The sequence below is a fragment of the Coregonus lavaretus genome (genome assembly GCF_964263955.1).
Source record: "Coregonus lavaretus genome assembly, chromosome: 8".
NCBI lineage: Eukaryota > Metazoa > Chordata > Actinopteri > Salmoniformes > Salmonidae > Coregonus > Coregonus lavaretus.
Window position 1 is genome coordinate 23,234,497 of NC_139995.1, and position 144,179 is coordinate 23,378,675.

Genomic DNA, 144,179 nt, shown 5'->3' on the forward strand with positions numbered 1-144,179 from the left:
TTGTCGATCTCTCTCCCCAAGACAGGAGGAATGCTGGGTAAATGAGGCTGTGGTGAGCTGAGGCAGGGGAAGACTACTGCAGATAGAGAGAAGGAGTCTGGCAGTCTCCCTCACTCAGAAGATAACTCACAGGGTAGGAATTATGGTGGTATTACCAGGAAAATGAAACTGATTGAAAATAGAGAGTGCAACTATGTGGATGATGAAGGAGAGAGTGTGGAAAGATGCAGAGGGAATGATGGTAGGCAGTGGTGGAGGGTTAGGGTGAGACCACACAGAAAGTGGATGGTATCCCACTCTCTGGTTCTACCCAAGGTTCTCCCTTCCTAGGGACTGTCTTTTCCGGGTTGCCATTGAGCACTTTGCATTATCTGAAATGAAATTGATTTGTTGAATTATCACTTGATTTTGCTGAGCGTTATCACCCCACACTCCCTCACTCTCTTTCCTTCTTCTCTCCTTACTCACGTCATCCCTCTGTACTTCTGACTCAGCTTCCCAGCCCGGCCCTGGCCACAATTTCACATTGGATCGGACCCTTTTTTTAAATGTTCGCCTAAAATGACATACACAAATCTAACTGCCTGTAGCTCAGGACCTGAAGCAAGGATATGCATAGTCTTGATATCGTTTGAAAGGAAACACTTTGAAGTTTGTGGAAATGTGAAATTAATGTAAGAGAATATAACACATTAGATCTGGTTAAAGATAATACAAACAAAAAAACATGCATATATATATATATTTTTTTTTGCATCATCTTTGAAATGCAAGAGAAAGGCCAGACAGTGATGTAGGATTCTAGATGTAATTTAGATGTTGTCCACCATATGGCAGCAGTGTATGTGCAACGTTTAAGACTGATCCAGTAAAGAATTACATCACTACACAATATTTTGTATCAAGTCTGCCAGGAGTTTTCCAAATGTGCCGAATTGGTTTTCAAGTACATAACTATAGAGAACATACAAAAATGCTATGGTAATTCAACATTTAAAGTTTGCACACTCCCAGGAATGTCATAAATTATGGATCATTAGCTTCCCTACAGAAAACACACTAAAAGTGTCTGTGTCTGTTGTTTACAGCACGGCCGGTAGTTAAGCAGGAAACCTGAACATCCAAACAGCAAAGACCCTATACTCATCACCAAAGTGAGTGAAACTATCCTGGTGCACTTTGTCTGAAATGACAGCATCATATCAGACTTTTAGGACACAGCCTGAGTATTAAGATTGGCTTCAAGGGCTCAAGAAGCTGTAAGGAAGGACACAGTCAGACAAACAATGCATAGACAGAGTATTTTTAATATACCATCCATTTACAAATCTGTTCAAAGTACAAATAATTGGCTTTGATACTTAGCAATACTCCATAGTTAATATTCAATAGCTCACGATGCATTGCATACATGCAATAGTACTGTAGCTTTTACAAAAAATACTATATTATATACTTCATTATGCATACACATATTAATTTATATAATTTACTTCCAACAAAAAACAAAGAACAGAAAATACAACTAAATATACTTTTCTTATCAAAGGACTTGTTCAGATTGTTAATTTGGAGTAAGCAAATGTCAACATGTAAACTCATCAAATACCCATCAGCTATCAAATAACCACCATCTTTTTAGATACAGTGAAGCCCTTCATATACATTTTGAATATTGAATGTGTACCACTTGAGGTAAGGCTAGAATATCTTCTTATGATGTGGAAATGTAGCAATAGCGTCCTCTCTAAAAGACCTCTAGTCTTCTACTATTCGGCTACAATAAACTACTAAACCATGCCTAAATCTATCCTCTAGAACTGTCTGTTTCTATTCCTTCATCTCTCTCTCTCCCTCTCTCTTTATTTCTCTCTAATCAGAATGAATGGGTTAAAGCCCTGGGCAGGGGACATTTGAGGGTTACCTGCCTCCACCAATCTGCCCTCCTTTGTTCGTACACTCTACCTTCACACACTCTTGGGACATTTTCACTGCATCACAAACTACTTCACTATCCAAACAAATTAGTGGAGATCAAATACAAGATAAAGCCAATAATACATGTTAAAGATTTACTGACAATTGTTACTGTTAGTCACACTTGAAGATATGACAACTTGCACTGCCCTTGTCTCTGTCCATATGTCAAGTATCTAATTTGGTGAATGTAACTTATCTAAAATAAAACATGTTGGTAAGTCCCCTGTAGCTCAGTTGGTAGAGCATGGCACTTGCAACGCCAGGGTTGTGGGTTCGTTTCCCACGGGGGACCAGTATGAAAAAGTATGCACTCACTAACTGTAAGTCGCTCTGAATAAGAGCGTCTGCTAAAATGTAAAATGTAAATGTATTAAGATTCCTCATTTCACTATACTGCATACAGAACAAAAAGTATTCTATGTGTGTAGCTTGTGTTGTGTTTGCACAATAAATGTTTTATTCTCTCTCACACATTTGGAATCATACCATGCAACCATTGGACAGGCTACAGTTAAAATTGTTAAATGTCTTTCACAAATGGCACTCACTATTACAAAGGAAACAATCATAGAATCAAAAGATACATTCAGGGGGAAAGCTAGGGTTGGAGAAGAGTTAGCCTTTCTTTTAATTTTCATAACATCACTGAGCAGAAAGAGATCAGACCCTGTCCTCCACTTTATCTGGAAGACCTCAACATGTAGTCAGTCTTATTGGCTTCCAACATGTCAATCCCAACTCAGGAAACCAAATGTTGCCACCTTTTTAGTGATTAGCCATTAACACTGTACTAATTTGATTTGAAGTCATTCCTTAATGAAAATGGCACTACTTTAATGAATGTCCCTTTAAAAAATAACTGACGGCGCATTGTGTAGAGTAGACCACTGAGTACACAACATTGAGAGCAAAATTCAATCAAACGATCCATGTTGTGACAGCTCAATATCAACAAGCGGAACAGCACAGTCAGTGATCAGAATTTAGACTAGCACACTACACAAAAGCCACTGAAACAGGAAACGCCAAGTCAAATTTGTGTCAATCAATTAGCTTAGAATGCAATGCAGGCTATGGCAAGTAGGTCTGTAGAGTCAATGCATGTGTGTGGGACTAGCTAGAGAGAGTGAGGACAGAGAGGATGTCCCTCTCCCTACTAGTCTCGCGTTGCCACACTTCCAAGTCTTGTTCACTTGGCTATTGGAACGAACGTGAGAAAGCCTTAAATCTTACTAACAGTAGGAGCTATAACCCACTGGACTGGACTGGCTTGGTAATGGAAACACATTGTACCCTTCTCGTCAGAGAATTAAGTCAGTATGTTTTAATTAAAAGTGCGAGTATTATATGGCACAAATCGGAAGAGCCATCGTCAGCTAATTTATGTACACTAAATGTATGAAGATGATGGATTGAATGTAAACTGAACTGTTGAAAAAACAAAGGAACAATAACAAATGAGTAAAGTAAAGTCCTTTGATATAATAATAATAATAATAATATGCCATTTAGCAGACGCTTTTATCCAAAGCGACTTACAGTCATGTGTGCATACATTTTTTACATATGGGTGGTCCCGGGATCGAACCCACTACCCTGGCGTTAGAAGCGCCATGCTCTACCAACTGAGCCACAGATATAAAATCCTGCCTTCTCTTTTAGGTAACCAAAAGTATGTTCTAAATGACCTTATAAACTGGGTGGTTTGAGCCCTGAATGCTGATTGGCTGACAGCCGTGGAACATCAGACCGTATACCACGGGTATGACAAAACTTTATTTTTACTGCTCTAATTACATTGGTAACCAGTTTATAATCGCAATAAGGCACCTCGGGGGTTTGTGGTATATGGCTAATATACCACGGCTAAGGGCTGTATCCAGGCACTCCGCGTTGCGTCGTACATAAGAACAGCCCTTAGCCGTGGTATATTGGCCATATAACACACCCCCTCGTGCCTTATTGCTTAATTATGATGAGTGAGAGAGAATAAATTATGAGGTGAGACAATGAGATGTATATTTACATTCTTTAACTCAAGTTCTCTCTGTACAGATACAATGGCTTGGAAAAACTAAGTACTAACTAGTACTAAGAGGAATAGCTGTGTATGTAAGTCTATCTCCCGGGTATTACACTTCTCAACTGGGAAAGAGATCTGGACAGATCTTGACTGAGGTAAAAGTCTGTATTTTAACGACTGAATTGCCACATTGAAATATATATAAAAATACAATGATAGAAATGAAATAGCCTCTAATGCTCCTTTAACTGTACAGAGATGTATCTTTAGATTTCTAAAAGCTACCAGAAAATAAACCTTTGATACTGTTCTAAAGGCACCATAGAAGAAGTCCCTGTGCTGAATTAGTTAAAATCAGAAAGCCTTATTCTGTTACAAGCCTGGGGGGCACAACCACAAACTGGGTCTACCGTATACTAGCCCAATGGATGGAGTATTCTCACATTGATTCTCCAGATGTGGTATTAGGTGAATGCTTCTTGGGCTACATTTATATTTTAAAAATAATTTTAACATACAACAAAGCCATACAAATGTAATGCTGAAGGACTAAACTCATTAAGGTCATAAAGATGTGTATCTGCAGTACAGGAACTATACCATAATGATTACCACCATACATACACGATTTTGCAATACACTCTTCACGCTATAAAACACCTGCTGCCAACATGCAGGGGGAACTGTCACCTCATCATGCAGATATCATTAGTGGATTCTATCAAAGGGGAAAGATAATGATGATAAAAAAAACACCATGCACATAAATGCAGAGATATAAAAAGCAGATGCACATTTTAAAAGGATGAGTAAAACGCTGTCCAAGCTCTGTCCCGCTACCAAAATATATGACCCAGGATTATTCTGGGCACCACACCTCTCTTTCTCAACGTCCTCCTCCTTTCCTTTCCTCTCCTCTCTCATCTCATCCTCCGCTCTCACCCAATCCATTCAAGTTACCTCCTCTGTTGGCATCGAGTCCCTCCTCCCTCCTCCCCACCCTGGATTCATAACCCGCCTGCCCCTCCTGGTGGCGGGTTGCTGGAACAACTCTGTATTCCTGGCCAGACTAGGGAGTTCTCTGGTCTCCAGAGGTAAATGTGAAAGTCATTGGTTGGCCCCGCGTGGCCCGGGTGAGCAGGGATCAGACCCGGCTGGTTGGATGGCAGCGGTATGTGCAGTTGGAGAGGTGGTCGCGCTCCGCCCCCCCATCAGCACTCTGGCAGCAGCCCCCCTCACACGGAGACTCTGGAACACAGAGAGAGAGAGAGGGGGGCATTCACAATATCAAGTCGTGTCTCCACAGATTCAAATACGTTTTGCTACACTTGAATAGTCCTAACTTGTGTGGTGTGACGGTGCTTTGACCCACTGACCGGTGGTGTGCTCTGTTTCTGTGGCCTCGGGCAACAGCAGGTGGGCTCTGAGGGGGCTGGGCAGGGTGGTCTGGCTGGGGGCCTCCTGACTGGTGCCCAGCTGCAGACGCCTCATGTGACGCACCACCGCCGTGGCATTAAACGCTTGCTGCAGGAGGGAACATATTAAGATCAGAATTTTGAAAAGTGATACATGATAAATGCCATAACAGCTGTACTGACTTAATAACAGTCCGCTGAATACTGCAGGATCTTTAGTATTCTACTAATATACTAAACACAGTACACCAGCAAAAATGTATTCGCATTTTGAAGAGGACCAGATGCACAGAAAAAGTAACTCACCCTCCACTTGCTCTTGGCAAAGTTCTTCCTGATCTGAGCACTGACAGACTCATGGATGTTCTTATCTAGAGCTGTGTCACCAGCGATCCTGAGGGACAGAGAAAGACATAAGGGGACAAATTCGGCTGGTTGTCACAAGAACAGGTGAACACTTGGCAAAAGCACACATTTAGTAGATAATTCTGGACATGATAAAGTCGTGTTGTGTGTGTGTGCGTGTATTGTCAAGGAGAAGATGGTGTACACTACCAAGGGTGCTGCAGAGCCTGGTCACATGTGTAGCGTATCCTGGGGTCCTTCTCCATCAAGTGGACTATGAAGTCTTTGGCTAAAAACACAGAATGAAAAGTAATATATTTAACCCAAAGGCAATGCCTTTTTTAAAACATAGATATATCTAATGATGCTACTTACACACAATAAAAAGGTAGCTGACGCAGAAATAGACTCCTAGGATACTACAGTAAAAGGAACTTCACTGCAGCAGAAACACTGTCCAGACTGACTTGACAGTAAAATACATAAACTGTCCACGTGCCTTTGGACTGACTTCAGAAACTCCCCACAGGACTATGTACTGTACCATGATCCCCAGAGCTCTAAGTAATGGTGATCTCACAGGGCCTCAGTGATTGTTCTATGGCCAGTGAGTGTATTATGGTTAATCCCATACACACACACTGACAGCTTGGCAGGAAGACTCAAACCATAACAAACCCCAGACCAAGGTAAGTAACTTCCAATAATATGAAACTGCTGACAAATGGAACTAATAATGACAACGTAGGACTACTGTACCTGAGTCAGAGATATCGTCCCAGTAGGGAGAGTCAAACTCATATTCTGCCTTCAGAATCTGCTCAAAGAGCTTGGCGTCGTTCTCGTCATAGAACGGAGGGTATCCACACAACCTGCGTCAGAATAAGTGCACAAAGGCATCATGTGAGAGTTAGGGGACCTGTTGTAATGCTTTTATACTTGCATCCATGAAGTAATCTGGTATGAGTTGATTGTTGAACACAATGAAGTGGAAACTAGTGTAACACAGTAAGACTGGTAGGAGAAAGACTAAAGTGAAAGAGCCAGTCCAACCCCATGACTCACAGGATGTAGGCGATGACACCGATTGACCAACAGTCCACCGCCTTGCTGTAGGGTTTCTGGGCCAACACTTCAGGGGCTGCCAACGATAAGAGAGCAGTGTTTTCATCAGCATCATTACACATCTAGCCTGACATGATCACTGGGTGTGTGCTTTCATTACATTTTACATTCACATTTCAATCTGTATTGCTGAAGCGATTGTAGCGCTATAAATGCAAAGGTAATTTACTATTGAACCGTTTACCGTGAATGCAGTCTCCACTAACGCGGGAACATTGCCTTTAAATTTAAATCACGCTGTAATGCTGGATTTCCGTGATACGGTACAGTACAAGCCCTAAATCATAGAAACCACATCCTCTTGAAACATAAATACAGACACACACACAGGCATGTACTGATCAGTACCAGTCCTCCTTACCCACGTATCCTGGTGTTCCGCAGGCTGTGGACATGACACTTCCAGATCCCTCGATCTTTGACAGGCCAAAGTCACTGATCATGATCTTAGAGTCCTCCTCCATACTGTAGTACAGAAGGTTCTCCGGCTGGAAAAGAAGACAGAGAATTCAATCAACTTTATTGTTCATTAACATTTTATAAACACACACATACAAACTGGGGAAATAATTCATTATTCAAACTAATGATCAATCAGTTTATACGCTGCTGAACTGCCTGTAAACAAATTAGCTCGTTAGAGGAGTAAAGATAATTTATCTCATTTAAAGGCACTGTAGAACGATTGGGACAAAAGCATCATGTGCCTAGGCAACAAACATTTTCCATACTAAATTATAAGGTCACCCTTAAACCTCTAATCGCAAAACAGTAAAATGGTTGAAATTCAAAGTTGCAATTTTCACAGCACACCTGGTGTCTTCATCCTATAGAGTGGCTATCACTCATCCAGTCTTGTACTATTCAGTCATTGGACAGAAAGAAGAAGGTAAATGACTCCAGTGTTAAACACTGAAATCTCCTCTTTCACTGTTATACTCACCACCTGACCCTTGACCCCTGACCCAGGCTCACCTTCAGGTCGCGGTGTACGATGCCCATGTCATGGAGGTATTTGACAGCGTCCAGGATCTGCTGGATGAGCTTGCTAGCATCTTTCTCTGTGTAAAAGCCCTTCTCCACGATCCTGTCAAACAGCTCCCCACCAGACACCCTGGACAGAGAGGAGGAACGCGTCTGATGTACACCTGCTATGTATGGCAATCTAACTTCAACCGTCTATAAGCCTACATCACCACTAGGTGGAGGCATTGCTTCTTCCTAGATGTACCCACCACTGCTCTCTGTGTTTCAGCTCTAAAAACAAGTTAAAGCCATGTCATGCTGCCTCCCAGAGAGAGAGAGAGATAGAGAGAGAGAGAGAGAGAGAGAGAGAAGCTTTATTGTTTATTTATTGTTTATTTCACTTTTGTTTACTATCTACTTCACTTGCTTTGGCAATGTTAACACACGTTTCCCATGCCAATAAAGCCCTTAAATTGAAATTGAATTGAATTGAGAGAGACAGACAATAGGGAGAGAGGGGGAGAGAGAAAAAGAGTGAGAGAGGAGGAGGGAAAGAGGGGAAGAGAGATAAAAGGGATTTTTATTTGTGCAAACCCCCAACTGTTCTTTGGTTAAATCTGACTGCCCTTATGGCAGTGTTGCTAAAGTGAACCCCCCCCCCCCCCCTTTCATCTCACCACCCACTGTTTTCAACAGTAAAAGCAATCTCTATCTCTCACACACCACTCTTTCTCTCTGTATCTCACTCGCTCCACACCTTCCGACATTTCAGGAAGAGAAATGGGTGGGGGGCAGAGAGGCTGCAGGTGTAGCGCACATTCATTCCCCAGTGGTTGTCAGCAGGCACAATGCTGTGTGTGTGTGTGTGGGTGGGGGGCAGTCTGTGACTTGACTTCTGTTGGGATCAGTCAACAGAAAGGCCCCTGAGCTCAGAGAGTAATTAATGGAGAACGACACTGTGCGTGGGAGACAGCACAGGCAGGGAGTCTAATACATTTACATTTACATTTACGTCATTTAGCAGACGCTCTTATCCAGAGCGACTTACAATACACACACGCAAACACACATACATTGCAGAGGAATAATCTTGAAAGTTTTCAAACTGAAGACTGCCTCTTCACAAGGCAGAGAGTGAGCTGGTTGAGGGACAGAAAGGGCTGACGTGGGTAGAAGGAGGATAGAGAGAGATAGAAGATAGAGGCAGATAATAAAGACAGCAGGATGATCACTCACAGCTGCATAACCAGGTAGAGGTGGGATTGACTCTCAAAGATGTCCTCCAGGGAGACAATGTTGGCATGTTTCAACCTAGAGAGAGAGAGAGAGAGAAAGAGAGAGAAAGAGAGAGAGAGAGAAATATAGAGAGAGAGATAGAGAGAGAGAGAGAGAGAGAGAGAGTCAGTCACAAACATTGTACATTACCATTAGAAATAGAGAACTGTCTGACAAAGTGTGATCGTTAAAAATTGCATTCTGTGATTTTCTCTGAGATCGTTCTCATTATTTCTCTACCTAAATAAACATCATAGGGAGCACTTTATATGAAAAAAGTATTATTTTATATTAAAAAGGTGCTTTATATATAATCTCGGTTAACCCAGAGCTAAAGTCTCACGTAATTGGTCAGATGCTCGATTAAGTTCTGGGTACATGCATGTTAAGAAGGAAAGAAGAGCTCCACCCTCTCTTTGCAATTTATGACAAGTCTATAGGCCAAATGTCCCCTCCCCTTTTGAAATTCGAAAGATGCTAACACCTGCGAAATCGTGATTTGTCCAAAGCAACAGAACTAATGCTGCTCGTTATCTTACGCCTTCCATTGTATCATGACAGCTCTACGGTACCATTTATGGTTACACAGTCTGTCTACGAGAGATTACAATATATATTATACTAATTATCACTAATATTAGTTTAAGCTGGAGCTAGAGTTGTGTTGCCAGTGATGTCAGACTGTGTGGTGTCACGCATCTTTCTAATTGGTTGAGCAGTGTATTCCGACGCCCACCTGGGAGTCATTGGCATGGAGACAGAACAGAACACTGAGCAGGTGAGTCACGGCTCTGGAGGCGGCTTTCTCCCATCAGCCCCGTGCTCGCCCACCTAAAACACTTCACTTTACACTCAAAGACTGTCTGAGAAAGATTGTTTACACACACACACCCACCCACAGACACGCACTCATGTAGGTGCATGCACGCACACACACACACACACACACACACACACACACACACACACACACACACACACACACACACACACACACACACTCACTCACTAAGTCTCTCCTCACAAGCCATTTTTCAATCTTTGGTTAGAGCTCAGCTTGAGTGTAGGAACCATGAATGGGGTAGAAAGCTAACAATGCTCTAACACAATGCCAAATCCTCCTATGACTACAACGGAGTAGCTCTTCTATCACTAGGTGTCTCTCTCTCTACACCAAAGTATCATGGCACAGCGCAGGTAGAATACATTGCTTTCCCCTCAAGCTACTGATAGTCCATTCATCAGTGTCACTACATTTTTAGAAGACCTGCCCAAATAGAACGATATCAGACCCCTTTGATGACACAGACAGACAGACGGCAGGCACCCCATTGATGACAGACACTTGTCACATTGGCACGGCTCGGAGAGAGGCCAAAACAAAAATGGAACCGCACCGCAGTATCAATCTTGTATCACGTGTGTTACTGTGCCCTGTCTGAAACATTGCTGCCTGGGGAAAATCACAACACTTTATCATTGGCAGGGATCCAACTGAGACAAGAGGGAGATTATAAAAGCCTTTCGATTTCATTATGGTCTCAGTAAAGTGTTTCATTGAGTGGAAAGAGTGAGCAGAGATAATGAATTGCTCCATACAGAGGCTGACTAATGGTTTTGTGCAGGACTGGGGGATACATACAGTACAGTTGGTTAAACTAGAGTACAGTAAGGGAAGTTAGCAGCACAGCCACTTCAACAGCTATAAAGTGTTATCCTTATCTCTCTCTCTCACTCTCAGTAAGAAGTAAGACACTGTCCCTCTTATTTGTTTAAACTTGATTAACACTTTGCCATGTGATGTTACAGATATATGAGGGACCATGAAGAGGTTTGTAGGGGCTTGGGGTTGATTACAAACTGTTAACAGATAACTGTATCCAGAACCCTTCACACTGATACCAACTACCCACTATATTCTACACTGTTGTTCACTTCATCCTGTCTGATGTGACTCTGGATGACTAAGCAACTTTGTCCTGTTTCATTGCCTGGTTACCCAAACTCGTTCCTCCAGCCAAACGCTACGCCATGCCCACGGACTTTAGTTTCTTCTCTGCAATGAGTCTGGATCTGAGTACCTCCCCAACGATTTCTAGAACGCGCACACACTCTAACCATTCTGATTGGTCCCAGAAACAGATGGGCTGGGCCAGAAGCAAATAGTGTAGAGGTGCTGACTAACAGTGAATAAAATGTAAGCTATAAAAACAAATAAAGAGAGTTGCACACTCTATGTATAAACTCCCAGTCATTTATTGGGTAAGAAACCACCAACGTTTCAGCATCACTGTGCCCATAACACAAAGCAGCGTTTAGAAAATGTGTCATTGGCTTTGATACTCTGATTGGTTAGAGATGATCCGATCGCTGATTACTTTGTTTTGTACAACACCCCTAATTTTGACGTCACCACAAACGACTTCAACGATGGCAGTCTCGGACTGAAGTATGTAGCGAACATAGAGCAGCGGAATAATTAAATTTGAGTCGTCAGACAAGCTGTTTCATGGGTGCAGTAGTGATGTCCTCTAACAGATGTTTTACACCGTCATTAAGAGGCAGCCATGTTGCCTTGAGTAATTGGGTAAACATACAGAGTTCAGCATCTCACTCCAGGTTTCTCTGACAGTTCATGACCTCATGGGAATACACTAATGGGAAGAGTAGGAGGCTGTGTTACAATACTCTTAAAATGAATGGTTTTCCTCCTTGTCTCCTCACTATTGGCTCATTACCTGACCTCTACATCACAAGGAAGGACCCTAACCTAAGGCACAGACTGATACAATCACTACTAGAAGAATAGAAGAATGAGGTGATCTGCAATGAAAATGTTACAATTCTGGCTTAATTAGACTTTTAGGAGTTTAAACGATGGTCTCTCTCTGTATCTCTCTCTTCCTGTCTGTCTCTTTCTTTCCGTCTATCCCTCTCTCTCACTCTCTCTCGTCCGCACATCCTCAGCTCTAGAAATATCCCTGTATATTCACTTGGCCTCTGTGTCTCATGTAACCCAGGTAACAAGAGCACTATAAATAGCTTAGGCCCCTCTAGTTCCGTTGTTTCCGGCTTGGTCCGTAATTCCACAGTTTTAAAGGGAGGTATTTTAACCAGACTGTCATTACTGCAATTGTAGTCACTATCTGTCTCAGAGTTAAATCACTTGCTCCCCTAACATCAATAAGCAACAAGGGTGTGTAAATGTGTGTGTGTGTGTGTGTATCACTCACTTGTGCAGGACAGCGATCTCATTTTCTATGCTGTTCTCTTTTCCCTCCAGGGCTTTCTTAGGGATGCATTTGATGGCCACCAGTTTCTGTGTCCTCTTCTCTTCCGCTAGGACCACCTCAGAGAAAGCCCCCCTGAAACACAAACAAGACAGGTCAGCCAAAGACACCACAGACTGCCAATCACATCTTATTAGTATTATTGTTCTCAGCAACCATTTTAATTAGTAATCCAGGCAAACCCTCCAAGAGAAAACCATGGCAAGGAAAAACTCCTTGTACAGTGAGGGAAAAAAGTATTTGATCCCCTGCTGATTTTGTACGTTTGCCCACTGACAAAGAAATGATCAGTGTATAATTTTAATGGTCGGTTTATTTGAACAGTGAGAGACAGAATAACAACAAAAAAATGTTATAAATTGATTTGCATTTTAATGAGGGAAATAAGTATTTGACCCCCTCTCAATCAGAAAGATTTCTGGCTCCCAGGTGTCTTTTATACAGGTAACGAGCTGAGATTAGGAGCACACTCTTAAAGGGAGTGCTCCTAATCTCAGCTTGTTACCTGTATAAAAGACACCTGTCCACATAAGCAATCAATCAATCAGATTCCAAACTCTCCACCATGGCCAAGACCAAAGAGCTCTCCAAGGATGTCAGGGACAAGATTGTAGACCTACACAAGGCAGGAATGGGCTACAAGACCATCGCCAAGCAGCTTGGTGAGAAGGTGACAACAGTTGGTGCGATTATTCGCAAATGGAAGAAACACAAAAGAACTGTCAATCTCCCTCGGCCTGGGGCTCCATGCGAGATCTCACCTCGTGGAGTTGCAATGATCATGAGAACGGTGAGGAACCAGCCCAGAACTACACGGGAGGATCTTGTCAATGATCAAGGCAGTTGGGACCATAGTCACCAAGAAAACAATTGGTAACACACTACGCCGTGAAAGACTGAAATCCTGCAATGCCCGCCAGGTCCCCCTGCTCAAGAAAGCACATATACAGGCCCGTCTGAAGTTTGCCAATGAACATCTGAATGATTCAGAGAACTGGGTGAAAGTGTTGTGGTCAGATGAGACCAAAATCGAGCTCTTTGGCATCAACTCAACTCGCCGTGTTTGGAGGAGGAGGAATGCTGCCTATGACCCCAAGAACACCATCCCAACCGTCAAACATGGAGGTGGAAACATTATGCTTTGGGGGTGTTTTTCTGCTAAGGGGACAGGACAACTTCACCGCATCAAAGGGACGATGGACGGAGCCATGTACCGTCAAATCTTGGGTGAGAACCTCCTTCCCTCAGCCAGGGCATTGAAAATGGGTTGTGGATGGGTATTCCAGCATGACAATGACCCAAAACACACGGTCAAGGCAACAAAGGAGTGGCTCAAGAAGAAGCACATGAAGGTCCTGGAGTGGCCTAGCCAGTCTCCAGACTTTAATCCCATAGAAAATCTGTGGAGGGAGCTGAAGGTTCAGTTGCCAAACGTCAGCCTCGAAACCTTAATGACTTGGAGAAGATCTGCAAAGAGGAGTGGGACAAAATCCCTCCTGAGATGTGTGCAAACCTGGTGGCCAACTACAAGAAACGTCTGACCTCTGTGATTGCCAACAAGGGTTTTGCCACCAAGTACTAAGTCATGTTTTGCAGAGGGGTCAAATACTTATTTCCCTCATTAAAATGCAAATCAATTTATAACATTTTTGACATGCGTTTTTCTGAATTTTTTTGTTGTTATTCTGTCTCTCACTGTTCAAATAAACCTACCATTAAAATTATAGACGGATAATTTCTTTGTCAGTGGGCAAACTTACAAAATCAGCAGGGGATCAAATACTTTTTTCCCTCACTGTAAAAGGTTATGAACCAGAAATAAGAGGCCTAGATCAAAGAAAATCACTTTTATTTTTTGTCACTTTTTCTTTATTTCTCCTCTAAATGAATACTGAGGAAACTAGACAATAGACTGGGAGGATATGTATATTATCAGTGCTCCAGTACCCATTCCGAAGCCAGTGGAGCAAGATCTGAAAAATGTATGCAGTATGAAAAATGTATGCACTCACTAACTGTAAGTCGCTCTGGATAAGAGCGTCTGCTAAATAACAAAAAATAATAATAATTCTGACAAACTTCTCGCAAACTTGTCTCAACACGACGTGCTAAAGCCACACACAGGTTCGTAGAAAGCAGCGGTTACCAAACTTTTTTTTCAATTTGACCTAAATAAAATAATTTTCTTGTCTCACTAGATAAAATATACTATATTTCTGGCCAGATTCTAAACCCACAGTTGGCCGTGACACAGGAGGCTTTTGCCATGATGACCTACCACTGGGTGCTGATGCATCATCTGGGAAACACCATAGGTCAACTCGTGAGAGAGATAGACACAATGGAGAATGACAAAGAGAGAGAGCGAACGAGAGTGAGGATGTTCCCCAATGATGGAAAAAGTTTGGGAACTAGTGATCTAAATCACTGTGGAAGCAGAACCCAGCTGCAACCCAAGGGGACTGGCCACAGTCCACCATTTAGGACGCACTGTCCTAAACTGATCTTTATGATTCTGGGCTCAAATCTAGCCCTGCAGCAGGGGGTGGGGAGTTTACCAGTTCAAATTCCTCTCTAGAATCTGGAGAAGTGAACTATGAAGCCGCCTCCCAAAGGACCAGACTAGAAATGGCAGAGAGTGCAATCATTCTCCCAAAAAAGACTGGTGATAATGACAATGATGGATGATAATGATAATCTCATAATCTTGCCAGTCTGTTTCAGGATTAGCCAAATCTATTGACAGTACCACACACTCTCACGTGTCAATGTGTCCTGTTTACTCAGACCTACTGTATTTACACAGAAGATACGAAATAACAGACAGTAAACATGATCTAGTCTAAACAGTACATTTAGATGTATGACTGATAACGATGCCTTTGAAAAAAACATCTCGAAGGCTTTAATCACCTATAAGTATTTTCATAACCAAACAACAACGATCGCTCTGATTAATGCAGAAAAAAATTCCTTGACATCCCGAGGGATGTTAATAAGAAAACAAGTCTATGCAGTAGGATGACTAATTTATAAGAACAGAATAAGTGGTTTTGGTTCAGTGATGTGCTGTGGGTTTTGGCTGAGATGGAGCAGAGCAGAGTTGTGTGTGTGTTTACTAAGCTGTTCCTAACAGGATGTTCTTATCATCGCCAAGAGACACAGGTCCAGGAAGACGCCTGGCCCTGATGCTATCAAACACTAAACTGCCCCAACATACTACTAATACCAGCAGACAGAGCCTCCTCTAAGATACACTCACATAGACACTATCCAAACACAGAACTATCACAACAGTTCACAGCTGTGCTCTTCTATACAGACTACGGTGCTAGTCAAACAGTCAACTATACTAACAGTTAGTCAACAGTATTTCTGTCAGTTAACAGTTAAAACAGCCAAATGTTCACATAGTCAAGCATCCTAGCATAATTGTATACTAACAGCCAACTGTCCCTAAACAGTGAGTCTCAAAAATCAACATTTTGCTTCAGAGCTTCTAAAGACAGTCTGTCACTATGCTGACAGTCTAGTGTCCCAACGGAGCCTTAAGATCCTCACTGTTTGAAACCAACGCTTTCACATAAGCAAAGCCAACTCACACTCTGTAGCCAAGCAGGGTCCCTAGGGGAGGCAGTTAAAAATACACTCAAGGCCACTTTTATTGAAGCTTTATTCCCAGTAAAAAAGTATTGTCCTCTAACACAGAACTTTTACAATTGGATTTTCTCTAAAACAAGCTGACTCAATACAGGTTTATTGTTTTTGTCTCGTAGACACAGAGAAAAAAGTTCAAGGCTTTCACTATCAAGCTTAGTGTGTACTAAATCTAGCCCACAGACTTGCATTGTATTTACTGTATACACTAGTCCCAGGCAGGCAGCACCCATGATATCCAGAGAACAGCATGTTGGCTAGCTGCAGCCACAGTGACCATACTGCTGCCTCAGGCTCAGGCCTCGCTGCTCAGGCACCTTCGGGACACAATTACAGTAGAAATCCAATCAGCTCTCCATCTGCACCAGGCTGGCAGGCCTGGTTGAGGGGTGCCACAGGACACTGACACACATACTTCTGAGCTAGCACCAGTCCTCACATACACCACACATACTGTACTGCAAAATTATAAATCTAAGCATTTTAATGTCATAGATTTGGCCGGTGGTAACTTGTGGAATAGACACCAGCTGGAATGCGGTTTTAACCAATCAGCATTCAGGATTAGACCCACCCATTGTATAATGAGTCATAATTCACTTTAAATGTTTTACTTTTTTCTTGTTTTTCTTACCAAGCTAAATTATCTAACATCATTGGCAGATAATTAGATAATTTTGCAAACTAAAAAAGGCTTTATACATGTAACTGATCTTATTTCAAGATATTTTTCAAGATATTTTACTTTAATAAGATGATTAAGGTCAAATATTTTTACAAATATCTTAAAATAAGATAAATTACTTGTATTAAGCCTATTCTATGTTAAAATAAGCACAATTATCTGCCAATGACAAATAATTTAGCTTCGTAAGAAAAAACAGTCATCATGTCATACAATACCTTTTTACCCACCAATAAAACATTATATGTACCAATAAAACAGCCACTGAATCAAGCAGACAATAAAAGGAAGCAAAATGCACTAAAACAGGATGTACTGGCCAGAATGTGCACAGACCTTTGTCTTATCAAAACGGGGGAAGTTGAAAGACTTCTCCTATCTGATCTTCCGACACAAACACTGAAATAATCAAGCCATTGAATCTCTATGTGGCTGGCAGCGGAATAGTGTTAGAACATTTTCTCTGTCTGCTAATAGCGCTTAAAATAAAGACTTGGTGTTGCTTAGCTTCCGTCGCTAACAGCAACCCCCTGTGAGTGTGGTTCGCTCTCTCTCCCTTCTCTCTCTCTAGGATTTGAATGACTTTGCTGTGCATCAAAGGAATTCAAAGCTTAACACACTCTCTTACACACGCACACACAAAAAAGGCATACACGCATACAAAACACACAACACACACACACAGGCTAACAGTCATTCACACACACACACTAATGAGTGTGGTCTTGAGGCAGAAATAAAGGTCACATGAAGCAGTACCAGGCTAAGATAAGATAAGTCTCTGCTCGTGTGTAAGATTATGTGAAGCAAACACAGAGCTCCCCCATAGTAAGGGGAACTGGGATAGGAATTCACCATCTTGGGCATTTGCTCTTATTTCCTTCCTGCTGAACATGCGCCTGGTGTTGTCTGCACCATGCACCAACTGAGCCATCTGTACAACTAAGACTCTTCGTCAAGCAGGTAGGAAACAAGAACATATGAGCCAAATGAAGCGAAGCAAGGCAAAGGAAAGGTCAGCCAGGCCCACAGAGAGCCATCTGGTCCAGAGGTACCACACAGGGAGAGGACTACTCAGGACCTCCATGTCCAAGACAACACCACCTGGCTGACCACACACTTTCCACTATGCCATTCATAGCAAACGTTTCTTACAACAACAAAAAATCACCACGTTATTCAGCAGTCAGCAGCTTGTGTCCTCAGCTCTACTTTGAGGAAATGAGAGATGAAGAGATGACAGCCATGACTACAAAAGATAGGATAAGAGAACCTTGATAGAGCTGTGTTTATCAGTATGAGTGACAGCCTGTTACATATGGTGAGAATGACAGTTCTCTGTGTGGTACTAATCCCCCTCAGGGTTAGCTCTCAGCTAGCCCGGGGCGCCAGTCTGTTCCTGCATAAGCCAGTGACGACAGAGCAGAAACACACTGTCCAGCACCCATGCTATAGCCCTACTGAGGTGGACATTCCAAACCTCCCTCAGCACCTCTGATAACATGCACACCTGCCTGACAGAAACAATGGTCCTGGTGAGCTCATTAAAGAGACCGCTTTCATTCCCATGCTTTCTCTCCTTCCTCCCCTCTTCTCCTCATCCCTCGATCCTATCCTCCACCCCACTGCCAGATTGATCAAAGGGGCTGCTTCTCTTCCCCTGCTTCTGTCTCTGAAGCAGGGGAAGAGAAGGCTGACAGATATGCTTACATTTGTGTCAGCCTTGAGTGCTTTCGTACAGAAAACTGGGCTAAAAATTAAGACACGTTATTAGAGAAAAGGCTGACCAGGTTTAGGCATGAGCCTTCTTCAGAAGCGGGATACTGTCGTACTTTTAGTTATTACTGGAGTTATCTTCTTATCCACAAGTGATGGAGATAGTCACAGCTAGGCAGGCTTGCTAGCTTAGGCATAGACCTCTCATAGATAAGATACTCACACAGAGACGTGGACCACGCACGACAACAGGTAAGAGTTCCGAACTCACGGTTTAATCTCTGTACTTATTGATTACAGTTGTACGCGCACTCTAGCTCAGACAGAGTGGAAATATCTTGACCGTCCTGACAAGCCAACTTGAGTGTACACCAATACATCCTTATATACTCTTGGCTAACAGGATAAAGTTACTAGTAATCACAGTAACGCAAACTATAGTAACCCTCGTTAAAATACGAAGAAGTTCTCAGAATAATCTGTGTTACGATCTGACAAGCACACAAACACAGCTGGGAGAGGTAGTCACATATAGTATGGAAGCTACTGGAACAAAGAAAGGTTCAGCCAAAGGAAATGATGTGCTGATAAGTGATACAGCAGACTTTCATTAACTCCTACTGAGCTAAATACAGACGGATTACTCTCCCTCATGTCCATTTCTTTAGCATGAGACATCCCAATTTGGAGAGAAAATATCATCATGACACCAACGGAAAGCCAGGGAACCGCATCCCAGACTAGCATCAAGCTCTCAAAAAGGTTCAACATACAGAAGGTGAAACCTAAAAAGACTCTTTGACAAAATGGAGTCTGATAAACACTCAGCACCTTTCCTGTAGTAGCCATCCAAAGTGCCTTATGTGTTAGGGAGTTACTGCTGTATTTGGCCATCAGTCATGAACCCCTGTCTCAGTAGTGGTTGAAAGAAGATGGTCTTATGTAAGAGGGACAAACACCTGGTGTGCAGGGCCGTAGCTACATATGAGGACACCGAGGTCCAGACCTCTGTAATATTTTCGAATTCCCAATATATATATATATATATATATATATATATACATACACACACACACAGTGAGGGAAAAAAGTATTTGATCCCCTGCTGATTTTGTACGTTTGCCCACTGACAAAGAAATGATCAGTATAATTTTAATGGTAGGTTTATTTGAACAGTGAGAGACAGAATAACAACAAAAAACTCCAGAAAAACGCATGTCAATAATGTTATAAATTGATTTGCATTTTAATGAGGGAAATAAGTATTTGACCCCCTCTCAATCAGAAAGATTTCTGGCTCCCAGGTGTCTTTTATACAGGTAACGAGCTAAGATTAGGAGCACACTCTTAAAGGGAGTGCTCCTAATCTCAGTTTGTTACCTGTATAAAAGACACCTGTCCACAGAAGCAATCAATCAATCAGATTCCAAACTCTCCACTATGGCCAAGACCAAAGAGCTCTCCAAGGATGTCAGGGACAAGATTGTAGACCTACACAAGGCTGGAATGGGCTACAAGACCATCGCCAAGCAGCTTGGTGAGAAGGTGACAACAGTTGGTGCGATTATTCGCAAATGGAAGAAACACAAAATAACTGTCAATCTCCCTCGGCCTGGGGCTCCATGCAAGATCTCACTTGTGGAGTTGCAATGATCATGAGAACGGTGAGGAATCAGCCCAGAACTACACAGGAGGATCTTGTCAATGATCTCAAGGCAGCTGGGACCATAATCACCAAGAAAACAATTGGTAACACACTACGCCTTGAAGGACTGAAATCCTGCAGCGCCCGCAAGGTCCCCCTGCTCAAGAAAGCACATATACAGGGCCGTCTGAAGTTTGCCAATGAACATCTGAATGATTCAGAGGAGAACTGGGTGAAAGTGTTGTGATCAGATGAGACCAAAATCGAGCTCTTTGGCATCAACTCAACTCGCCGTGTTTGGAGGAGGACGAATGCTGCCTATGACCCCAAGAACACCATCCCCACAGTCAAACATGGAGGTGGAAACATTATGCTTTGGGGGCAGGACAACTTCACCGCATCAAAGGGACGATGGACGGGGCCATGTACCGTCAAATCTTGGGTGAGAACCTCCTTCCCTCAGCCAGGGCATTGAAAATGGGTTGTGGATGGGTATTCCAGCATGACAATGACCCAAAACACACGGCCAAGGCAACAAAGGAGTGGCTCAAGAAGAAGCACATTAAGGTCCTGGAGTGGCCTAGCCAGTCTCCAGACCTTAATCCCATAGAAAATCTGGGGAGGGAGCTGAAGGTTCGAGATCGAGAAGATCTGCAAAGAGGAGTGGGACAAAATCCCTCCTGAGATGTGTGCAAACCTGGTGGCCAACTACAAGAAACGTCTGACCTCTGTGATTGCCAACAAGGGTTTTGCCACCAAGTACTAAGTCATGTTTTGCAGAGGGGTCAAATACTTATTTCCCTCATTCAAATGCAAATCAATTTATAAAAATTTTGACATGCGTTTTTCTGGATTTTCTTTGTTGTTATTCTGTCTCTCACTGTTCAAATAAACCTAACATTAAAATTATAGACTGATCATGTCTTTGTCAGTGGGCAAATGTACAAAATCAGCAGGGGATCAAATACTTTTTTCCCTCACTGTATTCTTTTTTTTATATTGGAACTCAGTCAGGGTCTCAACTTAATGTAGAATAGTAGAATACACAAGGTGCAATTTCCAAATGTGGTTGTGCATCAGCAGTTTTCCTCGTTACATGTAACTCACTGACAGTCACTCAGAATTGCAGTAATTAGCTCTAACACTGAAGAAAAATAAAGGATTCTGTACACCAAACTTCTGTTAATAATATATTTTTTCTGCTAACAGATCCCTCTATATGTATGAAATCATAGTTTTTAATCCCGGTGCTGAGTTAATGTGAGGTAATGTGAAGCGGCTAATTGTATAGCTAACAGGCTACATGTTTGTAGATTGACTGAGGTGAATGAAGCTACAGCAACCAATGTGATAATAGCTGGGGTTATTTTTGTTTGTTTTTGCTGTTCTTCAGTAAATTAGCTTTAACTTTCTTAACATGTATTGGATCCTTCACATGCTATCACTGGTGGACATCAAAGTCAAGAGAGATCTACGGTGGTGGTGGTAGCCCCATTAGCGACTGATGTGTCCACTGATGTGCCCACAGAAAGATTACATCCTGGTACAGACTCTGGGGGAGTTGTTAGCATGGAGCTCCGAGACAGGATTGTGTCGAGGCACAGATCTGGGGAAGGGTACCAAAAAATGTCTGCAGCATTGAAGGTCCCCAGGAACACAGTGGCCTCCATCATTCTTAAATGGAAGAAGTTTGGAACCACCAAGACTCTTCCTAGAGCTGGCTGCCCGGCCAAACTGAGAAATCGGGGGAGAAGGGCCTTGGTCAGGGAGGTGACCAAGAACCGATGGTCACTCTGACAGAGCTCCAGAGTTCCTGTGTTGAGATGGGAGAACTTTCCAGAAGGACAACCATCTCTGCAGCACTCCACCAATCAGGCCTTTATGGTAGAGTGGCCATATGGAAGCAACTCCTCGGTAAAAGGCACATGACAGCCTGCTTGGAGTTTGCCAAAAGGCACCTAAAGGACTCTCAGACCATGAGAAACAAGATTCTCTAGTCTGATGAACCCAAGATTGAACTCTTTGGCCTGAATGCCAAGCGTCACGTCTGGAGGAAACCTGGCACCATCCCTGCGGTGAAGCATGGTGGTGGCAGAATCATGCTGTGGGGATGTTTTTCAGCGGCAGGGATTGGGAGACTAGTCAGGATCGAGGGAAAGATGAACTGAGCAAACTACAGAGAGATCCTTGATGAAAACCTGCTCCAGAGCGCTCAGGACCTCAGACTGGGGCGAAGGTTCATTTTCCAACAGGACAACGACCCTAAGCACACAGCCAAGACAACGCAGGAGTGGCTTCGGGACAAGTCCTTGAATGTCCTTGAGTGGCCCAGCCAGAGCCCGGACTTGAACCCGATCGAACATCTCTGGAGAGACATGAAAATAGCTGTGCAGCAACGCTTCCCATCCAACCTGACAGAGCTTAAGAGGATCTGCAGAGAAGAATGGTAGAAACTCCCCAAATACAGGTGTGCCAAGCTTGTAGCGTCATACCCAAGAAGAATCGAGGCTGTAATCGCTGCCAAAGGTGCTTCAACAATGTACCGAGTAAAGGGTCTGAATACTTATGTAAATGTGATATTTCAATTTTTAAAACCTGTTTTTGCTTTGTCATTATGGGGCATTGTGTGTAGATTGATGAGGGGGGGAAAAAACAATTTAATCAATTTTAGAATAAGACTAACGTAACAAAATGTGGAAAAAGTCAAGGGGTCTGAATACTTTCCGAAGGCACTGTATGTTTGTGCACATAGAAGTCACATTTGTACCTCATTAACCTACAGTATAGTAAACATAAATCACTGATGTGACTAAAATGTGACTAAAATGATAGGGCATTTAGTTGACTAAAATGGCCCACTGTTTTCGTCATTTTGACAATAACTAGACAAAATAATTATTCAAATGACAGTAATGTGACTAAGTCTTAATGATATTTGAGTTAAAATAACTAAGACTAGACAAAATCAAAAAAAGAGTGCCAAAATGAACATTGTTCTCTCCCTCAGATTCCTATTGTTACCAAAACATCTTGTTAACAGGAGGAGCTGCCTAGGGCCAGAGTAAACAACCCAGGTATCTACACTCATCCTTTTGCCTTCTCTCTCTCATTCTGTCTCCCTATCTCTCCCTCTGTCCTCTGAGTGTTTCTCTCTCTGTCTCTCTCCCTGTCCCTCATCCAACTCTCTCCTACTTTCTAGCACACCCCTCTCTTACGTTCACAAGTTACTATTTATATCGCCCTTTCTCAGTCTCTTTCCCTCCCTTTCTGTGTCACACTCTCTTTCTCTCTATATATATCAAATGCTAGTCATCTGTAAACCAAATGTGATGCAGTCAACAACAATCAGAAAAATTGCATATGCAAAGCAGAGTCGAAGCTGATGTGATTGTTGTTTTCTTTAAAGGGAAAGTTTGGGATTTTGGAACCCTAACACCCCACCCACCCACCCACCCACACACAATCCCCTCTACAACCTTCCATCTTTGGGACACAGTTACCACAGTGATAATGGACAGAAAGTGAGGTCGTCGCCACAGAGGTGGGCGGTTTGGTCATATGTTGCTGACCGCAACCAGCTGGAGACCTAGAATGGGACTGTTATCCCCATGACTCCATCTGGGGAACAGCCAATTACACACAGAGAAAACCAGCAGAGCTCCCATACAGGACCCAGCTAATGACTGGCTTCTTATTTATTAAAGAAGAGCATAAAGAGTCACAGGGAGGGCAGTTAGTCAGAACACAAAGCATTCCTCAACACACTGTGTTCTCTTGGCTGATCCTTCCCATGCTATCGCTGGTGGACATCAAAGTAAAGAGAGATCTATGGTGGCAGTGATAGGTCCATTAGCAACTGATGTGTCCACTGATGTGACCACAGAATGATTACATCCTGGTACAGACTCTGGGGGAGTTGTTAGCATGGAGTTAGGGGACCAGTCTCAGAGAGTTAAAAGGCTCAAAAGGCACTGTGAATTGAATTCCCCAGCTGTAGTATTTAAAAAGGCATGTTGAAATGACATTAAAGCCTGATACTTACAAATAAATGAGACAGAATGACATTGAGCTAGCTGAGACAAACATTGATATTTCCATTCCTCCTTTTATATGGCGAGGCTAAAATTGGTACTAGTTTCCTCTCACAGGACAGATGACCGGTTGACCTGATCTCTTTATTTAACCTAAACATGACCCACTGCTTGCATGCAAATGGTGTCATTAGTGATTCTCTGAAGCCACAACAACAGGGTCCATACAGTCACTACAGTGTGCATGTGCAGGTCTCTCCCTCAGAATTCTCCTGTTACCAAAACATGTTGCTAAACAGGAGGAGCTGCCTAGGGCCAGAGTAAACAACCCAGGTATCTACACTCATCCTTTCGCCTTCTCGCTCTCATTATATGCTTCCCTGCATCTCTCCCTCTGTCATCTGTGTGTTTCTCGCTCCGTCTCTCTCCCTCATCTTTCTAGCACACCCCTCTCTCACGTTCACAAGTGACTATATACAGTATATCACCCTTTCTCAGTCTCTTTCCCTCCCTTTCTCAGTCACACTCCCTTTCTCTTTCTCTCTATATATATATCAAATGTTAGTCATCTGTAAACCAAATGTGATGCAGTCAACAACAATCAGAAAAATTGTCTATGCAAAGCCGAGTCTAAGCTGAAGTGCTTGTTGTTGTTTTGCATTTGTGCATTGTTGTCAGAGCTGGCGTAGGGGTGGTGTGGAAATCAGATGCAGGATGCAGAAGTAGTCCAAAAATACTTTAATAAAGTCCACAGAATGAACGGCTACAAACAGAGCCGGAGGCACAAGAAAAATAACGCACTCAGCGTAATACACTAAACACTAAACACGCACAACTCTCTACAGCAATAGAGCACAAACTAAACATGGAAACACCTGCTGACAAATGAACAACTACACACAACCACAAGACAGAAACAACGAGAACTTAAAGGACACATAATCAAGACAAAATGAGAAACAGGTGTACCAAAACAGACCAAACCAAACGAACACAGAAACAACGAACGGTGGCAGCTAGTACTCCGGGGACGACGACCGCCGAAGCCTGCCCGAACAAGGAGAAGGAGCAGCCTCGGCAGAAACCGTGACAATTGTTTTCTTTAAAGGGATAGTTTGGGATTTTGGCAATGAACTCATGGACAATGTTCCCTCTAAGCTGCGTGCGCGGGCACGCAGTAGCCCCGAGACTGCCTCGCAGAAGAAATACTGTATCAGCCCACAGAGAGAAGCACGAGATTGAACTTACTGTGGCAATTGTGATCGAATCAATTCAATATTAGCCACTTTTAATGCAACATACCGAAACAAAACGAACTATGCAAGAGATTTTGTTGTAGGCAGAACGCATCGAGTAGGATTCTATTGCATTGACACACACAACTCAGCCTGTACTCTTCACTTTTTCCACATTTTGTTACATTACAGCCTTATTCTAAAATGGATTCAATTGTTTTTTTCCCTCATCAATCTATACACAATACCCCATAATGACAATGCAAAAACAGCTTTATATTTGTTTTTGCAAATGTATTAAACATAAAAAACATAAATATCACATTTACATAAGTATTCTGACCCTTTACTCAGTACTTTGTTGAAGCACCTTTGGCAGCGATTACAGCCTCGAGTCTTCTTGGGTATGACGCTACAAGCTTGGCACTAGGGGTGGGCGATATGAGCTAAAATTCATATCACGATATTTTCCACTGTCCAGACGATATCGATATGATATCACGATATATGACGTAAAAAAATATGAATCACATTTTAATATCCCTTCTTGGTTAAATTATATTAGTTAAGGAAAAATATGTATTTGAACCTTATATAACCAGAAAGAGTGAGGCATTGGACCGTATGGACCTGAAAAGTTTTTATTTGTATTGTGCAAACATGCATTCCGTAAACATGAGGTAGGTAGGCCTATATATATATATATATATATAAATTAGATATTAAGTAAAATTAAATAAAAAATAACAGGAGATAAAGAAAATAAGGTAATTACAAATTCAAATACGTGTGTTTGTTTTGGCTACGGTCCGTAGATATGTAAAAAACTAACCGTTTGAAACTAAACCTTTCAAGCCTCAACCATCAATTATCAACAATATCAACAAATCTTCACTAGAACTTTCTTCACAAGTTCCGTGCCAGGAATACCAGCATGTTGACTGTTTCTGGCTTTAGTGCTGCCCTGTGACATGTCACCACATTGCCCCCAGTGCTGAATGCCCTCTCAGAGGGGGCACTTGTGGCAGGGATGCATAAGTATTTCTTTGCCAGACAACTCACACGTGGAAAATTAGATCCGTGAAATCGCCACCACTCCAAAGGATCAGACTCGCTGTCTGCTGCCGTTGCCAGAATGTAGCTATTCAGCTCTTGCTCAATGATCTGCCTCTCTGAACATGAGGCAGGTGCACTGCTGGTCTGCTTAAAGAAGCTCCCAAGGCTCTTCTTGGGCTTCTTGCCTGATTGATGAGCAGTGGAAGCTTCTTTCTCCCTGTCAGTGTGATCCTCTGCAAGAGACGATTTTCCCAGGGCTGTGTTCTCCACCAGGAGGGCTTCGGTCTCTGAGGCAGCTCTCACCTTAAAAAATGAAAATAATTAAACTTTATTTGTATAGCACCTTTCATACATAAAATGCAGCCCAAAGTGCTTTACATTTGAAGCAATAAAACAAGAACAAATGAATAAATACCTTAATGTCCTCCAGTTTCTCAGCGGACATGTACCTGGTCTTGAACCTTGGATCTAGAAAGGTAGCCATGGAGAGCAGCTCATCTGTTGCAGGGTCAGTGTACTTGTTATTCAAGTAATCAAGAACCTTGATCTTGATCTCTTTGGTCAGTTCTGTATCGTCCTTGCTCAGATTTAGAACCTCTGCATTTAACAGATTGATGACAGGCTTCAAATAGGACACGCTCACATACGCTTCTCCTGACAGGGCATCTGTAAAGTCCTGGAGTGGCTTCAGTGCTGCTGTGACTGATTCCAAGACCTGGATGTCTTGCCAGGTAGGTACAAGGTGCCGTGTCTTTTTGTCCCCTGCCAGGACCTGTGTAATGGCCTTTTCCTGCTCCAGGACTCTTTCCATCATTTTCAGACGAGATCCCCACCTTGTCGGAGATTCTGTGATGAGCTTGTGCAGGGGCAGGCTTAGTTCATTCTGTGCTGTCATCAGGGCCTTCTGCTTTTTCCAGCTGTATGAGAACGTGCTAACCACCTTTTTGCAAACCCCTGTGGCCCGGGAAATCGCACACCCCTGTGGCCCGGGAGCGTTTTGGACACTCCTCTCTGGAAATTGGGAATAAGAAATCAAAATAATAGGGTGAAAAATAATCGAATCACAATACAATAATAATTAATAATAATGCATTTTTATATAGAAATCACAATACAATATAACTTTTAATCTTTGTTTGAGGATTTACGGCATTTACATTCAACTGTTACACATTTTACAAATCTGATGTGCTTAGATTTAGCCTACGGTACATGGCTGATGTGAGCTGTATTTTTTCTTAATAATAAGCATCATACAGGGTAGGCCTAGGCTACAGTCCTGAAACTTACCAATAGCATTGTGCAGCCTGTGTCCGAAACATCCAAGGTTTGCCCACTTGTTCAGCTGCAATGCCTTGATCATGTTCGATCCGCTGTCGGTCGTCATACAAACTTGACGCGACTCTTTTAATCCCCAGGACGACAGTATGTCCCTCAGCCCACCTGCAATTATTTCCCCGGTGTGGTCGTCTGGGAAATAAGACGTCTGTAGGCACTTACTTTTCAGTTTCCAGTCACCGTCTATGTAATGGATTGTGAGGCTTATATAAGGTTCTGTGGTACGACTTGACCATAGATCGGCAGTAGTGGAGAAGAATGGAATGTTATTTATCTCACTGTAAACTCTGTCCCAGCATTCTGTGTAAAGCTGTGGCAGGCATTTTTGGCTAAAATATTTGCGGCTCGGGATCTCATATCTTGGGTCCAGAGTTTGAATCAACTTTCTGAACCCCTCTTTCTCCACAGTTTGAATCGGTACCATGTCCTTCGCTATGTGATTTGTAATCGCAGCTGTGATGTCTATCCATTTTTTGCTCGTCTTCTCATAGCAAGTACCGGCAGCAAATGATGATATAATTGATTGTTGAGTGCGAGTCTGGCTTGTCTTCGGGCGAGCTCCTGGGCTTACTGTCTCACGCATTCTGGTGCATTGTTCATACTCACGGACATGTATGTTTTTTAAGTGATTGAACAGGTTGGTCGTGTTTCCACCTTTTGCTAAGACAACACGACGACACAACTTGCATAGGGTAGTGTTTTGGTCGGGGTCGGAGATTTTAAAGCCAAACCAGTTCCAAACAACAGAGGTGCCCCCTTTCTTCTTAACCAATTTATCCTCCTGCTCTTGAGCAACATCAATTTCTGTGTTTTCGCTCATCCTGGATTGTAAAGTTTTCCCCCAATAGTTAACCTGCCTCCTAACTGCAGCTGCCTGCACACTTCTTTGTTGCTAGCACTACATGCGTGCAACAAGTGCATGCGACGTGCGCTCATAAAAATAGGTCAACATATTAACATACATTCTTTTATTCGTAAGAACCAAGAAAGGTTGGATAAAAAAAAAAAAAAAAAGATGTAGCTACTTAGTACTATCACTCAGTTGAAATTTGGAACAAAAAAATATTGATGCAAAATTCGAATTTATGAATTCTGAATAAATCGCGGTATCCATGATATTGCTAAATCCATATCATGGCGCGGCACAATACCGGTTTTTACTATCAAACCGGTATATCGCCCACTCCTACTTGGCACACCTGTATTTGGGGAGTTTCTCCCATTCTTCTCTGCAGATCCTCTCAAGCTCTGTCAGGTTGGATGGGGAGCGTCGCTGCACAGCTACTTTAAGGTCTCTCCAGAGATGTTCGATCAGATTCAAGTCCGGGCTCTGGCTGGGCCACTCAAGGACATTCAGAGACGTGTCCTAAAGCCACACCTGCGTTATCTTGGCTGTGTGCTTAGGGTTGTTGTCCTGTTGGAAGGTGAACCTTCACCCCAGTCTGAGGTCCTGAGCGCTCTGGAGCAGGTTTTCATCAAGGATCTCTCTGTACTTTGCTCCGTTCATCTTTCCCTCGATCCTGACTAGTCTCCCAGTCCCTGCCACTGAAAAATATCCCCACAGCATGCTGCTGCCACCACCATGCTTCACCGTAGGGATGGTATTGACTATGAAAGGTCTATAGTAAATAGGATAGTTTTACAGTAAAAATAATCTATACATTACAGTAATGCTCTCTCTCTCTCTCTCTCTCTCTCTCAGCGGTCCACTCCAGTGAGGAGGCCTCTCATTATGGAGTACTGTTGAAGCAGGTAAAGCACAAGATGCTTAGAGGTTAACTATACTGCATATCATATGTCAACACCAGGGGGGCTCTTCACTCCCCCAAACTGGAGCCCCATTGAAAAAGATTTACACGTCTTTGAAGAGTAAACATCATTGACATCCTCTGGAGAAAATGAGACAGACATATCCGATCATCCTCCCTACATGGAAGGGTCTGACATTCTAGACAGAACCAGAGGGACACTAGGCAGGGAAACCTCCTCCCAACATCAGAGTTCATGGGAACCTTCGGTACAGCCATCACAAATCAACTGGAGTTGAGGCTAGGATACTTTACAAAGCTTCAACACACCTCATTGTGTGTTCCAAAGATGAAGAGATAAAAACAATGTAGAACATCTCAGAAAGACAGGAAGAGGAGAGGAACACAGAGTTTCCCTGTTTCAAAGAGGTGGTAGATCCATCATTCTGAAGCCTCCTAGCTCTGAAGCGGCCTGCTGAAGAGGTCCAGTGGGCCAGCTGCCCTGTGTCCAAGAGAACAGGCAGATCACCGGCCCTGATTAGGACAATATGGAGTCTGTTGAGGCAACATTTTTCTCATTTTGAAATCAAAAATAGCTATGGAGTTAATTAAACTTCAACCAACTGCAACAAAGCAATAAAAACATTATTATTTTTTAATATGCAGACTGCATTATAAAAGGTATTGCGGAGACAATGTCCCCATGTCTCTTCGTATCCATAACAGGCCCACTGCATGTGCTGACCTGGTGTTCTCAGGCTTTTCTCTGAGCCTAGCGCACTCTCTCTGACACACACACACACACAGCTCACTCAAAAACAATTCCAGCTTTATTGATTTTAGACTATTCCAGTGCTTTCCCTACCTCCCCCTCTCCTCCTCCCACGCTCCGTTCCCTGCTCCCCTTCTCTCTGCTTTGCCAGGCATTCTGGGATGGCACAGAATAGCTGTATTGAAGTGCTGTGAAGTATTTTCCCCTAGTAACCCTGTGCTTACTGCCAGGGCCCGGACTGCCCTTTCTATGTATTACTAGGCCATTTAGAAGTACAAATGGCACTGGCAAAGGCAGTTGTACAGTATACAGCTTGTTGAGAAACACCAGAGTCTACCCAGAGAGGTCACAGAGTGTGGGAACAGACACCCTGGATCAGCCTGTTCCCTGAACACAGCTAGGAATGTTAAAAAGAGAACCACTACTACACAATACATTATGGGAGGAGAATGAGGCTGGTTAGAGAGTGGTATGTAATTAGTGGGCCATGCCCAGTGTGAACAATAGACTGATAAACAGTAAAGCAGCTGACAGGCTATAGGTTACTGTGTCATCAGAAAGTAACAACAATGAAAGATACACAGCTATTAAAATATCATAGAATCAACCAAGACATTCTGCCAACAAATTAAAATGGCGATCAATTAATCAAATTTTCTCATGGCTCATTCAAATATTCCTCTTTGGAAAATTGCCAAGGGGCTCTAAACATTTAAACACACACACATATGCACGCAGGCACACTAAAAATAACAGGAAATGTTTAGAGCCCCTTGGCAATTTTCCAAAGAGGAATATTTGAATGAGCATAGAAACGCATTGGACTTATTTTTGGACTGATTTTAGTGAGAGTGAAACCTCTGGCTTCGCCTCTTCCTCTATTGTTTACACACACCAAGCCCCTCCCCCTGTCTCTCACACCAATAAAGTTGAGAGATCACATCTTCCTTTCTGACAAGCGGTTTCAACTCGCTATTTGCATTTGAGGTTTGAGCCAACAGAATCAGTCATATGGAACACCAAAAACACATTGAGACATTATTTTACTGTAATAGAGGAGAAGTTACCTTTTCTAACGATACCCTTTTTATGTCTCAACTACTCAAATTGTGCGCAGAGCAGACACTACTAAAACGAGAGTATCAATGAACATTGGTTCTGGAAAATGAATGCTCAATTTGTTGCACGCGGCATTGGGGTACCATGTACCGCTAGCAGCATTTTAGCCAAACACTGTTATACTAGCGGTCTAGTCTGTGTTTTATAAATGTGCAATAAGCATAAAACACAATTATATAAGGAATTGGCAACTCGTTCTCATTCTGAGAAATAAGGTAAGCCAGTTGATTTCAACATCTGAACAAAGTGGACAGGCTAACAAGCTTTTCAAACAGTTGGAGGCAGACAGAAGGGTGTGTTCATAACAATACAACTGTTCAACCTTGTTGGCTAGCAAATAGATCCAAGTTGGCTAAACTTGAAATATAAAGATTTAGAGAGATTGTTGATGAGACCTGTGTTCATTTTCTGTAGCCTAATGCCTGCTACAAGAAGTTAGTCATTAGATGTCAAATCAAATCGTTATTCGTCACATGCGTTGAATACAACCGGTGTAGACCTTACCGTGAACTTACTTACAAGCCCTTAACCAACAATGCAGATTTTTTTTTTTTATAAGAAAATATTTTCAAAACAAATTTAGCAAAAATAAAAGAAACTACAGTAAGAAAAAAGTAACACAATAAAATAACAATAATGAGGCTAAATACAGGGGGTACCGGTACCAAGTCAATGTGCGGGGGTACAGGTTAGTCGAGGTGAGGTAATATGTACATGTAGGTAGAGGTAAAGTGATCCGGGTAGCCATTTGATTAACTGTTTAGCAGTCTTATGGCTTGTGGGTAGCAGCTGTTAAGGAGCCTTTTGGACCTAGACTTGGTGCTCCGGTATCGCTTGCCGTGCAATAGCTGAGAGAACAGTCTATGACTACAGTGATTGGAGTCTTTGACCATTTTTAGGGCCTTCCTCTGACACCGCCTGGTATAGAGGTCCTGGATGGCAAGAAGCTTGGCCCCAGTGATGTACTACCGTCTGTAGCGCCTACCTGTCGGCTGCCAAGCAGTTGCCATACCAAGTGGTGATGCAACCAGTCAGGATACTCTCAATGGTGCAGCTGTATACATTTTTGAGGATCTGAGGACCCATGCCAAATCTCCTGAGGGGGAATAGGCGTTGTCGTGCCCTCTTCACGACTGTCTTAGTTTATTTGGACCATTATAGTTTGTTAGTATGTGGACGCCAAGGAACTTGAAGCTCTCGACCCGCTCCACTACAGCCCCGTCGATGGGAATTGGGGCGTGCTCGGCCCTCCTTTTCCTGTAGTCCACAATCAGCTCTTTTGTCTTGCTCACGATGAGGGAGAGGTTGTTGTCCTGGCACCACACTGCCAGGTCTCATCCTTGTCGGTGATCAGGCCTACCACCGTTGTGTAGTCGGCAAACTTAATGATGGTGTTGGAGTCGTGCGTGGCCATACAGTCGTGGGTGAACAGGGATTACAGGGGGGACTAAGCACACACCCCTTGAGGTAGCCCTTGTGTTGAGGATCAGCGTGGCAGATGTGTTGTTCCTACCCTTACAACCTGGGGACAACCCATCAAGAAGTCCAGGATCCAGTTGCAGAGGGAGGTGTTTAGTCCCAGGGTCCTTAGCTTAGTTATGAGCTTAGAGGGCACTATAGTGTTGAACGCTGAGCTGTAGTCAACGAACAGCATTCTCAGGGCTTCCTTTTGTTCAGGTGGGAAAAGGCAGTGTGGAGTGCAATAGAGATTGCGTCATCCGTGGATCTGTTCGGGCAGTATGCAAATTGTGGTGGGTCTATGGTTTCTGGGATTATTAGTGAATGTGCATGGTTCTAATTAAATTTGTAACAAAAAAGGGCATTTTCATAGATAGACTTCAAATCCAGATCAGTGATTATTGCACAAAAAAAACCAGGTTAAACTATTTTGATAAAATAATTACATTATTAGTGGGTCTTACGCTTATATTTAGCCTAGGTATAACTTCACAAGCCCTGAATTCGTTATATTATTGCTGACTGTTTGAAATGCAGTGTATTTTACCTTTAATTGTACAACAACGCTTATTTAGAGATATATACAGTACCAGTGAAAAGTTTGGACACACCTAGAGTCGTGGTCAAAAGTTTTGAGAATGACACAAATACTAATTTTCACAAAGTCTGCTGCCTCAGTTTTGATGATGGCAATTTGCATATACTACAGAATGTCATGAAGAGTGATCAGATGAATTGCAATTAATTGCAAAGTCCCTCTTTGCCATGAAAATGAACTTAATCCCAAAAAAACATTTCCACTGCATTTCAGCCCTGCCACAAAAGGACCAGCTGCCATCATGTCAGTGATTCTCTCGTTAACATAGGTGAGAGTGTTGACGAGGACAAGGCTGGAGATCACTCTGTCATTCTGATTGAGTTAGAATAACAGACTGGAAGCTTTAAAAGGAGGGTGGTGCTTGAAATCGTTGTTCTTCCTCTGTTAACCATGGTTACCTGCAAGGAAACACGTGCAGTCATCATTGCTTTGCACAAAAAGGGTTTCACAGGTAAGGATATTGCTGCTAGTAAGATTGCACCTAAATCAACCATTTATTGGATCATCAAGAACTTCAAGGAGAGAGGTTCAATTGTTGTGAAGAAGGCGTCAGGGCGCCCAAGAAAGTCCAGCAAGCGCCAGGACTGTCTCCTAAAGTTGATTCAGCTGCGGGATCGGGACACCACCAGGGCAGAGCTTGCTCAGGAATGGCGGCAGGCAGGTGTGAGTGCATCTGCACGCACAGTGAGGCGAAGACTTTTGGAGGATGGCCTGGTGTCAAGAAGGGCAGCAAAGAAGCCACTTCTCTCCAGGAAAAACATCAGGGACAGACTGATATTCTGCAAAAGGTACAGGGATTGGACTGCTGAGGACTGGGGTAAAGTCATTTTCTCTGATGAATCCCCTTTCCGATTGTTTGGGGCATCCGGAAAACACCTTGTCCGGAGAAGACAAGGTGAGCGCTACCATCAGTTCTGTGTCATACCAACAGTAAAGCATCCTGAGACCATTAATGTGTGGGGTTGCTTCTCAGCCAAGGGAGTGGGCTCACTCACAATTTTGCCTAAGAACACAGCCATGAAAAAAGAATGGTACCAACACATCCTCCGAGAGCAACTTCTCCCAACCATCCAAGAACAGTTTGGTGACGACCAATGCCTTTTCCTGCATATAATAAGTGCATCTGCACGCACAGTGAGGCGAAGACTTTTGGAGGATGGCCTGGTGTCAAGAATGCAGCAGAGGTAACTCTGGGTCTTTCTTTCCTGAGAGCCAGTTTCATCATAGCGCTTGATGGTTTTTGCGACTGCACTTGAAGAAACTTTAAAAGTTCTTGACTTTTTCCGGATTGACTGAACTTCATGTCTTAAAGTAATGATGGACTGTCGTTTTTCTTTGATTATTTGAGCTGTTCTTGCCATAATATGGACTTGGTCTTTTACCAAATAGGGCTATCTTCATTATACCCCCACCTCCTGCCTTGTCACAGAACAACTGATTGGCTCAAACGCATTAATTAACTTTTAACAAGGCACACCTGTTAATTGAAATGCATTCCAGGTGACTACCTCATGAATCTGGTTGAGAGAATGCCAAGTGTGTGCAAAGCTGTCATCAAGGCAAAAGGTGGCTCCTTTGAAGAGTCTCACATATAAAATATATTTTGATTTGTTTAACACTTTTTTGGTTACTACATGATTCCATATGTGCTTGTCATAGTTTTGATGTCTCACTATTATTCTACAATGTAAAAAATAGTAAAAATAAAGAAAAACCCTGGAATGAGTAGGTGTGTCCAACCTTTTGACTGGTACTGTATATATATATTTTTAGCAATATATATATCGTGAATCGGCCATAAGTTTGAAAAAAATAAAGATATGATTTTTAGGCCATATCGCCCAGTCCTAGTTGTGGTGATGTTAACTGTGTGTGCATCATTTATCCAGATCTGTTTTAATTACAGAAATTACAGATTTTAGAGTCTGTTACAAATATTTACTTAAACGGGACCCATTACATCCTAATAGAGGCACATCAGTACCTGTATCAATGTGGACCGAGACAATGAGTAGAAACAAAGTTGTTCTCCCCAATAAGCTTCATAAGCCTCCTTCTGCGTGACAGAATACATCATTGGGTAGGTGGTAGACAAGGGCCTGCATTTGAATTTATATTATTTAAGTGTTTTGTCATTAGAGTGCTTCATTACTATGAATGAGAAAATAATAGATGCATAAATTCATTGTACTTGTTAAGGGCAGATTGATCAGTCAGCTATTGTGTTGTGGAGTGGGGCTGAATAAGATCAAAACACAGCCAAGGACATAAACTGACGCCATGATCAGAGAATTTCTGCTACAAAGAGATGGCATGAGGGGGTGGAGGGGAGTCATGTGGACAGGGGACTACATGGTGAACACAACACATAAACACACACACAGAGATTCGTCCCTCGTAAGGGTCTGTCTGTCAGCTATGGAAATGATCAATATGTGTTTTTATGTTTCACTGCTCCCATCAGCCTGTACAGTAGCCTACAGCACTGGAGCTCCCATTTCAGCTTCACAACACACTCCAGGGCCCAATGGCATAGAAACCCCTGTGTGAAAACAGCTACTGATAAGGCAACTGGGGAGAAGAGAGACAAAATGGGATAGTTAAGAGGCAGCTAGGAATATGAGCTAAAATAAAGCTGTGTTTGGGGAAGGAGAACGAGAGATGAAAATCTAACATTATGACTATAACTACTGCTCCCTAAAGGAAGGAAACGAGGTACAACATACTATGGGGAGTTGCACTCTCGCGACTTCGGTTGAAGGATCTACAATCATGCCTGACAAGGCCAATGAAATCCGTGCCTCGCTGGAAGCCCCGCCTTCCACAGATGATAAGCGTGAGGCTCGGATTCATTCCTTCAATTTAATACCGATCTTCTCCGAGCCCAGGAACTGGCGGTGCGCGGCCAAACAGGTGTTGTACCTAATTTCCCTCCTTCAGGGAACAGTAGTTGTAGTCATAGCGTTACGTTCCCTTTCAGTCGGTCAACCTCGGTACAACATACTATGGGGAAGTATAATCGCGCCCCAAGCTGACCCGAATGGATACTCATTGAAACGGCCCATGGCAGACCACCCAGACCTGACCTCGCAGTCTGGCAGTCTGGATATTGCGCACATGGCACGCTGCCTAGTGACTTTCCCCGTCTCAGCCGTAAGCACAGTGTGTGACATCCAAGTCATAAAACCTCTCAAAAAAGTGTGTGGGGATGCCCAACTTGCCAAAGCACAAATATCTCCTATAGTCAAGCCTTTAAACGATGCCCAAGACGCTGCTAGACCCCTGGTGGAGTGGGTGCATACACAGCTAGGTAGCCCTTGCCCCTCACATATCCAGATATCCCGGGTCCATTCAATGTACTTGTGTAAAGCTCGCACTGGACACAGGGCATGTAACCTCTGTTGTTCCTCAGAAGCAAAAGGAAGAGGTGAAAAGGTAAATAGCTCAAAAGCTAAGGACCTGTAGGACATAGCCATGACTTTCGGGACGAAGGCCAAATTTGGACGCAACGTCACCTTAGAATTTCGCGGGGCGAACTAAGTACAGGAAGGGTGTACGCATGGCGATCCCCAACATGTTTAGCCGAGGCCAAAGCCATGAGCAGGGAGGTTTTGTAGGAGAGGATATTCAGATCCACCGATCTGGGGGTCACACACAGTGCCTCCAAAACCAGCGCTAAGTCCCATGTGGGCGTAATAGGTTTAGAGACCGGTCTGAGACGACGTACACCTTTCAGGAACCGCACCACCAGGGGGTGAGCCCCCAGTGAGTTTCCGTCAATTCCCACATGACACGCTGAGACAGCAGCCATGCACACTTTTAAAGTGGAGAATGCTTGAAATGCTGCTGTAGGAACATAAGGATGTCCCTCACAGAGCACTGAAAAGGAACAAGTCCTTTATCTTGGCACCAGAGCTGAAACGTTTGCCACTCACGGAGGGCACCCTTGCAGACTGAATGGTAGCAATAACATTCAGTGGTAAACCTCTAGCCATCAGATTGGCCTGCTTACAGGGCAGGCCCATAGGAACCAAATATCTGGCCTCGATTGCCAAACCTGCCCGTGCGCCTGGGACAACAGGTCCCTGCGCAACGGAAATTTCCCCTGGCTCTCTCCCAGTCCACAAGGTGGCATCCCGCCCCTTCAGATGGCACTTCACAGGAGTCTCACTGTCTGCGCTGACCAATAGCGCACATGCGCAATGTCGCCCTGGATCATGCGAACAGTGACCTCAAGTTACAGGCTACAATTTGTTGTGCGTTCCCCACACTTCTGCAGCGTCATTATGTCGACTGTTCCCGAGGCCTCAGTGCCTGTTTTGAGGGAGGAAATATCCTCCAGTCTCCAGAAGCAGGAAATCCGAGTGGTTCCTATGTCGAATATCCGGGACTGCTGGTACAGCCGGTATTCCTGGTTACGAAAAGGGATGGGACATTGCATACCATTCTAGACCTAAGTGCCCTCAGCAAGCACCTCAGAGTCTACAAATTCAGAATGCTCTCGAGCTGCCGGCTATTAGTGATTGGCTGGTGGCGGCATGGTCGAGGGTACAAGCAGAGTTACACACATCCATGCTACTGTCCTGTATTCAGTCTCTAGGCTTCAAGAGAAACCAGAATAAGAGCTCTCTGACATCATCTCAATGCATTCCGTTTCTGGGTCTTAAGCTAGACTCACTCGCGTATCATGCTTTTCTATCCCCACGGAGGGTGTCCATGTTCCGGCTCTGCTTAGCCAAATTTCAGCTGGATCACACAGTGCTTTTTCACAAATGCCTACTGGGGATGATGGCTTCTGTGATTTAAGTCTTTCCTGTGGCGCTATTGTTGATATGGCCCTTCCAGCAATGAGTGCTAGCCACTCACCTGGACGCATCTCGCAGCCTAAGCGGGTCGCTTCGGGTGTCCCTGTCAGGCCTACAGGCCATGTCCCTGGGGTGGGACCCTCTACTATTGTTAGGGGGCTCCCATGGGCTGAGTTGTATCGTGCAAAGGTGATCACACCAGACACATCCCTGAGGGTGGGGTGCGCTGTACGAAGGCAACTCAATTCCGGGGGTATGGAACTGGTGCGGAGCGCACTGCAGGCCAATTACCCGGAGTATCTGGCGCTCAGGTGCTTCCCCCTGTTTTTGTCAGGCCAGCTTGTGCTGGTCAGAACCGACAATATGTCAGTGGTGGCGTGCATCAACAGATGGAGAGAGACTGTCTCTCACCCTCCTAACCTTGGCTTGCTCCCTATTGCTAGGAAGCAGTGCGCACATGCTTTTGCTTTGGGCAACGCATGTCCCCGGTTGCCTCAACTCGGATGCAGATATTTTATCCAGGTGGGACCCTCTCAGGAGTGGAGGCACTGCCAGGTATGGGACATTGTCGTCAGGGCCGACATAGATCTATATGCATCGCGGGACAACGTGCAGTGTTGTCCCGCGAGGGACCCGAGTGCCCCATTGAGAACGGACGCTCTGGCGCACCAGTGGCTTTGGACCCTCCTTTACGCGTTTCCGCCAGTGGTTCTGATTCAGCCCACATTGAAGTGGATGCGCTGGGAGGGCTTACCATTGATTCAAATATTTTGTTTTAGTAGCAAGAATCGTTCCTGTGTACAACGAGGGGAAGAGCGGAATAACTGAAGGAATTAATCCGAGCCTTGTGCTTATCACCTGTGGAAGGCAGAGCTTCCAGCGAGGTGCGGATTTCATTGGCCTTGTTAGACGTCATTGTAGATCCTTCAACCAAAGTCGTGAGAGTGCGACTCCCCATAGTATTTTCTACCGAAGTTGACTGACTGAAAGGAAGCAGAGGACATAGAGGGAATGATAGAGAGAGAGACAACAGCAGAGGAGAGCGATTAAGATAAGGAGCGTAAAAGGATGTATGTCACAGATCTTTACTTAAAGGGACCCATTACATCCTAAGAGGCACATCAGTACCTGCATCAATGTGGACCGAGACAGTGAGTAGCAAGAACGTTGTTCTCCCCAATAAGCCTCATCAGCCTCCCTCTGCGTGACAGAATACATCATTGGGTAGGTGGTAGACAAGGGCCTGAATTAGAATTTCAATTATTTAAATGTTTTGTCATTAGAGTGCTTCATTACTATGAATGAGAAAATAGATACATACATTCATTGTACTTGTTAAGGGCAGATTGATCAGTCAGCTATTGTGTTGTGGAGTGGGGCTAAATAAGATCAAAACACAGCCGAGGACTCAAACTGACGCCATGATCAGAGAATTTCTGCTACAAAGGGATGGCATGAGGGGGTGGAGGGTGGGAGAGGAGTCATCTGGACAGGGGATAACATGGTGAACACCACACATAAACACACACACACACACACAGATTCTTCCCTCAAACGGCCTATTCGTGAAAGGACGTCAGAGAGGGAGTCTCCAGGAATTCAGCTCTGCTCCTAGCTGACACATTCAACAGTGTATACAATGAGGGGACTTAACCGCCCCTCACAATGCTCAAACACCAGGATTATTAATAGTAAATACAAACTTTGTTTCCATAGTGATTGTTAAGAGTCCATATGGAAAGTGTCTCCTCCTGTTGCTAAGACAACCAGCCAACGGTGAACTCTTAGCTGACAATGTGGTGAGCTGGTGATCTTTCCATAAACAGGAGGACAACCCCATCGGCAGACCAGGGGATATGGGGGAAAGGAAACCTAAACTTACCCGTCACATACACAACTTTATCTAAAGAATTCCTAACACCTGAAGTCAAGAGGAAAGGGGGTTTTACAATGTCAACGGGGTTTACCCAAAATGTTTGACAAACATCACGATGATAGGAATGAGACAAGCACTGTGGTAGAAATATCCCAATCAAATAGAGACTGGCTTATACCTGAACCAACATAGGAGCCTTGGGAACACAATGTATCATTGGGCTACATTAGGTAAACTGTGTTATGGATGATGTTTAAATCCTCAATAACAATGATCCATGTGTGTACTTAATGGAAACTTCAAATAATGTACAGTACCAGTCAAAGGTTTGGACACACCTACTCATTCAAGGGTTTTTCTTGATTTTTACTATTTTCTACATTATAGAATAATAGTGAAGACATCAAAACTATGAAATAACACATAAGGAATCATGTAGTAACCAAAAAAGTGTTAAACAAATCAAAATATATTTTATATTTGAGAGTCTTCAAATAGCCACCCTTTGCTTTGATGATTGTGGTCCTCTGTAGCTCAGCTGGTAGAGCACGGCGCTTGTATCGTAGTGGGTTCGATCCCCGGGACCACCCATACACAAAAAAAAAAAATGTATGCACGCATGACTAAGTCGCTTTGGATAAAAGCGTCTGCTAAATGGCATATTATATGACAGCTTTGCACACTCTTGGCATTCTCTCAACCAGCTTCACCTGGAATGCATTTCCAACAGTCTTGAAGGAGTTCCCACATATGCTGAGCACTTGTTGGCTGCTTGTCCTTCACTCTGCCGTCCGACTCATCCCAAACCATCTCAATTGGGTTGAGGTCGGGGGATTGTGGAGGCCAGGTAATCTGATGCAGCACTCCATCACTCTCCTTCTTGGTAAAATAGCCCTTACACAGCCTGGAGGTGTGTTTTGGGTCATTGTCCTGTTGAAAAACAAATGATAGTCCCACTAAGCGCAAACCAGAAGGGATGGTGTATCGCTGCAGAATGCTGTGTCAGCCATTCTGGTTAAGGGTGCCTTGAATTCTAAATAAATCACAGACAGTGTAACCAGCAAAGCACCCCCACACCATAACACCTCCTCCTCCATGCTTTATGGTGGGAAATACACATGCGGAGATCATCTGTTCACCCACACCGCATCTCACAAAGACATAGCGGTTGGAACCAAAAATCTCCGCTTGTGTTTCTTGGCCCAAGCAGATCTCTTCTTCTTATTGGTGTCCTTTAGTAGTGGTTTCTTTGCAGCAATTTGAAGGCCTGATTCACACAGTCCCCTCTGAACAGTTGATGTTGAGATGTGTCTGTGACTTCAACTCTGTGAAGCATTTATTTGGGCTGCAATTTCTGAGGCTGGTAACTCTAATGAACTTATCCTCTGCAGCAGAGGTAACTCTGGGTCTTCCATTCCTGTGGCGGTCCTCATGAGAGCCAGTTTCATCATAGCGCTTGATGGTTTTTGCGACTGCACTTGAAGAAACTTTAAAAGTTCTTGACATTTTCCATATTGACTGACCTTCATGTCTTAAAGTAATGATGTACTGTCGTTTCTCTTTGCTTATTTGAGCTGTTCTTGCCATAATATGGACTTGGTCTTTTACCAAATAGAGCCATCTTCTGTATGGCTGTATGGTTCATATGGTTGAGAGAATGCCAAGAGTGTGCATCTCAAATGAAGCATCTCAAATATAACATCTATTTTGATTTGTTTAACACTTTTTTTGGTTACTACATGATTCCATATGTGTTATTTCATAGTTTTGATGTCTCACTATTATTCTACAATGTAAAACATAGTACAAATCAAGAAAAACCCTTGAATGAGTAGGTGTGTCCAAACCTTTGACTGGTAGTGTATGTCTAATGTCAGTGCACCTTAGGTAAACATCCTGTTTCATTGGAACAGTTCATCGCTCAGTGCTACTGTATCAATAAGGCTTTACCATTCCAGTGTATGTGCTCAGTCACCAGACATCAGAGGAGATACTCATATTGTTATGCATTACCTGATATTTACAATAGAAACTGCATGGTAAAGGACATTCTTTAATAATAAAATAAAGTTCATAACCTCCTGGTTTCCTTGTGATTCACAAAAAACATTTTGCACAAAATAGTGTAGGCTCAAGCGAGAACTGACAGAAGTTATGAATGTAAAGGATGCAAATGTCAAATTAGAGACAAGCAGCATAGCGATAACACCAGAGATTTTCTGCCATTTTCTACATTGTAGAATAATAGTGAAGACATCAAAACTATGAAATAACACATATGGAATCATGTAGTAACCAAAAAAGTGTTAAACAAATCAAAATATATTTTATATTTGAGATTCTTCCAAGTAGCCACCCTTTGCCTTGATGACAGCTTTGCACACTCTTGGCATTCTCTCAATCACCTTCATGAGGTAGTCACCTGGAATGCATTTCAATTAACAGGTGTGCCTTGTTAAAAGTGAATAAGTGGAATTTATTTCCTTCTTAACCTCTATGGGATTGGTGTCCCTTATATGGGATGGTTGTTGCTCAATATGCGATATGTGACTAGAATGGTGTTGTAACAACAGCCAACTTTCCGGGACATACAGTGAGGGAAAAAAGTATTTGATCCCCTGCTGATTTTGTACGTTTGCCCACCGACAAAGACATGATCAGTCTATAATTTTAATGGTAGGTTTATTTGAACAGTGAGAGACAGAATAACAACAACAAAATCCAGAAAAACGCATGTCAAAAATGTTATAAATTGATTTGCATTTTAATGAGGGAAATAAGTATTTGACCCCCTCTCAATCAGAAAGATTTCTGGCTCCCAGGTGTCTTTTATACAGGTAACGAGCTGAGATTAGGAGCACACTCTTAAAGGGAGTGCTCCTAATCTCAGCTTGTTACCTGTATAAAAGACACCTGTCCACAGAAGCAATCAATCAATCAGATTCCAAACTTGATTGAAAGCTTAAATCCTTGTTAATCTAACTGCAGTGCCCAATTTACAGTAGCTATGACAGCTAACACATACCATGCTATTGTTTGAGGATAGTGCACAACAACAAAACACTTTCATCACGGCAACTGGTTTGGTACATTCACCTCTGAAGGTAAATAACGTACTTTCATTCAGTAATCTTGCTCTGATTTGTCATCCTGAGGGTCCTAGAGATAAAATGTAGTGTAGTTTTGTTTGAAAAATCAAATTTTATATTCAAATGTAGGAACTGGGTTCTACAGTTTGACCACTGACTCCACACACACCCCGCCCGGCCATCTAGATGTGTGAAGGTTAGTGTCTTTTCTGTAGGGAAGCTAATGATCCATCATTTATGACATTCCTGGGAGTGTGCAAACTTACATTTTGTATTACCGTAGCATTTTTGTATTTTCTCTATAGTTATGTACATGAAAACCAATTCGGCACATTTGGGAAGAACCCTGGCAGACTTGATACAAAATATTGTGTAGTGATGTAATTCTTCACTGGATCAGTCTGAAACTTTGCACACACACACTGCTGCCATCTGGTGGACAACATCTAAATTACATCTAGAATCCTACATCACTGTCTGGCCTTTCTCTTGCATTTCATAGATGACGCAAAAAAATTAATATAGACAACGCATGTTTTGTTGTTTGTATTATCTTTTACCTGATCTAATGTGTTATATTCTCCTACATTAATTTCACATTTCCACAAACTTCAAAGTGCTTCCTTTCAAATGATATCAAGAATATGCATATCCTTGCTTCAGGTCCTGAGTTAGATTTGGGTATGTCATTTTAGACTACATTTGATTCAATGGGTCAGATCCTTTTAATGCGTTTGAGCCAATCAGTTGTGTTGTGACAAGGTAGGGGTGGTATACAGAAGATAGCCCTATTTGGTAAAAGACCAAGTCCATATTATGGCAAGGACAGCTCAAATAAGCAAAGAGAAACGACAGTCCATCATTACTTTAAGACATGAAGGTCAGTCAATACGGAACATTTCAAGAACTTTGAAAGTTTCTTCAAGTGCAGTCGCAAAAACCATCAAGCGCTATGATGAAACTGGTTTCATTTACATTTATTTTCATTTACGTCATTCAGCAGACGCTCTTATCCAGAGCGACTTACAGTTAGTGAGTGCATACATTATTTTTTTGTATTTTTATTTTTTAAATACTGGCCCCCCGTGGGAATCGAACCCACAACCCTGGCGTTGCAAACGCCATGCTCTACATCCCTGCCGGCCATTCCCTCCCCTACCCTGGACGACGCTGGGCCAATTGTGCGCCGCCCCATGGGTCTCCCGGTGGCGGCCGGCTACGACAGAGCGTGGATTCGAACCAGGATCTCTAGTGGCACAGCTAGCACTGCGATGCAGTGCCTTAGACCACTGCGCCACTCGGCGGTCCTCATGGTTCTCATGAGGACCGCCACAGGAAAGGAAGACCCAGAGTTATCTCTGCTGCAGAGCATACGTTCATTTGAGTTAACTGCACCTAACTGCACCTCAGATTGCAGCCCAAATAAATGCTTCACAGAGTTCAAGTAACAGACACATCTCAACATCAACTGTTCAGAGGAGATCGTGAATCAGGCCTTCATGGTTGAATTGCTGCAAAGAAACCACTACTAAAGGAAGAGACTTGCTTGGGCCAAGAAACAGGAGCAATGGACATTAGACCTTTGGTCTGATGAGTCCAAATTTGAGATTTTTGGTTCCAACCACCGTGTCTTTGTGAGATGCAGAGTAGGTGAACGGATGATCTCCGCATGTGAGGTTCCCACCGTGAAGCATGGAGGAGGAGGTGTGATGATGTGGGGTGCTTTGCTGGTGACACTGTCTATGATTTATTTAGAATTCAAGGCACACTTAACCAGCATGGCTACCACAGCATTCTGCAGCGATACGCCATCCCATCTGGTTTGCGCTTAGTGGGACTATCATTTGTTTGTTTTTCAACAGGACAATGACCCAACACACCTCCTGGCTGTGTAAGGGCTATTTGACCAAGAAGGAGAGTGATGGAGTGCTGCATCAGATGACCTGGCCTCCACAATCCCCCGATCTCCACCCAATTGAGATGGTTTGAGATGAGTTGGACCACAGAGTGAAGCAAAAGCAGCCAACAAGTGCTCAGCATATGAGGGAACTCCTTCAAGACTGTTGGAAAGGCATTCCAGGTGAAGCTGGTTGAGAGAATGCCAAGAGTGTGCAAAGCTGTCATCAAGGCAAAGGGTGGCTACTATGAAGAATCTAAAATCTATTTTGATTTGTTTAACACTTTTTTGGTTACTACATGATTCCATATGTGTTATTTCACAGTTTTGATGTCTTCACTATTATTCTACAATGTAGAAAATAGTAAAAATAAAGAAAAACCCTTGAATGAGTAGGTGTGTCCAAACTTTTGACTGGTACTGTATATATATATATATATATATATATATATATATATATATATATATATATATATATATATATATAAATAAAATAATAATTCAGGATGGAATAATGCTTTAAGTGTTTTAAGTGTAAACTTAAATGACTAAAACCAGATATGAAGTATGTAGAAAAGATAATGGACCTATATATCTTTAAATAATATAATATTTGAGAACAAACAATCACCAAAATAAAAGCTAAACAGTCAGGGAGAATTGAGAATTCTAAAATCAATGAATTTAGCAGTATTCATTTTGTTATTATGTTTGAGAAAAATAGCACAGCATTATCCATAGCAAAATGTATAGAATTGGAGGAAACTAGCTTTAAATCTACAACATCTTCTCTCAGTTAACCCCCTTTTTGATCCAGAAAAAAACTTGAACACATTCCCAGGTACAGTTGAAGTCGGAAGTTTACATACACCTTAGCCAAATACATTTAAACTCAGTTTTTCACAATTCCTGACATTTAATCCTAGTAAATATTCCCTGTCTTAGGTCAGTTAGGATCACCACTTTATTTTAAGAATGTGAAATGTCAGAATAATAGTAGAGAGAATGATTTATCTCATCACATTCCCAGTGGGTCAGAAGTTTACATACACTCAATTAGTATTTGGTAGCATTGCCTTTAAATTGTTTAACTTGGGTCAAATGTTTCAGGTAGCCTTCCACAAGCTTCCCACAATAAGTTGGGTGAATTTTGGCCCATTCCTCCTGACAGAGCTGATGTAACTGAGTCAGGTTTGTAGGCCTCCTTGCTCGCACATGCTTTTTCAGTTCTGCCCACAAATGTTCTATAGGATTGAGGTCAGGGCTTTGTGATGGCCACTCCAATACCTTGACTTTGTTGTCCTTAAGCCATTTTGCCACAACTTTGGAAGTATGCTTGGGGTCATTGTTCATTTGGAAGACCCATTTGCGACCAAGCTTTAACTTCCTGACTGATGTCTTGAGATGTTACTTCAATATATCCACATAATTTTCCTTCCTCATGATGCCATCTATTTTGTGAAGTGCACCAGTCCCTCCTGCAGCAAAGCACCCCCACAGCATGATGCTGCCACCCCTGTGCTTCACGGTTGGGATGGTGTTCTTCGGCTTGTAAGCCTTCCCCTTTTTCCTCTAAACATAACGATGGTCATTATGGCCAAACAGTTCTATTTTTGTTTCATCAGACCAGAGGACTTTTTTTCAAAAAGTACGATATTTATCCCCATGTGCAGTTGCAAACCGTAGTCAGGCTTTTTTATGGCGATTTTGGAGCAGTGGCTTCTTCCTTGCTGAGCGGCCTTTCAGGTTATGTCGATATAGGACTCGTTTTACTGTGGATATAGATACTTTTGTACCCGTTTCCTCCAGCATCTTCACAAGGTCCTTTGCTGTTGTTCTGGGATTGATTTGCACTTTTCGCACCAAAGTACGTTCATCTCTAGGAGACAGAACGCGTCTCCTTCCTGAGCAGTATGACGGCTGCGGGTCCCATGGTGTTTATACTTGCGTACTATTGTTTGTACAGATGAACGTGGTACCTTCAGGCGTTTGGAAATTGCTCCCAAGGATGAACCAGACTTATGGAGGTCTACAATTTTCTTTCTGAGGTCTTGGCTGATTTATTTTGATTTTCCCATGATGTCAAGCAAAGAGGCACTGAGTTTGAAGGTAGGCCTTGAAATACATCCACAGGTACACCTCCAATTGACTAAAATGATGTCAATTCGCCTATTCGCCAATTCGCCTAATTCGTGTATGTAAACTTCCGACTGCAACTGTAACATTCCTTCAAATGCATGTTGAAACGTGCAGACTGTTACACCAAAGCCTTTTAAAACACCTCTACTGGATAATACGTTTAGCCTGATTCCATTATCCAGACACCCAGAAGAGATCAGAACACAGATTATTCACCAGTCTGAAGACAGGCTGGGCCAGAGACAAATACCTGAGAACCAAACAGCATCACAATACAGTACCTCACAAGGCCTATTACTACCTGTTAACCACTCTTTTACATAAATTAGGGTTTTAAACCTGCAAAAAACATTGCAGGTTTAAAACCCTCCTTAGATCAGATACACGCAGACCGACCGACAAACACACAGGGAACAATATTCTCATCATCACTGTTGAGGGGGGAAACAGAGCCACCCATCCACCACTCAGTGCTAAATGAAAGGCCCTGTCCACTGGATTAGTCAACACTTTAGTGTAGAAGGCCGACCCCCTCGAACCTAAACACAGAGCTGTTAAAAGGACAGACTTCAAGCTACAACTGGCACTGACCAAGCATGGGCTGTCTCTCTGAACACCTAATTGTATGGAGCTACAACTGGCCCTCTGATTGCATGTTTCATGCAAACTCCTGGCTTTTCTCTGTCTGCTCCTCGTATATGCTAGGCATTCAGTCTCTCTCAACCTCATTCCTCTTTAGCAATGGCCTGAGCTATGCAAAGATATTGATAAAATATGTATCTCCCTTGACACTGTACTGTAATGTATTAATGTATGGTTCCTCACTATAAGTGGTCCCAGCATGGATATAGTTTGTCTCTCCTGTAGTTTCTGGTTCCTGCCTGTCTCGCTCTCTCTCCCATGCTGGGACCACTCAGGTAAAGGGCACCAAAGCCCCTCTGCTAACTGCTTCCTGGGTCAGGGGTCAGCTCACATGTCGACACACACACACTGAGCAGGGAAACAACATCACTGAATAATGTTCTCACCCACCAGGGACCATGTCAAAATAGCACAGCTGATGTCAGCTCTATAAAAATGTAACATCTCTGACAATATACAGTATTTTAGCTTGCACTTTAATACTTGATGAGGCCCAGAATATCTAGCACGCTATTGACGTCCTTTCCACTCAAATCACATACAGACATGAAACACAACAAACTCTGGAAACTACAACAACAACAAAAAGCTAAATAAGAAAAGCTAAAGTGCAAAATATCTCCCGGGACATTTATAATTCAGTGAAAAGACATGTAACACATCAAAGCACTGCTCAGAGCAAGGCAGGTTCTGTTGTTAGAATACATTATCAACTGGACCAGAACGACTCGTACTAAGGACACATGAGAGACACACACACATCTTAACAGTGTAATCTAAAACCATTGGGCAATTTTCTCAGCATTAATAATGACCAATCAGTGGCATGTCGCCAAGGTAGAGTCCTGATCTGTTTACTGCATTCAGAGCCAAAGGGCTCTTAGTGAAGAGAATATCCCCCAATCACTCAAACTTTAATAGACCCTATTAGCCACTTTCTACCCACATGCCTGCATTAAACATGACCAATACATAGAGGTCGTCAGTCTGTGTCAAACATGCAAAAAGGTAGAGGTACAGAAAACACATGCAAATGTCCCTCTGTATTTATAGTGTTGTAGCCTGCATCTGAATAACACTGCTAAGCGGTCCGTGTGAACTCTTTATGGTGTTTTCATGAGCAGAGAGATAGCAAAAGGCTCAGACCCCTGTATGCTACAGTTATACGGTATATTCACTATTAAACTATATCCTCAACACTTACGTCCCCAGGATCTCCTTGAAGTCAAAGTTCTCCTTCACATCTGACGTTTTCTTCTTCCAGGAATGTCCATCGTCACCCAAAGGCATCTTTACTTTCTGGTGGTCGGCTACAATGCTGGAGAAGAGGAGGGAAACTTAATCACTCATTGTTCAACATGGGGAAAAAATGGTCAGACAAACACTCTTTCTGGATAGTACCCAAATATTTGTCTAGGTATTAATTGTAATTGAAACAATAAGGGTTCTTTGTTTTTGAGGATAACAGAATAGCTTTGTCATTCCACACTAAAAAGGTTTAAAAGTCAAAGAGATAAGGGTTGACTAAAAAAGTAACTGGACTGGACATATTTTGGCACCTTTTGTTTGACACACAAATGGTTTAGACTCACCTGGAAACTAAGTCTGATAAAGTGAGCTCTCCGACACTTAAAATTATTAGAATGTCACCCAGAATATACAAACTTCTACATATTGCTTCAGGTGACGAGGGTTTGCGATCAGTCCTGCTCTTCCTTTACCTCATAATCCTGAATGAACACAACTTAAGCTTCCCTTTAACATCTCTTGTTGCTATTCTTACCAGTCTGTGCACCAAAAATAAGTACCTTTTGTAACTATAGTTGACATACTCACTCCCGCTGTCAGTTGCAAGTGGCTTTTTATTCAAACTAGGAGAAATTAAAGTGTAACACTTATTATCCGACAGACTAGTTTTGCAGGTCCATAACAATGCAGACTTTTAAACGGAAACACTGTGGGCAGTAGATGTGGTTATGAATCAACCAATAAAACAACCAGATCAAACATTATACAATTTGTGTTTTACTTATAATTAGACCTCACAGACAGAATCGCTCTCCTAGCTGCAAGTGGGCTATTGTTATCACATTCCAAATCCCACCAGCCCATTCTGACTAAAATAGCCCATTTCATTAAAGAGCTTACTCCACTATTCTGCCTGCAGCCTGTTCTGTTGGCACTGTCTCAGAATGTTTTCACATTGCATTTTCGAGAGGTATCGATTCTCGAGAGACAATACTGTTGGGTAAACTTGCAAAACGATCACGTACCGAGCGCTACCTCCGGAGATCGCACACGATACTCGCCCAACAGTTGCCTCCCTCCGAGCAGGGCAGTGTAAACAGAATTGTGTCGTTGAGCTCATACAGTATAAACGGTAACATTGAATGTTCCTGAGTGCCAGTTACAGTTTTAACTCAAATCAGTTTGAAAATCCATGGAAAGACTTGAAAATGTCTTGAAGCATTTATTAAAGAATAATGTGCTGATAATTTTATAATGTATGCACACATGACTGTAAGTCGCTTTGGATAAAAGCGTCTGCTAAATGGCATATTATTATTATTATATTATTATTTTACAATCCAGGTGTGCAAAGCTCTTAGAAACGTACCCAAAAAGACGCACAGCTGTAATCGATGCCAAAGGTGATTCTAACATGTATTGACTGAGGGGTGTGAATACTTGTGTAAATTAGATATCTGTATTTAACTTTAAATACATTTGAAAAAATAAAATGAAACATGTTTTCACTTTGTCATTATGGGGTATTGAGTGTAGATGGGTGATAAAAAAAATTTCTTTAATGAATTCAGGCTGCAACAACAAAATGTGGAATAAGTCAAGGGGTATGAATACTTTCTGAAGGCACTGTATTTGAGACTTGTTTTATAGAGTTTTTATCTGAAATTGCAGTAACATCTTCTTACATTATAAAATTGTTGCAATAGCTGCCGGCTGCACTGAGCCACATAAAACAATGGAAGCCCATTTCCGCCACCGGTGGGGGGGAGCGGGGGGGGGTGATACCATCTCAAAATGTAGAGATATGTAAGTCAACATTTTTAGATACGCAAGTCAAACTACATAAGTTAAACATTTTCGATAATACATAGAATGTTTTTTAATTTGCAACATTGTGTGGTGATTTCAGACATGGTACCAATGACTGTATATATGAATGGACAAAGCCATTGATCACGTGACACTATTTATTCCAATGTGAAGACTCAATAGTGCATTGGCGCCAAATAAAGCCAGTTAAGATGGCATCTCATGGAGACGTAACATGCGCAGTTTGAGCTACTCCAGGAAGTGAAGTTGCAGGCTAGCCCAGTGCTGCCCCCTCCCATTGAGTAACTCAAATTGAAGGTTGACCGGGGTACTGCAGGCTGCCATTTGTATTTGTATTTGTATTATGGATCCCCATTAGCTGCTGCTCTTCCTGTTGTCCAGCAAAATAAAGGCAGTTATACCATTTTTAAAAACATTACAATACATTCACAACAGATTTCACAACACATTAAGTGTGTGCCCTCAGGCCCCTACTCTACTACCACACATCTACAACACAAAATCCATGTGTACGTGTGTGGATAGTGAGTATGTTATTGTGTGTTTGTATGCATGTGTCTGTTGCTGGCAAGTCATGCCTAAGTTTGCTAATCTTGCCAATGAAAAAATCATTAAAGTAGTTGGGTTTTTGATGAATGAGCCATTTGATTCATATGAATGATGGAGCGGAGTTGTCCTTTTTGCCCAAAATTTCATTTAAGGTGCTCCAAAGCTTTTTACTATCATTCTTTATGTCATTTATCTTTGTTTCATAGTGTAGTTTCTTCTTCATTTTATTCAGTTTAGTCACATGATTTCTCAATTTGCAGTACGTTTGAAAATCGGTTGTGCAGCCAGACTTATTTGACATTTATTTTGCCTCATCCCTCTCAACAATACAATTTTTCAATTCCTCATCAATCCACAGGGATTTAACAGTTTTTAACAGTCATTTCTTTATGGGTGCATGGTTATTAGTAACTGGGATAAGCAATTTCATAAATGGGTCAAGTGGAACGTCTGGTTGCTTCTCATTACATTGTAGATATGTGGTAGTGGTGGAGTAGGGGCCTGAGGGAACACAGTGTGTTGTGAAATCTGTGAATGTATTGTAATGTTTTTTAAATTGTATGAACTGCCTTAATTTTGCTGGACCCCAGGAAGAGTAGCTGCTGCCTTGGCATTTCTGGGATGCTTAATTGTTTTCATTGCTTCACTGGGATGTTTAGCAGAGGTAGACATGGTCAGGTTATTTATGTTAGTGCAGGGTGAGCTGCACACAGTGGACTTCCTACTAGGGCACACCGCCTCAGTGCTAACAGTATAACTCTAGTTCATAGGCGCATGATTACTGCATACAATTGCTGTAGGATCAGCAGAGGCATTCAGGGCAGTAAGAGGGACATAAATTAGGTTACTTACATTGTGTCTTCCAGCGCCCCTGGGAAAATGTACATTTGCTCACGCATTATGACAACTCAGCAACACAATGGTAGGGATTAAATGAGCTGGGCTTGGATCATTGATAAGTCATTGTCTCAACGCAGCCTTATAATGCTGTGAAAGGATCCAGGAACCGAAATGATTTGGGTGGATCCTATCCTCCTTATAATACAAGCTTTGTTTCCAGAAGTTATCAAAACTGTTAATAAATGTTACACCCACAGAGCTGCAATAGTCTTGTAGCCAGTTATGGAGGGCTAAAAGTTTGCTGAACCGTTCAATGCCACGATTCAGGAAGGGCAGAGGGCCAGATATTATGGGGCGTTTGTTGGTGTCAAGTACTGACCCAATCAGTTCTTTAAAATCCATCTTCAGCTGTTCTGAGCTGCCCTTCATAATGTCATTGAATCCCACATTAACTATGATAGACTCAATTTCCTGATGTTGGTTTAAAATGTTTGGGAGCAGCTTATTGATGTCCTGTACTTGTGCTCCTGGATAGCACAACATTTTTGCTCCAGGGACTGAGACATTTCTCACCATTGAACTGCCCAATACAACGGCCAGAGAAGCAAATTGAGAAATCCACCCGCTGCTCCCGGCGATAGGTCCAGATCTTCCACAGCAGGCAGTGCCCCGTCAGATCCAGAGCGAGGGATTGGGAGTCCCGTAGGGCGGCGCACAATTGGCCCAGCGTCGTCCGGGTTTGGCCGGTGTAGGCCATCATTGTAAATAATAATTAGTTCTTAACTGACTTGCCTAGTTAAATAAAAAGTAAAATAAAAAATAAAAATTATCCTTATAACTTCTTGTGTGCAATATTTTTTAAATATATTTTTTTATAAATCGGTTCAAGGAAATACATCTGCTGTATTAGAAGCAATTACTTTTTTTCAACAAAAAAATGTTTTATTTACACGAAGATTGATCACGAAGACTGCCATTTTTCCATTCAAAATTAATGGGGGATCCTGTTTTCTGCAAACAATGCCTGCAGTACCGCGGTCGGCTTTGATCCTCCCCTGGGTGGCACTGCAGGTCCCAGAGTGGTGGGGGGGGAAATAGTTTTCCTGGGGCCCAGTTTTTCCTGATCTGGTAGATAACCTAACCAGGTTAAACTCAGGGTATGACATAGAAAAACATCAGCTGTAAAAAAAATGCTTTATATGGGCTATCATGGGACCACAAAAAAACTCCTGGAAAAACTCCTGGCCCTAGGTAGGATGAAAACATTGAAGTCCTGTCAAACAAATTCTGAGTCAAATCATTCTAAACAACAGTACTTTGTCCCTCTTGAACGCTTTTCTGTCAATATTTTTAGAAGAAGTGCTGGGGCAAATGCCTGCTCGCCGGCGTTTAAAAAAAAACGTTATTTGATTGCTCATCAGTGTTGGGTAGGTTACTTTCTAAATGTAATCCATTACAGTTACTTGTTACCTGTCCAAAATTGTAATCAGTAATGTAACTTTTGGATTACCCAAACTCAGTAACATAATCTGATTACTTTCTGTTACTTTTTGATCACTTTCCGCTCATCATAGTGGTCTCTGACTTGTGGTCATGTGGAACAAACTTAAAAACGTGTGCCTTTTTTCAATGCTGAATTCAATGTCACTGCTGCTAGGCACACACACACACACACATACAGGTTCGTTCAGAGGTGCCTTTCCTTCCTCGTCTGAAGTTGGCTTCTTGCATGTCTCCATGGTAACCCCAGAGAGGTATTCTGGTATCTGCAGAACCAAATTGCACCAGATCTAATGTCAGCTGAAGCCGTGTATATCAGTGCATGGTGTCGATGCGTGGTGAACGCACACACAGAGGTGGGCACATCAACAGACACCTCAGGGCCGTGCCTTTAGTCACAACTCTGGCCAATGTCATAGCCAGGAAAGTCCCAGTAAGAAATAGGTGGTTACCTGAGTTACCTGTTCTAAATTCCAACTCTCAACCCTCATGATGACTTCAGATTTTCTGTGGCCCCCACACTCATCAAAGTTGCCCATCCCTGGTCTAGTGGCTTCTCCTCTCCCTCATCTGTACTAAGCTGGAAGGATGGAATAGCTGAGAGCAATATGGACACAAGGGTATTCGCTTACAACATGTCCCGTTATTATAGATCAGAGCAGATGAAGGAAAGTAGCCATACACTATACAGTATGGCCTCTGAGTGCCGGTGTTATGGGCCCTTAGTTGTTGACACAGGTGCAGAGGTAGGGCTGGGTGATATGGCCTAAAAATCATATCTCAATTATTTTCAAACTTATGGATGATTCATGATATACTGTATATCTCGTTTGTAAAAAAATATATATTCTCTAAATAAGCTTTGCTGTACAATTAAAGGTAAAATACACTGCATTTCAAACAGTCAGCAATAATCTAATTAATTCAGTGCTTGTGAACCTAAGATACATATAAGCCTTCCTCAACCATCGGACCAGTGGCGATTTAAGCTTGTAAATCTTGGTGGTGCAAACCCAACATATTTTGGGGGGATGCATGCCAGCAAAGCCACAACACAACACTAAACAATACATTAATTGTACTATAATGGTGACGAACGGTGCCCAAAAACTGTTAGGGCCTACAGAAAGCTGTCCCAACAGCAGAGCTTTCTTTTCAGCACCATGGAGTGAATCCTTACCACCGCTACACCTGGCTATCAGCGGAGCCTTGTCTGGCAGCGAAACAGTTCATTCAGCCTCATTTCCTGCCTTTTTAAAAAACATAGCTGATATGGCTGACTTGCTTAAGGGCAATTCCATAGTAAGGTCAACCTGAGCATGAAAAAACAAAATAGCTCATTTCCTAATTAAACTACTTTCATATTTACCTTGAATGTGTGTATTTTGAAGTACAGACTATAGCTGGCCTTTATATTTTCCAAATGTAGTGTTATTGTTACTACAACGTAGGATACAGTCTCAAAATAAGACTTTTCAGTCAACCAGATTTCATAGCTTTTGGCAATGGCTCACAGAACTTGTTTTGGTACTCACATCTGTCCCTCTGTGTTTCTGACCAAGTCGGAAGGTTAATGAAACAATATCAAACACATTTTAGTCCATTGAATGCTAGTATAGAATTGTACAATCTAGTAAAGATAGAACACTGATTTGGACAGGCAGCGTCACATCCTTAATGTTTTTGAAGAAAAGTTGTTATTGTAGACACGTTTCGAGTATGATTGTAAATGACTATATATCATCTGGAGGTTGTCGGGTGAGGTCTTCGGGTAAGCTTGGCTTTATACATAGTTTGGCCTTTGTCGAGTAAAGCTTAAACTATGTATTTAGATTGTAGTTAGGTATTGTAGGTAGTTATCGTGGGTTGTTGTATGTAATTATTGTAGGTTAGTATTGTATTCGACTGAGCCCGGTGAAGCACGAAGCTAGCTAGCTAACCCACTACCTGGAATAGCTGGCGGGTAGCTACAGGCAACTATTAGCAACGGTATTCAGTGGGGAAAAAAAGTATTTAGTCAGCCACCAATTGTGCAAGTTCTCCCACTTAAAAAGATGAGAGAGGCCTGTAATTTTCATCATAGGTACACGTCAACTATGACAGACAAAATTAGAAAAGAAAATCCAGAAAATCACATTGTAGGATTTTTTATGAATTTATTTGCAAATTATGGTGGAAAATAAGTATTTGGTCAATAACAAAAGTTTCTCAATACTTTGTTATATACCCTTTGTTGGCAATGACACAGGTCAAACGTTTTCTGTAAGTCTTCACAAGGTTTTCACACACTGTTGCTGGTATTTTGGCCCATTCCTCCATGCAGATCTCCTCTAGAGCAGTGATGTTTTGGGGCTGTCGCTGGGCAACACGGACTTTCAACTCCCTCCAAAGATTTTCTATGGGGTTGAGATCTGGAGACTGGCTAGGCCACTCCAGGACCTTGAAATGCTTCTCACGAAGCCACTCCTTCGTTGCCCGGGCGGTGTGTTTGGGATCATTGTCATGCTGAAAGACCCAGCCACGTTTCATCTTCAATGCCCTTGCTGATGGAAGGAGGTTTTCACTCAAAATCTCACGATACATGGCCCCATTCATTCTTTCCTTTACACGGATCAGTCGTCCTGGTCCCTTTGCAGAAAAACAGCCCCAAAGCATGATGTTTCCACCCCCATGCTTCACAGTAGGTATGGTGTTCTTTGGATGCAACTCAGCATTCTTTGTCCTCCAAACACGACGAGTTGAGTTTTTACCAAAAAGTTATATTTTGGTTTCATCTGACCATATGACATTCTCCCAATCCTCTTCTGGATCATCCAAATGCACTCTAGCAAACTTCAGACGGGCCTGGACATGTACTGGCTTAAGCAGGGGGACACGTCTGGCACTGCAGGATTTGAGTCCTTGGCGGCGTAGTGTGTTACTGATGGTAGGCTTTGTTACTTTGGTCCCAGCTCTGCAGGTCATTCACTAGGTCCCCCCGTGTGGTTCTGGGATTTTTGCTCACCGTTTTTGTGATCATTTTGACCCCACGAGGTGAGATCTTGCGTGGAGCCCCAGATCGAGGGAGATTATCAGTAGTCTTGTATGTCTTCCATTTCCTAATAATTGCTCCCACAGTTGATTTCTTAAAACCAAGCTGCTTACCTATTGCAGATTCAGTCTTCCCAGCCTGGTGCAGGTCTACAATTTTGTTTATGGTGTCCTTTGACAGCTCTTTGGTCTTGGCCATAGTGGAGTTTGGAGTGTGACTGTTTGAGGTTGTGGACAGGTGTCTTTTATACTGATAACAAGTTCAAACAGGTGCCATTAATACAGGTAACGAGTGGAGGACAGAGGAGCCTCTTAAAGAAGAAGTTACATGTCTGTGAGAGCCAGAAATCTTGCTTGTTTGTAGGTGACCAAATACTTATTTTCCACCATAATTTGCAAATAAATTCATAAAAAATCCTACAATGTGATGTTCTGGAAAAAAAATTCTCAATTTGTCTGTCATAGTTGACGTGTACCTATGATGAAGATTACAGGCCTCTCTCATCTTTTTAAGTGGGAGAACTTGCACAATTGGTGGCTGACTAAATACTTTTTTTCCCCACTGTAGTTGTTTCACGCCTGAGAGTGCCTGTAATTACGCCAGCTGGCTGCCTACAAAAATTACATACAATAATGCCTACCATTCAGCTGTTTTCTAACCTCATTGTCTGAACCGTTAACGTTAGGTAGTAAGTGGCTACTGTGCTTGAAATTTAGCTACCTTGTTGCTACCTGGATAGCTACTAGTAAACAATAGCTGGAACGACCTAGCGAACAGACGCGAACTGGCTGAGTCAATTCAGTGGCTAGCTTTGCACTTGGCTAGCTAACAGTAGCTGCTAGGGGTAAGTCATAACCTACATTTGTGTTTTGTTTTTACATATTGGTAGCCAGAGTCGTTCAAGGAATTCGGGACATGGGTGACTAGTTAACGTTAGCTTGGCTCTCTCTGTGTGTTCGTGCCGTGAAAGGAGGGGTTTCTTCTTTGTCTGAAAGCAATGGCTAGCTAGTATGCTAACTATTCTAGCTAACTAACTGGCTGAATAAGTTGACGACGGACTCGCTCAAGCTGTCGGGACAAACCCACAACGTTAGACACGGACACGAACGATCTGTTTGGCGTGTTGACACACTGGTGGATTGTTGTGGCCGAGTATTGGTGCTAAACCGTGGTGTTGGAGTCCGGCATGCTAGCTGGCTGTGGCGTCTTATGACTAGGTGCCCTGGACGATTTTCACGGAAGAATACTGTACCAAGTTAGCTAGCTGAATAAACTAAGTTAGTCTATTCCTAGAAAACATTGAACCGCTGTAGTTTACAACAATTATAGTTTCTGAGGTGGAAGTTGGGAGAGTTATATTTGGGTGTTGTGGTGAGGGAGGCCCCGCTCTCTCCTTTCCCAGATGTTTAGTTCATTTCATTCCGATCTCCTTTGCATTATTGTAGCCATTTTCTGCAGCCTGTCAACTATGCCTCTGTCTATCCCTGTTCTCTCCTCTCCGCACAGGCTATACAAACGCCTCACACCGCGTGGCTGCTGCCTCTCTAACCTGGTGGTCCCTGCACGCACCACCCACGTGGAGTTCCAGGTCTCAGGCAGCCTCTGGAACTGCCGTTCTGCGGCCAACAAGGCAGAGTTCATCTCAGCCTATGCTACCCTCCAGTCCCTCGACTTCTTGGCGCTGACGGAAACATGGATTACCACAGAAAACACTGCTACTCCTACTGCTCTCTCCTCGTCTGACCATGTGTTCTCGCATACCCCGAGAGCATCTGGTCAGCGGGGTGGTGGCACAGGAATCCTCATCTCTCCCAAGTGGACATTCTCTATTTTTCCCCTGACCCATCTGTCTATCTCCTCATTTGAATTCCATGCTGTCACAGTCACTAGCCCATTCAAGCTTAAAATCCTTGTCATGTATCGCCCTCCAGGTTCCCTTGGAGAGTTCATCAATGAGCTTGACGCCTTGATAAGTTCCTTTCCTGAGGATGGCTCACCCCTCACAGTTCTGGGGGACTTCAACCTCCCTACGTCTACCTTTGACTCATTTCTCTCTGCCTTCTTCTTTCCACTCCTCTCCTCTTTTGACCTCACCCTCTCACTGTCCCCCCCTACTCACAAGGCAGGCAATACGCTTGACCTCATCTTTACTAGATGCTGTTCTTCTACTAATCTCACTGCAACTCCCCTCCATGTCTCCGACCACTACTTTGTATCCTTTTCTCTCTCGCTCTCCTCCAACACTACTCACTCTGCCCCTACTCAGATGGTAATGCGCCGCCGCAACCTTCGCTCTCTCTCTCCCGCTACTCTCTCCTCTTCCATCCTATCATCTCTTCCCTCTGCTCAATCCTTCTCCCTCCAATCTCCTGATTCTGCCTCCTCAACCCTCCTCTCCTCCCTTTCTGCATCCTTTGACTCTCTATGTCCCCTATCAGAACAGGGCTCCGGGCAGCCGAGCGGAAATTGAGGAAAACTAGACTCCCTGCGGACCTGGCATCTTTTCACTCCCTCCTCTCTACATTTTCTTCATATGTTTCTGCTGCTAAGGCCACTTTCTACCACTATAAATTCCAAGCATCTGCCTCTAGCCCTAGGAAGCTCTTTGCCACCTTCTCCTCCCTGCTGAATCCTCCCCCCCCACCATTTTGAAAAGAAGGTTGACGACATCCGATCCTCGTTTGTTAAGTCAAATGACCCTTCTGGTCCTGCTCACACTGCCCTACCCTATGCTTTGACTTCTTTCTCCCCTCTCTCTCCAGATAAAATTTTGCGACTTGTGACGGCCGGCCGCCCAACAACCTGCCCGCTTGACCCTATCCCCTCCTCTCTTCTCCAGACCATCTCCGGTGACCTTCTCCCTTACCTCACCTCGCTGATCAACTCATCCTTGACCACTGGCTATGTCCCTTCCATCTTCAAGAGAGCGAGAGTTGCACCCCTTCTCAAAAAACGAACACTCGATCCCTCTGATGTCTACAGACCAGTATCCCTTCTTTCTTTTCTCTCCAAAACTCTTGAGCGTGCCGTCTTTAGCCAACTCTCTTGCTATCTCTCTCAGAATGACCTTCTTGATCCAAACCAGTCAGGTTTCAAGACTGGTCATTCAACTGAGACTGCTCTTCTCTGTGTCACGGAGGCTCTCTGCACTGCTAAAGCTAACTCTCTCTCCTCTGCTCTTGTCCTTCTATACCTGTCTGCTGCCTTTGATACTGTGAACCATCAGATCCTCCTCTCCACCCTCTCCGAGCTGGGCATCTCCGGCGCGGCTCACCCTTGGATTGCGTCCTACCTGACCGGTCGCTCCTACCAAGTGGCGTGGTGAGAAGCTGTCTCCGCACCACGTGCTCTCACCACTGGTGTCCCCCAGGGCTCAGTTCTAGGCCCTCTCCTATTCTCGCTATACACCAAGTCACTTGGCTCTGTCATATCCTCACATGGCCTCTCCTATCATTGCTACGCAGACGACACACAACTAATCTTCTCCTTTCCCCCTTCTGATAACCAGGTGGCGAATCGCATCTCTGCATGTCTGGCAGACATATCAGTATGGATGACGGATCACCACCTCAAGCTGAACCTTGGCAAGACAGAGCTGCTCTTCCTCCCGGGGAAGGACTGCCCGTTCCATGATCTCGCCATCACGGTTGACAACTCCGTTGTGTCCTCCTCCCAGAGTGCGAAGAGCCTTGGCGTGACCCTGGACAACACCCTGTCGTTCTCCGCTAACATTAAGGCGGTGACCCGATCCTGTAGGTTCATGCTCTACAACATTCGGAGAGTACGACCCTGCCTTACACAGGAAGCGGCACAGGTCCTAATCCAGGCACTTGTCATCTCCCGTCTGGATAACTGCAACTCGCTGTTGGCTGGGCTCCCTGCCTGTGCCATTAAACCCCTACAACTCATCCAGAATGCCGCAGCCCGTCTGGTATTCAACCTTCCCAAGTTCTCTCACGTCACCCCGCTCCTCCGCACACTCCACTGGCTTCCAGTTGAAGCTTGCATCTGCTACAAGACCATGGTGCTTGCCTACGGAGCTGTGAGGGGAACGGCACCTCCGTACCTTCAGGCTCTGATCAGTCCCTATACCCAAACGAGGGCATTGCGTTCATCCACCTCTGGCCTGCTGGCTCCCCTACCTCTGCAGAAGCACAGTTCCCGTTCAGCCCAGTCAAAACTGTTCGCTGCTCTGGCACGCCAATGGTGGAACAAGCTCCCTCACGACGCCAGGACAGCAGAGTCACTCACCACCTTCCGGAGTCATTTGAAACCCCACCTCTTTAAGGAATACCTGGGATAGGATAAAGTAATCCTTCTACACCCCCCCTTACCCCACCCCACCCCCCAAAAAAAAAACATTGTAAAGTGGTTATCCCACTGGCTATAAGGTGAATGCACCAATTTGTAAGTCGCTCTGGATAAGAGCGTCTGCTAAATGACGTAAATGTAAATGTAAATGTAATTGTATTCAAACTTTCTATGCAAAGCTAACTTTCATCAAGGGCTTAAGTGATGTGTAATTGGTTGCCTTTCTCTCTTTGTCAGTACTAGTGTAACGGATGTGACCGTTACGGACGCTTCATAAAATTATCATGGACTCACTAGTCAGCATCACTACATAACGCGATCATGATAAAATGTTCATGCACTTCCTACTGCTTCCAAAGTGTGTTTATGTTAGCAAGCTAGCTGGCTAGCTTAATCTATCTGTGTGAGTGATCCATTTCAGGTGTCCTCATGTTCTCATGAACTGCAATGATGCGTTGTTCTGCTAACACACACATCACATGGCATAATAAAGGTATTAAATTCATAGTCCCGTGTAGCTCAGTTGGTAGAGCATGGCGCTTGCAACGCCAGCGTTGTGGGTTCGTTTCCCACGGGAGACCAGTATGAAAAAAATGTATGCACTCACTTACTGTAAGTCGCTCTGGATAAGAGCATCTGCTAAATGACTAAAATATAAAAATGATGAACAAAACTTTGTGCGAAAGTGCGAACCCTGTGCAATTGGTAGGTTATAAAACTTTTTTTTTTTTACCCTTTCACATAATGAAAATGAAGAATAGTTTAACCCTTCATAGGAAAGACATCAACATAATGACGTATGTCAAGATATAGTAGAGATGAGTGAGGAATGACTGCAGCTAGCTCAAATAAACATGGAAATGAAAGTATCAATCACTGAGTCTAGGGTTAGGAGTATATCAGTGGAGACTGCTGAGCGGAGGACGGCTCATTATACAGTGAGGGAAAAAGGTATTTGATCCCCTGCTGATTTTGTATGTTTGCCCAATGACAAAGACATGATCAGTCTATAATTTTAATGGTAGGTTTATTTGAACAGTGAGAGACAGAATAACAACAACACAAATCCAGAAAAACGCATGTCAAAAATGTTATGAATTGATTTGCATTTTAATGAGGGAAATAAGTATTTGACCCCTCTGCAAAACATGACTTAGTACTTGGTGGCAAAACCCTTGTTTGCAATCATAGAGGTCAGATGTTTCTTGTAGTTGGCCACCAGGTTTGCACACATCTCAGGAGGGATTTTGTTCCACTCCTCTTTGCAGATCTTCTCCAAGTCATTAAGGTTGAGGCTGACGTTTGGCAACTCGAACCTTCAGCACCCTCCACAGATTTTCTATGGGATTAAGGTCTGGAGATTGGCTAGGCCACTCCAGGACCTTAATGTGCTACTTCTTGAGCCACTCCTTTGTTGCCTTGGCCGTGTGTTTTGGGTCATTGTCATACTGGAATACCCATCCACGACCCATTTTCAATGCCCTGGCTGAGGGAAGGAGGTTCTCACCCAAGATTTGACGGTACATGGCCCCGTCCATCGTTCCTTTGATGTGGTGAAGTTGTCCTGTCCCCTTAGCAGAAAAACACCCCCAAAGCATAATGTTTCCACCTCCATGTTTGACGGTGGGGATGGTGTTCTTGGGGTCATAGGCAGCATTCCTCCTCCTCCAAACACGGCGAGTTGAGTTGATGCCAAAGAGCTCGATTTTGGTCTCATCTGACCACAACACTTTCACCCAGTTCTCCTCTGAATCATTCAGATGTTCATTGGCAAACTTCAGACTGCCCTGTATATGTGCTTTCTTGAGCAGGGGGACCTTGCGGGCGCTGCAGGATGTCAGTCCTTCACGGCGTAGTGTGTTACCAATTGTTTTCTTGGTGACTATGGTCCCAGCTGCCTTGAGATCATTGACAAGATCCTCCCATGTAGTTCTGGGCTGATTCCTCACCGTTCTCATGATCATTGCAACTCCATAAGGTGAGATCTTGCATGGAGCCCCAGGCCGAGGGAGATTGACAGGTCTTTTGTGTTTCTTCCATTTGCAAATAATCGCACCAACTGTTGTCACCTTCTCACCAAGCTGCTTGGCGTTGGTCTTGTAGCCCATTCAAGCCTTGTGTAGGTCTACAATCTTGTCCCTGACATCCTTGGAGAGCTCTTTGGTCTTGGCCATGGTGGAGAGTTTGGAATCTGATTGATTGATTGCTTCTGTGGACAGGTATCTTTTATACAGGTAACAAACTGAGATTAGGAGCACTCCCTTTAAGAGTGTGCTCCTAATCTCAGCTCGTTACCTGTATAAAAGACACCTGGGAGCCAGAAATGTTTCTGATTGAGAGGGGGTCAAATACTTATTTCCCTCTTTAAAATGCAAATCAATTTATAACATTTTTTACATGCGTTTTTCTGGATTTTTTTGTTGTTATTCTGTCTCTCACTGTTCAAATAAACCTAACATTAAAATTATAGACTGATAATTTCTTTGTCAGTGGGCAAACGTACAAAATCAGTAGGCTGGAACAGAGTTAATGGAATGGCATCAAACACATGGAAAACCATGTGTTCGATGTATTTAATACCATTCCACTTATTCCGCTCCTGTGGAGTATATATATGCCATTTAGCAGACGCTTTTATCCAAAGCGACTTACAGTATGTGCATACATTTGTATAATATTTGGCCCCACGGGAACCTTAGCCATGCTAGCGCCAAGCTCTACCAACTGAGCCACACAAGACCACAGAGGCTAGGGCTGGGGTAGCCAGTGGTGGCTGGTGGAGGGAGAAACGGAGGATGGGCTCATTGTAACATATACAGAGTATTTGGAAAGTATTCAGACCCTTTGACATTTTCCACATTTTGTTAAGTTACAGCCTTATTCTAAAATGGATTAAATTGTTTCCCCCCCCCCTCATTTATCTACACACAATACCCCATAATGACAAAGCAAAAACAGGGTTTTGCATATTTTTTCTACTGAAATATCACATTTACATAAATATTCAGACCCTTCACACAGTACTTTGTTGAAGCACCTTTGGCAGCGATTACAGCCTCGAGTCTTCTTGGGTATGACGCTACAAGCTTGGCACACCTGTATTTGGGGAGTTTCTCCCATTCCTCTCTGCAGATGCTCTCAATCTCTGCAGATTGCATGGGGAGCGTTGCTGCACAGATATTTTCAGATATCTCCAGAGATGTTAGATTGGGTTCAAGTCCGGGCTCTGGCTGGGCCACTCAAGGACATTCAGAGACTTGTCCCGAAGCCACTCCTGCGTTGTCTTGGCTGTGTGCTTAGGGTCGTTGTCCTGTTGGAAGGTGAACCTTCGCCCCAGTCTGAGGTCTGGAGCAGGTTTTCATCAAGGATCTCCCTGTAGTTTGCTCCGTTCATCTTTGCCTCAATCCTGACTAGTCTCCCAGTCCCTGCCGCTGAAAAACATCCCCACAGCATGATGCTGCCACCACCCTGCTTCACCGTAGGGATGGTGCCAGGTTTCCTCCAGACGTGACGCTTCGCATTCAGGCCAAAGAGTTCAATCTTGGTTTCATCAGACTAGAGAATCTTGACACAACCCTGTCTCGGAGCTCTACGGACAATTCCTTTGACCTCATGGCTCGGTTTTTGCTCTGACATGCACTGTCAACTGTGGGACCTTATATAGACAGGTGTGTGCTTTTCCAAATAATGTCCAATCAATTGAATTTACCACAGGTGGACTCCAATCAAGTTGTAGAAACATCTCAAGAATGATCAATGGAAACAGGATGCTCCTGAGCTCAATTTCGAGTCTCATTGCAAAGGGTCTGAATACTTATGTAAATAAGGTATCTGTTTTTTATTTGTTATAAATTTGCTAAAATGTTTAAAAACCTGTTTTCGCTTTGTCATTATGGGGTATTGTGTGTAGATTGATGAGGAAAAATATGAATGTAATCAATTTTAGGCTGTAACTTAACAAAATGTGGAAAAGGTCAAGAGTTCTGAATACTTTCCGAATGCACTGTATCTCACTCACAAGCTCTCTTGCTTAATAAGCCTTCAGTAACCTGCAATGCAAACTAATTTTTCTGAAGCTCATCACTGAGTACAATCTGTCTTTAAAGATTCCCCAGCTTATCGCTCTTTATTGTATAAAGTCATCATTCACTTACTGATAGGGATCCTTTCCTGATTACACACTTGCCATAAATGATGTGTGTTTAGTTGGACTGGACTATCTTGACAGCATAGCTGTCATATAAAAAAGGATCAGTAGTGGATCAGAATGCCAAGATAGTCTGGGACATTTGGTCTGGGACATTTGGCTCCACCACCAAGCAGTGTGTGTGTGTGTATCCGAGGACCAGTCAGAGCAGAGGTCACATGACATTGGCCCCCAACAGAGAATAGGGACAGAGGTAACCAGAGGAACAATGGCAACTGAGGTTACTCAAAGTAACAAAAATAAAACACATCTGGTTAAAAACATGGTCAATTATAAAAAATCATTATTATTTTTTATGGCAATCAACATGCTATACGTTTTCAAAATCACTCTAGCCTAACATAGCAATTCCAGAAAAGCCTTGAGCAAATCCACGGTGTATACCCAGTCGCTTTTATCCACTGTAGTGAAAACATCTTCATATGTTTGGTCTATTGATATAACTTTACATTCAGTGGAGGCTCCTCAGAGGAGGAACGGGAGGACCATCCTCCTCAGTGAATTTCATAAAAATGCAAATAGTGAAAGATTAAGAAAAGTTTTCATTTTTAGATAAAACTATACTAAATATATTCATGTCACCAAATAATGGATTAAAACACACTGTTTTGCAATGAAGATCCACAGTAGCCTCAACAGCACTCTCTGGGATAGCACCATGGTGTAGCCGGAGGAGGACGGAAACTAGCTGTTCTCTGGCTACACAATGGTGCTACCCCAGAGTGTGCTGTTGAGGCTACAAAACCTAGGAGGCTCATGGTTCGCACCCCCTTCCATTGACTGACAAAGTAATTATTACGACTTCCAGAGGATGTCCTCCAACCTATCAGAGCTCTTGCGGCATGAACTGACATGTTGTCCACCCAATCAAAGGATCAGAGAATGATTGAAAGCATGAGCTACAGCTAGCTAGCACTGCAGTGCATAAAATGTGGTGAGTAGTTGACTCAAAGAGAGAGAAAGACAATAGTTGAACAGTTTTGAACAAATTAATTTCTTCAAAAATGAAGGAGAAGCAAGAGAGAGATAGAGAGAGAGCTAGTTATATTTTTTTCACTTTCACTTACTTAGCTAGTGAATGGAGGTAGCTAGTTAAGCGTACTCAAACACCCGGCTCAAACAGAGAGGGATTGTTAGATAGCTGGCTAAGGCTATCCAAAACTGGAACTCTTCCAAGTCATGGTAAACTTTTGGTTTTATTAATTTATTGCCACTGGGGCCCACCGGTGTAACTGCTAAACTACTTGCTGTACACTGTACTGCATAAATGTAGCAGGTTTACTAACGCGTTTAGTTCTAGTAGCTATGTTGACTATGATATTAGCTAATATGGTGACAACGATGTAGGCCGTGTGTAGCGGTTAGTGGTTATGGTATGAAGGTTTGGCTTGGAATGGTTTTTTCACCTGATCACAGACAGCTGTTGTGTTGTGCACTGAAGTCCACAAGTGAAGGGAAAAGGTGAGAGGAGGAGAGTGCGTAGATGTGAGAAGGAATTATACAACGAGCAAAGTGATCATGATGTTTTTATGTGGCTGCTATGAAAGTGAACTGTGTGTGTGGGTAATAAGGGGTGTAGTCATTCCGCCGATTCTGTTGAAAAACATTTCTTAAATGGAAGCAAATGAAACGGGGATAAACATACCTGAATTTGTCAAATATAATCTCTCGCTTGCAACTGTTTGGACTAATGATTACACCCTAGATCAGCTAGATGCAGGCAAGAGTGTGCAAGACGGTATTGAATGCGTTACTGGCTGTCACCTTGATTACACCCTATGACAAAAAGTCAAGAACACATAGGCTATCCTAACTGATACCTCCACATTGAGAGCTGCAACATGACATTGTCTCTGTGTTACAGTAACATCTCACTGTCCACTCACAGATATCACATTCTCCTTGTCATGATAACATCCTGATCTGAACCACAAGCTCATCTGGGACACCGGTGTCCATGACACTAAGCAAATCCCTTTCAAAATGAGCTTTTTCATTGATAAGCCACATTCTCCTTCCGAGCTGGCGAGGATGTATGTGTCTGTGTGTCTCTCTGTCTGTGTGTCTCTCTCTCTGTGTGTGTGTGTGTGTGTGTGTGTGTGTGTGTGTGTGTATCATAGAGTGTATAAAAAATAATGAGTGCTTGAAGGGGAGAGAGAGTGAGAGAGAATGAAAGTAAAGACAAAAATACCTCAAGCATTCTAGTTCAGTAATGCACTAAAAAGGGATTTTTTTTTTACAATAAGTTATATACATTCATGAGGACCTACACTCTAAAATGTGAATTATAACTTTGATGAAAAATTCAACACTGCTATCAGTTTATCCTCTTTCTATTGGTTTGCACACACTCCATCAGTGGTCTCTGATCTCTACTGAGAAATATGCTTAGTACCATAAACCAATATGCCCGCAACTCTTTGGTATCTGGCCTTTATTAATACTAATGTAAAACACTAGCATGCATATTAATATGAATGAACGCTCCATATGATGGGGCACTGTCTGTCTCATAGCTTGTTTCAGTCTGAGAGGTCAACCAGCTACGAGAAACAATTACTTTCAATATATTATTCATTTAAACTATTAGGAAACAATATTTATAAAAGCAATAAACTATTTAGCCTATGGTTTAACATTTCAACTAGGTTTTTTATTGTCAATCAGACAGACCAAAAATGTAAACTATTCTCGCATTCTGGGCATGTTTCCATATAACGTTAGCGACTAAATCTGGATTACGCCAGTCATTTCAATTTTGCCCACACGATGTTCTAATCAACATTAACAGAGATTCTTACCTGTGAATTGCACGATTTCAAAGGTCGTTCCTTTCTTACTGCTTCTCCAATTTTGGACTCACGGCGCTCGCGGAAAAACTGGATTCCACACCTCCAACAGCACTCTCCTGACGTCAGGGCAATGGGCGGAGGGCGTGGCTAACACACAAGGGGCCTGGTCATTCTCGTCCAATACCCAATGAACAACTTGTTTGTGGCACAAAGGTAAGCATGCTGCTTCATAATTGGTTAATTCTTTTTTAAACATTCTGCTTAAGGAAGGTGTCGTCCTTGTCCAATGGCTCCGGACAGGGTAAATTGTCCCAGTTGATTAGCGTAATCGTTTGGTCAAAGTGTTAATAGGCTATATAGAAAGGCTGAAGTTTACTAAAAACATCCAACAAATAATTAGGTGTTACAATGATGACATGTCATTCACAAGTAGGATACTTCATTCCCACTGGAATTTTATTCAATAAACGCTCTCTCATTATTGCCACCATAGGCCTACACACTGTCAAGGACAGGGTGAGAGGCATAGGCAACAAAAATGTGATGTCAATCAAACAAACTCCCTGCACTACCAACTTTGTTAGTATCATCTGCCCTCTAGTGGAGTGGCCTTGGCCATCAATTACTCATTATGTTTCATCCCTCTGTCGAATTCAAATCCCCATTCATTTATGCAAAATCAAATCACATTTTATTTGTCACATGCGCCGAATACAACAGGTGTAGACCTTACAATGAAATGCTTACTTACAAGCCCTTAACCAACAATGCAGTTTTAAGAAAAATAAGTGTTAAGTAAAAAATTGCTAAGTAGAAAATAAAAATAACTAATCATTAAAGAGCAGCAGTAAAATAACAGTAGCGATGCTATTTACAGGGGGTACCGGTACAGTCAATGTGCGGGGGCACAAGTTAGTCGAGATAATTTAGTTAATATGTACACGTAGGTAGAGTTAAAGTGGCTATGCGTAGATCATTTAAAAAAAACACCCCAACCAATTAACACCCCCCCAAGTCAACCATGCCCACACCCCATTTAGGCCCCCTCAGATCAGACCTATGCCCCTCCTACCCACCCCATGCCCCCCACTCCCGCAAAGGGGGCCTCAACATGAAAGTCACACATACGCCCAGGCCGTGAGCAGGCAAACAGGCCCAATCCCCACTCTTACACTAGCCCAAGCCAATGGCATGTACCAGATGCTCAGCAGGCTCTGCTCACAATTACTGGCCTGAGGCCAAACCACACGACCAACAACATTAGACACTTTATGGAACACAAAGCCTTCACTATCTCATCCTGGAATATCCAAGGCCTGAGGTCATCTGCCTTTGGCCTAAAGAGCAGGAACCTGGACTTCACCAAAGAAATCGGAAATACAGACATTGTCATCCTACAAGAAACATGGTATAGAGGAGACGGACCCACTGGTTGCCCTCTAGGTTACAGAGAGCTGGTAGTCCCATCCACCAAAGTACCAGGTGTGAAACAGGGAAGGGTCTCAGGGGTTATGCTAATTTGGTATAGAGCAGACCTAACTCACTCTATTAAATTAATCAAAACAGGAACATTTTACATTTGGCTAGAAATTCAAAAGGAAATTATCTCAACAGAGAAAAATGTCCTCCTGTGTGCTACCTATATCCCCCCACTAGAATCCACATACTTTAATGAAGACAGCTTCTCCATCCTGGAGGGGGAAATCAATCATTTCCAGACCCAGGGACATGTACTAGTCTGTGGCAACCTAAATGCCAGAACTGGACAAGAACCTGACACCCTCAGCACACAGGGGGACAAACACCTACCTGGAGGTGACAGCATTCCCTCCCCCATATGCCCCCCTAGGCACAACTACGACAACATAACCAACAAAAACGGGTCACAACTCCTGCAGCTCTGTCGCACGCTGGGTATGTACATAGTCAATGGTAGGCTTCGAGGGGACTCCTATGGTAGGTACAGCTATAGCTCATCTCTGTGCAGTAGTACTGTAGACTACTTTAGCATTGACCTCAACCCAGAGTCTCTCAGGGCATTCACAGTCAGACCACAGCAAAATCACAGTCTACTTGAACAGAGCAATACTCAAATCATGAGGCATCAAAGTCAAAGGAACTGAATAATATTAAGAAATGCTATCGATGGAAGGAAAGTAGTGTTGAAACCTACCAAAAAACAATTAGGCAACAACAAATTCAATCCCTTTTAGACAACTTCCTGGACAAAACGTTCCACTGTAATAGTGAAGGTGTAAACTTGGCAGTAGAAAACCTTAACAGTATATTTGTCCTATCAAATCTAAAAATCTCTAACAGAAAACCGAAGAAAAGTAACAACAATGAAAAATGGTTTGATGAAGAATGCAAAAACCTAAGAAAGAAATTGAGAAACCTACGCCTTCACTATGGTGAATCACAAAAACAATACAGAAATACACTACAGAAAAATAAGGAACAGCATGTCAGAAATCAGCTCAATGTAATTGAAGAATCCATGGACTCTAACCACTTCTGGGAAAATTGGAAAACACTAAACAAACAACAACACAAAGAGCTATCTATCCAAAATGGAGATGTATGAGTAAACCACTTCTCCAATCTTTTTGGCCCTATAACAAAGAACAAACAGCAAAAAAATATACATGATCAAATGCTAATCTTAGAATCAACTATTAAAGACTACCAGAACCCACTGGATTCTCCAATTACATTGAATGAACTACAGGACAAAATACAAACCCTCCAACCCCAAAAGGCCTGTGGTGTTGATGGTATCCTCAATGGAATTATAAAATATACAGACCACAAATTCCAATTGGCTATACTTAAACTCTTTAACATCATCCTTAGCTCTGGCATCTTCCCCAATATTTGGAACTGATCACCCCAATCCACAAAAGTGGAGACCCCAATAACTACCGTGGGATATGTGTCAACAGCAACCTTGGGAAGATCCTCTGCATTATCATTAACAGCAGACTAGTTCATTTCCTCAGTGAAAACAATGTACTGAGCAAATGTCAAATTGGCTTTTTACCAAATTACCGTATGACAGACCACGTATTGACCCTGCACACCCTAATTGACAAACAAACAAAACAAAACTAAGGCAAAGTCTTCTCATGCTTTGTTGATTTCAAAAAAGCTTTTGACTCAATTTGGCATGAGGGTCAATTAGGGTGTGCAAATTGATGGAAAGTATACAAATTGATGGAAAGTGGGGTTGGGGGAAAAACATACATTATAAAATCCATGTACACAAACAACAAGTGTGTGGTTAAAATGGGAAAAAACACACACACATTTCTTTCCACAGGGCCGTGGGGTGAGACAGGGATGCAGTTTAAGCCCTACCCTCTTCAAAAAAATATATCAACGAATTGGCGAGGGCACTAGAACTGTCTGCAGCACCTGGCTTCACCCTACTAGAATCTGAAGTCAAATGTCTACTGTTTGCTGATGATCTGGTGCTTCTGTCACCAACCAAGGAGGGCCTACAGCAGCACCTAGATCTTCTGAACAGATTATGTCAGACCTGGGCCCTGACAGTAAATCTCAGTAAGATAAAAATAATGGTGTTCCAAAAAAGGTCCAGTTGCCAGGTCCACAAATACAAATTCCATCTAGACACCGTTGCCCTAGAGCACACAAAAAACGATACATACCTCAGCCTAAACATCAGCGCCACAGCTAGCTTCCACAAAGCTGTGAAAGATCTGAGAGACAAGGCAAGAATGACCTTCTATGCCATCAAAAGGAACATTAAATTCGACATAACAATTAGGATCTGGCTAAAAATACTTGAATCAGTTATAGAACCCATTGCCCTTTATGGTTGTGAGGTCTGGGGTCCGCTCACCAACCAATAATTCACCAAATGGGACAAACACCAAATTGAGACTCTGCATGCAGAATTCTGCAAAAATATCCTCTGTGTACAACGAAAAACACCAAATAATGCATGCAGAGCAGAATTAGGCCGATACCCGCTAATGATCAAAATCCAGAAAAGAGCCGTTAAATTCTATAACCACTTGAAAGGAAGCGATTCCCAAACCTTCCATAATAAAGCCGTTACCTACAGAGAGATGAACTTGGAGAAGAGTCCCCTAAGCAAGCTGGTCATGGGGCTCTGTTCACAAACACAAACAGACCCCACAGAGCCGCAGGACATCAACACAATTAGACCCAACCAAATCATGAGGAAACAAAATATAGGTCCTGGATGGCAGGAAGCTTGGCCCCAGTGATGTACTGGGCCGTACACACTACCCTCTGTAGTGCCTTGCGGTCGGAGACCGAGCAGTTGCCATACCAGGCAGTGATGCAACCAGACAGGATGCTCTCGATGGTGCAGCTGTATAACTTTTTGAGGATCTGAGGACCCATGCCAAATCTTTTCAGTCTCTTGAGGGGGAATAGGCTTTGTCGTGCCCTCTTCACGACTGTCTTGGTGTGTTTGGACCATGATAGTTTGTTGGTGATGTGGACACCAAGGAACTTGACGGATGCATGCGTCTATAATGTCATAGACACATGCATCCGTCAATGAAATTATAAGGACTAAATGTAGGCTACTGAATACAGGTTGGGATGATTATAAACAACACTGTTTATAATGAAACATTTTCTGGAAATCGATGCGATCCGTGATGTGTGAAAGGCAGACAGACAATAAAAACCGTTACCTAATGTCCAGGGAACACCATACAACAACTGATACAACATTTATGACAAACAGCTCATGCTCTTTTTCGACCCTAGATGGGGCTATGGGATAAACGGGGGTGTTTGTTTACGGGTTCGTACACCCCTCCAACCAACGTCGACTTTCATGTGCCAGTTGCCTAGTGACGAAAAAGCTACTGATGATTTCCTATGTTTTGAAAATCGTCTTGTTGGCACATTATCCTGCGCTAAATAAGTTAGAAATCTGAATTTATAATGTGTAGAAAATGGGAGATATTCACAGGGTTTCTTCAATTAATTAAGTAGATTATACCCTTTGAATTTGGGGTAACAATTAGAAAGATTGTACGATTTGAAGTCATGAATAATTACATGTTTATCAGAGTTGTTGGAAAGGGGAGTTATGGAGAGGTGAATCTGGTGAAACACAAAACCGACCGTAAGCAGGTAAGAATACAACAATCCACTTCAAAACATGGTTTGAATAACGTTATAATATCACAACAAGTTAGTAACTAGCTAGCTAGTTAAGCTAACGTTAGCTAGCCAGCTAACAAACTAACGTTGATATTACTGCCTATGGGATCTACAAATAAGGTAGTTATTTAGTTTGCTATTTAGAAATAAAAAACTGCGGCATTTGTTGTGAACATTCTGGCTAGATTCATTTGTGACAGAACGTTCGCCACAAATGCGTCTAGACAGAATGTTTGCAGGGTGAAATATGTGGCGCGAAGTCGAAACCGTTTAATATTTTTCCTCAGTATGTCATAAAGAAGTTGAACTTGACCACGTCCTCGAAACGTGAGCGGCGAGCCGCGGAACAAGAGGCTCAGCTTCTCTCGCAACTACGACACCCAAACATCGTGACATACAGGGAGTCGTGGGAAGGAGAAGACTGCCAGCTCTACATCGTCATGGGCTTCTGCGAGGGAGGCGACCTCTACCATAGACTCAAGCAACAGAAGGGGGAACTCCTACCTGAAAGGCAGGTGGTGGAGTGGTTCGTTCAGATAGCTATGGCCCTCCAGGTACATTGAAGTGCATCCAATCAGGGGCGCAACTTTCACTGGGGACTTGGGGGACATGTCCCCCCACACACACACACATTCTGAAATTGCATTTTTGTCCCCCCCAGTTTTATAATTGGAATGTGATACAAAACGAGGCAACGGTGTGCTTTAAGACCACGCAGACGCCTCCGAGAGGTTGGGTAGGCTGCTTGAAGTGTTTATCCGACTGGATTAAAATAATAACATTACAAAAAAGTTTTGTCCCCCCACTTCTAAAACCAAAGTTGCGCCCCGGATAACAATTGATTGATATGCTGCAACATCTACTCTGCCTCTTGCCATTCGTTTTGGCAGAGGCAGAGGCTTACGTACAGGAGAGTTATAGTGACAACATCTGACTCTTTTCTCTGTTGAATTGTAGTATCTACACGAGAAGTGTATCTTGCACCGGGACCTGAAGACCCAGAATATATTTCTGACCAAGACTAACATCATCAAAGTGGGGGACCTTGGCATCGCCCGGGTTCTGGAGAATCAGAACGACATGGCCAATACCCTCATAGGAACACCGTACTACATGAGCCCGGAGCTGTTCTCCAACAAACCCTACAACCACAAGGTACGGTGTACTTAGTAGATCAATGCTTGAGATCATCACTGTTGGAGCAGCAGTTCTGTTGAGCCAGACACAATCTGAGGAGATTGCTGTTGTGGGCACTAGACCTTTTCATTTGCCAACTTCAACCCTCCTTTTCCCCCCCAGTCTGACGTGTGGGCACTGGGCTGCTGTGTGTACGAGATGTCAACCCTGAAACATGCCTTCAATGCCAAGGACATGAACTCACTGGTGTACCGCATTGTAGAGGGAAAGGTCAGCCTCTTACACCTTTTCCCAAATGAGTAGTCATGATCAATGTTACCTCTAAGCCCTGGGACTGCCATGCTGAAGAAATATCAGCCCACGCAGAGAAGCACGAGATTTAACTACACTCAACTTTCTAGTTTTATAATATAATAATAATAATAATATACCATTTAGCAGACGCTTTTATCCAAAGCGACTTACAGTCATGTGTGCATACATTTTTACGTATGGGTGGTCCCGGGGATCGAACCCACTACCCTGGCTTTACAAGCGCCATGCTCTACCAATTGAGCTACAGAGGACCCCTTTAGTTAACACTATCAACGCTTCCCTCTACTGTGGGAATTGTGATCTAATCAACGCAATATTAGCCACTTTCAATGCAACATACCGAAACAAAATGAACTATGCAAGATACTTTCTTGTAGGCAGAGCACATTGGAGTAGGATTCTATTGCATTGACAGGCAGGACTCAGGCCCATACTCTACATCAGGGTTGCCCAACCCTGTTCCTGGGGAGCTACCCTCCCGTAGGTTTTCGCTCCAACCCCAGGTGTTACTAACCTGATTCATCTTATCAACCTGCTAATTATTAGAATCAGGTGTGCTAGATTAGGGTTGGAGCAAACACCTACAGGACGGTAACTCTCCTGGAACAGGGTTGGGCAGTCCTGCTCTACACAGACCGGTGCGGCATAACCAATCAAAGCTGCAGTAGATCTATATGCAAATAGACCATTGTCATATATGGATCTGTGCCATTCACTTTGAACTGGACTGTGTTTACAGCATGAGTGGTCGTGAGTAGATGCGCTTGTTTTGAGATCAACGTGAGAGCTGCATGTAGCCACGTGTGCACATTTGTTCGTATGCTTTGCTAATAAGTGAGTTATTAGCCCAGATATAGATAATTTCTAGTCATCAATGAGGGAGTGGGTGCTTCCTACAAGAGCTTTGAAAAGTAAGTCAGGTAAAAACATTTTTTTTTTTGTCTTAAAGGGGTAGTGTTGTATTTTGAGACGGTCTTGAATAAGCTTAGTAGCCAATAGGCAGAGGGTAGTATAATTTGTCTGATTCTCTGTAATAATGGTATGGGAATAATAATGAATTATATTAAGGTAAAGTGTTTTTTTGCATTAAAAAACATTTTCAGTCACCTCCTTGCCTGAAGGACAAGTAGATAAACAGGTTAATGTCAAGTCCTTCATGTTTTTTCCAAAAGTCTTATGGAATGTAGGACTACATTGAACACGACACATTGGCTGTTACTGTAGGCTAAATGAAAGAACAGCTTTTTCCATGTTAAAATGTTATTGGATGCATTTTCTCCATTGTTTTTGATGGTAGGCCACTCTGATAGGCCTACATTATGATCAAATAGCCACAGTAGCCTACGTGGCCACTTTTATAACTGTAACTTAAAGTGGGTACAGACTCAGTGTTCACAGTAAAAGAAGCGCACCAGAAGTTGCTCAGAATTTTCACAATGTTCAAGTTTGCGCTCAGCAGGCCTGAATTTTGCTCAGTGCCAGAAATAATTAGAGGGAACATTGCTCATGATGACACTGATTATTTGTCTGCTACTAGATTAATTGATCTATTTTCCTGTCATCCAGTTGCCTCAGATGCCGAGTAAGTACGACCCTAAGCTGGGAGAGCTGATAAAGAGCATGCTGTGTAAGAGACCAGAGGACAGACCTGACGTCAAACACGTCCTACGTCAGCCCTACATCAAACGACAAATCGCAATATTTTTAGAGGCCACCAAAGAGTAGGTGTCTTCATCTGTTGTAGCACCTGGCTAACGCTCTCTTTCTCTCTCGCGCGCCTTTGTATGTTGAAGCAATATTTAGTAAATTAAGTGTGTTGGATTGATCTCATCTTGGATGTCTTGTTTGTTCCATTCACTCTAGGAAAACTGCCAAGTCCAGAAAGAAAGCTGTTGGTGGCAGTGGTGCAGCGTCTGTGGTTTCGTCTAAGCCCAGGCCTGAGCCCCACCCTCAATGTCCCCAGCCAGACCCAAACACAAAAGGGAAGAGGGTGAGAGTGAACAGCTAACAGAACAGCACTAAAATACTCTGGAAAACACACACACATATATAAACTCAGCAAAAAAAGAAACGTCCTCTCACTGTCAACTGCGTTTATTTTCAGCAAACTTAACATGTGTAAATATTTGTATGAACATAAGATTCAACAACTGAGACATAAACTGAACAACTTCCACAGACATGTGACTAACAGAAATTGAATAATGTGTCCCTGAACAAAGGGGGGGTCAAAATCAAAAGATCTGGTGTGACCACCAGCTGCATTAAGTACTGCAGTGCATCTCCTCCTCATGGACTGCACCAGATTTGCCAGTTCTTGCTGTAAGATGTTACCCCACTCTTCCACCAAGGCACCTGCAAGTGCCCGTACATTTCTGGGGGGAATGGCCCTAGCCCTCACCCTCCGATCCAATAGGTCCAGACGTGCTCAATGGGATTGAGATCCGGGCTCTTCGCTGGCCATGGCAGAACACTGACATTCCTGTCTTTCAGGAAATCACACACAGAACGAGCAGTATGGCTGGTGACATTGTCACGCTGGAGGGTCATGTCAGGATGAGCCTGCAGGAAGGGTACCACATGAGGGAGGAGGTCTTCACTGTAATGCACAGCGTTGAGATTGCCTGCAATGACAACAAGCTCAGTCCGATGATGCTGTGACACACCGCCCCAGACCATGACGGACCCTCCACCTCCAAATCAATCACGCTCCAGAGTACAGGCCTCGGTGTTACGCTCATTCCTTCGACGATAAACGTGAATCCGACCATCACCCTTGGTGAGACAAAACCGCGACTCGTCAGTGAAGAGCCCTTTTTGCCAGTCCTGTCTGGTCCAGCGACGGTGGGTTTGTGCCCATAGGCGATGTTGTTGCCGGTGATGTCTGGTGAGGACCTGCCTTACAACAGGCATACAAGCCCTCAGTCCAGCCTCTCTCAGCCTATTGCGGACAGTCTGAGCACTGATGGCGGGATTGTGCGTGCCTGGTGTAACTCGGGCAGTTGTTGTTGCCATCCTGTACCTGTCTCACAGGTGTGATGTTCAGATGTACCGATCCTGTGCAGGTGTTGTTACATGTGGTCTGCCACTGCGAGGACGATCAGCTGTCCGTCATGTCTCCCTGTAGCGCTGTCTTAGGCGTCTCACAGTACGAACATTGCAATTTATTGCCCTGGCCACATCTGCAGTCCTCATGCCTCCTTGCAGCATGCCTAAGGCACGTTCACGCAGATGAGCAGGGACCCTGGGCATCTTTCCTTTGGTGTTTTTCAGAGTCAGTAGAAAGGCCTCTTTAGTGTCCTAAGTTTTGATAACTGTGACCTTAATTGCCTACCGTCTGTAAGCTGTTAGTGTCTTAACGACCGTTCCACAGGTGCATGCTCATGAATTGTTTATGCTTCATTGAACAAGCATGGGAAACAGTGTTTAAACCCTTGACAATGAAGATCTGTGAAGTTATTTGGACAGGGTTTCTTTTTTTGCTGAGTTTATATATACACTACCAGTCAAAAGTTTGGACACACCTACTCATTCAAGGGTTTTTCTTTATTTGTACTATTTTTTAAATTGTAGAATAATAGTGAAGACATCAAAACTTTGAAATAACACATATGGAATCATGTAGTAACCAAAAAAGTGTTAAACAAATCAAAATATATTTTATATTTGAGATTCTTCTAATAGCCACCCTTTGCCTTGATGACATCTTTGCACACCCTGTTGTAAATTCAATTGATTGGACATGATTTGGAAAGGCACACACCTGTCTATATCAGGTCTCATAGTTGACAGTGCATGTCAGAGCAAAAACCAAGCCATGAGGTCGAAGGAATTGTCCATAGAGCTCTGAGACAGGATTGTGTCGAGGAACAGATCTGGGGAAGGGTACCAACAATTTCTGCAGCATTGAAGGACCCCAAGAACACATTGGCCTCCATCATTCTTAAATGGAAGAAGTTTGGAACCACCAAGACTCTTCCTAAAGCTGGCCGCCCTGCCAAACTGCGCAATCGGGTGAGAAGGGCCTTGGTCAGGGAGGTGACCAAGAACCCGATGGTCACTCTGACAGTGCTCCAGAGTTCCTCTGTGGAGATGTGAGAACCTTCCAGAAGGACAACCATCTCTGCAGCGCTCCACCAATCAGGCCTTTATGGTAGAGTGGCCAGACGGAAGCCACTCCTCAGTAAAGGGCACATGACAGCCTGCTTGGAGTTTGCCAAAAGGCACCTTAAAGGACTCTCAGACCATGAGAAACAAGATTCTCTGGTTTGATGAAACCAAGATTGAACTCTTTGGCCTAAATGCCAATCGTCACATCTGGAGGAAACCTGGCACCATCCCTACGGTGAAGCATGGTGGTGGCATCATCATGTTGTGGGGATGTTTTTCAGCGGCAGAGACTGGGAGACTATTCAGGATCAAGGGAAAGATGAACGGAGCAAACTACAGAGAGATTCTTGATGAAAACCTGCTCCAAAGCGCTCAGGACCTCAGACTGGAGCGAAGGCTCACCTTCCAACAGGACAACAAATTTGCAAATGTTTCTTGTAGTTGGCCACCAGGTTTGCACACATCTCAGGAGGGATTTTGTTCCACTCCTCTTTGCAGATCTTCTCCAAGTCATTAAGGTTTCGAGGCTGACGTTTGGCAACTCGAACATTCAGCTCCCTCCACAGATTTTCTATGGGATTAAGGTCTGGAGACTGGCTAGGCCACTCCAGGACCTTAATGTGCTTCTTCTTGAGCCACTCCTTTGTTGCCTTGGCCGTGTGTTTTGGGTCATTGTCATGCTGGAATACCCATTCACGACCCATTTTCAATGCCCAAAGCATAATGTTTCCACCTCCATGTTTGACGGTGGGGATGGTGTTCTTGGGGTCATAGGCAGTATTCCTCCTCCTCCAAACACGGCGAGTTGAGTTGATGCCAAAGAGCTCGATTTTGGTCTCATCTGACCACAACACTTTCACCCAGTTCTCCTCTGAATTATTCAGATGTTCATTGGCAAACTTCAGACGGCCCTGTATATGTGCTTTCTTGAGCAGGGGGACCTTGCGGGCGCTGCAGGATGTCAGTCCTTCACGGCGTAGTGTGTTACCAATTGTTTTCTTGGCGACTATGGTCCCAGCTGCCTTGAGATCATTGACAAGATCCTCCCGTGTAGTTCTGGGCTGATTCCTCACCGTTCTCATGATCATTGCAACTCCACAAGGTGAGATCTTGCATGGAGCCCCAGGCCGAGGGAGATTGACAGTTCTTTTGTGTTTCTTCCATTTGCGAATAATCGCACCAACTGTTGTCACCTTCTCACCAAGCTGCTTGGCGATGGTCTTGTAGCCCATTCCAGCCTTGTGTAGGTCTACAATCTTATCCCTGACATCCTTGGAGAGCTCTTTGGTCTTGGCCATGGTGGAGAGTTTGGAATCTGATTGATTGATTGCTTCTGTGGACAGGTGTGTTTTATACAGGTAACAAGCTGAGATTAGGAGCACTCCCTTTAAGAGTGTGCTCCTAATCTCAGCTCGTTACCTGTATAAAAGACACCTGGGAGCCAGAAATCTTTCTGATTGAGAGGGGGTCAAATACTTATTTCCCTCATTAAAATGCAAATAAATGTATAACATTTTTGACATGCGTTTTTCTGGATTTTGTTGTTGTTGTTCTGTCTCTCACTGTTCAAATAAACCTACCATTAAAATTATAGACTGATCATTTCTTTGTCAGTGGGCAAACGTACAAAATCAGCAGGGGATCAAGTACTTTTTTCCCTCACTGTATATATATAATTATTCAAGGGTTTTTCTTTATTTTTACTATTTTCAACGTTGTAAAATAATAGTGACGACATCAAAACTATGAAATAACACAAGGAATCATGTAGTAACCAAAAAGTGTTAAACAAATCAAAATATATTTTAGATTTTGGATTCTTCAAAATAGCCACCCTTCGCCTTGATGACAGCTTTGCACACTCTTGGCATTCTCTCAACCAGCTTCATGAGCAATGCTTTTCCAACAGTCTTGAAGGAGTTCCCACATATGCTGAGCACTGCTTTTCCTTCACTCTGCGGTCCAACTCATCCCAAACCATCTCAATTGGGTTGAGGTCAGGTAATTGTGGAGGCCAGGTCATCTGATGCAGCACTCCATCACTCTCCTTCTTGGTGAAATAGCCCTTACACAGCCTGGAGGTGTGTTTTGGGTCATTGTCCTGTTGGGGAATAAAATGATAGTCCCACTAAGTGCAAACCAGATGGGATGGCGTATTCCTGCAGAATGCTGTGGTAGCCATATTTTGAGCGCTGCAGAGATGGTTGTCCTTCTGGAAGGTTCTCACATCAGAGGAGCTCTGTCAGAGTGACCATCGGGTTTTTGGTCACCTCCCTTACCAAGGCCCTTCTCACCCGATTGCTCAGTTTGGCAGGGCGGCCAGCTTTAGAAAGAGTCTTGGTGGTTCCAAACTTCTTCCATTTAAGAATGATGGAGGCCAATGTGTCCTTGGGGACCTTCAATGCTGCATAAATTGTTGGTACCCGTCACCAGATCTGTTCCTCGACACAATCCTGTCTCGGAGCTCTACGGACAATTCCTTTGACCTCATGGCTTGGTTTTTGCTCTGACATGCACTGTCAACTATGGGACCTGATATAGACAGGTGTGTGCCTTTCCAAATCATGTCCAATCAATTGAATTTACCACAGGGTGTGCAAAGATGTCATCAAGGCAAAGGGTGGCTATTTGAAGAATCTCAAATATTAAATATATTTTGATTTGTTTAACACTTTTTTGGTTACTACATGATTCCATATGTGTTATTTCATAGTTTTGATGTCTTCACTATTATTATACAATGTAGAAAATAGTAAAAATAAAGAAAAACCCTGGAATGAGTAGGTGTGTCCAAACATTTGACTGGTACTGTATACTGAACAAAAATATAAATGCAACATGTAAAGTGTTGGGCCCATGTTTCATGAGCTGAAATAAATGCACCCAGAAATGTTCCATATTCACAAAAAGCCTATTTGTCTCAAATTCTGTGCACTAATTTGTTTACATCCCTGTTAGTGAGTATTTTCCTTTGCCAAGATAATCCATCCACCTGACAGGTGTGGCATATCAAGAAGCTGATTAAACAGCATTATTATTACACAGGTGGACCTTGTGCTGTGTACAACAAAAGGCCACTCTAATATGTGCAGTTTTGTCACACAACACAGTGCCACAGATGTCTCAAGTTTTGAGGGAGCGTGCAATTACCATGCTGACTGCAGGAATGTCCACCAGAGCTGTTGCCAAATAATTAAATGTTAATTTCTCTATCATAAGCCGCCTCCAACGTTGTTTTAGAGGATTTGGTAGTATGTCCAACCCGCCTCACAACCGCAGACCATGCCAGCCCAGGACCTCCACATCCGGCTTCTTCACCTGCGGGATCGTCTGAGACCAGCCACCCAGACAGCTGATGAAACTGAGGAGTATTTCTGTCTGTAATAAAGCCCTTTTGTTGGGGAAAAACTAATTCTGATTGTTTGGGCCTGGCTCCCCAGTGGGTGGGCCTGGCTCCCAAGTGGATGGGCCTAAGCCCTCCCAGTCCCACCCATGGCTGCACCCCTGCCCAGTCATGTGAAATCCATAGATTAGGGCCAAATTTATTTGAACTGTAACTCAGTAAAATCGTTGAGGGAGGGAGAGTAAAACTTATGCTCATCAAGTCCCACAAGTGTCTTAATTTTTTTCATTGTGTTGTATTTTTGTTCTCATTCATAGGAGGAGATTAACTCACAGAAGCACAAAGGACACAATGGAATCATAGAGGACGCCCCACCCCAGACATATTTAGCACCCAAATCCCCTACACCAGACATTCTCAACACCACTGGTGCATCCTTGGCAACCATCAGTAACATTGACATTGATATCCAGCCACAGGAAGAGGAGAGAAAGGCCCAGAGAGGGGATCCTCCCCAGACCGTGCCTAACGCCAGGGAAGATAATGACGCTCTGTATCAGAGACCCGTAGAGGAGCTGAGGGGAGGGAAACAGGATCCCTCCCACCCTCTGCCTCTCCCTCGCAGGCTGCTATCAGGTGTCAGTAGCAGGGTAGAGGAGAGGAGGATCGCCAATGGACCTCTAATGCAGTGTGCTTTGAAGCCCAGAGATGGAGTCAGAACCTCTGTAGAGAAAACTGTGAACATGGACGATAAGGATGACACAATAGAGCTACTCAAGGATGTGGTCATTGAGAGCCCAGCTCCTGAACAGAGCATAAGTCTGGATGTTTCCACCAGCTTGCCTGAATCAAGGTCTGCAGGGGAACTCAAAGTGGAATCCACTGGACAGACTTTTGAAGAAAATTTCGATAACAAAGATGACACCATGAATCTTCTGAAGGAGGATCCCACACAAATACATCCTGCAGATGTCAGAGTAAGTGCCTGGTTTGTGGATAGGGAATGATTCTCTCGTGCTGCACACAGTGCACATACGCTAATAAATTCTGTGAATGAGAGTTGTAGTAGTTGTAAACCTCTGTGTTTTCGTCTTTAAAGGAGAGCTTGGAATCCACAGAAAAGCTCCTTGAGCCTCTTCCTCCTGTGATAACACAGGTAAGAACCAGTTTGTTTTCTTATTGTGGGAGTTAGTTTCTTCTATAGGCTACCACACTCCATATAGCACATCCTTTAGAGGTCATTGACGCTGGTTATGTTTTATCTGTGTATGTAGGAACCCTGTCACATGAAGCCCATCCCTCCAGTCCCAGAGCAGGACACGCCCCCTCTGTGTATGCCCTCCTCCTCTGAGCCCTCTGTCTCCCGGCAATGCAGGCAGAAGGACAGGGGGTGGATACAGAGTGATCCGGACAAGGTGAGGACAGTGACTGGGGGACTTTATCATGGCTTTGGGCTGTCAAACTGTTCTTTGGAACCTAAAGGCTCTTCAACCCTTGCTTGTTCTTTCCCAGTGTGAAGGGGCAGCTCCTAGACCTCTACCGCCTCCTCCTGTTGATGCAATGGTAGTGGAGGTGAAGAAGAGGAGCAGGACAAACACAGAGAAGAAGAGGGCTGCCACAACAAACTCCTCAACAACCATTAGCTCTTCCAAGGACAGCAACACTCCACTGACACAAGTGAGGTCAATGCACTAAACAGCTACAGGTTTGAGGTCTTGAATATACACTGAGTATACAAAACATTAAGGACACCTGCTCTTTCCATCACATAGACTGACCAGGTGAATCCAGGTGAAAGCTATGATCCCTTATTGATGTCACTTGTTAAATCCACTTCAATCAGTGTAGATGAAGGGGAGGAGACAGGTTAAAGAAGGATTTTGTAAAGCCTTGAGACAGTTGAGGCATGGATTGTGTATGTGTGCCATTCAGAGGGTGAATGGGCAAGACAAAATATTTAAGTGCCTTTGAACGGGGTATGATAGTTGGTTCCAGGCGCACCGGTTTGTGTCAAGAACTACAAAGCTGCTAAGTTTTTCACGCTCAACAGTTTTCCACGTGTATCAAGAATGGTCCACCACCCAAAGGACATTCAGCCAACTTGACACAACTGTGGGAAGCATTGGCGTCAACATGGGCCATCATCCCTGTGGAATGCTTTCATGCCCTGACGTATTGAGGCTGTTCTGAGGGCAAAAGCGGGGATGCAACTCAATATTAGGAAGGTGTTCCTAATGTTTGGTATAATCAGTGTATACTGCTAATTGGATATTGTCAATTGTGTTTCCCTTTTGTTGAAATAAAGTTGGTCCAACTTTACAATTAGTTTAATGCCCATGTATTTACATGGTAATTATATAGGCAGGTAAAGTTTATAATATCTCTACTGCTTCCAGGAGCGTCCTCTGTCAGCCAGGGAGAGGAGAAGACTGAGGCAGTCCCAGGAGAACTCCAGCCAACCAGGTTAACTCCTCCGCCCTGTGTTGTCAATATATCATATGACCATAGGACCAGAAGGAATTGGCGAGGGCCATTTTGTCATATTAAACAATAAAGTGGTAGCTCTGCTTTGTATTGCTCACTGTAGTATTCTTCTTTCCCGCGGTTATCAATGCAGTAAGAAGGGCATCATATGATGTTGCCTCTTTACATAATAAGCAGCCAGAGTTCCAGAACCCCACTGTCACTCGCTATGCATCTGATATGGGCAAGGAAACAAACAAGGTAACTATAGGTTGATCTCCATTGTCTTACTGTTACAGTAAGCTTAAAGGTCCATATATGGCTTCAGTCTATGTCAGTGGTGTGTTCTCCTCTAGCAGGACAGGTTGCTGGGGCGACTGTCAGACGAGGATGAATACAGCACTTCCACCAGCTCAATAGATCGCTCAGAGAGGGACTGCAAAGAGGGGTAAAAACTACTTGTTCTGACTCTTTGGGGGCAGTGCAACCCCACACCCATAGAAGCACAAACCCCTTTGTGTTGCTGATAATGGGCACATTTCAATCTGACACATTTTTTTTTTTTCTATTGCAGAAAGAGTGAATCCGGTGAAATGGAGGACCTGGTTCAGATGATGGCCCAGACATTGCGAATGGATGGCAGAGATGCTGTTAGTGAGCCGGATGGTGTTAGATCTGGCTCTACTCCACTGGCTGAGTTTAAGCTAAACAGGAAGTACAGGGACACTCTGGTGCTGCATGGGAAAGCTAGCGACGAGCAGGAGTTCCACTTCAGTGAATTACCCATGGGTTAGTCTCAGCCAAAACAGTCTCCTTGAGCTTCCTTAGCAGTTTCAATGCTTGTTTCAATGCAATATTGCCCTGGTGACTGGCTTATCACTGAGAAATCCATATATTTCTACATAAGAAATAAATGGATTTAAATGGTACATCTGTGAAACTTATATGTATTTTTGTATTCAACCCACCTCTTACAAGGCTCCACATCTGGACCGGCGAAGATCCGCAGAGCAATCGAGCACCTGAGAACAGATGTGGTGAAGGGACTGGGGGTGAAGCTGTTGGACAGAGTCCTGGACATAATGGAGGAGGATGACGAGGACAAACGAGAGGTTAGGATTTAAAATGACATCCATGATACAGAGTGCATCCAGCTAGACATGGCTGTAATCTGTTTTATTCTCTCTTTCTCCGCAAACAGCAGTGTCTTCGGGAGCAGATGGGAGAGGACAAGTACCAGTCATATGCTCTGATGGTGCGGCAGCTAAAGTTCTTTGAGGATGTTTCTTTCAAGGGTTAGGTTCAGCTAATGAACAATGCATTTCACACAAGCAATGTAATACTTTTTGTATAGACACAATCACATCTCCATATCCTATATACAAGTTCATTTAGACAATTTTTATACCTCACTTTAAATATAAATTCAGAAAATACATAATCTAATTTTCCATAAAGGTGACAATATGCAATGAATGTGAGTCTTCTGTTACTGTTTTTCTACCTGTCAGGTAGATTAATTATTGTAGTGAAATATTTATAATGCAAACTAGTGCAACAATAATTGTACCAATAAACACAACAGAGTAAATTCTTAATTTCCTGATTGTTTATTATAAGTTGCAGGACATAGAAGTACTGTATTGTAGATATTTCCAACCCCTTTGTTTGACTTTATAATAAAAATGTAAAGTTATTTTATTTATCCTTACATTACATAGATTCTTATATCCACATTATTAAAAACAGTTGGGATGACAACATCAGCATGAGTGCAGTCTACAAATTATCGACAGTAGCAGAAATCTGTTTATTGTACATTCAAACATTCCACCACTGATTGGTGGACAAAGGCTTCGTTTAAACAAGGATGTATTGTATAGACATACGGTTATTTTCAGTTACAAAATGTGTCTTGGGCAAACAGTCATGATCTACTTGTGCTTCTTCTTCTTCAGATTCTCCTGAGGCTTTTGCTGGGTTTCTCCTGTAATCTCTGGTAGGGCTGGAAGCCAGGAGAGGGGGTTCTGTCTGTACATGGGCCAGGGGGGCAGGGTCAGCTGAGACAGAAGGGCGGAGAGGGGAGGAGACATGGGATGAGGGAGAGATGTTGAGGAGAAGAGGGTTAGTTTGGATCCCGTAAGATGTTTCAAACATTGCAGATTGGAATGTAATGACTACAGAGTATACATTTGAATAAACCTGAGTCAAGGTGGGTCTGTGGGTGCACTCTTTGCACAGGTGCAACTGAAACAAAGTCAAATACACATATACAGGGAGGATGGAATGAATCTTAACTCACCAAACAAGACACAGCGAAACCTCCTAACACTATGTACACAGTCCACCCAAACTGTTCAATGATGAGGCCATAAGCGAATCCGATCACCTGGAGGGTAATGCAAGGGGTTAGCCTAATAATGGACTAAACGTTACTCCTTCCATTCCAAGACATTACATGTTCTGTTTAAAGACGGATTGGCTTTGGAAGCCAAAACAGCCAAATACATATAAACGTGAATTGATTGTCAAGTAGGTTCTAGAAACATAAATCCCTCTACTTTCAAATAATTTCAAAAATGCAGAATACATGCTTACTGTACACTGTTTTAACACAGTTGCAACCAACAGTATTTTTCAGTGACATGTTTGTGGCGTTCATCTTCCGTTACACACAGGTGTTCAGAGACACAGATGGCTAATTAGCACAGGTAGTCCACTGTCTTCAGTCTCTTCCATAAACAAGCACTGTAGCATGGAAATGCAACCTGGTCTTAGAGCATTTCATATTATTCTGTATGTAAATCTGAACTCTTTAGTATGATATGTAATGTTTCGTAAGGTGTGTATTAATTTTTGGATCTCCATCACCCATTTCGTATGATATGTTATGAATTACAATTCATATTATGTTACGAATTTGCAAAACGTACAATGTTACGGATTTCTAGCTAGGTGGCTAACGTTAGCTAGGCTAGGGGTTGGTTTTATGGTTAAGTTTAGGAGTTAGGTTAAAGGGATAGGGTTAGCTAACATGCTAAGTAATTGCAAAGGAGCTAAAAAGTAGTAAGTATACTGAACAAAAATATAAACAACATGTAAAGTGCTGGTTCCATGTTTCATGAACTGAAATAAAAGATCCCAGAAATGTTCCATACGCACAAAAAGCTTCTCTCAAATTGTGTGCACAAATTTGTTTACATCCCTGTTAGTGAGTATTTTCCTTTGCCAAGATAATCCATCCACCTGACAGGTGTGGCATATCAAGAAGCTGATTAAACAGCATGATCATTACAAAGGTGCACCTTGTGCTGGGGACAATAAAAGGCCACTCTAAAATGTGCAGTTTTGTCACACAACACAATGCCACAGATGTCTCAAGTTTTGAGGGAGTATGCAATTGGCATGCTGACTGCAGGAATGTCCACCAGAGCTGTTGCCATAGAATGTAATGTTCATTTCTCTACCATAAGCCGCCTCCAACGTTGTTTTAGAGAATTTGGCAGTACGTCCAACCGGCCTCACAACCACAGACCTCGTGTAACCACGCCAGCCCAGGACCTCCATATCCGGCTTCTTTACCTGCGGGATCGTCTGAGACTAGCTACACAGACAGCTGATGAAACTGGGGACTATTTCTGTCTGTAATAAAGCCCTTTTGTGGGAAAAAAATCATTCTGATTGGCTGGGCCTGGCTCCGCAGTGGGTGGGCCTATGCCCTCCCAGGCCCAGTCGTGAAATCCATGGATTAGGGCCTAATTTATTTATTTCAATTGACGGATTTCCTTATACGAACTCAGTAAAATCGTTGCATTTATATTTTTGTTCAGTATAGTTGAAAAGTTGCTAATTAGTTAAAATGCTAAAGTAGTCCGTGATGAAATTCAAACTCGCAACCTTTGGGTTGCTAGATGTTCACGTTATTTTGCCTTAAGTAACCATCGGTCTTGTGTAACCATACCAACGTAACATATCACACTAATTCGAGTGTCTCGGATTTACATTTACTATGTTACGTCTAGTCTATGAGACCAGGCTGGGAAATATGGCCATGTGGGAACCCTAACCATATGGAACTGAGAGTCATGATCAAGGGCTAGGGTTAAGCCTAGTGTAAAAACAACACATACTGAAAAGTACATTTTAATAGGTATGCTTGTCAGGCCACTCACCGCTGAGGCAAGTATGATTCCTTGGAAGATCTGCTCCGCCAGCTTTTGTCCTTTATAATCCTAAAACGTCACCAAGCCATTTGCAAAGTTTATCATTTTTGAGGTAGGACTGGTAGATTGTTACATCACAAGAGAAAAACTCATATCTGACGTTTCAATAATCAAGACAGATCAGGAAGGTTCATCAGAAGTGGTGCCTTGAAGAGTAGTATTATTAAATGCTTTGTGATTGGGGATGCATTTATACATTTGGTTATAACTACTAGGGCATCCACAATAACACATGAGATCCCTTCAAGGTTCATAGAGATGCCATATGGGCATCAAGCTGGCTAGCATCCAAACAATGATCAATGTTTGATTCCAACAATATGACATGGATTTATGGTTGTGATGAATAGTTAGCTAATTATTATACTCTTAACAATGTTCAATATTATTTTTGTATCGAATTTAGGTTCTAACTAGCTTGTATGTTATAACTCGCTAGCTAGCTTGCTGCAACTGCTTGATATTGGCATATGGCAGAAAACACAATTCCCCTGTAGCTCAGTTGGTAGAGCATGGCGCTTGCAACGCCAGGGTTGTGGGTTCGTTTCCCACGGGGGGGGCAGTATGAAAATGTGTGCACTCACTAACTGTAAGTCGCTCTGGATAAGAGCGTCTGCTAAATGACTCAAATGTCAATATTGTAACAAACGTTAGCTAGCCTTTGATTAATCTACTCATGCGTTTTCAATTTGTAGCTATTTGCAACAGTCGGTGAATTCAGTAATAATTAAAACTCTTACCATGTGTGTTGGAATGGAGTTAAATATTGACAACATCTTTCTACGTTAGATAGCTAATCAGATTAAAGTAAAAATGTGCATCCAATTTGTCTGGTTAGACTTCCGGTTTGAAAAAGCACACGTAGGATTTCGAAGGACCTCACTGTTGATGCATTCAAGCCAATGGCCGTGTTAGAGAGCATCAAAATGACTGAGGCGACTGCCGATTGACTGATCTACAAATCAACTTGCATCATAAATAACGACTAATTATTATTTGTAGATCAGTCAGTCACAATTTACCCATGATACTTGGCGGTTTTGATCCTATGGAACACGGCCATAGACTGTAAAAGGGTGGTAAAAGGAATGGACAAAGCCATCGATCAGGTGACACCATTCAAATCAAAATCAAATTGTATTTGTCATATGCGCTGTGAAATGCTTGCTTACTACCCCTTCCCAACAATGCAGAGTTTTAAAATAAAATAGTAACACAAGAAATAAAATAAAATACACAAGAATGGAGCTATATACAGGGAGTAACAGTACCAGATCAATGTGCAGAGGTACATCCTGGGTCCTTGGCACGTCCCTACCCCATTGAAGTTGAAATGTATAATGGTTAAAGTAAGGTTTGGGGTTAGGTTCTGGGTAGGGTTGTCCCAAAGTTTACAGATAGTACTGACCATGTGAAGACTCAATAGCGCATTTGAAGCCAAGCTCACTAAGATGGAGTCTCATGGAGACATACGCAGTTTGAGCTAGTCCAGGCTAACTCAAATTGAAGGCCAACCTGGGTACTGCAGTCTGCCATTAGCAACTAAATTATCCCAAATGAAATTGTATTTGTCACATGCTTCGTAAACAACAGGTATAGACTAACAGTGAAATGCTTACTTACGGACCCTTCCCAACAATGCAGAGAGAGAAAATAGAGAAATAATAGAAAAGTAATAACACATAACAATAAATACAAAATGAGTAACAATAACTTGGCTATATACACGGGGTACCAGTACCGAGTTGATGTGCGGAGACACGAGGTAATTTAGGTACATATGTACATACAGTATAACTAGGAATAAAGTGACTAGGCAACAGGATAGATAATAAACAGTAACAGCAGTGTATGTTTTGAGTCAAAAAGGTTAGTGCAAAAAGGGTCAATGCAGATAGTTCGTGTAGCTATTTGGTTAACTATGTAACTAACTATTTAGTTGCCTTAGGGCTTGGGAGTAGAAGCTGTTCAGGGTCCTGTTGGTTCCAGACTTGGTGCATTGGTACTGCTTGCCGTGCGGTAGCAGAGAGAACAGTCTATGACTTTGATGTCTGGAGTCTTTGACAATTTTTAGGGCCTTCCTCTGACATCGCCTGAATAGCAGGGAGCTCGGCCCCAGTGATCAAATCAAATCAAATCAAATTGTATTGGTCACATGCGCCGAATACAACAGGTGCAGACATTACAGTGAAATGCTTACTTACAGCCCTTAACCAACAGTGCATTTATTTTTAACAAAAAAAATAAAAATAAAACAACAACAAAAAAAGTGTTGAGAAAAAAAATAGCAGAAGTAAACTATATACACAGGGGGGTACCGTTGCAGAGTCAATGTGCGGGGGCACCGGCTAGTTGAGGTAGTTGAGGTAATATGTACATGTGGGTAGAGTTAAAGTGACTATGCATAAATAATTAACAGAGTAGCAGCAGCGTAAAAAGGATGGGGTGGGGGGGCAGTGCAAATAGTCCGGGTAGCCATGATTAGCTGTTCAGGAGTCTTATGGCTTGGGGGTAGAAGCTGTTGAGAAGTCTTTTGGACCTAGACTTGGCACTCCGGTACCGCTTGCCGTGCTGTAGCAGAGAGAACAGTCTATGACTAGGGTGGCTGGAGTCTTTGACAATTTTGAGGGCCTTCCTCTGACACCGCTGGTATAGAGGTCCTGGATGGCAGGAAGCTTGGCCCCAGTGATGTACTGGGCCGTACGCACTACCCTCTGTAGTGCCTTGCGGTCGGAGGCCAAGCAGTTGCCATACCAGGCGGTGATGCAACCAGTCAGGATGCTCTCGATGGTGCAGCTGTAGAATTTTTTGAGGATCTGAGGACCCATGCCAAATCTTTTCAGTCTCCTGAGGGGGAATAGGCTTTGTCGTGCCCTCTTCACGACTGCCTTGGTGTGTTTGGACCATGATAGTTCATTGGTGATGTGGACACCAAGGAACTTGAAGCTCTCAACCTGTTCCACTACAGCCCCGTCGATGAGAATGGGGGCGTGCTCAGTCCTCTTTTTTTTCCTGTAGTCCACAATCATCTCCTTTGTCTTGGTCACGTTGAGGGAGAGGTTGTTGTCCTGGCACCACACGGCCAGGTCTCTGACCTCCTCCCTATAGGCTGTCTCATCGTTGTCGGTGATCAGGCCTACCACTGTTGTGTCGTCGGCAAACTTAATGATGGTGTTGGAGTTGTGCCTGGCCATGCAGTCATGGGTGAACAGAGAGTACAGGAGGGGACTGAGCACGCACCCCTGAGGGGCCCCCATGTTGAGGATCAGTGTGGCATATGTGTTGTTACCTACCCTTACCACCTGGGGCGGCCCGTCAGGAAGTCCAGGATCCAGTTGCAGAGGGAGGTGTTTAGTCCCAGGATCCTTAGCTTAGTGATGAGCTTAGAGGGCACTATGGTGTTGAATGCTGAGCTGTAGTCAATGAATAGCATTCTCATGTAGGTGTTCCTCTTGTCCAGGTGGGAAAGGGCAGTGTGGAGTGCAATAGAGATTGCATCATCTGTGGATCTGTTGGGGCGGTATGCAAATTGGAGTGGGTCTAGGGTTTCTGGGATAATGCTGTTGATGTGAGCCATGACCAGCCTTTCAAAGCACTTCATGGCTACAGACGTCAGTGCTACGGGTCGGTAGTCATTTAGGCAGGTTATCTTAGAGTCCTTGGGCACGGGGACTATGGTGGTCTGCTTGAAACATGTTGGTATTACAGACTCAGTCAGGGACATGTTGAAAATGTCAGTGAAGACACTTGCCAGTTGGTCAGCACATGCTCGGAGTACACGTCCTGGTAATCCGTCTGGCCCTGCGGCCTTGTGAATGTTGACCTGCTTAAAAGTCTTACTCACATCGGCTACGGAGAGCGTGATCACATAGTCATCCGGAACAGCTGGTGCTCTCATGCATGCTTCAGTGTTGCTTGCCTCGAAGCGAGCATAGAAGTGGTTTAGCTCGTCTGGTAGGCTTGTGTCACTGGGCAGCTCGCGGCTGTGCTTCCCTTTGTAGTCTGTAATAGTTTTCAAGCCCTGCCACATCCGACGAGCGTCATAGCCAGTGTAGTACGATTCAATCTCAGTCCTGAATTGACTCTTTGCCTGTTTGATGGTTCGTCGGAGGGCATAGCGGGATTTCTTATAAGCGTCCGGGTTAGAGTCCCGTTCCTTGAAAGCGGCAGCTCTACCCTTTAGCTCAGTGCGGATGTTTCCTGTAATCCATGGCTTCTGGTTGGGGTATGTACGTACGGTCACTGTGGGGACGACATCATCGATGCACTTATTGATGAAGCCAGTGACTGATGTGGTGTACTCCTCAATGCTGTCTGAAGAATCCCGGAACATGTTCCAGTCTGTGCTAGCAAAACAGTCATGTAGCTTAGCATCTGCGTCATCTGACCACTTTTTTATTAACCGAGTCACTGGTGCTTCCTGCTTTAGTTTTTGCTTATAAGCAGGAATCAGGAGGATAGAGTTATGGTCAGATTTGCCAAATGGAGGGCGAGGGAGAGCTTTGTATGCGTCTCTGTGTGTGGAGTAAAGGTGGTCTAGAGTTTTTTTTCCTCTGGTTGCACATTTAACATGCTGGTAGAAATTAGGTAGAACGGATTTAAGTTTCCCTGCATTAAAGTCCCCGGCCACTAGGAGCGCTGCATCTGGATGAGCGTTTTCCTGTTGATTTATGGCCTTGTACAACTCATTCAGTGCAATCTTAATGCCAGCATTGGTTTGTGGTGGTAAATAGACAGCTATGAAAAATATAGATGAAAACTCTCTTGGTAAATAGTGTGGTCTACAGCTTATCATAAGATACTCTACCTCAGGCGAGCAAAACCTCGAGACTTCCTTAGTATTTGATTTTGTGCACCAGCTGTTGTTTACAAATATACACAGACCGCCACCCCTTGTCTTACCGGAGTCAGCCGTTCTATCCTGCCGATGTATCGTATAGCCCGCTAGCTGTATGTTATCCACGTCGTCGTTCAGCCACGACTCGGTGAAACATAAGATATTACAGTTTTTAATGTCCCGTTGGTAGGATAACCGTAATCTTAGGTCATCCAATTTGTTATCCAATGATTGAAGATTGGCTAATAGGATTGATGGAAGAGGCAGTTTACTCGCTCGCCGTCGGATCCTTACAAGGCACCCCGATCTACATCCACGATATCTCCGTCTCTTCCTCACGCGAATGACGGGGATTTGGGCCTTGTCGGGTGTCTGTATGATATCCTTCGCGGCCGCCTCGTTGAAGAAAAAATCTTCGTCCAATACGAGGTGAGTAATCGCTGTCCTGATATCCAGAAGCTCTTTTTGGTTATAAGAGACGATGGCAGAAACATTATGTACAAAATAAATTACAAATAACGCGGAAAAACACACATAATAGTACAATTGGTTAGAGGGCTGTAAAACGGCAGCCATCTTCTCCGGCGCTGTTAAATAATTATATATATATAGATATATTGGGCCGTACGCACTACCCTCTGTAGCACCTTGCGGTCAAATGTAAAGCACTTGCCATACCCTTGCAGTGATGCAGCCAGTCAAGAGGCTCTCAATGGTGCACCTGTAGAACTTTTTGAAGGTCTGTGGGCCCATGACACATTTTTTCAACCTCCTGAGGGGGAAGAGGCGTTGTCGTGCCCTCTTCACGACGAGTGTTGGTGTGTGTGAACCATGATAGATCCTTAGTGATGTGGACACAGAGGAACTTGAAGCTCTCGACCAGCTCCACTACAGCCCCGTCGATGTGAATGGAGGCGTGCTCGGCCCTCCGTTTCTTGTAGTCCACGATCAGCTCTTTTGTCTTGCTGACATTGAGGGAGAGGTTGTTGTCCTTCCACCACACTGTGTAGTCAGAAAACTTAATGATGGTGTTGGAGTCATGCGCGGCCACGCAGTCATGGGTGAACAGGGAGTACAGGAGAGGACTAAGCACACACCCCTGAAGAGCCCCCGTGTTGAGGGTCAGCGTGGTGGATGTGTTGCTGCCTACTCTCACCACCTGGAGGCGGCCCATCAGGAGGTCCAGGATCAAGTTACAGAGGGAGGTGTTCAGTCCCAGGGTCCTTAGCTTAGTGATGAGCTTGGAGGTCACTATGGAGATTAACGCTGAGATATAGTCTATGAACAGCATTCTCACATACAGTTGAAGTCGGAAGTTTACATACACATTTACATTTACATTTACGTCATTTAGCAGACGCTCTTATCCAGAGCGACTCACAAATTGGTGCATTCACCCTATAGCCAGTGGGATAACCACTTTACAATTATTATTTTTTTTGGGGGGGGGGTAGAAGGATTACTTTATCCTATCCCAGGTATTCCTTAAAGAGGTGGGGTTTCAAATGTCTCCGGAAGGTGGTGAGTGACTCCGCTGTCCTGGCGTCGTGAGGGAGCTTGTTCCACCATTGGGGTGCCAGAGCAGCGAACAGTTTTGACTGGGCTGAGCGGGAACTATGCTTCCGCAGAGGAAGGGGAGCCAGCAGGCCAGAGGTGGATGAACGCAATGCCCTCGTTTGGGTGTAGGGACTGATCAGAGCCCGAAGGTACAGAGGTGCCGTTCCCCTCACTGCTCCATAGGCAAGCACCATGGTCTTGTAACGGATGCGAGCTTCAACTGGAAGCCAGTGGAGTGTGCGGAGGAGGGGGGTGACGTGAGAGAACTTGGGAAGGTTGAACACCAGACGGGCTGCGGCGTTCTGGATGAGTTGTAGGGGTTTAATGGCACAGGCAGGGAGGCCAGCTAACAGCGAGTTGCAGTAATCCAGACGGGAGATGACAAGTGCCTGGATTAGGACCTGTGCCGCTTCCTGTGTAAGGCAGGGTCGTACTCTCCGAATGTTGTAGAGCATGAACCTGCAGGAGCGGGTCACCGCCTTGATGTTAGCGGAGAACGACAGGGTGTTGTCCAGGGTCACGCCAAGGCTCTTCGCACTCTGGGAGGAGGACACAACGGAGTTGTCAACCGTGATGGCGAGATCATGGAACGGGCAGTCCTTCCCCGGGAGGAAGAGCAGCTCCGTCTTGCCAGGGTTCAGCTTGAGGTGGTGATCCGTCATCCATACTGATATGTCTGCCAGACATGCAGAGATGCGATTCGCCACCTGGTTATCAGAAGGGGGAAAGGAGAAGATTAGTTGTGTATCGTCAGCGTAGCAATGATAGGAGAGGCCATGTGAGGATATGACAGAGCCAAGTGACTTGGTGTATAGGGAGAAAAGGAGAGGGCCTAGAACTGAGCCCTGGGGGACACCAGTGGTGAGAGCACGTGGTGCGGAGACAGCTTCTCGCCACGCCACTTGGTAGGAGCGACCGGTCAGGTAGGACGCAATCCAGGAGTGAGCCGCGCCGGAGATGCCCAGCTCGGAGAGGGTGGAGAGGAGGATCTGATGGTTCACAGTATCAAAGGCAGCAGACAGGTCTAGAAGGACAAGAGCAGAGGAGAGAGAGTTAGCTTTAGCAGTGCGGAGAGCCTCCGTGACACAGAGAAGAGCAGTCTCAGTTGAATGACCAGTCCTGAAACCTGACTGGTTTGGATCAAGAAGGTCATTCTGAGAGAGATAGCAAGAGAGTTGGCTAAAGACGGCACGCTCAATAGTTTTGGAAAGAAAAGAAAGAAGGGATACTGGTCTGTAGTTGTTGACATCAGTGGGATCGAGTGTTGGTTTTTTGAGAAGGGGAGCAACTCTCGCTCTCTTGAAGACGGAAGGGACATGGCCAGCGGTCAAGGATGAGTTGATCAGCGAGGTGAGGTAGGGGAGAAGGTCACCGGAGATGGTCTGGAGAACTCAGTTTTTCACAATTCCTGACATTTAATCCTAGTAAATATTCCCTGTTTTAGGTCAGTTAGGATCACCACTTTTTTTTAAGAATGTGAAATGTCAGAAAAATAGTAGAGAGAATGATTTATTTCAGCTTTTATTTCTTTCATCACATTCCCAGTGGGTCAGAAGTTTAGATACACTCAATTAGTATTTGGTAGCATTGCCTTTAACTTGGGTCAAACGTTTCAGGTAGCCTTCCACAAGCTTCCCACAATAAGATGGGTGAATTTTGGCCCATTCCTCCTGACAGAGCTGGTGTAACTGAGTCAGGTTTGTAGGCCTCCTTGCTCGCACACGCTTTTTCAGTTGTGCCCACAAATTGAGGTCAGGGCTTTGTGATGGCCACTCCAATACCTTGACTTTGTTGTCCTTAAGCCATTTTGCCACAACTTTGGAAGTATGCTTGGGGTCATTGTTCATTTGGAAGACCCATTTGCGACCAAGCTTTAACTTCCTGACTGATGTCTTGAGATGTTGCTTCAATATATCCACATAATTTTCCTTCCTCATGATGCCATCTATTTTGTGAAGTGTACCAGTCCCTCCTGCAGCAAAGCACCCCCACAGCATGATGCTGCTACCCCCGTGCTTCACGGTTGGGATGGTGTTCTTCGGCTTGCAAACAACCCCTTTTTCCTCCAAACATAACGATGGTCATTATGGCCAAACAGTTATATTTTTGTTTCATCAGACCAGAGGACATTTCTCCAAAAAGTTCGATCTTTGTCCCCATGTGCAGTTGCAAACCGTAGTCTGGCTTTTTTATGGCGGTTTTGGAGCATTGGCTTCTTCCTTGCTGTGCAGCCTTTCAGGTTATGTCGATATAGGACTCGTTTTTCTGTGGATATAGATACTTGTGTACCTGTTGCCTCCAGCATCTTCACAAGGTCCTTTGCTGTTGTTTTGGGATTGATTTGCACTTTTCGCACCAAAGTACATTCATCTCTAGGAGATAGAACGCGTCTCCTTCCTGAGCGGTATGATGGCTGCGTGGTCCCATGGTGTTTATACTTGCGTACTATTGTTTGTACAGATGAACGTGGTACCTTCAGGTGTTTGCTCCCAAGGATGAACCAGACTTGTGGAGGTCTACAATTTGTTTTCTGAGGTCTTGGCTGATTTCTTTTGATTTTCCCATGATGTCAAGCAAAGAGGCACTGAGTTCGAAGGTAGGCATTGAAATACATCCACTGGTACACCTCCAATTGACTCAAATGATGTCAATTAGTCTATCAGAAGCTTCTAAAGCCATGACATCATTTTCCAAGCTGTTTAAAGGCACAGTCAACTTAGTGTATGTAAACTTCTGACCCACTGGAATTGTGATACAGTGAATTATAAGTGAAATAATATGTCTGTAAACAATTGTTGGAAAATGTACTTGTGTCATGCACAAAGTAGATGTCCTAACCGACTTGCCAAAACTATAGTTTGTTAACAAGAAATGTGTGGTGTCGTTGAAAAACGAGTTTTAATGACTCCAACCTAAGTGTATGTAAACTTCCGACTTCAACTGTAGGTGTTCCTGTTGTCCAGGTGGGAGAGGGCTGTGTGGAGTGCAATAGAGATAGCGTCATCTGTGGATCTGTTGGGGTGGTAAACAAATTGGATGGGGTACAGGGTGTCTGAGATGATGGTGTTGATGTGAGCCATGACCCATGACCAGCCTTTCAAAGCATTTAATGGCTACAGATGTGAGTGCTACGGGGCGATAGTCATTTAGACAGGTTACCTTGAGGTTCTTGGCCACAGGGACTATGGTGCTAAATGACGTAAATGTAAATGTAAATGTGGTCTGCTTGAAACATGTAGGTATTACAGATTGGGTCAGGAAGAGGTTGAAAATGTCAGTGAAGGCACTTGCCAGCTGGTCAGCGCATGCTCTGAGTACGTGTTCTGGTAATCCATCTGGCCCTGCGGCCTTGTGAAGTTAACCTGTTTAAAAGGCTACGTAGAGATTGATCACGCAGTCATTGGGAACAGCTGGTGCTCTCATGCATTGTTCATTGTTGCTTGCCTCGAAGTGAGCATAGAAGGCATTTAGCTTGTCTGGTAGGCTCGCGTCAGTGGGCAGCTCGTGGCTGGGTTTCACTTTGTAATCTGTGATAGTTTGCAAGCCCTGTCACATCCAACGAGTGTCAGAGCCAGCATAGTAGGATTCGAACTTAGTCCTCTATTGACGCTTTGCCTGTTTGATGGCTCGTCGGAGGTCGTAGCAGGATTTCTGTATAAGCATCCGGATTAGTGTCCCGCTCCTTAAAAGCGGCAGCTCTAGCCTTTAGCTCAGTGCGGATGTTGTCTGTAATCCATGGCCTCTGGTTGGGATATGTACGGTCACTGTGGGGACGACATCGTTGATGCACTTATTGATGAAGCCGGTGACTGATGTGGTAAACTCCTCAATGCCATTGGATGAATCCCGGAACATATTTCAGTCTGTGCTAGCGAAACAGTCCTGTAGCTCATCGGACCACTTCCTTATTGAGCGAGTCACTGGTACTACCTCCTGTTTGAGGTTTTGCTTGTAAGCAGGAATCAGGAGGATAGAGTTATGGTCAGATTTGCTAAATGGAGGGTGAGGGAGAGCTTTTTATGCGTTCCTGTGTGTGGAGTAAAGGTGATCTAGAGTTTTGTCTCCTAGTTGCACAGGTGGCATGCTGGTAGAAATTAGGTAAAATGATTAGATAAGAAAAAAGAAGAAACTGCTCTTGCTAGTATCACTGCTCTTAATTAAGCATTTATTAATGTATTTTTTATTTTGGACATTTTTGCTTTTATCACTGCTCTTTATTAAGCTTTACATATCGGCCTCAAGGCCTTTGTCAGAGCTTCTGTGAGTTTTTTAAAAATGAGTACCCTTATGTAGACATAGCTTCACCAACATCCGTTCAATGAATGGGGTTGGAGTCCCTGCATTAAAATCACCGGCCACTAGGAGCGCCGCCTCTGGGTGAGCATTTTCTTCTTTGCTTATGGCCCTAAACAGCTCGTTGAGTGTGGTCTTAGTGCCAGCATCGGTTTGTGGTGGTAAATAGACAGCTACGAAAAATATAGATAAACTCTCTTGGTAAATAGTATGGTCTACTGCTTATCATGAGGTATTCTAACTTAGGCGAGCAGAACGTGTGCGATTTAAAAAATAATCGGTTCAAAGACATACATCTGGTTCATTATAAGCAATTATTGGTACCATGATTGTTTTAAAAAATGTATTTACACAAAGGTTGACCACGAAGATCGCCATTTTTCCATTCACTATAATGGGGGGATCCTCTTTTCTGCTAACAAAGCCTGCAGTATCGCGTCGGCTTTAATGAGAGGAGGCATTCGTTCTCCCCTCATTCAAGCGCGAGGCATGTGAAGCTTCACACGGTGCTCTTCGTCCGTTTATCAAGCAATCCCACTCCATATACGACATCAAAATACTGATCAAATTAAACGTTAATCTGATGTTGTGATAGTGAACTCCATTGGAATGTATGGTTATTATTCATTAGACTTCTCGATTTAAATACAGGCAAATACGTAGGCAACTATCTTTACCGGCCATTCAAGGTAACGGGTGTTTCCACTAGATAGCACAGCCACAAAGTCAACATTAACTATAAAAGTTAATGATAATTAAAATCCTATTTTTGGTCTTAATTTGCGGTTAGGGTCAGGCTTAAGGTTAGGAGTGTGATTAAGGTTAGGGTTAGGTTTCAAATATTTAATAATATAAATTGTAGAAATAGGCGGGGTTTATGACGTTGTGGCTGTGTTAACTAGTGACATTAACAGACTCGATGTTGAGTTGGCACTTCGGCTTTTGATGTGAATATTTTGTGTGTCTGTGAGTACGAAGCATGCGTGGATATATTGTATATATTATTTAAAAACTAATTTGACTTGGCTTATTCATTGCGGATCCATGCCATTGGTGCATTGAGACGGTGGTCAATTATCCGTTATAAATCAAGGTAGTTTTCTGTATGGATCATTATTACATATTCTGCTTCACTACTTAGTTTACTTTCTGTGCAGGCTAACAAGGAGAGCAGCAGATGACGCCGCGATGTCATTAAGGAGAGGTCAGTGTTGTTACATTACATACATTTGCAACAATGTAGGGTAATGTGGGGTAAATTGCCCCCCTAAGAACAATGTCAATTTACTGGAGAGAAAAAATAAGCTACGTTTGGTAAAATTAGGTATGCTTAGGCAAACAAACAATGAAGGGAAATAAGTGGCTGCAGTTTACACCTAGAAAAGGGGAATTTTTCCAAAATACCGGGGTAACCCCATGGGGGGGACAGTAACTGGCCCCAGAAGATTAGTGTATTAAAATCTATTTTATAAATTATATTTATATTTTAATTTTTTTATTAACTCTTAAAAGCTAAAGTCTAGGTATCTTATTTCAATTAAATAAATCAAATATTGAAACAAAATGGCATTGCACATCTCACTATTAATATCCTCACTAGGTTGATAAAAATCAGTGCGTGATGACTTGTGCACACAAAAGGTACTTTTTCGCTTAATTTTTCATGTACCGAATAAACATCTAAAGTTCAATGTGTTTCCATCGCATTTTCAACTTGTCACAAACTGTTGCATTAAATAGCAAATTGCCTACTCTGGTCTTGGCACATGCGCTCTAGCCAACAGGTAGGCTGTGCGGGTAAACTATACATAATGAGATTATTACGGATAAGAGCGAGAATATTTTTATTTGTCAAACGGCAGTCAAGCATCGATCATCATGTCACCAGAATATGACTCTCGATATTTATTGGAAAGGAGCATCAAGATCACCGTGCACTTTCACCACCCTGTGAAGTTCATCATAATTTATTTAATCTGTAGCCTAATAAACTGCATGGTTTCCAGAGTCGTGGTGGGAGGACTACACACCATGTCATCGCATCACTCCAAATTTACTTCAATATGATGGTTGTTACAGTATATCAATATTTGCGCATTAAAGGCGTTTCCAGCGCCATTTCTCGCATCATTAATTTTACAGACACAAAAAGATCCCACCATGTCAAACGAACAAATGATCTGTTGGCATTTTTTAAATTGTAAAGAAACGTACTGTTTCCATCGTGATTTTTTTTATATGGTATGATTTTACTCGCATAAAACCTGTGGATAGAAATGTTTATTATTATTTTTTGTCATTTAGCAGACGCTCTTATCCAGAGCGACTTACAGTTAGTGAGTGCATACATTTTTTCATACTGGTCCCCCGTGGGAAACGAACCCACAACCCTGGCGTTGCAAGCGCCATGCTCTACCAACTGAGCTACACGGGACTACTAGTTTGTGAGGAGCCTCTTTTTATTCTCACACCAAATCATTCTAAAGCAGCCAGGGAAAGTGTTGGGATAAAAACAAATTGTGACATAAAGTGGCTTCTGTGAGAATTACAGGGGGGGGGGGGTTCCTATAATTGGAGTGTTGAGCTGTAGGGGACACTTTTCTTCAGTAAAATGAGGGGGGCCAGTATGAAAAATAAAATGAAAAGATAATGTAAGTTGCTCTGGATAAGAGCGTCTGCTAAATGACTAAAAATTTAAAAATTTAAACATCTGAAGAGTAAGCCCAAAGGCCGGCAGATGTCAATATTGAGTCGTTTCATCTTACTGTCCAAAGGCAACGCAAGATGAAACGACTCAATATCGCCATCTCCTGGCCTTTGGGTTATCTCTTCAGATGTTCTCATCCTTTCTTCTCCCTGCTCTGTATTTTTCAGTAAATGTGGTCATCCTTGTGCTACTGGCAGTAGCATTTCTGATCATCGTGCAACGGAATCTCCTGAATCTCAATGACTTCCTTATAAGTGAGAATCCAGGTAAATGTTTCCCTATCTGGTAGTGGGGGTAATTCTCTGTTTTCTCAAATAACATTTAGGGTGCTGATGGATAATGTGTAGTGTACTGCATTCTGCATTGTGTGTTGTTTTTATACCACTGGCTGCATTACAGATCGCCCTGATCTAAACGGAATTGAATTGAACTGAATATTCTTCTTACAGATGCAGTGCCAGGTATGCTTCTGCCATTTGAGTCTGAGTTCTCTCCTGAGCTCAGACCAGACCTTGTGAGAACTGGGGAGAAGATCCCAGTGGTCATTACTGCTGCAGAGGAGAGACTGGGAGCTGTGGTGGCTGCCATGAACAGTGTCTACCAGAACAGCAAAGCCAACATTGTGTTCAACATTGTGACCATGAACGACACTGTGGATCACCTCAAGTGAGTGATTAACGCGTTACCTCTGCCATGCTGTTAATAAAAAGCACAACAGAGACTTGTTTGTTTGAGGTTGAATGATGTTAGCGTTTTTAATGCCCATTTCAATCCCCAGGGTGTGGATGAGTAAGACTCAGCTTAACAATGTCAAGCACAAGATCATCATATTTGAGCCCCAACTTCTCAATGGGAAGATTACCAAAGATCCTCAGAAGCTTGAGTCTGTGAAACCGGTGAGACAGACAACATGTATTATCAGTGTTATAGATGTTGATATTCATATATAATACAGTGAGCTCCAAAAGTATTGGGACAGTGGCGTTTTTGTTTTGGCTCTATATTCCAGCAATTTGATTTGAAATGATACAATGACTATGAGGTTAAAGTGCAGACTGTCGGCTTTAATTTGAGGGTATTTTCATCCATATCGGGAGAACTGTTTATTCTATTATTATTTACAATAAAAGTTACTCGAAAATGACACAATACATTATTTACCATTCATTTCTATTGGGCACAAAATAATCTGAAACACAACCAAAACAAACAACAAATGTAGCCAACAAGTTTGTAGAGTCACTAGCTTGATGTAATCATTACGTGCTAGGAATATGGGACCAAATACTAAACTTTTGACTACTTTGTAAGTGAATTTGTTTCAATACCTTTGGTCCCCTAAAATGGGGGGACTATGTACAAACAGTGCTGTAATTTCTAAACAGTTCACTCGATATTAATGAAAATACCCTCAAATTAAAGCTGACAGTCTGAACTTTAACCTCATAGTCATTGTATCATTTCAATACTTTTGGAGCTCACTGTATATACAGTGCCTTCGGAAATTATTCAGACCCCTTGACTTTTTCAAAATGTTGTTACGTTACAGCCTTATTCTAAAATTGATTAAATAAAACCTTTTCCTCAGCAATCTACACACAATACCCCAGAAAGACAAAGCGAAAACTGGTTTTTAGAAATTTTAGCAAATTTATAAAAAATAAGAAACAGAAATATCTTATTTACATAAGTATTCAGAACCTTTGCTATAAGACACGAAATTGAGCTCAGGTGCATCCTGTTTCCATTGATCATCCTTGACATGTTTCTACAACTTGATTGGAGTCCACCTGTGGTAAATTCAATTGATTGGATATGATTTGGAAAGGCACACACCTGTCTATATAAGGTCCCACAGTTGACAGTGCATGTCAGAGCAAAAACCAAGCCATGAAGTCGAAGGAATTGTCCCTAGAGCTCAGAGACAGGATTGTGTCAAGGCACAGATCTGGGGAAGGGTACCAAAACATTTCTGAAGCATTGAAGGTCCCCAAGAACACAGTGGCCTCAATCATTCTTAAATGGAAAAAGTTTGGAACCACCAACACTCTTCCTAGAGCTGGCCGCCCGGCCAAACTGAGCAATCGGGGGAGAAGGGCCTTGGTCAGGGAGGTGACCAAGAACCGGATGGTCACTCTGACAGAGCTCTAGAGTTCCTCTGTGGAGATGGGAGAACCTTCCAGAAGGACAACCATCTCTGCAGCACTCCACCAATCAGGCCTTTATGGTAGAGTGGCCAGACGTGCCTTTTACTGAGGAGTGGCTTACATGACAGCCCGCTTGGAGTTTGCCAAAAGGCATCTATAGACTCTCAGCCCATGAGAAACAAGGTTCTCTGGTCTGATGAAACCAAGATTGAACTCTTTGGCCTGAATGCCAAGCGTCACGTCTGGAGGAAACCCGGCACCATCCCTACGGTGAAGCATGGTGGTGGCAGCATCATGCTGTGGGAATGTTTTTCAGCGGCAGTGACTTGGAGACTAGTCAGGATCGAGGCAAAGATGAACGGAGCAAACTACAGAGAGATCCTTGATGAAAACCTGCTCCAGAGCGCTCAGGACCTTAGACTGGGGCAAAGGTTCACCTTCTAATAGGACAACGACCCTAAGCACACAGCCAAGACAACGCAGGAGTGGCTTCAGGATAAGTCTCTGAATGTCCTTGAGTGGCCAAGCCAGAGCCCAGACTTGAACCTGATCGAACATCTCTGGAGAGACCTGAAAATAGCTGTGCAAACATTTCTAAAAACCTGTTTTTACTTTGTCATTATGGGGTATTGTGTGTAGATTGATGAGGGAACATTTTTATTTAATCAATTTTACAATAAGGCTGTAACGTAACAAAATGTGGAAAAAGTCAATGGGTCTGAATACTTTCTGAATGCACTGTACATACTACTGTTAATATTAGTACTACTCTTGTTTGTTTCAGTTGACCTTTGCCAGATTTTACATGCCGGTATTCATACCAGATGCAGAAAAGGCCATTTATTTGGATGATGACATCATTGTACAAGGTAGCTCTTAACTGAACATGATCATGTTTGGCACAGTAAGATGATTTATTTCCTGAAAGAGAATAAAGAATGAATACTAAATATATGATATGTTTGCAGGGGACATCCAAGAGCTTTTTGACACAAGCCTAAAGTCAGGTCACGCAGCTGCGTTCTCAGACGACTGTGATTCTGCATCCGCAAAGGGCATCGTTCGAGGGGCCGGGAACCAGGTACACAACGGCAGCTGTAGACTCTACAAAAACTAGTGATTTAAAGCCTCTGTATAAAAAAATAATGAACACACAGGGTCTTATTTTACATAATTATATGAAAGCATTTTATTTTGTACTTGGTGCCATAAATCAAAAATTGGCAACGTTTTAATTATCTCAAGTATGTATTCCTTCAGAACAATTACATTGGCTTCCTGGACTTTAAAAAAGAGGCCATCAAGAAGCTGGGCATGAGGGCTAACACGTGTTCCTTTAATCCCGGCGTGATCGTGGCCAACCTGACGGAGTGGAAGCGTCAGAACATCACCAACCAACTTGAACACTGGATGGAGCTTAACGCACAGTAAGTCACCTGGAGGGCCAGACAGCCACACGGGCAGAATTCCCTCAGCCCTCCAGAGATTTTGAAAGTACATCAATTAAATCAATCTGAATTGACACTCACCACAGATTGTTGACAATTGTAAAGCATTCTGTTTGAGTTTTCATTTGCTTTTATTTCATTCCCTCGTCAAGAGAGGACCTCTACAGTAAGACCCTGGCAGAGAGTATCACCACACCTCCCCTGCTCATTGTCTTCTACAAACACCACTCCAGCATCGACCCCATGTGGCACGTCAGACACCTAGGTAAGAACTGTTACTATGGTCTGTCGAGAAATGTATTTGATTAAATAGACTTCATATAGCGAGTTTCCCCACTGAGCCAACCGCTGTTTCCCCACCAATGTGTTTGCACATGCAGTAGAGAGAGAGAGCGGACGTGCGGGGGTAAGAGAACGCTGTAGTTAAGCTCGCTGAGGAGGAAGCATTCACGGTGTGAAATCATGCTTTGGGGGGATGCTTCACTGTCTGTCTCCATGTTTACCTAACAATGAGCTGCAGACAGCCCTGGCACACTTAGTGATGTAATGTTGTATAATAAAGTACAAATAAAGGTTATTATTACAGGATCATCATTGCCCTTTCTTATTGGCTTGTACAGTTTATTGTCCTATAAGCTTGGGAGCTGTTGGCCTTTGTTTGCATAGAAACACTCAGTATTGCTCTATTTTCAGGGGCTACTGGTGCTGGAAACCGCTACTCTCCCCAGTTCGTGAAAGCTGCCAAACTCCTCCATTGGAACGGACATTACAAACCATGGTCCAGGACCTCTTCATTCACCGAAGTCTGGGACAAGTGGTATATTCAGGACCCCATGCGTAAATTCCATCCAGTTCGGAAACATGCAGGGGACAAGTAGACTAAAGCAGGGATGTGACCAGACGACAGCTAGTCTGCCTCTACCTGTCTGTCCTCCCAGAGTGACTTCTCAGGAACCCTAACGTGATGCAAGCCCATTCCAAACACAGTGATATGTCTACTGTTTACCATGCAGTGGTGTTGTAGATCTCAGGCAGAGACAGGGGCATGTTCCAATGTTCCATAGTGTGTAACATAGGATGTTACAGATATAAATGTGTCATACATCTCAATAGTCTAAAGTGGCCTTCTAATTTTTTCACATCAAAGCAGATGCAGCTACATAACTGTTGAGATGCACCAATGGTTCTATGCTTAGCTTCACATGTGACAAGGTAATAATGTATATCTTTAACATGAAGTAGTGCCATACTGAATACACTCTGTGCCTGTGTTCAGGAACTATCCCTCTGACAATTTGCCAAGATTGTCATTTTCCTTAAACCAACAGTCTGCCTCTTTCCTTAGACCTTCACATTGATGCATTATTCTGTCAGAACAAGGATCAATGTTTGTTACTGCCGGTTGTCTCGCACTTTAACTCCTTACCCTTTATAACTGTAAATCAGCATCACTACCACAACACTAAACAAATAGTTATAAACAAGCTTGAAGCCTACTATCCTTTCTCTTGATTGCATTTTGCAGCATCATGCTTTTTTGCAAAGATGGATATAAATGGTATACACAAACCACTATGGTATCAATACATGTGCTTTAGCTGAAATGGTTATGGGATAACCATGTGTCAAATAGCTTTTTTACATCATTTAGGTGCTTTTATCTAGAGCAACTTAGTGAGTGCATACATTTTCTTACTGGTCGCCTGTGGGAATCAAACCCACAATCCTTGTGTTACACGCACCATGCTCTACCAACTGAGCCACACGGGACCAACTCCTATGGTTTTCATTTTAAAGTATTCTCAAACACTACACGCCTCCTGATAATGTGGTGTTTTGCTAACAGTTGTTACATGTCACTGTCAGGGCTTATTTTTCTACTCTGTACAAAGGATTATTCTAGCAGATATAAATATTCAAATTGTCATCCTTTTGTAAAAGAAGCTTAATAAAACCAAGTCAACTACCTGGAGTCTTTGTCATGTTATCAACACCATGTCAAAGCAAATTAAACACCCCATATGGGGTTGAGCAGTTGTATTCATCAGCCCCATTTTAACTGAAATACTGGAATGAAAGCACTGCTTGGGGCAAATTATGGATCAATTTATTTGTGTTCAGGTTATATACAATAATTCACATTGAACATGTACAGATCATAAACATTACCGCTGGTCCTTTACTCAAAAGGCAAAACATTTACCAACTCATACAGGTTACATCCACAGAGGCCTTAAACAGTCACTTGATTCAAATAGCCTGTAACCAAGATACAATTTTCCATCACACAGGTTTACAGAACAGATGGTGCAGGTAGAGCCAGTACAGTTTTGAGAAACAAAAAGGACAGATGTTCATTTAAAATCTGTATTGAAGTCATAGGCATCATCTGTGTGGACTGAGGAGAGGTCAATGTTGACTGGGACAGGAACCTGTAACCTCACCTTGGCTTGTTCATCTGCAAAGGATAAATAATTTAAGTGACGTTGACAACACACTTGTATGGGAATGTAACAGGAATTAAGCTTTGCCCTGAAATACACAAAAAAACTGCATTCTAGATTCCAGGCAAGGTACTCAGTCTGGCTCAGCAGTGGATCAGAGTTGGATTAGAAGTCTTCACTTAAATTCAGACTTGTGTTATTGTCCTCATTTCCACACAGACTGATACTACATTAACTAGGAATGTAAAAGGAATTAAGCTGGTTCTCTTTTAAATTTATTTACTTGTGACTGGTGTCTTCATCTGTGGTTCATCTGTTTCCTCAGTCACTTCCTCTGCATCAGACACCTCTTCAACCCCATCAGCCTGAAATTAAGAGGAAGATATTGTATTACAAATGCTGGAAAAGTATTTGCAGTACTAACTCAGCTTTGCCCTGTTTACCAAAAAATGCATTTGATTGTTGATTACAGTCACTGCATCGCAGTGCTAACTGTGTCACTAGAGATCCTGGTTCGAATCCAGGCTCTGTCGCAGCCGGCCGCGACCGGGAGACTCATGGGCGGCGCACAATTGGCCCAGCGTCGTCCAGGGTAGGGGAGGGAATGGCCGGCAGGGATGTAGCTCAGTTGATAGAGCATGGCGTTTGCAACGCCAGGGTTGTGGGTTCGATTCCCACAGGGGGCCAGTATAAAAAAAAATATGTATTCACTAACTGTAAGTCGCTCTGGATAAGAGCGTCTGCTAAATGACTAAAATGTAAATGTAAAAATGTACTCGCTCAGCAGGGGATCAGAGTTGGATTAGAAGTCTTCACTTTAAAATCAGACTTGCGTTTTTTCTCCTCATTTCCATGATAGCACAGACTGACTGACCCTACTTTTATCTGATTCATCAGGTTAGAAACAAACTGAAAGATTTTCAGCTACCTCTTCGTTTTCACAGCTACCCTCCATATCTTCCTCAGTGGGCTCTGGAGCAGGTTTGTCCTCAACAACATCACTCAACACTCCGGCGGTGGGGCATTTAGACAGGAGGACAATGCTGCTGGCCCTATTTGGGAACTTTACACCTGGAAGGAGAGTGGGTCAGTCATCATCACACAACACTCATTACCGCAAAATGAGACAATTCTATTAGAGAAAATACTAAATTAACATACTTCTTAGAGTCTCCTCGTTGCCCTTCCTCAGCTTGTCCAAGTCCCACCCCTTCTGCATCTCTGTTACAATGTCTTCAGAGAGGTATGGGGGAAGGCTTTGCTTCTCAGGGGCTTTGCAGTGGTAACTCAGCTTTGCACTGAAAATATCAAATTTTTAGGTATATATCAAATTAAATAAATGTCATTCTAGTTTCCAGGCAAGGTACTTAGTCTGGCTCAGCAGCTGGATCAACACACTTGTATGGGAATGTAACAGGAATTAAGCTTTGCCCTGAAATACAAATAAAAAATGCATTCTAGATTCCAGGCAAGGTACTCAGTCTGGCTCAGCAGTGGATCAGAGTTGGATTAGAAGTCTTCACTTAAATTCAAGAATTATCCTAATTTCCATGCTAGTCTGACTACTTTAATTGGTAACAAATTGTTACGATGACAACACTCACCCTGTCCAATCATTGAGGAAGGTAGAGGCAGCCAGTTCTGTGTTGGGGACTCCACCCTTTTGCAAAAATCCACGCTTCTTGGCAAAAAAGGATAAAAACTCCAAGAAGTTTCTAAAGTCTGGAACGTTGTACTGAAGCATTACCTAAAAGACAAAGTCCATGATTACCTATCAGTAGGCTCAGCAGAGCTAGGGCTTGATCTCAAACGTGGCAGTAAAATGTCCTTACACCAGTGAGTAGCAGGGATCTCCCTCGTCTCACCTGTTGCTTGTTGCACTGTTTGAGCAGGGTCCTGACGGCCTCTAGAACAGTCTCCTGCTTATCCTCCACCTGGAGACTCCTCAGGGCCATGGCAGCTTTTGGGTTAGACTGGGCTGCCACTATCCCTGGGCTGTCAATCATTTTGACATTCTTAGATATGTGGACGTCTTGGAAGCACCTGCAAGGGTCAGACATCAGGTGTGTTAGGTGGGAAGCTTCCAATAACACTCATGCATTGAGCAAATTCAGGTAAACAGACGTAGCCAAGTGTTTTGGCCTGTTCTGCGCCAATTGACAAGACCCAGATGAAGTGTATGAAGCTCAGTGTTGGATTGAATATAGACTCCACGGTTTTGTCAGATCTTCAACTTCATCATGCTTCATTCAATTCCTCACCATCTTTGACTAAAACGGACCCCATCTCTATCATGAATTATTAAAATGGTTCAGCTTCACTCACCTGGTGATCCCTCTCTGGACTCCTGCATTACAGGCCCTCATCCCCTTCAGGCTGTTGATCAGACTGCTCTTCCCCACGTTGGGGAACCCTGAGGGGACAGAGGAGGGCATCAGAGGTGGAAGTAATAGACAACAGGTATTTATACTGTGCAGGATAAACCCTTAAAGATGAATCATTGTCAAGGGGTCCTGATATAACGGGCTAATTTGTGCATGCAGTCATGATATAATTGATCAAATAAAACTGAAAGAACACAAGTAAGACAGATCAGACATGATAGGACATAGGGTAGCCGGCAGGTAGCTTAGTGGGTAAGAGCGTTGTGCCAGTAACCGAAAGGTCGCTGGTTCTAATCCCCGAGCCGACTAGGTGAAAAATCTGTCGATGTGCCCTTAAGCAAGGCACTTAACCCTAATTGCTCCTGTAAGTCGCTCTGGATAAGAGCGTCTGCTAAACGACTAAAATGTAAATGTAAATGTAGCCAACAGGGCACTGTGTTTGCTATGGATGAGATCAGAGTTGGATTATTAGTCTTCACAGACATCAGTAGTTCACATAAATCCTCATCATTTCTCATCCACAACCCTTTAATAACACCACTTGAGAGCCATACTTGAGTAATGGTGAGGGGAGTAACTTCCTTACCGACTAAGCCCACTTTTAGTGAGCCTTCTCTTCCTGTTGCATTTGCATAGTCTCCCAGGAGCTGGAGAAGACAGCTGCTGCCATAACAGGCCACTCCTTTGGTCTGGTCTACTACTCCATTAAGAGTTGCCAACCTGGCCTTCTTCTCTTGCTGTTTAACAAAAAAATGTACATGTAAATGCATTAATTATCAACATTCTAATAAATAGTCTACACAGTAATTACCCATATTCTACATTCTGCATGTGACTGAAGCTGGTCATCAATATGGAACCCCCCCCCCAGTAGTCAGTGAAATTAATCCCATTCAAATAGTAGGTATTTCATTTACATACCACTGTTTTGTCCTGTAGTTGTGTGGATGCCTTGAACACCACAGTAGGGAACTCAAGCTGAAGACACTGCAGCCACTTCTCCACATTCTCTTTAGGGACAAGATCTGAGGGTTGGAAAATGTAATTTACGGTATTAAAGTTTAACTACTTTTGGAATAAAGATGTAAAAACCTTGAAAATAGAATTGACACAAAATAATGTTATCCATAAGGTTATTACCTATTTTGTTCAACAGGAATAGTAGCTTCTTGTTTCCTTCCCTCTTCAGCACAGCTTGCTCTAGCTGTGGGCACCTGCAGCCAAGGGGATCTCTTGCGTCTAGGATTTCCACTATGATGTCAGAGGCATCGATCACCTGGAGTAAATATGAGAGTAGCTGGGACACTCAGGTAGGGCATTGCTTCATGACAGCTTCTGTCTTGCAGAGCAACTCAGCCAGACAAGGGCTATTGTTTCCTTATCTGGGACTTAATGCCAACAGACACATGTGGATGTAATAATCTCACCTTGTTTAATTCTGAACAAAGGTGCTTCTTCGAATTCCTTGGGTCACTCTGTTTCACCATCTGTTTCACAAGGTCCTCCTGTGACGGTAACTCCTGTGGAGTTAAAATGTGGAGTTAAAATAGTGTCAAGCTACGCTGAGGGCATGATCTTTGATGCACTTCACCCTTTTCTTTTACCTTTCTAGCTTTCTTCGCTTTAGGGTCTGCATCACTGCTGGCAGCGTTTTCCTTCTTCCTCTTCTGAGCCCGTTCTTGTTGCTTGGCAAGCTTCTTTTTCTCCTTTTCTTCTTCAAGCTGGGTTGGAGAGAGATAAAAAACAAAATTATCGTAGACCTAATTATTTTGCCCGCTAAAATATGAAAGCGATGAGCCCACACATGTACCTGGACGCTATCCCAAAAACAGTTCATCGCCTCACCTTTGACCTCCTCTGTTCTGCTTCCCTCAGAATATCCTCTTTGAATGGTGCTTTGTTGGGAACTCCAATATCCCTTTTCACTTTTTTGCCAACTCCTTTCTTTTTTGAATCTTTTCTTAGTTTTTTGTTGTGTTCCCGGACCTAAAAACAAAGAAATTACATTAGAAATCATGACAAGACAAAATTGCATATTTATATAGCTACATAACTAATAGGTCTGTTATACACTGGGGCCAAGCTTCCTGCCATCCAGGACCTCTATACCAGGCGGTGTCAGAGGAAGGCCCTCAAAATTGTCAAAGACTCCAGCCACCCTAGTCATAGACTGTTCTCTCTGCTACCGCACGACAAGCGGTACAGGAGTGCCAAGTCTAGGTCCAAAATACTTCTCAACAGCTTCTACCCCCAAGCCATAAGACTCCTAAACAGCTAATCATGGCTACCCGGACTATTTGCACTGCCCCCCCCCACCCCATATATAGCCTCCCTACTGTTATTTTATTTTACTTCTGCTCTTTTTTTCCTCAACACTTTGTTTTATTCTACTTTTTTATTAAAAATAAATGCACTGTTGGTTAAGGGCTGTAAGTAAGCATTTCACTGTAATGTCTGCACCTGTTGTATTCGGCCCATGTGGCCAATACAATTTGATTTGAAAGATGGCGCCGACAGACATGGCAGCTCTGCTTCGCTAAGCAATTTACAAGCATTTGCCTACATACATTCCCCTAACATATGCTAAATATGTGTACGCGACCAATAATATTTGATTTGGATACTGTATCTCCAATTGAGCTAACTTAGCTAGCTACCTAACGTTAGCAATGTATGACATCACCAACAGCTAGGAGTAACGTTAGCCTTAAAAAGAGTAATGACAGTAATGAGTGCAATTGACAATGTTTACCTTTTTCTGTATTTTGTAACGTTTGGAGCAAGACACGCGTTTACTTGCTTTCTTTAACCCTGAAAAACATGAACGAAATTCTAGCCAGGGTTGGCTTCCTAACAACCTAATGCTAGCCAGAGAGCTAACGTTATGACTGTAGCCAGCATGTGTCACTAGCTAAGTATAGGCAGTCTAACTGGCAATGAAAATGTATTCAACTGAATCACAACAGAGACTAAATTAATAGTAATTAATAAAGAAAAACGAATGTACATGCCAAATGTAAAGACTTTAGCTACACTTACCTGGACGCTTCATTGCAGGTTTGTGGCTCTGGCAATGCGACTACAAAATTCTGCTGCACGTGGAACCAGCAGCTAACTATCAGCGTCTCGTCAGCAACACTAAAACAGTACTTCCGGGTCACGGAATTTCCTCAATAAAAGTCCCCCGCGTAATAGTAGAAAAGTGTTATTAACCTGTATTTATTCATGATGTATGACAAATATTTGTCTAAACAATGATTCATATTTGTTCCTATTTAAGTGACATTTTCATTACATTTGGGTTATAGAGAAAAAACGATTATTTGTGGCAATGTAAAAGTGGGATGGGGAGCAGAGTATGTGAGCATGTGAGCAGAACAGAGCTGGAGCAGAGGGAGGAGTGGAGCGTGCCCAATTTGACTGGCGCATGGAGCGAGATTCCCAAAGGCTGGAGAGTCGGCCTTCTCCCCTGCTCCAATTTCGCTCCAGTAGCGCTCACTTCATGAGCTCAGGGAATGCCCGCCCCAGCATGCATTTGTAGTCTACTTGTGTGCTGCTATAGCCCCTTGCTTTAGCTACTGTCATGGAGTTCGCTAAATATTTTCATAAAGAAACTGATAAAACACATAGGTGCTAAATCAAGGTGACTTACAAAGATGAGGACCAAGAGCATGAGATGGAGTGCGGTGATGTAGTGTCCACAACTAAATAATCATCTGAATCTGAGAAGACGTATTCCAAAAGCATGATGCGTACTTACTACGTGCACATGCTAAAAGAAAGGAATGAGGTGGGTCGATAAGTGTGTCATTGTAGCAATGTATTTATAAACTAAAATTCCTATCTTTTAAACGTTTCGTTCATTTTCGTTATATTGTCTATACAATAGGTCATAATTGATGTTGGCCGAATAGGCCTGTCATATTCCCACGTTCAAGGAGCTTTCCATTTTTATTGGGTTATTTAGGCCTACCTATATATATATATATATATATATATATATATATATATATATATATATATATACATATATAAATAAAACTTTGAATCTCTGCCCAGCCTGGCAAGAGTGGCTAAAAGCATCCCCAGTGGCTCTGCAAGTGTGGAGAGGATTTTCTCAGATGCTGGCCGGCTCTCCAGGCACCATCGCTTGAGCCTGAAGCCACCATCGCTTGAGCCTGAAGCCACACACTGGCCAAACTCATGTTTCTAAAAATGGATTCTAAAAATGAATTCAAAGGCACTAATAAGTCATGTTTCGTTTAATGTGTATTTAATTCTAAGTAAGTCACAGTCTAAATGCGCAATTTATAGACTATAATGATTTAATACAACAAAATGTTGTTTAAATGCTATAGCCTAAATAATTCATTTTCGTTCCTTCTTAGGCTCCCTGTCTGGCTCCTGACCTATTTAGAGTATTTATATGTTGTTTAAAATGACATGTAGCCTATTTGAAATTATGTTAGCTTCTTACGTTCACCTTTTCATGTTTATTCAAATACTTTTAATTCAAATCCATATGGTTTGTTTTCAATACTTAAAACCAATCCAGGTAGTCACAAATATAGATGTGTGTTGATTAAATTGTGATTTTAATGAATGGAGCAAATTTGGAGGCGCAGTTTTTTCCCTGTGAGCCGAAGCGGGTAGGAGCGGTGTGCAAGCACTTCCAACCGCTCAACTCTGCTCACATGCTATGGTGGGGAGTACTCAGTAGTCTGTAGAATCTATAGATGGTGTCATTTCACGGGGCTCAATAGTCAAATAGTAGAAAAGTATCATTAACCTTTTTACTGCAGTGGGCTGAATCAGGGTCACACAGAGTGTTCTTGGTAGTCTCAAACAAATCTAATATGAAACAAAAGTATACACCTCACACACATGGTTATGGGCTTAAAAAAAGAAATCACCTGTACCAGGTCAGATATAGAGTTTAAATGTATTACATTTTGAGTTTGCATCCCAATATTACACTTTATATACATCACATAAGACTGAAATATAACAAAATTGTTTGATAGAAACACCGTATTTACGGCATTTTAATAAATTAACATGTATTAATTATGAAATTATGAAAAATATTAATAACATTCCAGCCATGAGGCCACTAGATCATTTGACTGTAGGAAAGGGATACCCTGTGTTTATTCATGATATATGAAAAATAATTGTCTAAACATTAACAATGATTCATATTTGTTAATATTTAAGTGGCATTTGCATTACATTTGGATTTTAAAACATGTTCCAAGGTCAAATATATGCCCTGAATGCAATACACTGAATATTAAATACATATTGGCTTATAGAGCGAGAACTATTCTAGATGCTGAAGTAAAAGTGCAGTTGGGATTATTCACTAGGGTCTGTAGAATATATGTATGGTGTTATTTCATGGGTGACTGAGGTCTATATGCCCAGCAACCCTTTCTACTCCACCAACTCCATTCATTGCAATGGAATACACTATAGGCCTATAAATTACATATTGGCTTATAGAGAGAAAATAATTCTAGGTGCCGAAGTAAAAGTGGGGTTGGGATTATTCACTACCCACTGGGTACACACTGGTTGAAATAAACGTTGTTTCCACATCATTTCAATGAAATTACATTAAACCAACGTGGAATAGACATTGACTTGATGTCTGTGCCCAGTGGGTAGGGTCTGTAGAATCTATGTATGGTGTTATTTCATGAGGGACTGAGGTCTAGATGCCCAGCAACACTTTTACTCCACCCACTCCATAACAGTAAACAAGCAACGCTAGAATGTGATATCTGTGCAATTTGGTATCACGTTGATTGTGTTGTAAAAAGGATGTAGAATCTGCTACTTTTCTATGCAACTCAGAATCATGTAGAGTTCAATTATATCCATTGCAAAATGGGTTATGTCTTAAAGGGGACTGTGACACATTTATACATGTTATTGCTAGTGACAACAGGGTGAAATGAAACAAAATGGTACAAACAGCGAATGTAAATGAGGCTCAGGTACAAAACCTATTGCTTGAGGAGAGTCCCGTGACACTCGTGGGGCTTGTAGAGCAAAACAGATAACAACGTGTTTGTGAGAATCTCCCCTTTCCACAGTGGAAAAGCCCAAACGGTTCGGACACTACAAACAGAAGTTGGCACATCAGGGTTATTGACTTCAGACTAGTCCCGTGACACTTGTGGGGGTCGTAGAGCAAATAGATGTTTTTGTGAGAAGACCAATTTTCAGGATGTCTCATGGTGTGAGAAACACAGTGTGTAGCTCAGCCACCTTCCACTGCAGATGCGGTAGGCCGCCATAGGCGGAGGCAGTGGATTGATACCCAGCCCGTGTAAAAAACCTGATATCGCTAGTTTAATTTTTGTATTATGATACTTAGATTGACACACCGGTGCGTCAATGGACTCTTAAGGATAAACTGATTCCACAGAGTAGAGTATTCCCAACCCCACTTTTACACCGGCACATAGAATACTTTTTTCTATATAAGCCAATATGAAATGTATAGGCCAGTGTATTGCATTGGGACCAATAGAATGCATGATGTAGAACGTGTTGCTGGGTATTTAAATCTCAGCCCCCCTTGAAATAACACCATAAATAGATTCTACAGACCCTACTGAGTAATTCCAACTCCGCTTTTACATTGGCACATAGAATAGTTTTCTCTCTATAAACAAATGTCATTTATAGGCATACAGTGTACTGCATTGGGACCAATGGAATGGGTGGAGTTGAAAGTGCTGCTGTGTATTTAGACCACAGTCCCCCAATAAATAACACCATATACAGTTGAAGTCGGAAGTTTACATACACCTTAGCCAAATACATTTAAACTCAGTTTTTCACAATTCCTGACATGTATTCCTAGTAAAAAGTCCCTGTCTTAGGTCAGTTAGGATCACCATTTTATTTTAAGAATGTGAAATGTCAGAGAAATAGTAGGGAGAATGATTTATTTCAGCTTTTATTTCTTTCATCACATTCCCAGTGGGTCAATTAGTATTTGGTAGCATTGCCTTTAAATTGTTTAACTTGGGTCAAACGTTTCGGTTAGCCTTCTACAAGCTTCCCACAATAAGTTGGCTGAATTTTGTCCCATTCCTCCTGACAGAGCTGGTGTAACTGAGTCAGGTTTGTAGGCCTCCTTGCTCGCACACACTTTTTCAGTTGTGCCCACAAATTTTCTATACGATTGAGGTCAGGGCTTTGTGATGGCCACTCCAATACCTTGACTTTGTTGTCCTTAAGCCATTTTGCCACAACTTTGGAAGTATGCTTGGGGTCATTGTTCATTTCAAATCAAATCAAATCAAATCAAATTTTATTGGTCACATGCGCCGAATACAACAGGTGCAGACATTACAGTGAAATGCTTACTTACAGCCCTTAACCAACAGTGCATTTATTTTAAACAAAAAAAGTAAGAATAAAACAACAACAAAAAAAGTGTTGAGAAAAAAAGAGCAGAAGTAAAATAAAGTGACAGTAGGGAGGCTATATATACAGGGGAGTGGCCATATACATACAGGCCATATACAAATGGAGTGGCCATTTGGAAGACCCATTTGCGACCAAGCTTTAACTTCCTGACTGATGTCTTGAGATGTTGCTTCAATATATCCACATAATTGTCCTTCCTCATGATGCCATCTATTTTGTGAAGTGCACCAGTCCCTCCTGCAGCAAAGCACCCCCACAGCATGATGCTGCCACCCCCGTGCTTCACGGTTGGGATGGTGTTCTTCGGCTTGCAAGCCTTCCCCTTTTTCCTCCAAACATAACAATGGTCATTATGGCCAAGCAGTTCTATTTTTGTTTCATCAGACCAGAGGACATTTCTCCAAAAAGTACGATCTTTGTCCCCATGTGCAGTTGCAAACCGTAGTCTGGCTTTTTTATGGCGATTTTGGAGCAGTGGCTTCTTCCTTGCTGAGCGGCCTTTCAGGTTATGTCGATATAGGACACGTTTTACTGTGGATATAGATACTTTTGTACCCGTTTCCTCCAGCATCTTCACAAGGTCCTTTGCTGTTGTTCTGGGATTGAGTTGCACTTTTCGCACCAAAGTACATTCATCTCTAGGAGACAGAACGCGTCTCCTTCCTGAGCGGTATGACGGCTGCGTGGTCCCATGGTGTTTATACTTGCATAATATTGTTTGTACAGATGAACGTGGTACCTTCAGGCATTTGGAAATTGCTCCCAAGGATGAACCAGACTTGTGGAGGTCTACAATCTTTTTTCTGAGGTCTTGGCTGATTTCTTTTGATTTTCCCATGATGTCAAGCAAAGAGGCACTGAGTTTGAAGGTAGGCCTTGAAATACATCCACAGGTACACCTCCAATTGACTCAAATTATTGCAATTAGCCTATCAGAAGCTTCTAAAGCCATGACATCATTTTCTGGAATTGTCCAAGCTGTTTAAAGGCACAGTCAACTTAGTGTATGTAAACTTCTGACCCACTGGAATTGTGGTACAGTGAATTATAAGTAAAATAATCTGTCTGTAAACAATTGTTGGAAAAATTACTTGTGTCATGCACAAAGTAGATGTCCTAACCAACTTGCCAAAACTGTAGTTTGTTAAGTGGTTGAAAAACGAGTTTGAGTGGTTGAAAAACGAGTTTTAATGACTCCAACCTAAGTGTATGTAAACTTCCAACTTCAACTGCATAGACTCTAGTGCTAGATCAGTAGGGTCAATAGAATATGATGTTCTTTACATTCATTTACTTAAGCTTCTCAATGTGCTCCACCTTATAATATTATGTATCTTATATAAAGTAGTCATTCTCTTTAGTTTTTTTTCCCCGATGTAGTTATAATTTTGTAACATAATTCTAACATTCTGCACTATTCAAAGCTGCAAAAAGTATGGATTTTGTATCATACACATAGCGTTTTACAGCAGCCTTTTATTTTGAAGAGAAAATCAATATTAATGTTGGTGCCTGGACGCTAATGTTGCTGCCGTGAAGCTAATCAGCTAGCTAACCCAATGGTTAATATACATAATTGAGCTAACCACTAGCCTACATGTTTCTTCTTTAAATTGGCAGATCGCAACCAACTGAAAGGTGCTTACACCGCCACCTATTGTACTGGAGTGTGAGATCGGATATGGCCTCCCTAATCACCTATTTCTCGTATTTTTACATTTTAGTCATTTTAACAGACGCTCTTATCCAGAGCGACTTACAGTTAGTGAGTGCATACATTTTCATACTGGCCCCCCGTGGGAAACGAACACACAACCCTGGCGTTGCAAGCGCCATGCTCTACCAACTGAGCTACAGGGGACTCTTATCTAGTATCCGCCTACTGTTCTGGAGTGTGAATTCATTACACTTTGTGACACAAAAGGGAAGGGAAAGAGGACGGGGAAAAGGGAAGAAAAATTGCCCTACCAACTAACCATTCACCCATTAAAACCTATTCACTACTTGGTCCTATTTGATCCTACACCAGGCCGGCAGCCTGGGAGGACGGGACACTATCGTTCAACACACCTTTTAACTCCTCTGCAGTAACATTTCATACACCCATGTACTTCTCTGCAGCTGCCACCACAACATCTATTTTCTGTGATTTACATTCCATTTCTGTAACTATGGCTATGAACGCTAAGAAGCCAACCTTACTGAAACACATGTTATTCCTATCACTCTCTATTGTCCTCGGCCTACTAACAGGGAGCCTCTTAGGATCACTCACCCTGGACCAATCTTCCTCTACTACTCTCTACACTACCTCAGCATACAACACCTTCTGTACTACTCTGATCCTGGCAACCTCGACCTGCCTTTCTCTCACCGGACACTTCTGATCTCCCGCACCATGGGTACCCCTACAGTTAATACAAACAACTTTTTCCACCGATACAACACATTCGTTTGTCTCATGCCCTCCTGCACATTTCTCCCATCTAGGAATCTCCCTCCTACACACTGCTGCAACATGACCAGGGCCGTAGCTACAGTACATATGAGGACACCGAAGTCTGGAGCTCAATTTTTATATATATACACTACCGGTCAAAACTTTTAGAACACCTACTCATTCAAGGGTTTTTCTTTATTTTTACTATTTTCTACATTGTAGAATAATAGTGAAGACATCAAAACTATGAAATAACACATATAGAATCATGTAGTAACCAAAAAACTGTTAAACAAATCAAAATATATTTTATATTTGAGATTCTTCAAATAGCCACCCTTTGCCTTGATGACAGCTTTGCACCCTCTTGGCATTCTCTCAACCAGCTTCATGAGGTAGTCACCTGGAATGCATTTCAATTAACAGCTGTGCCTTCTTAAAAGTTACTGTGTGGAATTTCTTTCCTTCTTAATGCGTTTGAGCCAATCAGTTGTGTTGTGACAAGGTAGGGGGGGTGGGGGGGGGGGGGGGGGGGGGTAAACAGAAGATTGCCCTATTTGGTAAAAGACCAAGTCCATATTATGGCAAGAACAGCTCAAATAAGCAAAAAGAAACGACAGTCCATCATTACTTTAAGACATGAAGGTCAGTCAATATGGAACATTTCAAGGACTTTGAAAGTTTCTTCAAGTGCAGTCGCAAAAACCATCAACTGCTATGATGAAACTGGCTCTCATGAGGACCGCCACAGAAATGGAAGACCCAGAGTTACCTCTGCTGCAGAGGATAAGTTCATTAGAGTAACCAGCCTCAGAAATTGCAGCCCAAATAAATGCTTCACAGAGTTCAAGTAACAGACATATCTCAACATCAACTGTTCAGAGGAGACTGTGTGAATCAGGCCTTCATGGTCGAATTGCTGCAATGAAACCACTACTAAAGGACACCAATAAGAAGAAGAGACTTGCTTGGGCCAAGAAACACAAGCAATGGACATTAAACCGGTGGAAATTTGTCCTTAGGTCTGGAGTCCAAATTGGAGATTTTTGGTTCCAACCGCCGTGTGTTTGTGAGACGCGGTGTGGGTGAACGGATGATCTCTGCATGTGTATTTCCCACCGTAAAGCATGGAGGAGGAGGTGTTATGGTGTGGGGGTGCTTTGCTGGTGACACTGTCTGTGATTTATTTAGAATTCGAGGCACACTTAACCAGCATGGCTACCACAGCATTCTGCAACGATACGCCATCCCATCTTAGTGGGACTATCATTTGTTTTTCAACAGGACAGTGACCCAACACACCTCCAGGCTGTGTAAGGGCTATTTTACCAAGAAGGAGAGTGATGGAGTGCTGCATCAGATGACCTGGCCTCCACAATTCCCCAACCTCAACCAAATTGACATGGTTTGGGATGAGTCGGACCGCAGAGTGAAGGAAAATCAGCCAACAAGTGCTCAGCATATGTGGGAACTCCTTCAAGACTCTTGGAAAACCATTCCAGGTGAAGCTGGTTGAGAGAATGCCAAGAGTGTGCAAAGCTGTCATCAAGGCAAAGGGTGGCTATTTGAAGAATCTCAAATATCTCAAAACCCCTTGAATGAGTAGGTGTTCTAAAACATTTGACCGGTAGTGTACAGTGCCTTCGGAAAGTATTCAGACCCCTTGACTTTTTCCACATTTTGTTACGTTACAACCTTATTCTAAAATTGATTAAATAAAACATTTTCCTCAGCAATCTACACACAATACCTCATAATGACAATTTACCTGTGGTAAATTCAATTAATTGGACATGATTTGGAAGGCACATACCTGTATATATAAGGACCCACAGTTGACAGTTTATGTCATAGCAAAAACCAAGCCATGAGGTCGAAGGAATTGCTCCGAGACAGGATTGTGTCGAGCCACCGATCTGGGGAAGGGTACCAAAAATATTCTGCAGCATTGAAGCCCCCCTAGAACACAGTGGCCTCCATCATTCTTAAATGGAAGAAGTTTGGAACCACCAAGACTCTTCCTAGAGCTGGCCGCCTGGACAAACTGAGCAATCGGGGGAGAAGGGCCTTAGTCAGGGAGGTGACCAAGAACCCGATGGTCACTCTGACAGAGCACTAGAGTTCCTCTGTGGAGATGGGAGAACCTTCCAGAAGGACAACCATCTCTGCAGCACTCCACCAATTACATTTTAGTCATTTAGCAGACACTCTTATCCAGAGCGACTTACAGTTAGTGAGTGCATACATTATTTTTTATTATTTTTATCATACTGACCCCACGTGGGAAACGAACCCACAACCATGGCGTTGCAAGCACCATGCTCTACCAACTGAGCTACACGGGACTACAATCAGGCCTTTCTGGTAGAGTGGCCAGACGGAAGCCACTCCTCAGTAAAAGGCACATGACAGCCTGCTTGGAGTATGCCAAAAGGCACCTAAAGACTCTCAGACCTTGAAAAACAAGATTCTCTGGTCTGATGAAACCAAGATTGAACTCTTTGGCCTGAATCTCAAGTGTCACGACTGGAGGAAACCTGGCACCGCTCATCGCTTGGCCAATACCATCCCTACGGTGAAGCATGGTGGTGGCAGCATTATGCTGTGGGGATGTTTTTCAGCGGCAGGGACTGGGAGACTAGTCAGGATCGAGGGAAAGATGAACGGTGCAAAGTACAGAGAGATCCTTGATGAAAACCTGTTCCAGAATGCTCAGGACCTCCTACTGGGGGCGAAGGTTCCCCTTCCAACAGGACAATGATCCTAAGCACACAGCCAAGACAACACAGGAGTGGCTTCGGGACAAGTCTCTGATTGTACTTGAGTGGCCCAGCCAGAGCCCAGGCTTGAACCCGATCGAACATCTCTGGAGAGACATGAAAATAGCTGTGCAGCAACGCTCCCCATCCAACCTGACAGAGCTTGAGAGGATCTGCAAATACAGGTGTGCCAAGCTTGTAGCGTCATACCCAAGAAGACTTGATGCTGTAATCACTGCCAAAGGCGCTTCAACAAAGTACTGAGTAAAGGGTCTGAATACTTATGTAAATATAATATTTCAGTTTTTTAAATTTTGTATAAATTAGTAAACATTTCTAAAAACCTGTTTTTGCTTTGTCATTATGGGGTATTCTGTGTAGATTGACGAGGGGAATTTTTTTTAAAATTAATTTTAGAATAAGGCTGTCAAGGAGTCTGAATACTTTCCGAATGCACTGTATATATTTAGGAACTCAGTCGGGGTCTCAATTTACTGTTGAGAGTTAGAATAGTACAGATGTAGGATTTTAATTTGATCAATCTTTTGTTGCTGAGAATTTTCCTGCACAGCAGAAAATGCAAACTTGTAGTCTATTTGAGTTTTAAAAAGGCTTATAAAGTTTGTCATTTCCACTTAAAAATGTCAGACTTGATTTGCCCTAACGAAAAAATGTATCAACCCCTACAAAAATGTCCATTATTTATAATCCACATAATAATTCATATTTCCTGTTGCTGCAGGATTATTTTCCTGCTGTAGCAAACTGGCTCAAATTAATATCCTACATCTGTAGAATACACAAGGAGGAATTTCGAAACTTGGTTGTGCATCAGCAGTTTTTCTCTTGTTATATGTCACTCACTAACAGTCACTACATTAGCCCATGTCAGTAATTTATTTATTGATGAATTAGTATAGTCTAGCCAGCTATCTAAACTTGTAGTATTCATGGCCGAATTACCGACTGGGCACGTGCCCATGGGCCCTGACCTCTAGGGGGCCCTCATTGATTTTGTTAGTCACTCTCACTCAGATATCATATTAAGATGAGATAAGTCATGGCAAAATCTGTAGAATTGCAGGACATTAGCTGTAAAACCGCACAAAAAAAAGTGATGTAAAGCAAATGTATTTGTTTACCTTTTGTTAATAAAATACTTCCTCTAACAAATCCCTCTGTATGTATTCAATTATAGTTTTTAATCCCGGTACTGAATTAACGTTTGTAGTGGCTAACTGTATAGCGGCTAACTGTATAGCTAATAGGATATGTGTTTGTAGATCGACTGAGGTGAATGAAACTACAGCAACCAATGTGATAATGACTGGGTTTATTTTAGCTTGTTTTTGCTGTTCTATTTTAGAGTTTTAAATTGTATAGAAATGCAGTAAAAGTCAACTTTCTTAGAATTTCTTGGATGACTGATCTGTTTACAAATCTGGCAAAATTGGCTAGACTACCAGTGGTGTGCAAATGTATAAATGTATATTTTATGGATTTAGCATGGCAGTATTCCCCCAAAATGTTCAACAATTTTCTTGCATCAAAGGAAGTAATAAAACCACATCAGTTTTATTTTTAGTACTCATGGATTGACACCCTTAACTGTCATTATAATGGACACAGGGATCCATAAGGACTGAAATGGACAGCGGTTTAATTAACATTTACATACAATTATTGGATCCCTTGATAAAAATGAGCAGAAAAGACTGTATAAAATAAATAATACAAATATTGAGCTATATTGTATGCAACATTTTTTTGAAAAGTATATTATTTTATATTAATACAATTGCTCAGAGAAAGAGATTTGTATAACAGGTAATACATAGACAATCTCAAAAAGGCTCCTGAGTGGCGCAGCGGTCTAAGGCACTGCATCGCAGCGCTTGAGGTGTCACTACAGACCTGGGAGACTCATGAGGCGGCGCAAAATTGACCCAGCGTCGTACGGGTTAGGGGAGGGTTTGGACGGCCGGGATGTCCTTATCCCATTGCGCTCTAGCAACTCCTTGTGGCAGGCCAGGCACATGCACGCTGACTTTGGTTGCATTTTACATTTACATTTACATTTTAGTCATTTAGCAGACACTCTTATCCAGAGTGACTTACAGTTAGTGAGTGCATACATAATTTTTTATACTGGCCCCCCGTGGGAAACGAACCCACAACCCTGGGGTTGCAAACGCCATGCTCTACCAACTGAGCTACATCCCTGCCGGCCATTCCCTCCCCTACCCTGGACGACGCTGGGCCAATTGTGCGCCGCCCCATGGGTCTCCAGGTCGCGGCCGCTACGACAGAGCCTGGATTCGAACCAGGATCTCTAGTGGCACAGCTAGCACTGCGATGCAGTGCCTTAGACCACTGTTGCCAGTTGTACAGTGTTTCCTCCAACACATTGGTGCGGCTGGCTCCCGGGTTAAGCGAGCAGTGTGTCAAGAAGCAGTGCGGCTTGGCAGGGTCGTGTTTTGGAGGACGCTTGGGTCTCAACCTTCACCTCTCCCGAGTCCGTACGGGAGTTGCAGCGATGGGACAAGATTGTAACTACCAATTGGGTTAAAAAGTAAAAAAATAAATATATAATTAGATAGGGGTCAAAATGATTGGATCCCCTCCCCTGTTTTCAATACTCCAGCACCCTCCATTTGCAAGGATAATGACACTGAGCATTTTCTAAAATGTTTTATGAGACTGGAGGACACATTGGGAGGGATCTTAGCCCATTCCTCCATACAGAATCTTTCCAGATCCTTGATATCCTTCATCTGGACATATGGACTGCCCTCTTCAATTCAAACCACCGCTTTTCAATTGGGTTCATGTCTGGAGACCGAGATTGTCATTGCAAAATGTTGATTTTGTGGTCAATTATCCATTTCTTTGTGTATTTTGATATGTGCTTGGGGTTCTTGTCCTGCTGGAAGTTCCACTTGCGACCAAGTTTCAGCCTTCTGGCAGAGGCAACCAGGTTTTGGCTGAAATGTCCTGGTACTTGGTAAAGTTCATGATGCTGTTGACCTGAAAAAGGGCTCCAGGACCAGTGGAAGCAAAATTGCCCCATGACATGAAAGATCCACCACCATATTTTACAGTAGGGATGAGGTCATTCCTGCATTGTTCTTTCGAAGGCCAAACCCACCGCTGGTGTGCATGGCCAAAGAGCTCTATTTTCTTGTCATATGACCATCGCTGTGCCTGGGAAACCGTCCCTAAAAGAGTATGACAGAGTTACCCTTGAGCACTCCACTCTTTGATATTCCTGTCGTGCCATTGGACACATTAATATGCAGAATATTAATGCTCAGAACATGCAGGGAAAGTATTATGTTAGATATCCTCTCCAGACTCTTCTCCCTCTCTTCTCTTCAAGCCATGAACAAAAAGGGTGTGAATGAGACAGAGGAGTGAAGACCCTGGAGTACTCCATGCACAGATCACTGCTTATACAAGAAGACTAGTGACTGCAGGTTAGTGAATGACTTCTCCCACCCAGCTTTACCCACTAACGTTGACACAGTGTTAGTCAAGTCTCCCCTAATGTGTCTGTGATGCATCTTCTCCCTCCAATATGTAGTCGATACCTTCATCACAGTTTCACACTCAGTCTCAATCAAATGTTATAGAGACTGAGCGTGTTCTAGGAACTTGTTTCATGCAGGAGGAAGTTGGAGTGGACGATTGATTATAATATTGATTATAGGGAGAAGAGGGAGTGAGCTGTCTGCCATTGCCAGGCATGGGCGGCCAAAGCCTTGGCAGAGTCCACTCCAATCCCCCCAAACCCCCCTTCCTCCCTACCTCTCTCCCCCTCCCTCCTTCTCCATCCCTCCCTCTCCATCCCTGCTACTACCAGCACTACTCTGTAATTTCATCCATTTAGTCATGGCTCGGGACCAATATCCATTTTCTCACAATGACAGGATTAGCAGCCAATAAGCCGGCAGCATCTGTCTCCCCTGGGCCAGCAGGACTACACAGAGCATGAGAGGAGAACACAGAGCTTACATTTGATGCTCACGCACTCTGTGTTATGTGACCTCTCGTGTGTGTTACTGGATAACACAAACATGGACGTGAAGTAGTCTGAACTCTGGAGGTAGTTTATAATTTGTATATAATCACGTTTGAATGCCACATATTGGTATTCTTCATATAATAATGAAATTCAGTGAGTTGCATTGGATTACAGCAGGATCTCTTTCACTTAGATGTCCAATGCATATAGGCCTTTCCACTTGTAATCTATCCATTTAGCATTTGAATGGCATCAAGTTTAATTTAATTAAGGCAGATCTAATTAGTAGTGGGCCATTACAAAGCAGATGATTTCATCTTCCACTCTCATTGATTCAAAATCAGAATGCCTAAACAGTATCTGATCACCAAAGGGGGAACAATCAATGCCACCCAGTAAAATGATGACAGCACTTTGCTAGCGCTCCTCTCTCTGAGTGTGAGTTGATGTAACAGACGTGTGCACCGACCAGTGCCACGTTATGGGGAAAGTGATTATCTTACACCTGCTCCTCTGCCTTGTGCATCTCCATGTATTATAGATGTGCTTATTAAACATTCAGAGCCAACATTTGCATGAAAATTATTTTCTACCTCACAGCCCTGTTTTTAGAAAAGTCAAAGGGACAGGTAAACAGTTTTCTTTTATAGCACTAGTATTTAGCAACTGTTTCTACCCAAAGAGGTAGATTAAAATGGGTTGTGCCTGATATGTCGGGTTTAGCAGGGGTGTAAAGTACTTAAGTAAAAAATACTTTAAAGTACTACTTAAGTAGTTTTTTGTAGTATCTGTACTTTACTTTACTATTTATATTTTTGACTACTTTTACTTTTACTTCACTACATTCCTTAAGAAAATAGTGTACTTTTTACTCCATACATTATACGTTACATTTTGAATGCTTAGCAGGACAGGAAAATGGTCCAATTCATGCACTTATCAAGAGAACAACCCTGGTCATCCCTACTGCCTCTGACCTGGCGGACTTACTAAACAGAAATGCTTTGTTTGTAAATTATGTCTGCATGTTGTACTGTGCCCCTGGCTATCCACACATTTAAAAAACAAGAAAATTACTTAATATAAGGAATTATACATTATTTATACTTTTACTTTTGATACTTAAGTATATTTTAGCAATTACATTTACTTTTGATACTTAAGTATATTTAAAACCAAATACTTTTAGACTTTTACTCAAGTAGTATTTTACTGGGTGACTTTCACTTTTACTTGAGTAATTTTCTATTAAGGTATCTTTACTTTTACTCAAGTATGACAATTGGATACTTTTTCCACCACTGGGTTTTAGTTTAGTTTATTAGGATCCCCATTAGCTACTGCACATGCAGCAGCTACTCTTCCTGGGGTCCACATAAAACGTACAAATGCATGACATGAATGCTGAGCTATAGTCAATGAACAGCATTCTTACATAGGTATTCCTCTAGTCCGGATGGGATAGGGCAGTGTGCAGTGTGATGGTGATTGCATTGTCTGTGGACCTATTGGGGCGGTAAGCAAATTGAAGTGGGTCTAGGGTGACAGGTAAGGTGGAGGTGATATGATCCTTGACTAGTCTCTCAAAGCACTTCATGATGACAGAAGTGAGTGCTACGGGGCGATAGTCATTTAGTGCAGTTACCTTTGTATTTAATGTCATTTAATGTCATTTAATGTCCTTGTCTATAACTGTTCTGTACTTTGTCATGCATTTGTGCATTTGTTGATATTAGTTCTATGTGTGCAGTTAAGGGCAAGGCATGCTGCTTTGTTTTGAGCCAGCTGCAACTTTGCTAGGTCTTTCTATGCTGCACCTAGGGCAGGGCAATATGGCCTAAAAGTCCTATCTCCATTTTTTCTTATGGGCGATTCACGATATACTGTATATCTCAATTTAAAAAAATATGTTTTCTCTAAATAAGCGTTGTTGTACAATTAAACGTCAAATACACTGTATTACAAACAGTCAGCAGAAATCTATTGAATTCAGAGCTTGTGAAGTTATACCTAGGCTAAATATAAGTCTTCCACAACCATAAGACCTACTAATAATTTAATTATTTTAACAAAATAGTTTAACCTGCTTTTTTTTCAATAATCACTGATCTGGATTTCAAGTCTGTCTATGAAAATCCCAATTTTTGTTACAGATGTAACTAGAAGCATGCATAATGCACATTCACTAATAATGACTAAAAAAACTTCTTGTAGCAGGCATTAGGCTATAGAAAATTAACACAGGTCTCATCAACAATCTCTCAAGCCCATGTGCTAGTGATTAGTCAGCTATTCTTTATATTTCAAGTTTAGCCAACTTGGATCTATTTGTTAGCTAACAAGGTTGAACAGTTGAATTGTTATGAACACACCCTTCTGTCTGTCTCCAACTGTTTGACTGTCTCCAACTGTTTGAAAAGCATGTTAGCCTGTCCACTTTGTTCAGATGTTGAAATCAAGTGGCCTACCTTATTTCTCTGAATGAGAATGAGTTGCCAATTCCTTATATAATTGTGTTTTATGCTTATTGCACATTTATAAAACACAGACTACACAGCTAGTATAACAGTATTTAGCTAAAATGCTGCTAGGGGTACATAGTACAAACTGAGCATTCATTTTCCAGAATCAATGTTAATCGAAACTCTCGTTTTAGTAGTGTCTGCTCTGCGCGCAATTTGAGTAGTTGAGACATTAGAAAAGTTAACTTCTCCTCTATTACAGTAAAATAATGTCTCAATGTGTTTGTGACATATGACCGATTCTGTTCGACCAAACCTCAAATGCAAATTGCGAGTTCAAACCGCTTGTCAGAGAGGAAGATGTAATCTCTCAATTTTGTTGACGTGAGAGGCAGGGTGAGGAGCTTGGTGTGTGTGTAAACAATAGAGGAAGAGGCGAAGCAAGAAGTGTCACTCTCGCTAAAATCTGTTAAAAATAAGGCCAATGCGTTTCTATGGGTTTATTTTGGACCTAAGTTTGTCGCCTGCCTTCCCGCCTTTGGGTCAATGAATCCCATTATTAGGGTGGAGAATTGCATCTCGTCACCATATGGATATCTCTGGTGTAACTGGGAAGGATACGCAAAGCATAGAGTAGCGAAGGAGACGAGACCAGAAGTACAACATGAGAACAAGCTGACATAAACGCTCATAAAAACGAAAAAATACAAAACCTCGATTCTTGCTATACAGATTTTTGGAATATCGCGCAAAAACATAAATTCTAATTAATCAAATTAATTCGATATATCGCCCAGCCCTAGCTGCACCTGACCATATTACTGGACAGTTTTATTTTATTTATTTCACCTTTATTTAACCAGGTAATCAGTCATCAAGATGGGACAATATCAGAGCCTGAACAACTAGTACAGTTGATATTTGTGTGAAAACTCAAAACTATTTTTATAACAGATATACCTCTACCCAAAAACTTTGTCAATATGGCTTGACCATGATAACTGACAATTTTGTTGTTGTTGTCATTTAGCAGACGCTCTTATCCAGAGCAACTTACATGAGCAATTAGGGTTAAGTGCCTTGCTCAAGGGCACATCGACAGACTTTTCACCTAGTCGGCTCAGGGATTAGAACCAGCGACCTTTTGGTTACTGGCACAACGCTCTTAATCACTAAGATACCTGCCGCCCCTATCCAATGTTACTCCTAGGAGTTCAACTTCTTCAATGGCCACACCCTTTATGCACAATTCCAGTTGAGGTTTAGGTCTAAGAGAATGCTTTGAACCAAATACAATGCTTTTGGTTTTAGATGTATTTATGACCAGTTTATTGTTAATTACCCATTCTGACACTGACTGTAACGCTTTGCTAAGAGTCTCAGTGAGCTCACTGGCTGTAGGTGTGCAATCATCAGCATACATAGTCATTTTACCTTCTTGTAAGACAAGTGGCAAATCATTTGTAAAAATAGACAAGAATAACGGCCCAAGGCAACTGCCCTGAGGGATACTGTACATATCTAATGTTAGAGAAGCTTCCATTGAAGAATACTCTCTGAGTTCTATTGGATAAGTAACTCTCCAACAATGTGATGGCAGGTGATGTAAAGCCATAACAAGTGAGTTTTTTTGATAACAAATTATGACCAAACTCAAGACAGCAATCCTTCTCTTTCATTATTAGATCTTCAATACAGAAATATGATGGTTCACTGTTCAATATTTCCATTTCACTTCTCAGTTTGTCCACTTTACCAGTGAAATAGTCATTGAAATGATTGGCTATATCGAAATATTTTGTTATAAATGACCCATTCACTTCTATGAACGATGGAGATGAAGGGTATTTTTCCACTGTGTTTTATGTAATTTATATATATATATTTTTGTTTTGTTTAGTCACAACAATTCTTAATTTACAGTATGTCAACCAATCAGCGGAGCAGCCTGACTTGTTTGCCACCTCTTTTGCTTCATTTCTTTTAACCATACCATTTTTCAATTCATCATCAATCCAGGGGTCTCCAACAGTTCTCGCAGTTAGTTTCTTAACAGGTGCATGTTTGTCAACAATTGGCAAGAATAATATTTGACAAATACTCAAAGTGCTGCGTCTGGATTCTCCTCCTTATACACATCAGACCGACATACATTTGTCTTCTACAAAAGAGTCCTGAGAAAACATTTTGTATGATCTCTTATAAATAACTTTAGGCCCTGCCTTCGGTACTTTGGGTTTCCTAGTTATTGCCACAATGTTATAGTCACTACAGCCAATGGGAACTGATATTGCTTTGGAGCAAAGCTCTGCAGCATTAGTGAAGATATGATTATTACAAGTGGATGTCACAGATCCAACACTATTGGTCTACACTCTACTTGGTTGAGTTATAACCTGGGTCATGTTACTGGCATTAGTCACAGTAAGAAGCTTATTCTTGAGAGGACAACTAGATGATAACCAGTCAATGTTCAGGTAACCAAGAAAATACATTTCTCTGTTAGCATCAGAGACCTTATCTAACATAACACACATACAGTATTCTACAGTTACTGGAAGTTTGCACTTGGTGGCCTATAGCAGTACCCTAAAAGAAGAGGCTTCAGATGAGGCAGGTGAACCTGCAACCACATCACTTATATTTCATTTGTCATGAGATCCTCTCTGAGCTTTACAGGAATATGGCTCTGAATATATACAGCAACACCTCCCTCGTAAACATTCCTGTATTTTGTATAGATGTTATATCCTTGTATTCCTTCAAATTACTAATCTCATTAACTTTGTTTCTGAGGCTACATATATTTATATGAGCTAATTTTGTCCCTTTCCTGGGTAGCTTATCTAAAACTGAACTCATAATGATAATAGGTTGTATTTCTAATAATTATATTTCTGAAATTAACAAAGAAGGAATTTATGGATTTTTGAGCAGATTATGTTCAGCGGATGCCTTGTCTGATTCAGCTCGGCTGCAGCAGGGTGCTCTGCATAGCTGTCTTGCTGGACTGTTGGTCTCAATGGTGCAGGGGGGTGCTGTCCTGTCGGCATGGGGGGTAATGGGGTGGGGGGGTGCTGTCCTGTCAGCATGATGGGTAGTGGGGTGGGGTATTGAGTGGGGGCCAATGGAGTGGGGGGTTGCTGACCTCTCTGTGCGGAGTTTTGATCTCTCTGGGTGGAGAGCTGGGCTCTCTGTGCAGAGTACTGGACTCTCTGGGCGGAGTGCTAGCTTCTATAGGTGGAGTGTTGGACTCTCTGGGTGGAGTGCTGGGGTCTTTGGGTGAGGTGATGTTGTCTCTGGTCAGAGTGCTGGACTCTCTGGTTGGAGTGCTGGCCTCTCTGGGTGGAGAGCTGGGCTCTATGGGCGGAGTGCTGGACTCTCTGGGCGGAGTGCTGGACTCTCTGGTTGGAGAGTTGGGCTCTCTGGGTGGATTGCTAGTGACTCTGGGTGGAGAGCTGGGCTCTCTGGGTGTGAGGCTGTGGTGTTTCTTATTTGCTGGCTTCTTTCTTCCCATATTGGCTGTGTACTTTAGCACCCTTGCAACGACTTTTGGTGGATGTGGTCTTGCATGTGCTGAGGGTGGATGTCTTTGTGGTGTGCAGAAAGACATTAGGCCTTAGTGGCCATAATGGCTACTTCTGCCATAGCTGGGGCCTCACGTTCTCTCATGTTCTTAGGTCGTTCGTTCCAGTGTGTATTATTATTGTCTTCGCTCCTATTAAAGTGTTCTCTGAAATTACTTTGAGGGCACTGAGTCATGGGGCACCATATTTTTCTCACCTCCATGCAGGTAGTAGTTCTCTTCCCCGTAGATGTTTGCTGTTGGAGTCACAGAGAATGAGTTCTTGGAGCTGAGCTGAGGTGGGAGTATTGGTTGAGCTATCAGTTGAGCTGAGGTGGTAGGGAGGTTGTTATTTGTTAGAGAGGGATCTGAGGGAGGAGGGTTGGTGTTGGTTGGAAAGGGATCTTCTGGAGGAGACTGGTTGGTGTGGAGAGGAATTGGGTGGAGTGGGATCTCCTGGAGGGCTGGTGGGAGTGAGTGGGTGGAAAACAGGGGGAGGTGGGCTGGGGTTAGTGACCCTGGGTAGCTGCTCCTTCAGGGCCTGAATGGTGTCCTCTCTGTTCTTCAGGGCCTGTATGGTGTCCTCTCTGTTCTTCAGGGCCTGTATGGTGTCCTCTCTGTTCTTCAGGGTCTGTATGGTGTCCTCTCTGTTCTTCAGGGCCTGTATGGTGTCCTCTCTGTTCTTCAGGGCCTGTATGGTGTCCTCTCTGTTCTTCAGGGCCTGTATGGTGTCCTCTCTGTTCTTCAGGGCCTGTATGGTGTCCTCTCTGTTCTTCAGGGCCTGTATGGTGTCCTCTCTGTTCTTCATGGCCTGTATGGTGTCCTCTCTGTTCTTCAGGGCCTGTATGGTGTCCTCTCTGTTCTTCAGCTCCTTTTTTGCTTCTAAAAGGTCTCTTCTCATCTCCTCCTTGATCTCCTCTACTTTTATCATTGTCACTGTCTTCATTTCTGAGGGTTCTTCTCTCATTTACTTTATTTCTCTCTGAACGCCCCTGACTTCTGATGTCAGGTTTTCTTAATGTAGGCAGCAGGGATCTTGATCCCTGTAACCAAGAAGCTTGATCTTGCAAGCTAGCCACTCAGCTAGCAAGTTAGCAAACCAAATGCATAGCTGGAGCCCTGAGCTGGAGATAATTTATTTGCCACATCTTAGATAGTTAACTTATAGTTATAAGCAGTGGTGTAGCAAGCACCCCCTTAGCTTTAGTGCGCCCCAAACCATTATATATCTTTTTACAAAATTGACGGTATTGAAAATCGTACCGTCGGTATTCCAAAATACCCCAGTATACGGTACGGTATACCGCCCAAGCCTACTTCTCATACAATTGTAAGTGCTTTGTAAGTGTTTTGATGTCCTCAATTCAAAAGTGTCACTGTAATTTTGGAATAACTGAATTACATTTTCATACGAACTCACGTCATATGGAGGGACCTGAATTTTTTATCAAGGTCCTTATCACATCGTGCTATGACGAGTTTCATCCTGTGAGTGAATTCCTGCCTTGCGAAGTGTCCAGCCTGTGCCATCACACAGATACTTCCTATTCACTCTTATCACATACTTACCAGCAAATGGTAGTTTTTAAGTTTTCAACCCCATCCTTCCTCTCCTGTGCTCTCTTCCCCATCTATTCTAAACCATTCTTTCCTTTTGAACTTGGCCTGTAGTTCAATACTTTTCATGACTTCACATTTGGGTTTTCCTCAGCGGAAATGCATTGAAATGGCCACAATGACAAGCACACAATCCAATTGATTGTGATCATAGTCACGCACACAAATGCTCCTTTTTTTAGCCTAGCCCACAGCGCCTGGGACTGGGGGGTTAGAGTGTGAGTGTAGTGGGATTTGGCCCTCTTACCTCTGACCCTGTTCACATGCTCTCAATGTCTCCTAGCTCGCCTCTTCATAAGCAGTAGAGAGGATCTGGTTAGCCCTACCCTTCTCACTCATGCATGGATAAACAGGGATACTGTACCTTCACATCATCTCTTGATTGTACAGTCTTCATTATGAGGGTTGTTAGTGGTTATGAAATTCCAACCCTCTGTCACATTAGCATTGACCAGAGAAAAAGAAAAGAAAAGAAAAACGCATCGTTGACACAATTTTTGCCTGAGTTTCCCTGTCCATTAAATGACTGACACTTATTCTCAGTCAAGCGACATTTATTCTCTGTTCTACAGAGCATGTACATCTCTACTTCTCTGTCAATCAATACCAATCTGGAGTGAAATTGAAAACTCGTCTGTAACTATCTCCTTCTGAACATGGGAATAATGGTTTGTAATACAAGCACTTTGCTCATTGAAATGTGTGAAACTACATTCATAGAGCTGTGCAAGGGAGAGGATCTCTGCAGCAATATGTATTAGCCACCTTAGTGATAGTGATGCAAGGTGGCCAATATCTTTATCACCATTTTAATATCTCCTCCAGGTACTTGATCAATGTCATGTTGTCAAGGGCGTCTATCACTGTAAAGTGACCTCGCTGTCAACCGTCAGCAATATCTATGGATTCATTACCCTGCTTCATCACTCCTACCTTCATGTGCTTCATTTTATCTCTGCACTTGTTTCGCTCCATCTCTCTTTACTTCTATCTGGATTTAGATCTGTCCTCTCTATCTCAAACATACCACCAACGAAACTACCACTAAACTAAATTGGGATTGTGCTGTGCAGTTTGATCAATATAGATTTCAGCAGAATGTGTTGAGGGTGGACCTGGCATTGTTCTGAAAAAAATATCAGAGCAAGAGCATTTGACAGAACAACAAAGAGAATAGTTAATCTTTTTATTTTAAACATTTTTCACAGTTTTAGATTTTTAACATTTTTGTGGTGTTGTTCCTCAAATCATGTGGCAAGTGCAATAAAAAAGGGAATGTGTTTAATCCAGGGATCTCCAACCCTGTTCCTGGAGAGCTACCCGCCTGTAGGTTTTCGACTCCAACCCCAGTTGTAACTAACCTGATTCATCTTATCAACCAGCTAATTATTAGAATCAGGTGTGCTAGATTAGGGTTGGAGCGAAAACCTACAGGACGGTAGCTTTCCAGGAACAGGGTTGGAGAGCCCTGGAATCTGTCACTAGCCATTGTCATCACTGGCTCCTAATGGGAAATCCACAAACAAAAAACTGTGCCTAGTATTGTTTTCATAGGGCACAGAATCAAGCATGAACTTACACAGGAAACTCTGCTCTTTGCTGGCCCTTTCACACATAAACACAAACACACAGTCACAGTCATGCATTCACATAGCATACACTGAGTATACAAAACATTAAGAATACCTGCTCTTTCCATGACATAGATTGACCAGGTGAATCCAGGTCAAAGCTATGATCCCTTACTGATGTTAAATCCACTTCACTCAGTGTAGATGAAGGGGAGGAGACAGGTTAAAGAAGGATTTTTAAGCCTTGAGACAATTGAGACATGAATTGTGTATGTGTGCCATTCAGAATGGGCAAGACAAAAGATTTAAGTGCCTTTGAACGGGGTATGGTAGTAGGTGTCAGGCGCATCGGTTTGTGTCAAGAACTGCAACGCTGCTGGGTGTTCCTAATGTTTGATATACTTAGTGTATTTTTCCCTCTCATTCCCTTTCTGCATGATGGTATGGTGCCATGCTGTGCTTTGATTTCCATTTTACTGTAGGAACTGCATGCTAACTCTACATCGGTATTTGTCCAGAAGTAATAACTGCAGTACATGATTCCAAGTTGTATAAAATTAAAGTAGCTAGTGTGACTAAAATAGTGGCTATGAATCTCATTGTCTGAGACTGATACAGTATTTAGTGTAGTTTCCAGGCATGCCAGTGTGATGGGCCATCTGGCTTTACTGTACCATTTGAATTAGAGAGATTGCTTCCAATACCTGTCCAGTTAAGCCACTTAAACAGGATCCCTATCAAGTTCTGAAGACTGGAAGGAGGAATAAACCAAAGGTTTACAAACCCTTGTGAATAGGAAGGACTTGTCAAGATCAGTGTGTGTCCACCTTTGCATCGGATATCATTTTCTCTAATACTGTATGTCTCTTCCACAGTTCCACAGTTTACTTCTCTTTGTTTATGAACATATTCACATGTTTTTCAGAGGAGACCATTCCCTGTTTGTAGAGGAAAGACATTTGTGGTGTACAGTCTCGGTCTGTTGGGATGTCACCTCTCGTCTCTACTCTGGGATGAAAGGACACTGATAGATATCCTGTGCTGGGTCTTCACTCAGCCATGCGTGCTCTCCTTCACATTCCTCTGCTGGGAGGTCAGCTCCATTTGTGACGGTTATGAGCCTTTCAGGACTGCCTGTCCATTTTTTTTATTTATTTTTTATTTCACCTTTATTTAACCAGGTAAACCAGTTGAGAACAAGTTCTCATTTACAACTGCGACCTGGCCAAGATAAAGCAAAGCAGTGCGATAAAAACAACAACACAGAGTTACATATGGGGTAAAACAAAACAAAGTCAAAAAATACAACAGAAATACATATATATACAGTGTGTGCAAATTTAGCAAGTTATGGAGGTAAGGCAATAAAATAGGCTATATTGCAAAATAATTACAATTAGTATTAACACTGGAATGATAGATGTGCAAGAGATGATGTGCAAATAGAGATACTGGGGTACAAATGAGCAAAATAAATAACAATATAGGGATGAGGTAGTTGGGCGGGCTAATTTCAGATGGGCTGTGTACAGGTGCAGTGATCGGTAAGGTGCTCTGACAACTGATGCTTAAAGTTAGTGAGGGAGATAAGTGTCTCCAGCTTCAGAGATTTTTGCAATTTGTTCCAGTCATTGGCAGCAGAGAACTGGAAGGAATTGCGGCCAAAGGAGGTGTTGGCTTTGGGGATGACCAGTGAGATATACCCGCTGGAGCGCAGACTACGGGTGGGTGTTGCTATGGTGACCAATGAGCTAAGATAAGGCGGGGATTTGCCTAGCAGTGATTTATAGATGGCCTGGAGCCAGTGGGTTTGGCGACGAATATGTAGTGAGGACCAGCCAACAAGAGCGTACAGGTCACAGTGGTGGGTATTATATGGGGCTTTGGAGACAAAACGGATGGCACTGTGATAGACTACATCCAATTTGCTGAGTAGAGTGTTGGAGGCTATTTTGTAAATGACATCGCCGAAGTCAAGGATCGGTAGGACAGTCAGTTTTACGAGGGCATGTTTGGCAGCATGAGTGAAGGAGGCTTTGTTGCGAAATAGGAAACCGATTCTAGATTTAACTTTGGATTGGAGATTCTTAATGTGAGTCTGGAAGGAGAGTTTACAGTCTAACCAGACACCTAGATATTTGTAGTTGTCCACATACTCTAGGTCAGACCCGTCGAGTGTAGTGATTCTAGTCGGGTGGGCGGGTGCAAGCAGCGTTCGGTTGAAGAGCATGCATTTAGTTTTACTAGTGTTTAAGAGCAGTTGGAGGCTACTGAAGGAGTGTTGTATGGAATTGAAGCTCGTTTGGAGGTTTGTTAACACAGTGTCCAATGAAGGGCCAGATGTATACAAAATGGTGTCGTCTGCGTAGAGGTGGATCTGAGAGTCACCAGCAGCAAGAGCGACGTCATTGATATACACAGAGAAAAGAGTCGGCCCAAGAATTGAACCCTGTGGCACCCCCATAGAGACTGCCATAGGTCCAGACAACAGGCCCTCCGATTTGACACATTGAACTCTATCTGAGAAGTAGTTGGTGAACCAGGCGAGGCAGTCATTTGAGAAACCAAGGCTATTTAGTCTGCCAATAAGAATGCGGTGGTTGACAGAGTCGAAAGCCTTGGCCAGGTCAATGAAAACGGCTGCACAGTACTGTCTATTATCGATCGCGGTTATAATATCGTTTAGGACCTTGAGCGTGGCTGAAGTGCACCCATGACCAGCTCGGAAACCGGATTGCATAGCGGAGAAGGTACGGTGGGATTCGAAATGGTCGGTGATCTGTTTGTTGACTTGGCTTTCAAAAACTTTTGAAAGGCAGGGCAGGATGGATATGGGTCTGTAACAGTTTGGATCTAGAGTGTCACCCCCTTTGAAGAGGGGGATGACCGCGGCAGCTTTCCAATCTCTGGGGATCTCAGACGTTACGAAAGAGAGGTTGAACAGGCTAGTAATAGGGGTTACGACAATTTCGGCGGCTAGTTTTAGAAAGAAAGGGTCCAGATTGTCTAGCCCAGATGATTTGTAGGGGTCCAGATTTTGCAGCTCTTTTAGAACATCAGCTGTCTGGATTTGTGTGAAGGAGAAGCGGGGGGGGGCATGGGCAAGTTGCAGCGGAGGGTGCAGAGCTGGTGGCCGGGGTAGTGGTAGCCAGGTGGAAAGCATGGCCAGCCGTAGCAAAATGCTTGTTGAAATTCTCGATTATTGTAGATTTATCAGTGGTGATAGTGTTTCCTAGCCTCAGTGCAGTGGGCAGCTGGGAGGAAGTGCTCTTATTTTCCATGGACTTTACAGTGTCCCAAAACTTTTTGGAGTTAGTACTACAGGATGCAAATTTCTGTTTGAAAAAGTTAGCCTTTGCTTTCCTAACTGCTTGTGTATATTGGTTCCTAACTTCCCTGAAAAGTTGCATATCGCGGGGGCTATTTGATGCTAATGCAGTACGCCACAGGATGTTTTTGTGCTGGTCAAGGGCAGTCAAGTCTGAGGAGAACCAGGGGCTATATCTGTTCTTAGTTCTGTATTTTTTGAATGGGACATGTCTATTTAAGATTGAGAGGAAATTACTTTTAAAGAACAACCAGGCATCCTCTACTGACGGAATGAGATCTATATCCATCCAGGATACCTGGGCCAGGTCAATTAGGAAGGCCTGCTCGCTGAAGTGTTTTTGGGAGCGTTTGACAGTGATGAGGGGTGGTCGTTTGACCGCGGACCCGTTACGGACGCAGGCAATAAGGCAGTGATCGCTGAGATCCTGGTTGAAGACAGCGGAGGTGTATTTAGAGGGTAAGTTAGTCAGGATGATATCTATGAGGGTACCCATGTTTACGGATTTAGGGTTGTACCTGGTAGGTTCGTTGATCATTTGTCTGAGATTGAGGGCATCTAGTTTAGATTGTAGGATGGCCGGGGTGTTAAGCATTTCCCAATTTAGGTCACCAAGCAGTACGAACTCTGAGGATAGATGGGGGGCAATCAATTCACATATGGTGTCCAGGGCACAGCTGGGGGCTGAGGGGGGTCTGTAGCAAGCGGCAACAGTGAGAGATTTATTTCTGGAAAGGTGGATTTTTAGAAGTAGAAGCTCAAACTGTTTGGGCACAGACCTGGATAGTATGATAGAGCTCTGCAGGCTATCTCTACAGTAGATTGCAACTCCACCCCCTTTGGCAGTTCTATCTAGACGGAAAATGTTATAGTTGGGGATGGAAATTTCAGAATTTTTGGTGGCCTTCCTAAGCCAGGATTCAGACACTGCTAGAACATCAGGGTTGGCGGAGTGTGCTAACGCAGTGAATAACTCAAACTTAGGAAGGAGGCTTCTGATATTTATGTGCAGAAAACCAATACTTTTACGGTTACAGAAGTCAACAAATGATAGCTCCTGGGGAGTAGGAGTGATACTGGGGGCTGCAGGGCCTGGGTTAGCCTCTACATCACCAGAGGAACAGAGGAGGACTAGAATAAGGATACGACTAAAGGCTTTAAGAACTGGTCTTCTAGTGCGTTGGGTACATAGAATAAAGGGGGCAGTTCTCCGGGCGTTGTAGAAAAGATTCAGGGCATTATGTACAGAAAAGGATATGGAAGGATATGAGTACAGTTCAGGTAACCCTAAGCGTTGGGTAACAATGAAAGAGATAGCGTCATTGGAGGCACCGATTGAGCCGGTCTCGGCGTGTATAGGGGGTGGAACAAAGGAACTATATGAGGCAGTTTGAGAGGGACTAGGGGTTCTACAGTGAAATTGTATAATAAGAACTAACCCAAACAGCAATAGGCAAGGCATAATTGACATGGGAGAGAGGCATAAAGCAGTCACAGGTGTTATTAGAGAGAGCTAAGACAACAACTGGAAATAGCGATAACGTTTGGGCTAAGACTAAACAGAATAAACAGGTGTCACGCTCTGGCTCCGGGACTTTGTATGTTGAGCCAGGGTGTGTTCGTTCGTTGTGTTTCTGTTTGGTTGGGTTGTCTATTTGGTTGTGTTTCCTTGTTTGGTCAAATGACTCCCAATCGGAGGTAACGAGTGTCAGCTGTCGGCTCGTTATCTCTGATTGGGAGCCATATTTAAACTGTGTGTTTTCACCTTGTGTTTGTGGGTTTTTGTTCCTGTACAGTCATTGTCACTGTGGACTTCACGTATCGTCATTGTTTGTTGTTTTGGTGTTCAGTACTTTAATTAAATAAAGTCATGTTCGCTCAACACGCTGCGCTTTGGTCTCCCTCATTGGACGATCGTGACAGAAAAACCCACCGTACCAGGACCAAGCAGCGTGTCCAGGAGCCAAGGGTCTGGACATGGGAGGAGATTTTGGATGGTAAAGGGTCTTGGACTTGGGAGGAGATCCTGGATGGGATGGATCGCCGGCCATGGAGTAAAACAGTGGAGAGGCGACTGAGAGAGGAGCAACGGCGTCAGCAGGGCCATCGTCGGAAGGACGAGAGGCAACCCCAAAAAGTTTTTTTGGGGGGGCACATGGCTTGGGCGTCTGGGCAGCAGGAGGCTGCCACAGGGAGACGTGGAGAGAAGGCTACCGGATTACGGGAGCCATTGGCGAGTAGAGGGAGGGAAGTAGTTGAGGCACGGCGTGAGAGACTGAGGTGTGTTACCAGTCCGGTCCGGCCCGTTCCTGATCCCCGGTTAAGGCCAGTGGTGTGTGTTCCCAGTACGGACCGGCCTGTTCCTGCTCCACGTACCAGGTCTACGGTGTGCGTCGCCAGCCCAGCCCGGCCTGTTCCTACCTCTCGCACCAAACCTACGGTGTGCATCGCCAGCCCTGCCCGGCCGGTTCCTGCTCCTCGCACTAAGCCTACGGTGTGCGTCGCCAGCCCTGCCCGGCCGGTTCCTGCTCCTCGCACTAAGCCTACGGTGTGCGTCGCCAGCCCAGCCCGGCCTGTTCCTGCTCCACGCACAAAGCCTACGGTGTGCGTCGCCAGCCCAGCCCGGCCTGTTCCTGCTCCACGCACAAAACCTACGGTGTGCGTCGCCAGCCCAGCCCGGCCTGTTCCTGCTCCACGCACAAAGCCTACGGTGTGCGTTGCCAGCCCAGCCCGGCCTGTTCCTGCTCCTCGCACAAAGCCTACGGTGTGCGTCGACAGCCCTGCCCGGCCTGTTCCTGCTCCACGCACTAAGTCTACGGTGCGCGTCGCCAGCCCGACCCGGCCTGTTCCTGCCACTCGCACCAAACATACGGTGCGCGTCGCCAGCCCGGTCCGGCCTGTTCCTGCCACCCGCACTAAGTCTACGGTGCGCGTCGCCAGCCCGACCCGGCCTGTTCCTGCCACTCGCACCAAACATACGGTGCGCGTCGCCAGCCCGGTCCGGCCTGTTCCTGCCACCCGCACTAAGTCTACGGTGCGCGTCGCCAGCCCGACCCGGCCTGTTCCTGCCACTCGCACCAAACATACGGTGCACGTCGCCAGCCCGGTCCGGCCTGTTCCTGCTACTCGCACCAAGCCAAGGGTGCAGGTCGTCAGCCTGGTCCAGCCCGTTCCTGCTACTCGCACCAAGCCAGGGGTACGAGTCGTCGGCCTGGTCCAGCCCGTTCCTGCTACTCGCACCAAGCCAAGGGTGCGAGTCGTCAGCCTGGTTCAGCTCGTCCCTGCTACTCGCACCAAGCCAAGGGTGCGAGCCGTCAGCCTGATCCAGCCCATTCCTGCTACTCGCACCAAGCCAGGGATGCGAGTCGTCAGCCTGGTGAGGCCCGTTCCGGCTCCACGCATCAAGCCTAGGGTGCGTATCATCAGCCAGGTCCGGTCCGTTCCTGCCTCACGCGCCAAGCCAGGGGTGCGCGTCGTCAGTCCAGATCCTACCAGCTGGGTCAGATCGGACCGGGGGCGCTACGGGGGGATTGAAGAAGGGTGGTGGTCAAGCCCGGAGCCGGAGCCGCCTCCGAGGAGTAATGCCCACCCAGCCCTCCCCTGTTTGGGGTTTTTGAGGCGCGGTCGCAGTCCGCGCCTTTAGGGGGGGGTACTGTCACGCTCTGGCTCCGGGACTTTGTATGTTGAGCCAGGGTGTGTTCGTTCGTTGTGTTTCTGTTTGGTTGGGTTGTCTATTTGGTTGTGTTTCCTTGTTTGGTCAAATGACTCCCAATCGGAGGTAACGAGTGTCAGCTGTCGGCTCGTTATCTCTGATTGGGAGCCATATTTAAACTGTGTGTTTTCACCTTGTGTTTGTGGGTTTTTGTTCCTGTACAGTCATTGTCACTGTGGACTTCACGTATCGTCATTGTTTGTTGTTTTGGTGTTCAGTACTTTAATTAAATAAAGTCATGTTCGCTCAACGCGCTGCGCTTTGGTCTCCCTCATTGGACGATCGTGACAACAGGACAGGGTACCGTGTAAAGGAACAGTCCAGCAGGCATCAGCTGTGCAGCTGAGTGATCATAAGGTCCAGTGAACAGCAATATGTGAGTCCGAGAGCAGTTCAAATTGGTGCTTCAGCACGGCTAGCAGGGAGCACAGTTGTAGTTTGC

The 144,179-nt window shown here is 43.2% G+C and overlaps 5 protein-coding genes across 8 annotated transcripts; 2 read left to right on the forward strand and 3 right to left on the reverse strand.

Moving 5' to 3' along the window:
• Positions 1–3,736: 3,736 nt before the first annotated feature.
• Positions 3,737–68,331, reverse strand: LOC311133493 (calcium/calmodulin-dependent protein kinase type 1-like). Its single transcript, XM_084166982.1, has 12 exons — positions 68,243–68,331; positions 49,130–49,243; positions 12,363–12,494; positions 9,091–9,165; positions 7,864–8,002; positions 7,250–7,376; positions 6,829–6,904; positions 6,523–6,635; positions 5,974–6,052; positions 5,725–5,812; positions 5,380–5,527; positions 3,737–5,251 (listed from the first exon to the last, which is right to left on the reverse strand). The coding sequence occupies exons 2-12, from the start codon at positions 49,213–49,215 to the stop codon at positions 5,148–5,150; spliced, it is 1,167 nt and encodes a 388-aa protein (XP_084023108.1). The 5' UTR covers positions 49,216–49,243; positions 68,243–68,331; the 3' UTR covers positions 3,737–5,147.
• Positions 68,332–73,100: 4,769 nt separating this feature from the next.
• On the forward strand, positions 73,101–86,365 carry LOC311133663 (serine/threonine-protein kinase Nek4-like). Its single transcript, XM_084167196.1, has 16 exons — positions 73,101–73,372; positions 73,690–73,956; positions 74,360–74,557; positions 74,702–74,809; positions 76,421–76,575; positions 76,718–76,844; positions 82,625–83,284; positions 83,407–83,463; positions 83,582–83,722; positions 83,820–83,984; positions 84,704–84,770; positions 84,925–85,031; positions 85,127–85,218; positions 85,345–85,559; positions 85,749–85,882; positions 85,972–86,365. The coding sequence occupies exons 1-16, from the start codon at positions 73,286–73,288 to the stop codon at positions 86,068–86,070; spliced, it is 2,679 nt and encodes an 892-aa protein (XP_084023322.1). The 5' UTR covers positions 73,101–73,285; the 3' UTR covers positions 86,071–86,365.
• Positions 86,358–89,872, reverse strand: LOC311133662 (signal peptidase complex subunit 1-like). The gene is made up of 4 exons (XM_084167195.1): positions 89,734–89,872; positions 88,943–89,002; positions 87,073–87,159; positions 86,358–86,830 (listed from the first exon to the last, which is right to left on the reverse strand). Exons 1-4 carry the CDS (start codon positions 89,767–89,769, stop codon positions 86,705–86,707), a joined length of 309 nt encoding a protein of 102 aa, XP_084023321.1. The 5' UTR covers positions 89,770–89,872; the 3' UTR covers positions 86,358–86,704.
• Positions 89,873–100,583: 10,711 nt separating this feature from the next.
• Positions 100,584–107,949, forward strand: LOC311133113 (glycosyltransferase 8 domain-containing protein 1-like). 2 transcript variants are annotated; one of them, XM_084166547.1, is made up of 10 exons: positions 100,584–100,646; positions 100,838–100,884; positions 102,555–102,653; positions 102,837–103,053; positions 103,166–103,283; positions 105,319–105,403; positions 105,503–105,615; positions 105,795–105,961; positions 106,135–106,247; positions 106,676–107,949. In XM_084166547.1, the coding sequence occupies exons 2-10, from the start codon at positions 100,869–100,871 to the stop codon at positions 106,858–106,860; spliced, it is 1,113 nt and encodes a 370-aa protein (XP_084022673.1). In that variant the 5' UTR covers positions 100,584–100,646; positions 100,838–100,868; the 3' UTR covers positions 106,861–107,949. The 2 variants fall into 2 exon arrangements, with proteins under 2 accessions (XP_084022673.1, XP_084022674.1); XM_084166548.1 differs by lacking the exon at positions 100,584–100,646 and having other exon boundaries at positions 100,798–100,884.
• A 123-nt stretch (positions 107,950–108,072) lies between these two features.
• Positions 108,073–113,938, reverse strand: LOC311133142 (guanine nucleotide-binding protein-like 3). Of its 3 annotated transcripts, none has more exons than XM_084166578.1 (15): positions 113,850–113,938; positions 113,563–113,621; positions 112,656–112,796; positions 112,415–112,531; positions 112,238–112,330; positions 111,951–112,086; positions 111,732–111,835; positions 111,397–111,547; positions 110,752–110,839; positions 110,292–110,469; positions 110,031–110,173; positions 109,588–109,724; positions 109,355–109,497; positions 108,710–108,791; positions 108,073–108,440 (listed from the first exon to the last, which is right to left on the reverse strand). In XM_084166578.1, exons 1-15 carry the CDS (start codon positions 113,860–113,862, stop codon positions 108,337–108,339), a joined length of 1,689 nt encoding a protein of 562 aa, XP_084022704.1. In that variant the 5' UTR covers positions 113,863–113,938; the 3' UTR covers positions 108,073–108,336. The 3 variants fall into 3 exon arrangements, with proteins under 3 accessions (XP_084022704.1, XP_084022703.1, XP_084022705.1); XM_084166577.1 differs by having other exon boundaries at positions 110,259–110,469; positions 113,850–113,933; XM_084166579.1 differs by lacking the exon at positions 113,563–113,621 and having other exon boundaries at positions 110,259–110,469; positions 113,850–113,932.
• Between the last annotated feature and the right edge of the window lie 30,241 nt (positions 113,939–144,179).

What these genes read in the sequence shown, in the direction of transcription:
- LOC311133493 (XM_084166982.1), bottom strand. Translation starts at nt 49,215, where the DNA reads ATGCCTTTGGGTGACGATGGACATTCCTGGAAGAAGAAAACGTCAGAT. An exon ending in TCGTACACCGCGACCTGAAG is followed by an intron (nt 7,377 to 7,863) that starts GTGAGCCTGGGT and finishes CTTCTTTTCCAG; the next exon opens with CCGGAGAACCTTCTGTACTA. An exon ending in AGAAACAGAGCACACCACCG is followed by an intron (nt 5,252 to 5,379) that starts GTCAGTGGGTCA and finishes TCTGTGTTCCAG; the next exon opens with AGTCTCCGTGTGAGGGGGGC.
- LOC311133663 (XM_084167196.1), top strand. Translation starts at nt 73,286, where the DNA reads ATGAATAATTACATGTTTATCAGAGTTGTTGGAAAGGGGAGTTATGGA. An exon ending in TTCCTCCTGTGATAACACAG is followed by an intron (nt 83,464 to 83,581) that starts GTAAGAACCAGT and finishes CTGTGTATGTAG; the next exon opens with GAACCCTGTCACATGAAGCC. An exon ending in TACAGAGTGATCCGGACAAG is followed by an intron (nt 83,723 to 83,819) that starts GTGAGGACAGTG and finishes GTTCTTTCCCAG; the next exon opens with TGTGAAGGGGCAGCTCCTAG.
- LOC311133662 (XM_084167195.1), bottom strand. Translation starts at nt 89,769, where the DNA reads ATGTTGTCAATATTTAACTCCATTCCAACACACATG. An exon ending in ACTCCATTCCAACACACATG is followed by an intron (nt 89,003 to 89,733) that starts GTAAGAGTTTTA and finishes GTGACGTTTTAG; the next exon opens with GATTATAAAGGACAAAAGCT. An exon ending in GTTTCGCTGTGTCTTGTTTG is followed by an intron (nt 86,831 to 87,072) that starts GTGAGTTAAGAT and finishes CTTCTGTCTCAG; the next exon opens with CTGACCCTGCCCCCCTGGCC.
- LOC311133113 (XM_084166547.1), top strand. An exon ending in TTCGAGGGGCCGGGAACCAG is followed by an intron (nt 105,616 to 105,794) that starts GTACACAACGGC and finishes GTATTCCTTCAG; the next exon opens with AACAATTACATTGGCTTCCT. An exon ending in TGGATGGAGCTTAACGCACA is followed by an intron (nt 105,962 to 106,134) that starts GTAAGTCACCTG and finishes TCCCTCGTCAAG; the next exon opens with AGAGGACCTCTACAGTAAGA.
- LOC311133142 (XM_084166577.1), bottom strand. An exon ending in GATCCCTGCTACTCACTGGT is followed by an intron (nt 110,174 to 110,258) that starts GTAAGGACATTT and finishes TTTGTCTTTTAG; the next exon opens with GTAATGCTTCAGTACAACGT. An exon ending in TTCCTCAATGATTGGACAGG is followed by an intron (nt 109,725 to 110,030) that starts GTGAGTGTTGTC and finishes TGATATTTTCAG; the next exon opens with TGCAAAGCTGAGTTACCACT.